Raw genomic sequence first — 109,036 nt, forward strand, 5'->3', positions numbered from 1 at the left:
GCAACACCACAAACACCTTAACCCTCTCGACCTCCATCACAAACCTTCTGCCACGTACACAAAAAAAAAACAATCTGCCACATAAACCGCCCACATGGCTTCTCACTAATCTCAGGCGTTTGGATGTTTCACATGGACCCTGTCTGCCATCTGCCTGGCGCTGTACAGAGACACTCCCATTCCCACTGTGGCCATCGTCACAGCGATGGGATCGAGGAGACTGCTCTGAGGCTGCATCCGGACCTCACCTGAGACCTGCCTCTGCAGACAGGACGGACAGAGAGATGAAGACAGACAGACAGTAGTTTACCACACTAGTCTGATCAGATAGCAGTTAAAGTGGTAGTACAGTATGCTACTTTTTTCACATTATGGCCACAAGGTGTATAATGTTTATGCGTATATGGCAAAACATATTGTAATGGCATATGTTTTGATTGTGACAATCCTGGTAAAATGTGATGTTGATTTCAGCCCTTCATACTCAGTGTTCTTAGTTCGAGGTAGGGGTTTTGTGGGGGTGTATGCACCACTTTGGTCCAAACTGAAATATCCAAACAATTACTTGAGGGATTGCCATGAAATTTTGGACAGATATTCATGTTCCTCCAGGATTAATTGTAATAATTTTGGTGACTTTCCATCCAGCAACATCGCCAAGTCAAAATTATAATTTGGTTTATGACCAAATACCTGCAAAACTAATGAAATTCTCATCAGCCTGAAGCTGTTTTGTGTTTAGTTCCGCTAATTAGAACATATTAGCGTGCTAATATATTGAACTAAAATGTTGTACATGGGTCAACATTATGCCTGCTAAACATCAGCATGTAAGCTTCATTGTGAGCATGTTGACGTTAGCATTTAGGTCAAAGCATGGCTGTAGACTTCTTGGCTACAAAGTTGGAAATTATCAAATTCTGCTCTTAGTGGCTTTAAATTGACAAGCAAACAACATATCATATAGTATTTTTTCCATTTGTATTTTTTCATCTGTAACTGATGTTTCCCACCTAAATGCCTCCTGTTGGTCTGAAACTGGCTTTTCCCTTGTAAATCATTGTGAACATGTGGTGAGACAGTCAGCTGAATATTGAGTTGAGACTTTATTAATCACAGAGCCAAAAAGTCAGTGGAGGTGGAAAATACAAATCACTTTGCTTCAGTCACATTTATTTCAGTTCAGTACAAAGGTTTCCAGTTGGTGACTCTGTAATGCATCACTGTTAATAAAGGCAGCTGCATTAAAGTTCTGCTTCTGTCTGTGTTCAGTGTGCTGCTGGTTTGAATTGTTTCATTCAGTTCAGTACAAAAACTGGACCCACAGAATCTCTGTTATCGTGTCAGCATGCTTGGGCTCTTTCAGCAAGCTTTTAAGTATGTATAGAATTGAATTAATGTCAGACTTTGGCAAACTGAAATGATAGTATCAGCGTCAGAAAAGACTCTTTCGTGCAGCCTCTTATATGCAACACAAGCTGTGAGGGTGAGTCTGAACAGGTTATATAACGTAACCTCCTGAGACGAGCTCTTAAAATATTAATTCACTTCTCCTGCCTCAATTTAAAGCATTTCTATAAAACGTGTATGAAGATAATCTGTCAAGTATTAACACCAAATATGTTTACCTTCAGAGTGGATTGATTTCTCTGTGTGTACATCTTATTTCTCTGTGTGAAACTAAACAATTTGGGGGAAATGCTCCAGCTAGGGAGACTAGTCAAATAAGTGGTTGTGACCGACCTGGAGGAGACGGAAGTATCCTGGTGTCAGTCGTCCCAGTCTGATGATCATTTCTGCTCTTGGAGCTTCTCAGACGAGCCGACCTTTCTGCAGGGGGAGGAAAAACTGTCATCACTCCTCCACAAGTTCATGTTTACAATGTAGACAGTGTAAGACATAAGAAAAAAAAGTTTTTAAAGGAGGTGTTTTTTTACATCAGTAGTTCCTGGACAAAGTTTCTATGTAACCTCTTCTCTTAAATTGCATATTTTTATAAGCTGTGAGCGCTTCAACCTCTCCTTAGATTGTTTTATGTGAATTTTTCTACTACCCAGTATTTTGTTGAGGTAAAGTCAGACAAAATGTGCAAACGTTTCTGTAGCAGGAATATGTTTTTGTCCTTTTTGTCATCTTGTGACCCCTGAGATTCATGTTGCAACCCCTTGGGAGGAACCTGAGCTCTTAAACCACTGGTTTAAAAAAGGAGTGTATTTTGAGACATTTTGCTGTCTAGTTTATCTGCAGATAATCTAAACTATTATTGTATATAATTAAAACAAAACTGTTTTGTAATTTACTCTTAGAAAAGCAAAAATTACGGATGTGCTCAGCCTATGGAGCGTCACTGAATGCAAAACTCACAATCTTTAGTACTTCCACTTCAGCTTTTCATCTTTTAACAGTAATATTCTAATCAATATTCAGTCAGCTTTTCCACACCAGAACTTTGCATGTTGAATCTAATGCCATACCTTTAAATACAGTTTCATCTCTCTGTGTTTAGTTATATTTACTTGAATCATCTGTTAGTACAGACAGAAGCCAAATAAGTTATTTGTAACACAACCTTTAAACACAAAGTAGTTAGTGCTCCACTCAAGCTGTTACAATATCTCCTTCTGTCTGTTGAAACCTGACATTTTCCGTTGCTTTAAAATCTTAAATTATTTGAATTTATTAAATTTAAATGTCATTAAAATTAGGGATGGGGCAATATGGCCCTAAAATAATGTCATGATATTTCAGGGTATACCTGCGATAATAAAATCCTTGATGACATGACAAAATACTGAATATATTAACACGTTATTATTAATTTCAAGAACATGCAATTGCAATAAGTGTTATGGTTTTATATGCCAGCATACATTTGAACCGTTTGCCTTCAAATACTCAGTAAAAACTTTAAAAAAAAATCTCTCTTAGTACATGTAAATAGTTAGATTAACAGGCAATAACGCCAACAAGTTGGAATATTGCCATTATTACGATATGATTTTTTCCATAAAAAATGATACCTGTATTATCATGAACAATATGATATGGCACAACCCTAATTCAAATGTGAATATGAAACCAAGATGAATATAAATCATTTTCAAGTTGTACCAAAAAAGCAGTTATTCATCAGTCTTTAGGTAAAACAAAGTCTCACAGTTTGAAGTTAACGAGTCCTCTGGGAGTTGATGAGCAACCATCAGCGCTCACCCTCACCTTCATCGACGGCTGCAGTAGCTTAGCACCCGCAGACAGACAGGCAGCATGTGAAGCCCCTCAGCAGCCTGAACAAACAGTGGCAGCCTGTCGTACTGAAGAGGCTCCTGTGTGTGTCCCCGCTCTTTTGTACAGTGTGAACGTCCCAGTCTGACGAGGCTCAACACACACTCACAAAGCTGCATGAAAAGCCGCGGCCTGTCAGAGATGATTTGGTCACCCAGCCAGTAAAATGGGTGAGAGCAGAGAGAGAAGAAGAGGCTCTGTGCAGCATGTTGCACGCTTGAAGGAACATGTGTGTTAATGCGCTGCAGTGACTTATGTAACCTAGAAACACTATAGAGAAAATACTTTTTAACAACTGTCGTAAATGGACCTGGGTGCCACAGCTGCCATACATATGAGGATCAACTTTTACTGGATATAATTAGACTTTTGTTTGTATGTTTAAAGTTATTTAGTGATTGTTGTTTTGATGTTACATAAGGCCTCAGTTTCCATGTTGCCACATTATTCAGGGCCTCACTGTTCATGTTGCTCTGTTGGTTATACCACGCAGACCTCTCAGATCATCTGGGACAGGTTTGCTTGCCATCCCCAGAATCAGAACCAAAAAGGGGGAAGCAGCGTTCAGTTTCTATGCTCCACATATCTGGAACAAACTTCCAGAAAACTGTAGGTCGGCACTCAGCTCTTTCTTTTTTACATTGCCTTTTTTTAATTCATTGTACTGCATTGTGAATTGTATTCCTGTATTCTATCTTTTTTTAATTTTGTATTAATTATTTTTAATTCTGTATTAATTTCTAACTGTGTTTTAATGTTTTATGTAAAGCACATTGAATTACACTGCTGCTGAAATGTGCTACATAAATAAAATTGCCTTGCCTTGCCTTATATAAACGTAGAATGTTGGAGAATGAATGCATAGAAACAAATCTAAACATTTTAATTATATGTTGTTTAATGATCTGAATGTTGTGGGGAAAAAAACAAATCAAATCAAATTCTTAAATTACCTATCACATTATCTGAAAAAACACTTATGCTGTTTTATTTATTTAATATACATGAACAGTTGTACTTTGCATCAGACAAGCTGACATAAGACCATATGTTATGTTAGGCCACAAAGGCCAGTCAGTTTGATGCACTGTGTGTGTGTCTGTTTAAGAGGACTGGAGGTGGACTAGACTACAAGGTTCTGATTGTGCACATCGAGTGACCTCATGTCTCAAGTCTCATGTCCGATAAAAACACTTCAGTATCTACAGACGCTGGGAAAGGAATTAGAAGCTACGAGAAATAAACAACAATTCATGCTAACATGTTCGTAATGTGCTGCAAAGTTTGGTTTGTTTTGTGTTGGGTGTAGATTAAACTCTATAAGATAAAATAAAGGTGCAATAATAATGTAAAGGGCTTGTATTAAACATCACTCTTTTACAGATACAGTGCTGAAGTATTCTGGGTCCTGTGTTGTGGGTCCCACTTCATCCTGACCTGCAGCCTTGATGGGAGCTCTGGCCAGCGTCAATTTCACTCCCGCGGGCCCCTGAGCATCTGTCCTCTCTACAGACATCACCTTTCCAATGAAATGCTGAAACACAAAGCAAAACACAGCATGTGTAAATCATCGGTGAGTACATCTTCTTGTTGTTCTGCACAGCTCTTTGTCACAAGCTGGTGAGTTGAGAGTTGGTAGATATATTTGCACTGATTTCCCTTGCACAAGATTTCCCAAACAAGTACTATTTTTACAGCCTCAGTGCACAAAATTAACATATTGGCAATAATGACTTCCTCGATAATGATTACTTCCCCAAGTGTTGAGATTTCTGGCTTTTATCTGGCTCTTTTGTGAACCAGACACAACAAAAGGTCCCCAAATTACACTGCAAGATATTTTTGATAAAGGGGGTGAAAGAGCTGTGCAGAAGATATTGTTGCAGTTTCTCGTGTTTGCCAATCGAGGTCTGTAAAAGTCTGCTTACTTATTGTCAGAACAACTGATTTAACCACCTTGCTGAACATACTTCATGTTTTATCTTCTAAAGTCAGTGAGCAGTTCAATCCTCAATATAAATGTTGTGTGTCAGTGAGAGACCTCTGTGAGATGAACTGCAGCATCCTCGTGCTTTGGGTCTGGTCTAGATGATTCAAGATATTTCTCCCTCTGTGCTTTTACTTCCTGTACAAAGAAAGGCAGCAAAACATAAAAACGCCGTTCTTTGTAACAGCAATGCTGACTTGAGGTTATATCTGCGGATGTTAAAGATAACAACCTTTAGGATCTCATAGTTTGAAGTCTTGGAAACGTAACTGTCCCATGACTTGGCTGTAAGATCCCGTTGCTTCCAATGAGACTTAATCTGCAACATAAAGACACCAAAAAAAAACAAGATGTCTGCTGTGTCTACATAGATAAGGTGAAGTCTCATAGACAAATTACTTTCAGTGACAATATGCATCAATTTAAATTTACTGGAAAGCAATCAGAGACTTGCACTGTGTCAAAACTCTAAAAATGTTTTTTTTTTTTTTTAAATTAGAAAATACTTTGGAATAGTCTGGATCTGCCTCAAAATACTATAGACTGTATTTTGGGATAATTGTGCCAGATTAATTTATTCAAGTTTGTGCAATGGTTCATGAGGAAAAACAAATATCTTCAGCTGACTTTCACAGATTTTATTTCAGTCGTCTACTATTTGTGGTTACTGCATTAAACTCTCAGCACCTCTGTGTACATGAGCTCCTCCTCGCCGATGTCCTCCTTCTCCTGTAGCTCCAGGATTCTGTTTTGTTCTGCTGCGACCCTCCTCGCCGTGTCCTCAGCAATCTTACAGATTGTACTCAGAGCCTCCTTATCGGGGGTGATCGGTGTCACACCGTCCAAACTCAGCTCCCTGCTGATCTCTTCCCACACCTCTCCGACCTACAGCAACACGACAGACACCTCAATGTTCAAAGTGCTTCTGTGTCTGAAACAGAAGTCTTTGCTTGCTGTATTAAAAATACACTTCAACATGTTTGCAGGGGATATGTTGATAATTCTAGAGTTTAAATATACAACCAGGAACATCTTGGTCCCATATTTTTCTCTGTTGACACAAACTCTATTTGACTCTTGTCAATTAATCTGATTTCAAATTATTCTGATGGTGTAAAAAAATTACACAATCCTACTTAAAATTGGTGCAGTTACTCCTGGTGCAAATTCAACTAATTCCATAACCAGCATTGGCATTTTCTTTGCTTAATAAACAGCAGTTCTACCTTGAAGTCCAGATATCTCCTGACGATGCTCAAAGTCACATGATGTTTTCTTGACAGTCCAGGAAGGTCTTGAAAACCTGCAAAAGTAACAAATCATTGTTTTTCACAACATAGTTTTAAAATGTCAGTGTACTATATATCTAATTTTGCAAATTAACTGTAGTGCTAATTTTATCAAGGCTGTCATACTTTCCTGTATACATCATTACAGTATTTTGGCATTACGGTCACTGACCTTGCATGTCAAAACCCCATCCGGCCTTTAAATGATAGAGACGTATCTTTTGTTTTCTACAACATGTTTTAGACTACAGCTTCTAGGCTACATGATGAAAACAACATTATCTACATATTTACAGATGTATGGTTTAAATAAGTGACACTGTATTTACCGGTCTAATTCTTTAATAACTTCTTACCAAGTTTGCAGAAGATGGAGTAAATCTTTGATCGCAGGTTCTCTGATAGCTCCAGCACTGCTGCACTCTGTACGTTAGCAGGAAATGACCGCTGGGTGTTCTCCTGCTGGTAATGACTAAGGAGGGGCCTCTGGGGATCTTAAAGTGAGAAAGTGAAAAAGCCAAAAATAAGAGGAAAACCTGTATACATATGAGATTCAAATTCAAATCATTGGTTAATCCTTTGATTGGCGCGTGTTGACACTTTGTCCTGCACTTTCTACAATGTGAAAAGTATGACTGGCTCTGGTGTACTATCTACTTCAGACAATAAGTTGAAACATGTTAGTTAAGGGCTGATGTTTACTCCCTGATGATCTGCCAACCAACAGGTCAGTCTAGATACCAGTGACTGCCATATTTCCTAGATGTACTGTATGTTAACTGTACTTCCTCACAGTCTTGTCATTGACTCATTACTGTTGATAAAACAGTGTGAACCTCTCCCCCTGGCAGAAGGTTGCGGTCCATCGGGACCAAAACCTCACACCTCTGCAGTCAGCCTCATCAACAAGGACCCAGACCCCCACTGACACGGACTCTTAATATTTCATATTAATGCTGAATATGTTTGTTTGTTTATGTATGCACTAACCACCAAGGCAAATTCCTTTTAAGTACTAACTGCAATTAAACTTTTTCTGATTATGATTCTGATTAAAGTCTGCAGACTGACCTGCGATCCCTCCGTGTTGGTTTCGGCTGACTCTGAGCTCTTCCTCCTCGTCCCTCCACAGCTGCAGCAGGAAACTGGGAGCCGTCTGACCGCCGCTGTCCCTCCAGCTCAGGATGTAGGACAGAGTGTTGGCGTTGTCACATAACTCCAGCAGGGTGGCGAGGACGTTGCAGCGCAAGCATCTGGGGCTTGACTGAAGAGAGACACCCAAAATATTTTGGTGCATTATAGACACACAAATACAACAAAAACTTCAGTTAAGCTTCAGGGATTGGAAATCAATCAGCTACTTACACTGAGTAAGTCCAACAGAAGAGACACACCCTCTTTCGCCAAAAAGTAATCTTCTGTGGTGTAGCAACCCACAATGCAGGACCTGATGGGATATAAACTTTCTTAACTGTGGGGAATCAATGAGTGCTTTCCTTCCAGTTAGTCTACCAAATTCTCCAAAACCCAAAAGTGAATCATACTGTATTTACACTTAATGTGTCTTGGACTGTTAAGAAAGCTATACAACAATGGAAAAGCCAAGTGTAAAAAACTCATAAAGGGAAGAAGGATGACGTAAATTGTTTTGCAATCAAAAGGAGATGAGAGTTTAGTATGTTCTTACCTAATTATTTTATTAAACTTGAAGTTAAATAATATACATTTTCCTAGAGATTAAGTTCAAGTTTAAGAAAATATTAAAATCAACAAAATTCATTACCATCTTAAATAAAGATAAACATAAGTTATATAAGCAAAGACCTCGGTGTCCTCAACAATAGTTACACGCCTGAATGTAACCAAAACACATTAGACAGATTCAAATCTGATTTCTGAAACCATACGAGGACACAAGATCTGGGTCTTAATTCAGATCCTGAAAAGAAATAATGACTAACAGAGACATCAATATGCCTTCAGCTAAGGAAGACACATTGATGTGGCCAGTTGTAAACTGACTCTGGACATGACAAGTGTAAATGGGACATTTGTTGGTATGTTTCATTATAATAAATAACAAGCCTACATTTCGTTACATATATGCCTGCACATTTCGTGTTAACGACAATAAAATTGAATAAATTCAAACAGTTAGCCAGTTAATCTTTGAAAGTGTGCCGAGGTTTAGCTGAACTGACCACACGCAGTCCACTGTGGAGAGGATGAGCTTGTTGTGTCCCAGACCGCTGTAGAACTTGTGGGAGCCTTTCTTCAGGAAGTGAACTGCCATCTCAACTCCCTCTGATCCAAACAGTTCCTGTAGTACAACACACCAGGTCTGTCAGTATGGAGATACTGTATGTTGCTGTTACTGAAAATGTAATGTTGTGATCTGAGCATGAAATCTGACTGACAAATGTAAATATAAACATAAAGAAAGTTTGATGGTAAAATCATATTAGTGTTTGAAGTGAAAATGAGATGAAATAACAGTAAATTGTAAATGTAATATTGAAAAAGCTTCACTTGAAGCTCTAAAGCAAAAACATTACATTTATTAATGTGTTGATTAAAGCAGCAATGTTTAAATTGTTTACAAATTTCTTTCTTTGGCAGTAACCAAGTGGTAGTATCAAAGAAGACACTGTGGCAAACAACACTGACCACATCCATTTTCACCGGCATTGTGTTTTTTTTTTTACAAATAAAAACGTATTCTCTTGTCCATCTTTTAAACGGATTTGAAAGATGGTATAATCACATAGTCACCCCCCATATCCTTTCATATTGTATGTCTATGCTGTTTTTCATGTATTGTATGCTGTAAAACCAATTGCCCTCTGGTGACAAAATAAAGTTGAAAGTTAAAGTTAAAAGTCACATAGTGGCTATAAGTTAAACTACTTCTTAGCTGTCTCACAGTGACTTTTGTAATTCAACAGGTTAGTTAAAAGGAGCTTTTATCGGCTTCATAATCTCATCTTTACCTTTCTATGCATGTCACTCTCACACAGCGCTGAAAGTATCAGTTGAATATCTGACTTTATCTCCAGGGTGACTACATCCTCCTCATCAGGGCTCGTTTCCATCTGCATCAAAATCCCTGAGAAAATACAACAGGTACATCTGTATTGACCACGTTTAGTAAGTAAAATGTTTCTGCTGATGTTGTGCACGTTTTAATCAAATTTACCGAGGAGCTGGTTGATGGTTCCTTGATCACAAAGGTCCAGGTGGACTGAATCTTCACCTAAAGACGTCACAGATCTCAGCACTCTGATACAATGTCGCATCTGAGCCTTTTTACTGCCTCTTTCTCCCATGTCACCCTGACCAAAGAGAGCATCTGGAGGAAAGATATGAGGATACTGTTGTTTAATGAAAAAAGACTACAATACCCAAATTATGGAGAAAAACAAAAGCACTGTAATGGGGTTACAGCATCCAAAAATGTTATTTGTTTGCATGTGACATGTTGTATGGTAGTTGCAGTTGAAGCGCTTAAAGCAGTTGAAGTGTCAGTTAAAGTTGATGCATCTACAACATCTCAGAGTGAGTGAGCGAGCAGTGACTCATGTTTTGCTCAAGGGCACTCTGACAGGACACATGAATGTTGGAGTTTGACCTTTGACATTTCCGATACAGGACAGGCTCTCTTTAGTCTCTCGTTAGGAAAGTTTTCCTTGCTGCTGTCGCACCAAATGCTTGCTCTTGGGGGGAAATTGTTGGGTCTCTGTAAATTATAGAGTGTGGTACTCTATCTGTAAAGTGTCCTGAGATAACTTATGTTATGATTTGACACTATGAATAAAAATGGAATTTGTGTTTTGCAGCATCCTCACCTTGAGCAACGCACCAGTCCAGAATGAGCAGCAGACACGCGTTTCCCTGACAGGACATGTAGTCATCCAACATGAGTGGAGCGAGGGTGGAGAGGGCTGCCAGCGCCTGCAGCTGGAGCTCCTCCTGCTGGACGGAAGACCACTGACGTGAAGCTGACCGAGGCTCAGACGAGGCAGCAGGCGGCTTTGCAAGCGTCAGCAGAACAAGCATAACACTTTCCTCTTTATACAGCTATGAGAAGAAAACATAGCGGGAACATTAAAAATGGGTGTTAAAAATGTGACCTTTAGTCAAACAGTTAAAGAGACACTAAGTGTGACACTGAGAGTGTGGGACTGACCTGCAGGGCAGCTAAGTCCTTTGACATTAAAACCAACAGATTCAAAAGCAACTTCTTCATTTTCAAGTCTTCGTTATTGTAGGTGAGCTTGAGGTTGTGGACCAAAGGGTTGTGACTTTTCACTAAAACATAAAGGAAGCATTTTTGTTATCATAAAAGATGCTAATGTAACTGTACTTGTCCTGTTATATTTCAAATGTAAAAATGAGCAAAGATGTATAAGGAAAGAGTGGCCTCACTCTCTGGAAATGTGACCAAAACCACGAGCTGTTTGGCAAATGAACTCTCCTAAAAATAGAAACATGATGTCAAGCAAATTGTGGTGACATATTTTACACACCTTCTCCATATGTGACTGTAAATATCTGCTGCAGTGTGTTTCCATGATACAATGACCTATCCTGTACTCACAATAAGCAGAGAGTTTGGATTTTCCCCGATGAGAGTTGTGATCACAAGCAGATCATTTCTGAGTTGGAGGTCAGATTGTCGGAAACCGCTCATCAGCTGGTGAAAAAACGCTTCTTTCAGTGACCTAATGAACAAATGAACAAAAAGTAAATATCCAAAAGCTCTTTGGACAGAATGAGAGCACAAAAGTAGACAAATGTTTAGAGGGTAGACATTAATTCATCCTTGACTCATATAACTTGAACTTGTTGATAAATTTAAAAGGGATTAACATTTTAGGTTTCTATCTATTTCAGGATTTGTTCTCCCTAAGTACATAAAAAGTAATTATAAGAAATTAACTCTATAAGCACACACTGTCCTCATCAGTCACATATGAAAACATGTTAAACCCACAGGAGACATACATGACACACTCCATGCTGCTGAGCTGAGCAGTGACCTCCTCGCTGCCTCTCTCCAGCAGGTTCCAGAGGATTTCGGTGGAGCGGAACAGGACCTGACCGGACGGGTCGGGTTCGTTCATGTGGAGACAGATCATCTCTGCTCCTCGTGCATTCAGTATTAGCGCACAGTTCATATCTGTGGTTGTAAAATGAAATGCGATTGATGTGATTGATGATAAAACAACCCACTGACCTGCTGACATTGACGCAAGGACACTTAAAAGCACTTTTTTGATTGTTTGTCTGATTGTTATTCGGTCATGAGATGATTTATGTACTTGAGAGCTGGCTACTTTATCTAATGAAGGAGGTTGGATTGACATGTCTGACAGATCCCCTCCTCCACTACCTCAGTGGATCCAGAATAAAATCAGCTACTGACCAGAGGAGCTGGAGAGGATCTGAAGTGTCTGCAGGAGCTGCAGCTTGATGGCGGGCTGGTTATCCAGAGCGGCCATGGAGAGGAGCAACGTCTGAGCCAGGTCACTGCGCTCCAGCAGCTGCAGCCTGTAGCCTGGAGAGGTTGGCTGAAGCCCTGCAGAACACACATTAAAATAGATAATAAAATACATTTTTAGCATGTAAGATGTGAACAGCAAGAAACAAACTAAAGAGAAGACAAAAGAAACAAAAATTACAAATACAGAAAACAACCCATTATTGTTTACAAATGCCTCTTAATAGGAAATCGGAGGAACGGGAACAACACCATACCAATGACAATTTTTGTGATAAACAATGAAAATAATTAAAACAATAGATTCAAAAGAACACAAAAATTTGAGTCTAACTGATGGTGGATTTCTAGTGCAGTAAAAAATATTTTAAAAACATTTTAGTCATATTAATTATATTATGTATACAAAACTGTGTTTATACAGTGTTTATTTACAAAGTTGTTTTAAGATAAGATAAGCCTTTATTGATCCCCAGAGGGGAAATTCGGGTTGAACAATGAGTTTGACGATTATATTTGGCCAGATTGAGAAGCCAATACTGATTCATCATCATATCAGTCTTGTGACGTATCAGTAAGACTGTAAAAAATGTAAAACATGAAATACATACAGAAAGAAAGAAAGAAAGAAAGAAAGAAAAAGAAAGAAAAGAAAGAAAAAAAAAAAACACACACACAAAGAAAAGAAAGAAATAGTCAAAACAAAAAGAAAAGAAAGCAAGGCACAAGCATGCCACCACAGAAGCCATGAGAAAACCTCACTCGGTGAAAGTCTAGAAAATCGGTTGTCAGAGTGGAAAGTCCGAGGCTTTGGCTTGGAGAGACGGTCCGTACCGTCAAGCAGCTGTTTAGGAGCCACACAGCTGTAGAATGATTTCACAGACTCAACTATGTGCTGCCTCACTTCAGCATCTGGCACCCTCATCAGACAGCCTGCCAAGAGAAACACATCTGTCAGAGTCACTCGTCATGGTCACTCCTGTCGGGAGAAACTGCTTTCTTCACTAAAAGACCAAATCAGTTTTGAGCAATGTAAAGTAAAAATCAAGTAAAAAATATATGAAGGATAATATGGACTTTGTAATGTCTTGCATTAAAAAGTTACACAAGCGTGTCAACGCAAAAACAACTGCATTACCACACAACGATAATGTAAATTTCTTTAAATAATGTTTTTAAAGATTATTTTTTGGGGCTTTTCCCTTTTTTCGATAGTGACAGTGGATAGACAGGAAAGGTGGGAGAGAGATGGGGGATGACACGCAGCAAAAGGCAGCAGGTCGGATCCGAACCCAGGCCGCTGCAAAGGACTCAGCCTACATGGGGCGCACGCTCTTACTGGGTGAGCTAGAGGTCACACCACGATAATGTAACTTTGACACACAATACATGTAATATGAGTAAGCCTGGTGATATTTTACATATATTTTTCTGTTAACAAATCTCTTTTCCTGCTGCAGGAATTACTCACCAAATGTGTATTAATCCACCACTGAAAATAGTCCTGAAAATTAAATGTTAAATGTTTGCCAAAAGCGACAGTGCTACAGTACAGTTTAATGTAAAACTATGAAATGAAACTTAAGTGATCCGTGTACCCATGTCAGAGAGGAACTCTATGACGTCCTGGGCGTAGTTCAGCTCATCAGATGCTTTCTCCTTTAGGAAGGGAAGCCTGAGATGAAGCAAATCCACATGTTGATGATGTCACAACAAAAAACATCAGTCTTTTCCATGTAGGCTTGAAATATTTGAGTTTTTTTACCTACAAATTTGAATTGCCTCACACAAAACTGGCACATATTCAGGGTGATCCGTCACTTTCTCAGCACAGATGTTGAGTATTTTGGTGATGCCTGTGAGGTCCTTCAAAAGCTTGAAATAATTTAAGAAGTATAAAAAAAAACATTCAAGCTTATACAGAGAAAAATCCCAGTGAGGGAGGGGAAGTGATGGGGAAAGAGTCACCATGATAACTAAGGTTGTTTCTTAACAGGGAAAATGCTGACAGCAACAGCGTTACAGCTGTAAATTAGAGCCTTGGGAACGACGTTTGGCTCGGTGTTCAGGTTGCATAAGAGCAAATCTATTTCCATCACTGTACCAGGAGACAGTAATGAGGAAAATTTGACAATCTGCTGCAGTGTGTGTGACACCTGAAAGAGATTTATTTTGGAAAATATCTCTTGGAAAGAGAAGTCTGCGTAATCAGAAATCAGAAGACGGAATCCAGAACAAAGGATACAAAGCCAATTTGGTTCCTCTTCAGTAGTTTCTTCAGTACAAAAAGGTGCCTCTCCTTCAAGTTAGCCTTTGGTAAAAACAGAATATACAGTATGATTACATATAACATAACTTGGAAACAGAAAAAAAGTCTGATGACATTCAAGTTGAACTTACTGTCAAAGGATCTTCAAGAAGACGAATCACCTTGATGAGTTCAAGACTTTTAACACTAAACTGTTGAGAAATTACAGTTTAGTCTCGCTTCTTTGGTGACAGACAGACTTGAACACAAGTTTGTCACAATTATTTGTTTATTTAAATACATTTATATTTTGTATTCTTAAGATTTGACAAAATTGTTTGCATTAAACATGGATGGATGGATGGATGGAAGGATGGATGGATGGATGGATGGATGTTTGCATTAAAATGTGTAAACGTTCTTGTAATATTTTGTTGCATGTCTCCAAGTCTTCTTTGAGTTTAAAAAAAGCAAAACTTCAGCCTATTTTATAATATTTTTTTAATTAAGTAAATGCACTTTATTTCCAGATCCATAGTTTATTATAGAAGTAAGGGATAAAGTATGGTCCAACATTTCACAAGGCTTTTCAACCCTCTTTTTTCTTTTTCTTTTTTGTAGTTTCTATACTTAATAACCAAATTCAGAGCTTTGCGCCATCTGGCAATTAGCTAGGTGTTTAAAATTGCACAACAGGTCCACATTTTACATTTTTTTGCCAACTAAATGTGATAATATACAATATATTGTCTAAATAATATTTAAAAAATGTATACAGGTATTCATATAAAATATACTGTATATAATGGATATATTTGAAAAAATCTGCATCGCTGAATTAACCAATTGGAAATGTACCCTGTTGTCTCTAACTACCCATCAAATACAGCTCACACATTAGACTACACATTGCATCTTAATTATATCCTGCCCAAATCATCAAACCAACCCACTCTCCTATGTTAAAGGACTAGCAGGTCACTGGTCTGCTGTCTGCTAATTACTTTAAAAAATAAATAAAGTAACTACACATTTTTGAGGAACATGTGAGCATAAACAGAAATAATAAAGGTATTAAAATCAGATTTTGACATTGAGCCCCTCCATAAAATATAAATAATTCTGGACCCAATGTCCCTTTTCAATAAATATTGAACTTTATTGGTGCATATTCCCATATTTCCCTTTTATTTCGAAACGACATAGATCATTTTGGCTGCATAGTGAATACTTTAAGGACATTTTCTTTATAGTACTTTTACTTTTTAAGTTTTTGAGTGAGTATTTTTGAATTGTGGTATTGCTAATTTTAGGAGATCTTAATACTTGTTGCACCACTGACGTTAGCTAGATGAATATGACCTGTTTACCTCTTGAATATGCTGGTTCTTATCCGGTGCTCTTGGTCTGAATAACCTTACAGGAATGTCCGGTTTTCTTCTGTGCACAACTTTGCTTAAATCCATTTCCAAAATGACAAGGAACCTTTTGCATTAACGTCTTAACGCTACTTTAAACATTGTCGGTAAATTTGAATTGTTGCCTCACGAAATGATTTTGCTGCCAGGTGGTAACGTTAAACTTTAGCTAGCTAAAAGAGTCAGTTATAAACGTTATAAACGCGTCCAAGTTTACTTTCTAACGTCGGTCTCTGTTTGCTAAAAAGAAAAACGACCTAACATTAACGGAAACACAACCTGAACCCGAGTTGTTTCTAGTAACCAAACTCTGTTAAAAAAGCATGTAAAAATAACGTTAGTCATCCAACATCTCCGTTTGCTTGTCTGACGGTGTAACATTATTACAGTTGCCATGGTTACCGTGTACTACGGCAAACAGCAGAGCTCAAAACTAATCTTAACACGAAACGCCCATTTCCGCTATAAAACAGGAAGTGGTATTCTCGCAACAACAGCGCATTGATTTTCACCCACAACAATAAAAGGGAGACGAATTCTAACAATTAAAAAACCCGTCTCAGCTACTCACATAAACGTCATTAATCTCCGGGTTTTAAAGAAACACCACAGTCAGCCATGCTGTCGGATGCAGGTCAGTGGTCATAGCGCGCTGCTACTCACTGCTACATGCTAAATGTGACAGGCGGACATTGTTTGTCTGGTTTAAAGAGCTTGCTAATATGTCGCCACGTTTGCTGTGTTTTCTTACAATTTAGTCTAGTGTTTAATCCTCTTTGGTCAATTTGTAATCAGTTCCGTTAATCCCATTATCTGTCAGAAAGAGACTCATCCGTCACAATAAGGCCTATTCAGAACTGAGCTGCACTGCATTGTCCACTATTAAATATGTATTGTTGTTACCAATGTTTAGACTATCCTGGGAATGCCTCTGGTGCTCGGCGAGCCAAGAAGAGGAGCTCCGGGGACTCCCCGGGGGACGGACAGACCTTGCGCTCCTCTGGAAGGCAGATTAATGTCCGGGTGAAGCGCACCAACAACCCTCCACCTGGACAGGTAAACTGCAGCATGCATGTTCAACCTGATGAACACAGTCATGTCTCAAGTTTCTTACTTGGTTCCGTTTACTTGCCCATTTGTTTGTGTCCGACAGATCTTGAATTTTGAGGCTTTTTTTTAAAGCTTATTTTGGGGAGCATTTTTGGCTTTAATTGACAGTGTATATAGTCGAAAGTCACACAGGAGATGTATGGAGAAAAAGAACAATTATATGTAAGAAAGGGCTGGTTGGATTCAAACCAGGGACGTTGTGGTTTATACTGTCTCAGCCCTTATAGTGCTCTATGAATACAATTGAGTTGAGCTCAGTGAATAGTTTCTCCACACTCTCTTCTAGAGCAAAAGAAAAGCCACAGACACAGAGGAGGAAGATGACCAGTCCGAGAAGAAGTACAGAAAGTGTGAGAAGGCCGGATGCTCTGCCACATATCCAGTTTGCTTTGCAAGTGCATCTGAAAGGTAGCATTTTTCTTGGTATAATATATAAATCAGATCTTTACTCGCTGACTTTTTTTAGAGAGAGATTTGAATTGTGTCTCTTTTTCAGGTGTGCTAAAAATGGATACACATCTCGCTGGTATCATCTGTCATGTGGTGAGCATTTCTGCAACGAGTGTTTTGATCACTACTACAGAAGGTAATGTTGACAGAACAACTACTTGCATAACATTGATAAACAAGTTTGTTTCATGGTGGCATTTATGCTGTTGCATCAAGGCCGTAAGGTTAACTTTTTAAATTTCTTTTCACCGTCAGCCACAAAGATGGCTATGAGACCTTTGCCTCGTGGAAGAAGGTATGGACTAGTAACGGGAAAAGTGAGCCCAGTCTTAAAGCTTTCATGGCAGATCAGCAGCTGCCATTCTGGGTAAGCAGCGTTCCTGGTTACATAGATAAATGTGGTTATTCTATGTTTTCCATGTCACAAATACACTAAGTGAAAAGGTGATGGCTTTCAATGTTAATTGTGATATTTTCCTTTTCAGGTACAATGCACTAAACCAGACTGTAGGAAATGGCGTCAGTTGACCAAGGAGATCCAGCTCACTGCTTCCCTAGCAGCAACGTACCGCTGTGGGATGAAGTTCAACAACATCAAGGTAAACCGGAAATGGGGAAAAAAAAAAAAAAAAATCAGCCAGCCACTAGCAAGCGACATTTGTGATGATGATTTTGTGTCTTTGCCCGCAGTGTGAGGGACTGGACCAGTGCTCCCAACCAGAGGACTTGGTAAGCTGGTGATGTGTGTTATAAGATCTGTTTTGGAATCATAGCAGTTATCATAAAATAAAGTGATGACTTGCATCCTCTTTAATCCCATGCCGTTTCATTCTCACAGAGAGTGGCCGAGGTGACTGACAGCTGGTGGCATTCCATGTTGATTTTGCCTCCGTTGTTCAAAGAAAGTCCAGCCAGCCCGTTCCTCACTGCCTACTACCCTGACTGTGTGGGAATGAGTCCATCAGGCTCTCCAAGCAACATGTCTGAGCTGAGGGCAGATCACTGCAGAGCCGTCCAGCCACAAAGTAAGTCTGTGGGTGTAAGAGGAATGAAAAATGTCAACTCCTATAGTTTATTCTTGGTCAGCCTCCTATTTACAGCTAGAAGTCTAAAGCAAATTGTAATGTGGTGTAGTAATAATGATTGTTTCCCTCAGTTCCAGGCCTGTGTCCATACTTCCAGCCATTCTACCAGCCTAATGAGTGTGGTAAGGCTCTGTGCGTTCGGCCGGATATGATGGAGCTGGATGAGCTTTACGAGTTTCCAGAATTTTCCAGGGATCCCACCATGTATTTGGCTTTGCGTAACCTTATTCTGGCATCCTGGCACAAGAATTGCAAGGTACACTGCAGACAACGTGACGTACAAACATTGCATGTTTTATAATGTTTTCACCTTTTTAGGGTTTGAACCTGGAATATATACAAAGAACATACGACTCTAAACAACAGCAAACTCATATCAAATTTTCCTGTTTTTCTAAAGGAGTTGCTGACTTCCCAGAAATGTGCCATGCACATCATTGTCCGGGGGTTGGTGCGTGTGCGCTGCGTGCAGGAGATGGACCGGGTGCTCCACTTCATGATCAGGAAGGGCCTCATCAACACTGGTGTGTTGGCAGTGAAACAGCCTCTGCTCCCTGAAAGACACGGCTCTGTGAGTGTCCTCATCTTTACTTGATCAGCGCACACCACGTGTCAATGTTTTTTCAATCATCGTTGAGACTTACAGAACCTCCCACATTTAACATTGCAGAGGAACGTTATCATCATCGGTGCCGGGGCTTCAGGGCTGGCTGCTGCACGGCAGCTGCAAAACTTTGGCACTCAGGTAACCTGTCGTTATTTCCTCTGGCACATCTTCTCTGACCTCCTATTTTACCCCTCGCTCGTCACCGTGCTGTCCCGTTACACTCTTGATTTTCATTGGTTTACAGTTGGTGGTGCTTGAGGCCAGGGAGAGAATTGGAGGTCGTGTGTGGGATGATACTTCTCTGGGCGTCACTGTAGGGCGAGGAGCTCAAATTGTCAATGGCTGTGTAAACAACCCCATCGCCCTGATGTGTGAACAGGTAAGAATTTTGAAGAACTCTAAAATCAGCAAAGAAAGAATTCTACATATTTCTGCTGTACATTAAACTTGATTTGTAAGTCTTGCTTGTCATCTGATTAATGGAAACTACTAAACTGTCCACTATTGTGGCGTTTTTTTGTACGTGACTCTAGGATTTGTCTTTAGTCTAATTTGACTCTTCACTCTTCTGCTGCAGATGGGCATCAAGATGCACAAGCTGGGAGAGCGGTGTGACCTCTTCCAGGAGGGGGGGCAGGTCACTGACCCAGCCATTGACAAGCGCATGGAGTTCCACTTCAACGCCATCCTGGACGTGGTGTCAGAATGGAGGAAGGACAAGACGCAGAACCAGGACACACCACTAAGAGGTGGCGAACTGTTATCCCCAAACACAACGTGATTTGTTTTAATCCAAAGTGTGAAGTTCAGTAAAGTCACTTTAACAAGTGGGAGCTTTGATAGCTTTTATTATCAGACTTTAATAGCAATGACAGCAGCCATTCTCATGTTTGGCCTCACCTGCAAATTATTACTACGTGGTCAAGATGATGAGCTCTACGTATAAAATCCAGATGTCATAGTTGTGACATGGGGGAGGGGGGGAAAGGAACACATTGCACTACTGGACCATTCACAAGTGTGAATATGTACAATGCAAGTTACATAGAAGTAGTGCTGAGAAAAAGTGTGCTACTCAGCAAAACTATTTCCTCAATAAAAAAAAAAACAACCTATAGAAACAGAATTTGGTCAGCGTTTAGGAGATATTTGACCTTTTTAGTTGTATGCCTTTAATCTCTACAGAAAAAGTCCAGGAGGTGAAGAAGAACTTCCTTCAGGAGTCTGGAATCCAGTTCAGTGAGTTAGAGGAGAAAGTGCTTCAGTTTCATCTCAGCAACCTGGAGTACGCCTGTGGAAGCACGTTAGACCAGGTCTGGAAAACTCAAACGCTAAAGGGCTGCAAGATAAATTACATTTTTAAATTAAGGCTGGTTTATTGTGAATACATTCCCCATACATGTAGATTTTGTGGCTTTAAGATGATGGAAAAAAAGTCTATTTGTTTCTAGGTATCGGCAAGATCTTGGGACCACAATGAGTTTTTTGCCCAGTTCTCAGGAGACCACACTTTACTCACCAAGGGCTACTCTGCTTTACTCCACAAACTGGCCGAGGGCCTCGATATCCGCACAAAGTGCCCGGTTTGTAATGCAATCTTTTAATTTCAGAAGCTACTTTTACCTTTTCTTACAGTACGTTGGCTACTACATAAATAAATCCCAATGTTTTAAATCAAAATCAGGTGTACATATTCTTTTTTTCAATTCCAGATTCAGGCCATTGATTACTCTGGTGATGTTGTCAAAGTTACCTCCTCCAACGGGTCCCAGTGGAAAGCACAGAAGGTAAAAACATGTTGATAAGTTACAAAATGTATCTTTTTTTTTTCAGACTTTGTCTTGAATGTGGATGTATTCAGTGTGGATCATCATGATTTAATGTTACTCTTTTAGGTTCTTGTTACGGTCCCATTGACTTTACTTCAGAGGAACTTGATTCAGTTCAACCCTCCACTTCCTGAAAGGAAATTGAAAGCAATTCACAGTCTAGGAGCTGGTATCATAGAAAAGGTAATAACTGTTTTGATGTTTACTTTATAATTCTAGGGTTAGATAACCAGTACATGCCACCGGGCAACTGTTGGCAAATGTATTCAGAACATTTAGTTTTAAGACAAAAATAACAGTGAAAATTTGCTTCCTTGTTGATGCTAAACTATTACTTTAAAACTTCTTCCAGATCGCTCTTCAGTTCCCGTACAGATTCTGGGACAAGAAAATCCAAGGTGCAGACTACTTTGGTCACATACCACCAGGCACTGACAAGAGAGGCATGTTCAGTGTCTTCTATGACTTGGATCCACAGGTTTGTTTTTACTCTTTTTTTTTTTTTTTTTTTTTATTTATTTTTTTTTTTCACCCAACAAGATAATATCTTACCGCTCAACATGTCTTTTAATCACATTCTCTGCTGTCAGAAATTACACATATGATACCTGTTCTTACCAAGGAAAATAGGTTTGAACTACTGGTTTTAGACTGCAAACCAAACTACGAGAACAATGCTCTTTATGTTTTGAAAAAATGGACATTTGAATGCTGTCATAACAAGTATACAGAAGATAAAGAAAAGAAAAAAGATGAGGGAGCATTAAAATAGAGTACAAAAATAGAAGTAGCATTTCTTGATTTTACATTTTGACATGGCCTGATTAAATGGCCCTTATGCTTTATTTGTGTGTAGGGGAAGCGGGCTGTCCTCATGTCCGTTATCACTGGTGAGGCTGTTCCTGCTGTCCGAGACATGGAGGACAAGGAGGTGGTGGATGAGTGCATGAAGATCCTGCGAGAACTTTTCAAAGAGCAGGTAAAGCTGTCACATTCTGCTAGTGTAACTGACACTTTGTTGCTTATTACATTATGCAGGGTAACTGATCCCTGAGTTCATTGTTTTTTTTTATGTTCTTGCTCTAGAAAAAGGATTCAACACATCCAATTCAAGTGGCACATTTTCTATTAACATTTATTACCTTTTTTATACACCTTTATTTCAGATCTACTTGTATGTTTTGTGTTTCTCATTACTGACCGGACTTATTTACTGTCCGTCATCCTTGTTAGGAGGTCCCAGAGCCGCTGCATTTCTTTGTCACACATTGGAGCAAAGACGTGTGGTCCCAGATGTCCTACAGCTTTGTAAAGACGGGGGGAAGTGGAGAGGCCTACGACATCCTCGCTGAAGACGTGCAGGGAAAAGTGTTCTTTGCTGGAGAGGTAATGCTGCTTTTACCATTTATTTAAAAGAAGAAGAGAGAAATCAAATGTCTGTTAATTTAAAGTGATAATGTGAGTTGTATTTGCTTTTGACAGTATTATGGATAAGCTAACAGTTCTTTGGAGTCTTCCCCACTGCACTTTTCATATCAACAGTTCTTTTACACAGAAGACTTAATAGGAAAAGCACAAATGTTACTAAATAATGACTGCTTTGTTCTATTAAAGTGTCCCAGTAAACCATGACTATGTGACAGGGAGAGAGCATGAACAATACCAGGACCCTGAAATCAGAGCAGCTAAATGGAAGTCAGCCATCATTAAGTTTATTATTTACACCTGTGCTTTTCCTACTGTAACATTTCAGAATTACTTATGTAAAAAAGGCCTCTCAAACCACTACTGTTAAAGTTTGGGTGTCTGCAGGTGGTGCTTGGCAAACTAACCTGTTTTTGGTTCATAAAAAAGAAATTATGTTGCAGGAAATAAATTACTTTGAGTGCACCACGTTTGATGAAATAATCTTAAAACAAGTTCCACTTATGTGGTGCTATCTTTTTCTGGAGCTTTCTAAGGATGAGATAATGATGAAAGATTTGATTAAAAAACCTAGTTAATTAAGCTAAAATTACTTTGTCAAACTGAATTACTATTGTTTATATATAAGTTGTTCACAGCAGTCAACCTGCTTACGTCAGATATTTGGGCATTGTTTCGTCATTAGCTATCCTATATCAGGCTATCATATTGCAGACTTTAAAACGTTTAATGGATTTGTTGTTGTTGGTTTTCGTTACCAGGCCACCAACAGACATTTCCCTCAGACTGTGACGGGAGCCTACCTGAGTGGGGTCAGAGAGGCCAGCAAGATGGCTGCTATGTAAACTCTGTCAGTACCTGAGCACTCCCAAACACCAGCATGGACACACGGGTTGCACAAAGCAGCAGACCGTTAAACAACCTGGACTGAGTTAACCTTGCTCCACTTGTAATGATATTTCACTGTACTGTGATGCGTCTGATCAGCAAGATGCTGTTAGATACTTTTCCAACAGCGGGGTCAAGTAGGGCTTTTCAGGGCCTGGGCTCTACATATTTAACACAAACAAGTGCTTTTTATTTATATAAAAAAATCAAGCTGGTAAAACGTTTGCAGGTGACACGACACAAAATGAAGAGCAAGACATCAATAATGGATAATCCCTGTGCAGCTCTGCCTGGGTCCACTGTGCTAGAAAGCAGGATGATGTTGAGTTTAATGAGTGGTGTAGGTAGCACTTCAGTGATTAAAAAATGGTCAGAACATTTCATTTTGAAAGATTAAGGTTCTAAAACATTGGTAAACTCTCTGTTGTCTAATCATTAATTAAGTCAAATTTAATTTCCAAGGATCAAGTTTCAAGAGATTATATCATAGTGATATTAAAAAATCTTTGAGTGTTACCAATGTTTTATAGAGCTGTAATGATAGATTAGCATTATGTGATATGTGTTGGGTGATGTGAAATGGGAAGTTAGATATATATATAGTAGGAGTACTTCTGTAGCACTTTTGATTTAAAAACAGTAAGAAATGAATAGTTCATGTGTATGACAAGTTGAATAGCAAGTATGACAGAAGGATTGTCCCCCTACGGTCTCAGGGATGTGATCAAGACAACAGAAAATTACAGAAGAAAATAATTTTGAGAGGACAATTCTGAAAATGGTTGGAACAAAATAACACAACCAACCGAAGGAGGAAAAAAAAACTATTTCTCTTTTATTAGTTTCAATGAGCAGCACAACAATGTCCTCACTTTCTTTGATTAATGTTGACTAATGAAGCTTTACATGTACTGTAGGTCCTCATATCTCTGTCTGGATCAGTACATCTAGATGATCATGTCCTGTTTGTCCAGCATTACAGTGCTTGAGTATTTATCTTGTATGTGTGTAATAAACTGAGCTATCAACTGCCATACTGTCCACTTTCACTTGTGGATGAATATTTGTCTCTTCAATTCAGCATAATTATATTTATCGATCAGGATTTTTGCCAACCTTTTCTTTAAAGTCAACTTAAATGGGTTATTAGAGTAATGTCTAAAGATATGAATAGAGCTTAAACAAGAATCCAAGACCTACTTAACCAGCAACAATTTGGATATTTAATTGGATCCCAAACCTCCCCTGGAGTTGTCCCCCTTGTCTTGCATGTGTTAGAGCTCTCCCTGCTCCAACACAGCTGATTTAGATCAGCTTGTTATCAAACAGCATCAGGAGTTCATGAAGAGTTGATCATTTGAATCAGCTGTTAGAGCAGGGATAGATCTAAAACATGCAGGACGAGTACTTGGGAAGACCAGTGTCATTTAGGCTGATGTTATTGTTGACATATTATTTGAGGTATATTGGGTTATGTATGTGAAATGTGATTTTTCTTTTTTTTTTTTTTTTTAACATATCCAACCGTAGGGTAAGAACTGCCTTGTGGTATGCAACCCATTTTAATTATTATGTGATGTGTAAATCTTTACTTAGAGCTGGTGTAACTGGCTCCTGGTCATCTTTTCACTGGTTACTTGTGAAATATGGAGATATTTTATACAGCTGACTTTTAAAATAAAACAATTTGTATATTCGGTCAAATGCAAGCTTTTCATGAGAAACCCTTAGGATTGGAAACCAGTGTAACCATTACTGAGGATTTTTTAGAAAGTCACACAGCGCTCACAGTGAATAAACTGAAGAAAATAGATTCACAAATATAATTTGAAGTGACCTTTATATTAAGGTATATGTACTTTTCTAGGTCTATGTACAGTAGACCTTTCTACCTTTCCTGTGGCTGACTGCCTCAGAAGTTATGTATGATAATGGGCTCCTTGTGCTGGGCGCAGATGACCTCGTCAATGTAGAGAGAGCTGGCCTTCATCTCAATGTTTTCCTGCAACTCCAGCTGGCAGCGATCCAGAGCCCTCTGCTCCTCCTCTGACTTGGCCACTGCCCCAACCAGACTGAGAGTGCGGAGATAAAGAGATGCCACATAACGAGTTGTCCTAAATGGTTATATCTCTAAACAATACATCAGCCAATATGGGAAGAACCATGTTATAAAACAGGAACAAATCAGTTTTATCAATTTTAATGGCATCTATGCAATCCATCTAAACCAGACATTAACATGGTATACTTTTGTGCATTTCAAAATAAAGTTTTCTACCGCTACTCTTATTTGAAAACCTTCATTATGCTGTTATACATGCTTTCTTACACTCATTACATTTTGACATTTTGAAATTCCATTTAAATTATAATGATGTTTGAGTTCTTCCCATGTGTTGTATTTATTTCTAGATGTCTTAGTTAAAGCTTTTGTAAACTAGCATATGTGCTAGCTGTTTCTCAACACTGGCATCATTAAACTTTCACTGTATGTATTTCACTGTATTTCAACTTACTTGTTGATGTGAGTGGTGAGCTGCTGGACCTCGGCCAAGAGCTGGGACTGTGCTGGATCGTAGCACTGCTCTTTGCCAGGCCTCTGGCGCCGCAAAGCCAGCCGGGCCTGGGCCAAACTCAAAGCATGTTCACTCCCTGCGATGGCCACTTGCAGATCCTCTCTGATCCTCTGCTGGCTGGCAAACTCAGACAGAATCTATAGGGGATAGATGTATCACACCAGGGTAAACCAGTATTAGTAGTAAACCTACAGTGAGGAAAATAAGTATTTGAACACCCTGCTATTTTGCAAGTTCTCCCACTTGGAAATCATGGAGGGGTCTGAAATTGTCATCGTAGGTGCATGTCCACTGTGAGAGACATAATCTAAAAAAAAAAATCCAGAAATCACAATATATGATTTTTTAACTATTTATTTGTATGATACAGCTGCAAATAAGTATTTGAACACCTGTCTATCAGCTAGAATTCTGACCCTCAAAGACCTGTTAGTCTGCCTTTAAAATGTCAACCTTCACTCCATTTATTATCCTAAATTAGATGCACCTGTTTGAGGTCGTTAGCTGCATAAAGACACCTGTCCACCCCATACAATCAGTAAGAATCCAACTACTAACATGGCCAAGACCAAAGAGCTGTCCAAAGACACTAGAGACAAATTTGTACACCTCCACAAGGCTGGAAAGGGCTACGGGGAAATTGCCAAGCAGCTTGGTGAATAAAGGTCCACTGTTGGAGCAATCATTAGAAAATGGAAGAAGCTAAACATGACTGTCAATCTCCCTTGGACTGGGGCTCCATGCAAGATCTCACCTTGTGGGGTCTCAATGATCCTAAGAAAGGTGAGAAATCAGCCCAGAACTACACGGGAGGAGCTGGTCAATGACCTGAAAAGAGCTGGGACCACCGTTTCCAAGGTTACTGTTAGTAATACACTAAGACATCAAGGTTTGAAATCATGCATGGCACGGAAGGTTCCCCTGCTTAAACCAGCACATGTCAAGGCCCGTCTTAAGTTTGCCAATGACCATTTGCATGATCCAGAGGAGTCATGGGAGAAAGTCATGTGGTCAGATGAGACCAAAATAGAACTTTTTGGTCATAATTCCACTAACCGTGTTTGGAGGAAGAAGAATGATGAGTACCATCCCAAGAACACCATCCCTACTGTGAAGCATGGGGGTGGTAGCATCATGCTTTGGGGGTGTTTTTCTGCACATGGGACAGGGGGACTGCACTGTATTAAGGAGAGGATGACCGGGGCCATGTATTGCGAGATTTTGGGGAAAAACCTCCTTCCCTCAGTTAGAGCATTGAAGATGGGTCGAGGCTGGGTCTTCCAACATGACAATGACCCAAAGCACACAGCCAGGATAACCAAGGAGTGCCATGCACTTACGATGACAATTTCAGACCCCTCCATGATTTCTAAGTGGGAGAACTTGCAAAATAGCAGGGTGTTCAAATACTTATTTTCCTCACTGTAATAGAAAATGAGTAGGAAAATGATTTCAAGCTATTGCTACTATGAAACAAAACGTCAATGCAATTAATCAACCACATTATTACCCACCTGTCTATCTCCCTTGAAAGCAGCGATGTAGTCTATGTGATACGCAGGTATATGCAGTTTACCCACTAAGAAAGCTCCAGGATTTCCATATACCCACTTGAAAATGCTCAGTGACACGCAACAACATACTTTGTTATTATTATTATATTTTTGATATAGTTTGAATTGTCATCTATGTTTTTCTTCTTCACATAGGCTAAATAAAGGTATTTCCACTGTAAATTGGTGCATAAAAGTGTATCAGAATACAGGAAATGAAGTCGTTGATGCTCAAAACTTCCCTGGCCACCCAGACCCCCCACTATGATATGGTCCCCCCTCCCCCAAATGCAGTTTCTGGCCAATATACAGAACAGTATACCCACTACAATACATTAGACTACACCACTGATTGAAAGGATCATCACTGGCCAACCAATATCCAAATCTTATAAAAACGTAATACTGACATGATTAATCAAACCAAATGTTTTCTCTCTCACTGTTATCATCACTTTTAACATCTACCTCCGACTGCCTGACGTTTCCTTTCACATCACTCTCTATCTCTCTCTCTGCCAAATATACACCATATACCCATCTGCTCTACCTTGGCCAGTTGATCCTCCATCTGGCTCTTGGCAGACTTGATCTCATGAATGTTGCGCTTAAAGGCTGCTGCTGTGGCCTGGACCTGCTTGTGCATGTCAGCAGCCGTCTGCTCCAGGAGAGACTCCACCAGGGCCCGTAGGGACAGAGAGTTTATCTTCTGCTGCTCCGCTTTGGCCATGATGAGATCTGAGATGTTCTCCCACTGCTTTGGAGTCACTGCCAAGCTGAGAGAGGGAGAAGTGTAAAAACTTATGAAGATCTGGAACTAATAAGATGTCTTTTTTCTTCCGTATAGAAAATGCAATGATTTCCAATCATCAGGAAATTTTGAATTTTCTTAAAAACTGCCTTTTCACAGACGTTACATTGTTTCTCTGTTTTTACCGAGCCAACATGGTAGTTCACCTCGGCATAACAGTATTGGTGATCTGCAGTTTGTTGATGGAATGGGTTGTCAATAAGGCACAGGAGTTGTCGATGCACTGCGCCTCAAATTTCTCCTTCAGATCCTGCTCCAGCTGGTACTTGGCAGATCGGTCCAATCTGGAACACAAAACAACACATTTTGGTTTGCTTTACTGGCAACCATATCTAGTGATTTGATTTTCTTTCCAGGTTTCAAGACAATAAATGATAGGAAAATCCGAAAGGTCTGCATTCTTTTGAGATCCCCTTTGCAACTCATACTGAGCCCATTTTTCTTACCGTATCTGCTCAGTGATCTGCTCTACTACTCTCTGCAGAAGAGAAGCCACTCCCTCAATAATCTCCCTTTCCTTCAGCAGCTCTCTGTCCACCTCGTCGTGTAGCCTCTCAGAAGGGAGACGTTTCATTCTGCAAGCCACAGAACAAGAAGAGCATTACTCATTTGCTTATCCTAACTGCTGCAGCAATTTTTTTAAATATATATATATATATAAGCATCATAGTAAGAAGAAGTGGTGTGAAAAGGTTGGACATGTTACTGAAAACTCACAATGGCACCCATTTCTAAAAGACAAGTGAGATGTGAGTAGTTACAGATGTAATGTATCAAAATATTATGCAATTTTCTTCTGAGTTGTTCAAGATCCTCTCTTCTCCATCATTTTCCAGCCTAACCTCTCCTCCAGACAGACCACAGTGACTCTCAGAGGCTCTTTGCAGGCCTCCAGGGCTTTCCCCACTCTGCTCTGCAACGCTACGAGGACATCAATCTCCACAATAATCTCCTCCAACTTTAGCTCCAACTCCTTCTTCAGAAACTGGATGTCTCTGACCCGCTGATCTGAACAGTAGAAGAAAAGAAACATAGTCCACCTCTGTAGTCTTGGCAACATCATTCTTTGGTGCTAAACACAGACTAGCTGATTTGTATTCCCCTACTTACCAAGTTGCTTGTTGTCATCATTTTGCATGCGTTTGCATGCTTTGTCAGTTTCCAGCATTAGCCTCTTGCATTCTGCTCTAAAGAGCTCAGAGTGGTTCCGCATAACCTCAATACTAACAAGTCTGGGTCCAACACCCTGCTGGGAATTGCGGTCCAGGCCAGACATCATTTTCCACTGGTGATAGGGAGAACATTTATGAAGAAATGAGAAGAAATATGGGTGCCTCATGATGAAAGAGAACTGAAAATACTTCAAAACTAAAGGAAAATGCCTATGAGACCATTTTTACTGGACACACACTGATCATATGTCAGAAAGAAATAGGAAGATTTAATCACACCTTGTGCAAATGTATTGTTGAATAGAAAAAGCATTGGACATTGAGAACATGCAAAATGGCATCTGAAAAGCCTAGGAATCTCCAGATTATTTGTCACTGTACAAATACAACAAAACATTAAGTTGCATTTCATTGTAAAATGCAAAATGATATGTAAATGAACAAACGTTGTAATGTTGGCTAGTTGTGTAGCCAAATCTTTTTGTACCAAGAGCGTTCCTGAAATTTTCGTAAAACAAAAAGTTGAATTTCAAACGTTAACAACTCTTAACACCAAAACACTCGCAAGCGTTTACGTTAGTTAGTTAGCTAACGCTAGCCCCAGAGTTAACGTGGCTAACACTATTTTAACTCTAACCTTATTTTGGTTTGAAACAGACATTAGGATACATGTTGTGAACAGGTATTGTACCTTACCTTGTTACTTGAAACCCCAAATGTAGCTATTAGTTTCGTAGTCTCGTCCTCTGAAATGTCAAATGTAACAAAACAAATGGTTACTGTGGCAACGGATGACACACCCATGGGCGGATACTGTCAGTTTTTCAATTTTTCTGACTAAAAAGAAGAACCGTGTAGCCATCATATCCATGCATGTAGCCTACTATTGGAAATCTCTTTATTTTATTAGAGACGTTTCATATGCACAAAGCTCAATGCTCTAACTTAATCCCATGTTTAACTGGTAATTAAAATGGATGTGTACTTTGAGTCTTTTAAACTTGTTTCAAAGAAGAAAGGCATTTCAATAACTAAAACTATTTAACTAAGGAACACCTGCTGTCTCCAGGTTTCAAGAAGTTTATCACTTTTTCATTTATTTTTATTTTTTACCATTATATTATGTCAATTTTATTTGTGTATGTATAATTTTTGTTTATGAACTGAGATGACTGACTTTTTGTAAATTGAATTCTATGTAAAGTATATTATTTAACAAGAAAGTAAAAATAATTTCATCAGAAAGTAATATAAATAATAATAATAATAATAATAATAATAATAATAATAATAATAACAATAACAACAATAAAATAAATAAAAAATGTGCAGGAGAGGTTAGATGCCAAAAATGGTATATGAAGCTAGCCTACTCTTAAATGTTTTATTATAGATATATTTTTTTGTGTGGAAAAATATAATTTTATTCCTCAAAACTGCAAATACCAAAGCACCACAAGGATGCGATTCACATTACAGTACATGGAAAGTCAAAACAGTAAGACAAAGTTCACAATGTCCACACATGATATTTAAACAATTAAATACCAATTGTGATATTTCCATATCCATATGTAACACAATGACATAATGTAGGCTATGACTATATTGGACATGGTTTTCATACACATCCTGCGTTAAACATCTAAAATCAAAACTCCAATCAGATGGGGAACCCTGGGACGATATCTTATTAAATGGGGGTCCGTAGTCTAATTTATGTCAGTTTAGGGGTCCAACACTTGAAAACGTTTGGGAATCACTGGGCTACATCAAAATTTCAAGACAAAGCTATAGGCCTAATACAAAATTGATAAATGTGCAATTTACATTGAAGTTTATGTTTATAAATTGAAATGCTGTTAAGATTTGCTCCTAGTTTGGACCCCAAAAGTTACGTTAGGTGTAGCATACATATAAATACATGAATATACTGGTATGTTCACATAAAAAATTAATAGAAGTTTGTATTTTCTGAGGAGGAGCAGTCGCAAAGCTGCCCAAGCAGTAGGCTTTCCAATAGATATTAGGATGTCAGCTGTAATAAGCTAAGTACAGGAAGTAAAAAGTAGCCTACAACATTTGCCTCTGAGGTGTAGTGTAAAGTTGCATACAATGGAAATATGCAAATAAAGTATAAGTAGCCTACCTACAATGGAGAAAAACTGTAATACAGGATTTTTTTTTCAAGAAATGTTGGTTACGCCAGACACCCGGTTCTTAGCCTAGGGCTACTGGAAATATTTAAATACTGCAATACTTTCCCTTTACAGTCAATGATCGGGCCATAGGCTGAATGACCATTGTTTTTGTTACCTCCATCAGCGATAGATAGTGACAAAACAGACTTTGTTTGAATTAAAATTAAAATCTTCGACATTACAGCTTAAAGTATGCCTGCACTTTACCAGAACACCTTCAGGTAACCTTTAGGGAACGTTCCCTGAACGTTAGGAGACGTTCCTTAAAGGTTACTGTTACCTGCTGGAATCTCGCATTATATACTCCGTACGGTAGGTGGCGATATCGGGCAATATGCACTTTAGTAACCGCTCGCAACCCGGAAGCGTCATCAACACGCAACACACGCACTTGCGACACCAACTTGCGCCTTTCTCTAAACCCGAAAACGGAAGAAAACAAACTAAACGTAAACTGGGACCAAAGACCGACTGGGAACATTATATCCATGACTGGAGTAACTGGTTTTTAAAACGTTTTTAAATGACACTCTGTGGCACAGTGGCTGTAGCTGTTAGTTCGCGAGCCAGCACCTAACAGCTGGTGTCAAAAACAACCAACAAACTGCGAATTTAGCTAACATTAAGTCAAAAAGAAGAAGCTAACAGTAGACCAATTTGGCGCGTTTTGGATGAAGAGCATTTTATTACTGAGCAACAAGATGGACTGCAGCACAGCTGACGTGCCCAATGATGTGGTACACGACTCCCCAGGTAGTTAGATGAACAATGTTGTTTTTCATTACAGCTCAGTAGCTAGGCAGACATTTTATTAGACTGCGTTGTAGCTAAAAGCTAAGTTAGCTTACAACTTCGAAATAAAGCATTGACATCACTGCTGCTAATGTCTCAGACAGTTATGATACTGATCAAATACAATTACATTTGTATCGTCACGTGGGTAGTATTTAGAAAAAAAATTGCACGGTGGCAACATACGCGTTATTCATACAAACAGTGGTACTCGTACTACTAATAAACTGTGGTGGAAAGTAGTACCGTACCTAAGTACACGTTTATAGTACTTTTATTTTCTTGAGTATTTACATGTCGTGCTGCTTTATACTTCACTACTTTTCACCCCGTTACATTCATCAATTACTTGTGACTTTGTAGAGTATTATTTTTACATAATGGACAGCTTCTAAAATATGATAAATATAAGTAAGATTAAACTACCCGTAGTTAAAGTTCAACCAGCTAAAACTCACTTGTTAGTGCATCAGTAGTATTAATTATATATTTAACACAACTCTCTGAAAGGTGCCATTCAACATGAGTACTTTTAAGTGTGTTTTGGTTATATTGCTACTGTACTTTTACTTAAATATAATTTTGACTGTATGACTTATAACTAAAGTATTTTGTACTGTTGTATAATTACATTTACTCAAATGAGGTATTTGAATACTTCTACGTCATAATGCTGGAATTACTTATTTAGAAAGCAGATGAAGTTTGGAGTTATTGGAGCTGCCCCCTCATAGACTGACAGACATTTTTTTGACTGACGTTAACAAAAAGGTGTTGGTGGATCAGCTTTGTTCAGACTTTAATTGTCTGTCAATAGAAGTTTGTAATTAGTAAAGAACAATAGTCACATCTCTGATATCCCAATAGTACTCCCATATATAGATGCCTTGTTGGTTAATTGGTCCAAGATGAATTGTGTGCAGTCCTAATTTTCCATCTCCCATTTATCTATTAAAGTGTTTAACTATACATTTGTATAACATTTCTGAGTCAACTGTTAAATTGGCAGCTACTAGAAAATACTTAGGCTAAAGTACAATAAAATCAGAATATGCAAACTAGAAAAAGTTTTTTTTGGGTCCAAATTTATTTTTGAACAGATGAAACTTGAGATGTAAATACTGGTATTTATCCCACTGTGTGTCTGATCAGGGAACGGCAGCTCCTGTTCTGATGATGACGTACCTCTCTCAGGGCTCCTGACGAAGCCACACAGTAAGGAGAAACAGTCACGTGAAAACACACGCAGCTCCAAGACTAATTCAGAAAAGGACAAAAGTGGTGAGGACAACAAATAAAACAGACTGGCAACAATACTGCCAGTTGAAGTAAAACATTTTGAACTTGACATATTTGTGTCTTTTTAAAAGCAAAAAGTATTACATTTTGTGTATGTTTATATCTTCTCCTAGCTATGGCAGCTAAGAAACCAGAGAAAAAAGACAACACGTCACTCAGATCTAATGGCACAGATAACAAGAAAGCAGGTGGTACAGATGATGATGATGATGATGATGATGATGATGATGATGATGATAGGTCTGACAATGAGCCCCTCAGAAAAGTTGCCAAAAAGCCCTCCAAAGCAACAAAGACAACTTCCTCCGTCCCTCCAAAAAAAACTGTTGATTCAAAGAAGAAAGGTAAGTTCATTTTCTCTCAAAATATATGCTCAACAGAGCATTTCTGTTCTCTGCAGCAGATACTTATGCTTGATTTCGACACAGAATCTCTGGATGACGATGATGGCTCGGACAATGAGCCTTTGAGTGAACTTGGTGAGAAACTTTACCCCAAACGTCAGAGAAAGGCACCTGGTACTCCATCTGGAAAAGCAACGCCAGTTATTAAATCCAAAAGGAACGCAGCAAGAAAAAAGGGTAGGTGTTCAAATGCTTTTCGTGTAGCACATGTACCAAAAATACATATGTTTTGTTTGTTCTAGTTAAATATGGAGTCTTCCTGGAACGCACAGCTCTTTAAGGAGCATAACAAAGAAAAGAGGTCTGAAACAGCAACAATTGAACTGAACAAGTACATTTAATAAACATAACTCAACTGAAGCAAACTAGTGTAATAAAAATAATTCATTACATGAATATAGCGCTTTATCATAGACACTCAAAGCACTTCAAATCGAACTCTACTGAAGCAAACTAGTGTGTACAGTAAGCTGTCAGTAGTGATGTGCGGATGTTGGGTGCTGTGAAACTGTGATTGCTAACCTAAACTAGTTTTTTTGTTTTGTTTAGTTTTACAGTGGGAAGAGCACACACACTGCAAGTTTTTACTCAAAATGTTTGGATGGAAAAGTTGTGGCAAAAACTGTGGTATTACCCCACTAACCCTAGGAACAGCATTCGTTTCTTTTTGGATGCTGGTACAGGATATTTATCAATGGCAGACACCTTAGCCTACATAGGACTAGTGATGGGCGAACAAAGCCTTGTGAAGCCTCTGAAGCTTCTTCCTGATTGTATCGCAAAATGATCCAAAGAATTGAAGACAACACAGTGACATCTGGTGGTCGGTCAGCAGAAATGACAGCGGCTATGAACTCGACACAGCCAAACAAAGCTTTCAACATGAACATAGGAGACAGACTGGACACAGGCATATGGCATGACATGACTGAACTTGAATTAAATGACATGAACATGACATGACGGAGTTGAAAATATAAAGCCAATGTTTGAATATAACATAATAATATAAACTACTGTGATCAGGATTTGAATGTAAGTATGTTTATTTAGGCTAAATATGGATTTAATGAACTGCTGTAACAATGCCACCTTCTGCCGCTACGTAGAATTACGTACAGGTGTATGTGAGTAGGCTAATTTACATTAATAGGCTAATCAAATAAATTGCAAGCCACACTCATAAACCCTGCGATGTTCCAGTGAATTCTAACGGGGCGTTGGTAAGCACGCAGCGACATGAATCCAGCAAACCCTTCTAGAGTTTCAGTGACGTTCGAAGCTTCGGACGTCATCAGTCACGTGATTATTTCAATTCGATACAAGCTCCAACACTGTTTCGAACCAGTGTGCTTTGCGGGAGTGATACAAGCTTGGGTGCCTCTGTGTCAAACGTCCCATCACTACATAGGACGAGCTTCACTCTGGCCTACATCCCTGCCAAGATGGGTCACTATCGCTTTGGCAAACTCACACTTTGCTAAGTTGACTGTTAAATTTGCTTCCACCAACTGCTCAAACACTGCCTTCAGACGTTGAACATGAGCATGTCATCAAAACATATTTCCGCTGTGTTTTCTGACTTTTGTCTGTAATGGATCAATGGCTTTCAATCTTTTGATATGTTTCAGATATGAATACAGATGAAAGCTCTGACAATGAGCCTCTCAAAAAAATTGCCAAAACTAACTCTAAGGCAGCAAAGAAGACTTTCTCAGTCCCTCCACAAAAATCTGTTGATTCAGAGAAGGAAGGTAAGATCATTTTCTCTCTATGGATACGCAGCATCAACATAAAATTGCGGTTCTCTGTAGCAGATACTTATTCGTCTTGACTTCCTTTTCTTACACAGAATCTCTGGATGATGAGGATGGCTCAGACGATGAGCCTTTGAGTGAACGTGCCAAGAGACTTTACCCCAAACGTCAGAGAAAGTCACCCGGTACTCCATCTGGAAAAGCGACCCCAGTTATTAAATCCAAAAGGAACGCAGCAAGGAAAGAGGGTAGGTGTTATGACATTGGACATGAAAACTCAATTGAAATGCTTTTCTCATAGCACTTGTACGAAAATACACGTTTTGTTTGTTCTAGTTAAATATGCAGAGTCTTCCAGTGACAGCTCAGATGATGAACCACTGGCAACAATAAAGAAGAAGTTGACAAAGGCTCCTAAAGAGAAAAAGACTTCAGACAACAGCAAGGAAACAAAACTTAAAGAAAAAACACTTAAAGGTAGGCAGCACTTAAATTAGACTGACCAAAAAATAATTGATTTTAATTGAAGTACTAACCTCTTGGATTTCAAAAAGACTCTGCATCCTCAGACAGCAACTCCGATGATAGTTATGTTCCCGTGGTGAACGTCAGTGCCAAGAAGAAGAAACCAGTGAAGAAAAACACAAAGAGGACAATTGCATCGCCAGGCAGAGCGTCAAGAAAGAGACAAGGTACTGCAGCAGTAATTGTGACATGAATGAAACATGATTTTGAGGAAAACATTTTTAAATCCTTGCTGCTGTGACTGTTGTTTTGCAGGACATTCTGATGAAAGCTCAGATGATGAACCCTTAGTTAGACTCGTGAAAAAGAATAGCACAGGCAAACAAACAAAAAAACAACCGAAGGCTTCCCCGAAGAAGAAGAAGAACACAACTTCCAAAAAGTCAAGAAAGATGCTTGAGTCAGGTAAAGACCAGCCAGTCTTAGCTAGTAGAGGTGAATACTTTATCAATCAATCTGGGCTATTCTGTTCATCAGCCATGCATTTATGTATCATTCATATTTTTTTTCCAGAGTCCTCAGGCAACAGTTCAGATGATGAACCTTTAATCAAGCCAGCAAAACATCCACAAGTAACAAAAATCCTGAGAATAATACTAGAGAGGTGCGATGGTGAAGAAGCTGGGGACACAGGAATAGGAACCCTGACCAAAACCACTTCAGGTACTGATGACATAACCAAGACGTTGTTAATGCTGTTAGAACCTTGATATAAAGAGTAACATTATTCTTCCACTCCAAAGCAGAAACACAGATTGCTGGAAAGAGCGAGGAGTCAGAAGACTCTGCGAAATCAGCAGAAGAAGAAGAATAAGCAGATGAAACAAAAGGTTGAAGAAATGGCGTTTTTATTGTTTTCTTTCACCATTTGGACGGGGAAGTTCAAACCACGTAGTGGCTACAAAGTTTAAAGGACTTCAGAATGTGTAAATCTCTCAGAGAGACACCTAAAAATTACAATTAGTGTTCATGTAAAGTGACTTAAAGTGTGTTTTATATACAGTACCTACATGTTCATGTTTAATTTTGGGACCAGATTTTGTAGGCTCCTTAAAGATTTTATGCACAGTCTTTGATGTTATTTTACTATTGATGTTATTTTACTATTTCTGCACATTGTTTGCACTGGCTGTCTCCTCTGGTTTAATTTTTTTTTAAGACAATACTTCAGTGCTCATTGATATAAGCTACATCCCTGCTTTCATTTTAACTGTAAACTCTGCATGCAGCAGTGAAAATCTGTGATGGATTAAACTGCTTTCACTTATGAAATTTATATCCGATGGGTCAGTCTCTGTTTCAGCTGACTTGCCATACCATAATTGTTCTTTACCCTTGCCTGTCATTTTCATTCCAGTAAGATTGTGTGTCAAGTCAATTTTATTGCTTCCCAAAATTACAAATTTTGTCTCAGAAGGCTGTACAATGTAAACTTTTTATTTTATTTATCTGACTCGCTTTTAAAAGTAATTGTACATTTTTACTTTGAGTCTATTTGTGGTATCAGAAGGGCTGCATACCCCCATCAATTTAACTGTCTGAGCACTAAAAACATTCTCAAAACAATTAATGGCGTGAGACACACGTCTAAATTAATGGAACATTTATGTTATATTTGCATAAAACAAACCCAAGAGGAAATTGAACATGACTCTTTCGCTGCTTCTCTGTCTGCATCTTCCCCTTTGTCTGCTATTTCCTCATAGACAGTTTTCTTTTTGTCCATTTATTCAGAACCCTCAGACAGTAGGATTTCCTAGGCTGGTGAAGGAATGTCCCGCCCTACTCTGCCTCTGATTGGCTTACCCTGGTTACCCTAATCAATCTCACTCCTGATGCCTAAACCCCAAATTCTTTAAAAAAATAAACCCCAAATTCTTTGCTGAACCTAAACAATCCAACCAACGAAGATAAGGACTACTAGCCAATCAGCATAGATATATACACTGTATATATATATATATATACCTATGGCCAATCAGAAGCCGAGTAGGGCGGGGCATTCCTTCGCCGTCCTAAGAAACCCAATTCCGCCAGCCAAGTACCACAGCGGCAGCGCTAAATTCAGTCATCCACACAGTTAACATCACAAACACTGCAACTGTGTGACTGCTGGTTTACAACTACATATAAGAAAAGTTTATCTAAAAAAAGCGAAGGTTGTGGTTCGGCTTGTCACCTGCCTAGTTTGCCTCAAAGCGAAATATTTAATTGTGGGCTCTTAGGTTGACGTTAGCTAGCTAACCGCTTGTTAGCATGCTGCTGTCTCTACACATCAGACGACTCCTCTCGGATTAATTTTATCTCGTCATGACCGAGTTAAGATGTCGAAAAACAGACACTTCGGAGGGAGCTACAGAAGAGGACGGGGGCCAGACTGAGCCTGAGGTGCAGACCACAGGTAGGTTTACTTGGTTAACTTAGCTAGCAGTTTGTTAACTGAACACCGGTTAACTTCCTGTGCAAAAACATCCGGTAACTTCAGTTAACTTTTCTGCAGAAACACACTTTGTCACAACGCTTAGTATCTGTTAAGCCGCTGTCCTACTGTTGTTACACCTGACCAGATGCCAAAGAGCCGGTGAGCACAGAGGAGGATGAGGGGAGTGTGTCCATTGGTGGCGATGGAGGAGACAAACCGCAGAAAGATGAGGGTGAAGTTAAAGAAAAAGATGCGCAACATAAAGAGGAGGAATCAAAAACACCCAAGTCGGCGGTCAAAAGATCCAAAAGCTCTTCTGCCTGTAAGTTTGTGTTCTGTTTACTGATGTGTCTGTATAGTTTTATCACTGCTCAATGTCGACTTTATAAAGCAGTATCAAACTACGGTTATTCTTTCTCCCAATGCTTGGCTGATGATCCTTTTGAAGGGCTGTGTAACTTAAATCCTATAATATTTACTAAGCCACATAATCAACAGGAGCATATATAGAAACATCAGAAGACGGTACTTTGTTTATAGTGGTTTCTTATTAACCCATAGAGTCCAGCACTGTGTGAGCAGTTCAAACCATTAATACAGAATCCATCTTAAAAAAGAAACAGACTAGATTCTCCAGTGACTCAATAAACCCTTGATGATGGTTTGGCAGGATAGTTAAAGGATAAAACTATCTAAGGATTGATTATTCCTATTTCTGCTTTTCAGCTGTTTTTTTGCAGCGCCTGGTGAGGGTGTTCTTCGGATTTCTTGCAGCAGGTGCCTGCGGCATCCTTTATGCTGCGTATCTGTCTGCGTATCATGACAGGAAGTTCTGGTTTTCCACTAGACAGGTGGGTGGTTCTGTTTTTCACAAGTCTGCTTCCATTACATTTCCACTTCACTGCCATAAACATATCAATTCTAAAGTTCACTTCCATGTGTCTCAGGAGCTAGAGCGTGAAATCACCTTCCAGGGAGGCAGTGGGGTCTACTATTACTACTACAAGCACATGCTGACAGTACCCTCCTTTGAAAGAGGTGCTTGTATCCTTTCTGCTTCTCATGAAAGAAAATTCAAATATTCATCTGAATACAGCATCAAAAAGGACACTAACTTGAATTAAAGGGCTATGAATGTCACACTCTCTCTTTGTCAATCAACTGCGTTTTTTATGTGGTTTGTGTTTTCCAGGGTTTTATGAGCTGACACTGGATAACTGGACTGTTTCAGGTCAGACCATTAATGCAGTGGAGCGTTTGTCTCTGTATCCAGAGCTCATCACAAGCTACATTTACAGAGTTACAGACAGCCAGGTGAGATTTTTTTTTTTTTTGCAGTTTGATCAGCTTCTGATTTATGTTTTAAATAAAGTGTAATTAAGACATTGTCTGTTTCGACCATGCTACATTACATTTGTGTCAATTTTTTTTTTTTTTTATGGTAATATGCAACGATAGGTGGATTTGTATATTCCAAACAAAGCTACTAAACCAGTACAATCCCCTGTCTCAAAGCAAATAAACACTGGCAGACCGATTGGAAATAGTAAGAATATTCCTGTCATACGCCTGAAGGCCTTTCAGTCTGAAATTTGTTGCATAGCAAGACCAGTTAAACTTTAGCTGGTTTGTATCGGTTTGACCAGGTCAGTTAATTTTGCATATTTGAAGTTTGCATATGTATCTCTTCAGATTCAGTAGTTTAGCATGTGAAATGCCTCCGAAGTGCCTCTCTGGTTTATATTTGTTTTCTCAGTCTACTCAGTGGCAACATAAATGGAGCTGACTGGCACGTCATTTTACTAGATAAAATAATCTCACCGGAAAGCTCTGAATTAACATTATAAATTCAGAAAACAACTATCATTCTCCATGTAGTTAAGGGTCTCATCTGCTGCCAGTGCAGAGGGCTAGTCACCTTTTTAATGCAATAAATCAGTCAATTCATTGAGCCAGCAAAATTGGAGAGAAGATAAACTTTTGCATTGCATTACCTGGTAATGGTTACAATAGCAAGACTGAATGCCAGTGGGCCCAGCACCAAACAACAACATGGACCGGTCACTTATTTCGTCGGATAGTAAGTTATATCAATTAGTGCACCGACTCATTTTAGCACTCTGTTTGACATTGGATTTCTGGCTTTGACATAGTATACAGCCAATTAAATACAAAATGGTATGCAGATTTTTTCAATGCTCTTGCTTAATAATAATAACTTTATAATAAGGTGATGAATGTGATAATTTGATAAAACCTTTGTTTCTGTCTCTACCTTCAGGATTTTGTTGAGCCAATCTACTTCTACGTTGGAGCTGTTTTCGGGCTCCAGGCGGTCTATGTCACTGCCCTGTTTGTGTGTAGCTGGGTGATGAGCGGCACCTGGGTGGCCGGCATGTTGGCTGTGGCCTGGTACGTGATTAACAGGTGAGAAGAATTCTACTACTTGGTTTCTCTGAATGCCTCCATTTTTTTCCCTTCTATCAAAGTAGATCAGCATGGTAACGTTCTCCCTGTTGCTCCTACCTTCTGATGACAAAACACACTTGAAAATGGGACACTTAGGGTGCTGTTAGGACAAATAAAATCTCAGTGGTGAAGCATAATAATACCATTCTCTCTTAGATCCCAGTTTCATTCGTTTTCTCCCCTTTACAACTGTTCTGTGGGTCATTTCTTCCTCAGACCAGATACAACAAAAGTGGACTTTGCCATTCCTCTGCGGGACAACTGGGCTCTGCCTTACTTCTCTTGCCAGGTTGCAGCTTTGACTGGATTCCTGAGTAATAACATCAGCTCTGCCACTGAGGTGAGCCTCTTATGAAACCAGTACAAAAAAAGCTACTATATCCAAGTTAGGTGGAACACTACCTTTAAACATGCTGAAAAAACCCTGTATTTCTCTGTAGATGTTTTGCTATCTTACCATGAGTGCCACCACCTTCACCTTCCTCCTAGTCTGGGAACACAGCCACTATGTGCTCTTCATCCAAGCCCTCTGTCTTTTCTTTCTTGATTCTTTTGACCTGGTGCCACCACGTAAGGTAAGGAGGTCACAGCACCTGATCAAGAAATAGTCCTGAACCTAAACCCAAAATTTGTCATTTTTATTTTATGTTAAACAAGATATAACGTGTTAAGCCTAGTAGCTTTAGAGGTGCTAATAGGCAGATTCTTTTACCTTCAGTCAGTTCTAGCTAACTGTTTGCCACTGTTTTAATGCTAAGCTAACTGGCTGCTGCGTGTAGCTTAATATTTAACGGACAGACATTACAGTGGTATTGATCTTCTTATCTGCCTCTTGGCAAGAAAGCAAATAAACATATTTCCTAAAATGTCGAACTACTCCTTTAACCACTGAACTAATGACGGAAATTAGCTGTTGTAGTTTTATGATTTACTGGAAAAATGTATAGTCTTTTGGGCTTGATCTAGTTAGGAGCAACAAGTTTTGTGTACGGAGGAAATTATCTCATTTGAGTTTCTGATTGATGCATTTACAGTATGCCTCCTAAACATGAATTAAACCTAAACCTTAGTTAGTTATGTGTATATATATCTATCTTAAATATTCTTCAAGAACAAATTTGTATTCCAAAAATGTATCTTTAGATCTATCTTTGTGCCCACAAGTCTTCAAAGACATTATGCTTTTTCCTTTCTTTCTCTTCTCTCTCTCGCTGTCTCTCCTTTTCCGTCATCCCTCCATCTGGTATGTTAAGATGGCTGACATTCACAAGGTGTACCTCAGCTCTTTGTTCCCAGTCTACTTGTGCCAGTTTCAGAACCCGGCCCTGCTCAGCTCGCCTCTGCTCGGCCTCCTGATTGGCTCAGTGCTTGCGCGGTACTTCCAGGTAGAGTTAGCTGCTCACTCACATCAGAGCTCAGTCAAATTACGTACTACTGGCGTTTGTTTTAACTTGCATAACTGATTAATCATTTAACTAATTTATCCAGTAAAATAATTTAACATTTCCTGGTTTCACCTTCTCAAATGTGAGGATTTTCTATTTTTTACTGTATTTCATCATTAAATATGGACAACCTTCAGTGTTTTAACGTAGAGTAACACCATCTCAATGCTGTTTTCTGTATTTCTCTTGCAGCAAAAGATGAAGAAGGGACCTCTTGTTGCCAGAGTGATGAAGCTCTTTCTACATTTCCACCTAGTCTTTACCACAGCGATCACCTTCAGTTATTTAGTCAAGGTAAAACCACAAGATGGGTTGGGTCTCCATTGATCCATTTCAAGTCAAGAGCATTCGTTTGTGGTTTTAAGTTGTTGGGTAATCATTACTGTTTTTCATTTACAGAAACTTATACCTGTAAGTGAGAATGACTTCATTTTGAAATTCCTTGAAGTAAAATTTGGGCTGAACACAACAACGTGAGTTACAGCTGTTGCATTCAAACTTAGTTGTTAGAGTGCAGGCTGGTTTCGAACAGCATCCATATTAGTCAGTATGCTATTTTCTGTCTGTGTAATCTAATTTCAATGTTTTCTTTCCTACTATGTCAGAGACTTCATCACCAACTTCCTCCTGTGCCAAGAGAGTTTTCAGACACCCAGTCAGGACTTATTTCTACGACTGACGCAGACCTCAGTCCTTCCCTTCTACTTACTGGTGCTCACTGTTTGCCTGCTGTCCACCCTGCAGACCATTTACAGAAGACTCAGGTTAGAGACTTGTGCCAAACACAATGCATGCCATAACTCTTGGGCGCCTTTCTAAAGTTATATTTGACAGAGCTGGTGACCACAGCTTGAAGTTTGGTTGTAAAGGAATTCTCTTTGAGGTGCAAGACAACATTAGAGTTGGGTATCGTTTGGGTTTTTTCTGATACCAGTGCTAAAACGATACTTTTAAAACGGTACCAGTGCCTGAACCAAAATATATGTGTATATATAATATAAAATCTAAAAAAAAGGAGCACAAAACGACAGTTGGCAACATTAAAGAACAGCTTGTTTATTGCAAAGGCCATATGGTCAAAATTAAATCATTGATTAATAATGTAATAACAATAACTTATAACAATGACTTATTTCACAACGACAAAAACAAGCAACAGATGGGAAAAGGGTATTTTACGATAACTTAAAACGCACCACAAGGCTGGCGAGTTTCAAGTAAACACACCGTCTGTGTTGTTTTTTCCGACAACGGCAGCTGCGGTCAGACTGTTACGTCCCGGTGTTGGAATCCTCTACAGGGCAATACAGTCACACTTTATACTGCTTAACGTAAGCTGTCAGCATTTTAACCACTGTGTTTAATCCAGCTACGAGCTAACGGTAACGTAGAGTCCGTGCAGCAATGCTTCTGGAAGAAAAAAAAAGTCAATATGTATCATGGTTCCACTTTCACTGTTATGCAGTGGCCAGCCAATGAAAACCAACATCAGACTTGAAGATGGACGAATAGGAGAGCAGCCAGAGGTCATCTATCATGTTTTTCACACGTTGCTTTTTGGAGGCCTGACTCTGCTGTTTGATGGGTACGTTCATCGGTGTAAAAGTGTGTTTTAATATTTGGATTTTCTAACATGTTTTTAAATAACGCATTGTTAAATTGTTAAGACACAAAAGACATTGATTGTGTTCTTTTTTTCATGCAGGATGAAATATTTGTGGACCCCATACGTCTGCATGTTTACGGCGTTCGGTGTGTGTTCTCCAGACCTCTGGATGACTGTGTTTAAGTGGCTCAAACTGAAATCCATCCACCCTGTAGTACTGGTGAGTGGCCTCTGATATTCACTTTTAACAGCATTGGGCTCTTTCAGTTATAAAAAGTACATGACTTCAGACAAACATTTCCTCCTGTTAAATTAACCTAAAATGACAATTTAAACTGGATTAATATCTTACTTGCTGAATTATGTTGCTACCTCCTAAAGTAATCTTGCTTAAGGTATTAATTGTTGCTTTTCCTCTCCAGTCTCTGATCCTGAGCACAGCGGTTCCTACTATCATTGGTTTCAGTTTGTGGAGAGAGGTGAGATTATCAGCTCTTTTAACTTTCGAAGCTCTTTATATCAGACATTTAAATACGCATAATATCTTCCTACCCTGCTCTCTTGTTGTGCAGTACTGCCCTCGTGTCTTAGCAGAGTTGTCAGACGTGCCGGAGTTTTACAATCCAGATACGGTAGAGCTGATCAGCTGGATCAAGTGAGTCATCAGATCGTCCTGTATTATATAAATATATCTATAAAGTCTTTATTGTGGTATCTAAGATCTTCTTCTTGTGTTCCAGGTCACAGGCTCCAGTGGCGGCTGTCTTTGCAGGCAGCCCTCAGCTGTTGGGAACCGTGAAGTTGTGTTCAGGTTCAGCTGTGACCAGTCTACCGCTTTACTCAGACATCAACCTGCTGAGGAGGACTGAAGATGTGAGTGAGATGAAAGATTTATTACAACAAAATAATTTTCAAACAATTGAAAAACACAACTTCTGTCAGTTTTAAACAAAGCTAAATAGCTCAAGTCCTTGGGTTATAAAGCAGTAATTTGTGGAACCGATTAAATTCATTTTAAATGTCCTCCAGAATCTATTATAGTAATGTGTAATTTATGTTATAGTGGGCCTTAAAAATTTTGTTGTTGCATGTTCTTCATCTCTCACCCCTCATTTGTCTTCTCTACACTGCCCAGTAAAGGCATAAAATGCCCAAAAAAGACAAAATATACATTTCAATTTTCCTTATCACAGATGAGTTTAACCGGCTATATATATATATATATATATATATATATATATATATATATATATATATATATATATATATATATATATATATATATATTTTTTTTTTTTTTTTAATTAATCTCCTTTTTTGTCTTTTAGACTTACCAGGTGTATGCAATGAGATCCGCAGAGGACATCTACAAGATTCTGACCTCTCAAAAGACAAACTATGTGATCATCGAGGACTCGATTTGCAACGAGCTTAGTCTTAATAAAGGATGTAGGATCAAAGACCTTCTCGACATTTCCAATGGACATGTGAGTTTACACACCACAAACTACATATTCCTATCTATAGGTCTACTAATGTGTTTAAAATGGTGCATGTTGTTGCCATGAGGTGAAAATCATGATTTCATCCAAGTAGGTTTTAAATGATTTTCCATCATACCAAGTGTTAACGGAATACTGTGCAGCCCACCACCATAAAGCAGATCTTGCTGATTCATACAGACACATGAAAGCATTGGCTGACGCAGCCAGGCTAGCTGTTTCTAGTCTTTGTGCTAAGCTAAGCAGCAGAACAGCTACTAGCTGTAGCTTCACATTTATTGTTTAGACCTGAGAGTGGTATCAATCTTCTCATCTACATATGGGTAATTACAATGAGGGATTTATTGTGAATAAAGTGTGTGTTTTCTGAAAGTGCTTTACAAAAGTGGCCCTTAATCATGGAAAGTATTGTGTTATTAAGAAAAGTGTTGAACAATTGTTATTCTCATTCCACGTTCCATATCCTCTTGTCTTATCCAGGTCATTCATGACAAAGGAGAGATTTACTCTTTCTCAAAGCACGGAAGATTCTGCCATGAGATAAAGATGAACTACTCGCCCTACACAAACTACTTCACTCGAGTTTTCTGGAACCGCTCGTACCACGTGTACAAAGTGAACACTGTTATCTCCTTTCAGTACTGACAGCAGCAGCTCCCGCCTCCCTGGCAGACTTCACTGAGCCTGGCTCTGCCCTTCTCCACTGTTTCACATCAGTGTGTGCGCTCAGAAAAAAGGTCTAATTACTGGTACCTTCCACATCCTGGTGTAGATGGTGAACTGGTATCAACTGAGCACATGATTTTGGCCTACACATTGTTTGATTAAATAAAATGGCCCTGTTGAAGTTGAAATATGCCATAATAACCACTGTATGTTGTTTTATAAGCCATGCGTTACTGTAATGTATTTAATGAAGGGAGAGTTTGAAATGTGTGGTCAGTGTGTTTACTTTGTACAGAAGCCAAGAGCAGCTGTGGTTGCTGAGATGTATTTAGGCTCTGCAAAAGGAAAGTAGTTAAAAAAAAAAAAAAAAGGTGAGGAGAAATCTGCTGTTAAATAAAACACCCACCTCAGTTAAGAGTAATTAATATAGTTTCTGGTGTATATCATCAGCTAGTAAATATATTTGAAGCTCAGTAGCACACTTGAGACATTGGAAGATCAATGACAAGTAATAATCAGATGTGAAAAAAAAAATGTTTGTGCAGAGACTGTTGGGTTTTAATGTGTCGTATGTGCTCTGCTTGTCCCATTTCAAACTTGGTTTTGTTATGGAGCCACTCTGTTTTATATCCAAATATTGATTGAACAACCCAGGACGATAGAAACAACATCCATGATCTTTCTTTTAGCCTTAAAGGGTAGTGGAGGCTGGTTCTGATGTTCCTCATTTCTATGGCTTTGTTTTCATCATTCTCTTCATCTGGATGCCTTATTGTGAGATGTAGCAACAGACTGACATCTCTTTATAGATCACAGCTTTAGTTATGTCTGAGACTGACCGTTTCCCCTTCCCTGGTTCTTACCTGTAAGTATTTGGTGGCAATTTCCTTCTGGTGCTGTCATGAACGTCTCACCAATAACTGTCCCTCTGTAAAAGGCCATGTAGTGAATGTTAGGTTGTATTGAATTGAAAATATATGTGTGTCAGTTGATCAATACAAAGCTTGTCTCTACAGTATTTTGCCACTTTTTTGTTGAGAAATGTTATCATTCTTAAACTTCAAATGTCATTTTAAGGTCAGATATTTAAAATGCAAATGGGAGTTAATAAAGGAAAGACAACTTTATAAATATGAGGTAATTTTACTTTTGCATTTGTTGTGATTTTTCCAAATTCCAATACAAAGATCCACTTGAATTTTTATTTTGAGCGTTTTGGTCATGAGCTTAGGATCCGTTTTCCTCTGCCATCTTAACTATAAAGGTCCTGCACACTCACATGCAGAGATGATTTTTTTTTCTTTCTTTCAAAGGTCTTCCTGGGACTTTTGGGGTGGGAAATGCCAAACTCTATCATTATTAACTACTATATGGTAACCTCTTGTTATTCCTACCAGCTCCACTTAACCTCAATCTGAGCAGAGGTGTAATAGACCTTTTTTACGGCAGACATGTTGACATGTCATAGTAGGAAAAGCACAGGTGTATCAAAAACCATTACTGATGGCTGCATTCCACTTAGGAGAGGCCCTGGTATTGTGCATGCTGACTCACTGAAATAGCTTACTGGGACACTTGATGGAATTGAGCCATCGTTAAGATTATCAATTTCAGCTGTGCTTTTCCTACTACGACAAGTCAAAAAAAAACTGCTGTCAAAAAGGTCCATTAGTCAGACTAAGTGAAAACACCCGTGTGGAATGGCAGGTCCATTCAAACTTCCAGTTATTCTTTAATTTGGAGCATTTTTATTATATTAAAATAGCCATTTCCCTATCCCTATTTTAATATCCACTTTCCTTTTTTAATTTACTAATGAGTCCTTGATGATTTTTTTAATCTTGTGCACAAGTGTAAAACATACTTTTAAGTGACTTAAGAGTACTCAGGCCTTTTATTTATGTAAAAGTAGCAATACTACCATGTACAAGCACTCGCTTACAAGTAAAAGTCATGTATTCATACTCTTACTTGAGTAAAAGTACAAAAATGTCAGCACCAAAATATACTATGTTGCAGCTGGTAAAAGTTTGGGCTCATTTTAATTACTCTGTACACTGCTGGCTATTTTAACCTGTAATAATATATCATAATTTATTAATTTATATTTTGTATTAATAATCTTAATATGCAAAGTGACTAAAGCTGATAAATAAAGTGGATTATAAATAATAATATTGGCTTCCAAAATAGGGACCTTAATGTTGGTTAACGCGCACAAAACAGACTCAGAGCATAACCTCCCTCTCCATATGATAAATATCATAGACAGTATATAAGAAGATAGATATCATAGACAGTATATATGAAGATAAATATCATAGACAGTATATATGAAGATAAATATCATAGACAGTATATAAGAAGATACATATCATAGACAGTATATAAGAAGATAAATATCATAGACAGTATATAAGAAGATAAATATCATAGACAGTATATAAGAAGATAAATATCATAGACAGTATATAAGAAGATAGATATCATAGACAGTATATATGAAGATAAATATCATAGACAGTAAATATGCGCAAACATTGCGACAGTATATAAGAAGATAAATATCATAGACAGTATATAAGAAGATAAATATAGACAGTATATAAGAAGGTAAATATGCGCAAACATTGCGCAGTGTGTCCCTGGCCATGGCGACGAAGCGCAACCGGAACCGGAAATACACCGGCGAGATGTCGAAGCGCAGAATGAATTATGTGAGAAAGAAGCAGTCTGTGTAGCTGTTCCAGCTTTTAATTTTGAGATTTTTTTGTGTATATTTAGCATATATATTCTATTTGTTCATTTGTCCTTTTAAGGTAAGATAACCAGTCTCTCGGTGTCCGGCCCGGACTGTAGAGTTTTGCTAGTTAGCGAGAATATTAGCTCAAAACAACGTTAGCTCCGCAAACAACAGAGAATAGGTGAAAGAGGTGCGCTTGATTTTAATACACTGGCAGCCTCGAGCCGCCTTGGTTCAGTAATGTCCCAACCATAGATGTATTAAGAGAACGGTCCCAACCCTCTTTGTGGACAAGTTTTTAAAAACCCCGCCCTCTCGGGACTACACGTTAATCAGATTAAACCTTTTCTGGCCACCACAGAGAATGTATACAGTAAACTATCATTGCTCATCTATCTTTTTTTTTTTTTTACAAACTTTGCTTTCATATAACTTAAGTGAAGTTCATAGCTACGTAGCCATGGATGTATAGTAAGTACGTAGAATAGCGTAAGTGTACTTGTTTACTTAATGTGCTTCTGTAACCACTTTTAATACTCCTAATAATAAAAATATATGTAAAGTTACAGAAAATAATCAGAATCAGGTTTATCGCCAAGTAGATTTTCATTTCCCTTGGTATTTACATGCATAAGTGTCACAATGAACATAGTAGGAGAAAAGCGCAGGTTTTGTCAAGTCTGAGAAATATTTATGTTGACAAAGCTCCTCTAGAGAGCCTCAGACGAAATTACAGTTGACAATTAATACAGCGGTTTTCAGAGGCTTAATAGTGCTACCCCCGATGAGTAAACTGATCTGGTGTGTTAATGATATGCATTCATGTTCCAGGACACTTAATTTCAAACAATGTATCACACCTCTCACCGTAGGTCACTATGATGCCTTAAAAGATAAACGCATTTTCAAATCTTTGTCACTGTTCACCAGGGGAGGATGAGTGTGGAGACGGTGGACCGGGTGGCTGCTGTGACCAGCAGCCGGCCTAGCACGCCTCTTCAGACCTCCTGGTTTGAGTTCCTCCTGGATGGCAGCCTGCTGGAGAACCACCTGCAGAAGTCATACCCAGGTCAGCTCAGCATTACTATTATGTCTATTATACTCTGGCTTGTGGTAGATTTGTAATTATTTCTTTATATAATAAACCAATTTCATAATTAGAGTGAACAAAATTCCAAGGATAGCTCAGTTAATACTGATTCTCCTTAAATAAACATCTGGTCGGTATCAACTGCGATGCAACTTATTCCCTTTTATCTCAGTGAGTTTAACATGGTTTAAAATGTATTCACTCATGACACTGCAATGTATTTAAAATGAATATATCTATATGTCATGCCTTGTGTTTGGTTATTGCATTAACATTTTGTTGTTGTATCCCTTCTCCTTTTCTTATGATTCTAGTACATTTATAAGATAAAATGTATAAATTATTTCACTCTGCTTTTGTGTCAAGTTCATGGAAATAACAAGTATCCTTGTGTTTTGCATTATAATTGTCCATTAAAAGAAATTGCACTGAACCATACTGTGATATTTGTTGTGCATCTAGAAAGTTTTATATACAAAATATTGTTGACTGTCAAAATCATAACAGTAGGCTATATATTTTGATGGATGCTTATGAGGCAAGTGAATGAAAAGTGGGTCCACCATAAAAAATAATTAACCATTAATTGCGTGTGTGTTTCCACAGACCCGACGCCAGTGCAGCTTATCATCCAGTTCCTGGAGCAGGCATCCAAGCCCTCCGTGAACGAGCAGAATCAAGTGCAGCCTCCACCAGACAACCGCAGGAACCGCACCCTGAAGCTGCTGGCACTAAAAGTAGCTGCCCACATGAAGTGGGATCTGGATGCTCTTGAGAAAGGGTAAGTGTGTAAGGCGCTTTAAACTTATAATGCGGAGGAAGTCAGTGTGACTTTTCATGTTGTTTTTTTTTGTAAAACCCTGTTCACTAAGTCAATTTGGAGGGCATAAAAGGGTTTCAGAGTCAATGCAATCAGTTTAGTTAAATGTCTGAAATTTGAGGTTGCAGGTTTTCACCCAATAATACCTTTGGCTTTCTGTGTTGTGATATTTCAACATTTTGGTAGGGTAACTGCCTAATTACCTTAACAGAAAGACAGACTCAGTCTCAGCATGTCTTACATGTCTCTAATAATTGTTGTAACAAATCATACAGATGTTTGCATCATGTAATTATTTATCCTTCTTCCCTGCCAGTTTGACCATTCCAGTATTAAATATGTTACTGAATGAACTCCTGTGTGTGAGCAAAGTGCCACCAGGGGTGAAACATGTGGACCTGGACCTGTCCACTCTGCCTCCGACCACAGCCATGGCTGTCATCATATACAACCGCTGGTGAGTGAAGATCCACAAACTGAAGTAGTAAGAGAGCCTGGCTCGTCCACTGTGGTCGGCCATTCAAATTATTTCATTAATCACAAATAATCTTGTGTCTTTCAAAGGGCCATCAGAACCATCGTGCTGAGCAGCTTTCCAGAGAAACAGACCAAACCAGGACCTCACCAGATGAACATGTAAATGCTGTTCCTTCCTTTCCTGTTACCACTCTCTGATTTGGGATCAGCTAAAGTTGTTTACAGAACAAATACTCTTCCCATGCTTATCTAAAACATCCAGGTCCAGTTTAAAAAATAAGAATATAGCTTTTAAGTGCTCAGTTTGAATGGCATCAAGACGATAGTGAGTGAGTTATCTTGTGGCCTCTCGTAGGTTAAGTATTGTGCAGCAAGAGAAAGAGATGACTGACAACATCCTTACTGTGGTGAGTACTCAATGGACATCTTTGAGATTGTTGTCATGAAATATACTTCTTCGGACTATTGCTGATATAAATAAACATGTTATCCACATTTCGGTATGCCTGATCATTTTGATTTTGTAAAGGTTTGGATGAACAACATATCGTTATATCACCTTTTCCAGTAATCCCTGTTTTGTCCCTGTCCACTATTTAAGAAATTGTCTAGTAGGTTAAATGCAATGTTCTTTATTATGCACTCAGCTGAAAGAGCAGGCAACGGACTCCATCAGCGTCCTGGAAGGAGCTCTGCAGCTGAAGAAAGACTTCTACGTTCACACCCTGAGGACTCTGGATCTGCTGGCTGCTGATGCTGCTGCCAATGGAGAGACAGAGTCCTCGACCGCAGGGCTTCGCATCAGTGCCGATGAGCTGCACTGTCAGGTTAGTGGATAGCACAGTGTTGTCTCAGAGTACAATTCATCCAAATACATACAATTATATCAACTATTGATTAGTTCAGGGAGCAATTGGAGAGTGTGTGCAGCAGAACAAATAGGATTTGTAAAACAAAACAAAAAATGGGGAAACAAATGTCCAAAGTGTAATTTCAGTCAAAATGTAATTACATTTCTAGTGTGCTGAATCTAAAACTGGCCTAATGTTTTGTATTTGGTGTTTCAGGTGCATTATGACTTGGGAGGGATTTTCTTCCAGCAAGGCTGCACGGACCAAACAGCCTACGAGAACGCCCGGGATCACTTCAGACAAACAAAGGAACTGTTAACAAAGGTAGATTTACTTGGTTATCACTTTACCATGTCCAAATGTGTCTTCTTTTAGTCCTGTAATGGCTGCAGTTTACCACCAGCAGAATTTGTGGATCTCAGTCATTTCTTATATTTATGAGACGTTTATTTTTTAGCTGGACTCAACTGTTCATGTTCACCTGGATGAGAAACGTCTGGCTGGCTACTGGAACGCCTGTAAAGCTTTGACTGAAGACTGTGACCCGTCAGACTCCCAGAACACACCCTACAACCAGATCAACAGCCTGATCAGGGCGCGCAACTACCAGGTCAGTGCAGACGCTGCAGTAACTTTAAAGCCAAAGATTTGTTTTTGTAAAAAATACACCTGGAACTACCTATAGTAATGCTCCAATTGAAACTGAAGATAATGAGACATGCCAGAAAAGATGTATAACTGAATGAAGGTATTTAGCACTGTAAATCATTCGTAGTACTTTATATTGTGTATTCCTCTCTCTAACAGGCTGTCATCGAAGCCTTTATCAAAGACAACGTGAGCCGCAGTTTGCCAAACAACTTCAGACGGTCTGTTCTCAGGGAGTTCCTGTACAAAGTGCAACAAGGGTGAGACCACAATTCAATCCAAAAGTAATTCAAACAACCGTTTGCAGTGTGACAAAGCCTATAGATATATAATATGTATTTAAACCAGGTACTGCTTCCATTGTATTTATTTACTTTATAGTGCAGTCAGTCATTCTGCATATCTACAAACCATCTAGCCCATGACTTATTTCTTAACACTCTGCAGGGAATCGACCTTAGATGAGGTTTGCTACAAGCTGTGTGTTTGCAACGCCGTCCGAGATGCTTTGGAAGGAGAAGTCCTCAGTGTGCGTTTCCAGCAGCTCCTCCTCAAACCCAGTAAAAAGATGGTGGACTTCATTTTAGAGGTAATTTCTCACGTTCTTATGTCCCAAATAATTGTGTGATTGAAGATTTTTGCAGGAGTAATGAATGCTTGGGACATCCTAGAGCTTAAAACTCAAAGAAAACTCAAAGTATGTCTCAGATTTAAATCTGACTTGTTGTAACTAATGCAGCCATCCACCGTTTCTTTATTCTCTGATATCAACTGTTAGATAAAGTTCAAATTACCTTAAATAATGTGCATATGTTGTACAATCCAATATCCCAACTGGTGGCAATGAAGCATCGAGCCTTCCGATTAAGGAAAGAGGTTTGTGGGAGTTGTATGAAAATGTACAGGTGTCAGGATTGTTATTGAACTTTATCTATTGAATTTAGAAATTGTATTTCCATAATAAAAACTAACTTTTAGGAAATTATTTTCTCGAGGGGTGGGCTGAGGTTGGTGGAGTTCAACGTGTATCTGGGACTGACCTGAATTATTCTCATGATGGTTAAAATTGAAAGCTGCTGCTCATTTGAATCCAGTATTCTTTGTCCTGCAGGTATGCACACTTTCGCTGGAAAAGGGCCGTCAGTCTGAGACATCAAGAAGAAACATGGGTACTTTCATGAAGTGAGTAAGAGCAGAGGCTGAGTCACCTTTATTATGCACCGATGTACTAGCTAAAGTGACAATAAAACCTTTTATTTAGTCCAAAGAAATAGCAGAACATACAGCTGGGTACAATGCAGTATCTTCTTCACATTCTGCATGACCTCTTAAACGGCACTGATTTGACATAAAACTGTTACTCTAATCATTTAATCATCTTTTAAATGAGGCCTTTCTTATCTTGCAGGACTCTGTGTGAAACCTTGGAAGAGCTGTCTCTGCTTTTTGTGGTGTCCTCTCATAAGCTCTTCATGGAGCTGTTGAAGGAGGAGGAGAGGAAGGTCCTGGTAGAGCAGCTGAGGAAGAGATCAACCACGATCAACCTCAGCGCCAAGCCTCTGCCTTCCTTCTATGACATTCCAGGTACCCCACTGAGATTTTCTTGCCCATACTGTTCAGCGACATCCAATGTATCCATCTGTTGTCCATCAATCTGCTGGTTATTGACAAGGAAGCTCTCAGTGGTATGTGTCAGTCTCTTTAAGTTTGTGACTTCATGCATTTCAGCATCAGCGAGTGTGAACATTGGGCAGCTGGAGCAGCAGCTCATCCTTTTACTGGAGCCACGCAGGATCAGACAGATCCTCGTGGAACTCCACGGCATGGCCGAACGGCCCTTCTGGAGGGTCAACAGTAAGGTCAGAGGTCAATTAAGAGTAGTAAACACCATGATTCACGAATTGCCCAAATGTAAGATGAACTTTACTTATTGCGGAAAATGTAATATTCATTTTTCAGATATGATGAAATACACACTGAAGTAATGGAAATGCCACTTTCTCTTTGTGTGTTCAGTGGGAAGTTCCTCCGGACTACATAAACGTGATCCTCGGCATAAAAGACAACCTGACAAAGGACCTGGTTTATATCCTCATGGCCAAAGGACTCCACTGCATATCAATAAAGGTCTGCATACAGGATCAATGCTCAGAAATGTAACTTATCTGTAAAAAATAAACTGGCCTAATTAAGCAGCGATCGGTGAAGAATATTTGAGCTGTCTTGAGGAACAGTGGGCTGATATACATCCAATTTATCCAATTACATCCAATTTATGACAATAACCGTTCCAAGCAGTAACAATCTGTTAAAAGTAGAGATGTTAAATATTTGGATCATGTTTTCCTCTCGTCTCAGGACTTTGCCCATGCACGGCAGCTTTTCTCAGCCTGCCTGGAGCTTGTTACCGAGTTCTCCCCGAAGCTGAGGCAGGTGATGCTGAACGAGATGCTGCTGCTGGAAGTCCGTGCACACGAGACAATGGCGGCAGAGGGCAGCAAGGAGCGGCCGCCCTCCGACCTGGTCAGCAGGGTCAGAGGATACCTGGAGATGAGGATTCACGGTGAGTGGATGGAAACACTGTGGAGTTGTTACCTGGGCTTAAGCCTGTAATTTGTTTTTAAGTTTTCTGGCAAAAGAAACATGTAAGACATTCTGGATGCACTACAATATTAAGACCCTATTTATGTGAGTAGCATCACAACTTGCTCACTATTGATTAATACTGCAGGGGAATAGGGGATCCTTTATAAAGTTTGGACATTTTAGACAACAAAAAAAAAAAACCCACACCTGCTCTAGCCATAATATTGTTTGTATGATAGACTGTACAAAGCAAAGCTGTTTCTAAAATTGTAATGCTTCTCTCGCCAACCTAAAACACTAAATCGCTAAATGATGGGTCTTTGTCTTTAGATCTGCCTCTGCGTCAGGTGGTAGGAAAGGAGTGTGTCGCTTTCATGTTGAACTGGAGGGAGAATGATTACCTGACTCTGCAGGTGCCACCATCTCTGGTCATGAACAACCCATACATCAAGGTAAAAAGTCTGTTCAACGCTCAAGCCCATTTCTGCCTCATTTTAGCAGTTACTGTACACAGATGTTCTCATTGTCTCTTACAGTACACTGTTCCAAGAAGACCATGACATTTATGTAGGTAATAAAATAGTGTCTATTGTCTATCTAGTGCTATTTTATTGCTATTGGTTACCCTGAAAACATTGTCAGGTGGACATAAACAAGGCTCCATATTGATAATAATCTTGCTCCATGTGTGCTAAATGCACAACAACTTTATATAAGGTGATACCATGTCTATGTTGTGCATACAGCTTCTCTTGCTGCCCCAAAGTGCCCAAAGAAAACATTTACTGCAGGTTTAAGCCATATGTTTAATATAGATAAACAAGCTCAAAGTGTTATTAAATGCCTGTACCACTGCAATAGAAATATTCTATAATTGTTGAAGTATTGTGCATTGTTTTATACAAATTTCCAGAATTCAATTAGAAATATTTCTTACCTTTTGGAAAGAAAGACTTTGTAATGATGAACCCTTCACTGGCTCTTGGATGGTTTGAACGGCCAGGACTGCTGTGGTTTTCGCTTGTTAAAGTCCCCTCTCTTTCCTCCTGATAGCTGGGTCAGCTCCTGGCTTCAACGTGCAAAGAGCTCCCAGGTCCTAAAGAGTGTCGGCGCACAGCCAAGGAGCTGTGGGATGTGGTGGTTCAGATCTGCAGCGTGTCCATCCAGCACAAGAGGAATCACGACGGCAGAGTGGGCCTCATCAAACAGAGAGAGTCCTCCATGGGCATCCTGCACCGGTACGCTGCAAACATGCCTACTACCACCTGAGATTTTAGAATAATGCAGCGCAAAAGCATCACCGCACAATTATACGCTGTATATAAGCACACACAGGTGGAAGAGTCATGCTCATTCTGTTGTATTTTCATTGTCTAACCCATTTAGGAGCAAATTCATCACTTTCATCAAGAAAATTAGAGTAAGTATTCAATAAACTAAACTTCAACCCTCTGTGAATACATTAAATTTACATTAATTGAGGTGCTATTAATGCAAAGGTAACGCGTTTCATCTTATGTCTCACAGGAGCCGCTGGTGCTGACAACCCTTATCTCACTGTTTGTGAGGCTCCACAGCATAGTGCGGGTATGTGTCTAATTTGAGCTATTAGATTATTGAATTTTCCACACTGTAGAGTCTCACGTAGGTTGTGTGGTAGTAGGATTATCTAACCGTAAAACAAGGGGAAATAAACAGCTGGCTAACATGAAAAAAATGGCTTTAATGTTGCAGTAAGTGTACAAAAACCATAGTACAATGGTAGGTTTTGTTGCAGTTTCAGTCTGGACACAGTCTCTGCCGTGCTTATCACAGTCAACTATCTGTATCTCTGATGGGTAACCATCTGTTTTCTCTTAGGATGATATTGTAAATGAAGTGACAGCAGAACACCTCTCCATCTGGCCATCTACTCTTCCAAAGTAAGAACCTTTTTATTGCTTAATGAAATGTTTAAGATGTCTCAAACCAAGCCACTAAATCTGACAATGATGTTTGTGTGTGTGTCGACCAGCATACAGGCAGTAGACGTGGAAGCGGTGGCTGTGACGGTCAAAGAGCTGGTGTCCTATGCCCTCACCCTGAATCCTAATAACCAGTCGTGGCTCATCACGCAGGCAGATATCTACTTTGGTGAGAAACTAAACTGCTAAGTTGGCGACAACAATTCAGGGAAAGTATTAACCGTGTTACCCTTATCGCAGTGACTGAAGCATTCTTGTTTGTCTCACGGTTTACAGTGACCAATCAATACTCGGCTGCACTGAACCTTTACCTCCAGGCCGGAGCTGTGTGCTCGGACTTCTTCACCAAAGCTGTTCCCCCTGACGTCTACTCCGACCAGGTAGATCACACAGGTTACTCGCAAAACTACAAACTAGATGACTACAAACAAAGTCAAGAAATATAAAAAAAAATTTACATTTTGTCTTACTGACGATTATATATTTTCTTTTTAATCAAATCCAGATTGATTTAAAATGACTTTCTACAGTTGAATAATAACATGCTAAATATTCTATAAGCAAATTACAATAATGTATGTATGTAACTCATTGCCAGACCTTTCTCCACTGCGCCGCGGAGGAGGGTCTGGCTAGTCCACACAGCAGTTCGGGATGGGAGAAAAACCTGCCCTGGTTTATTGGCATTTCTTTAAAGTGCTCATATTATGCTCATTTTCAGCTTCATAATTGTATTTAGAGGTTGTACCAGAATAGGATTACATGGTTTAATTTTCAAAAAACACTATCATTTTATTGTACTACACATTGCTGCAGCTCCTCTTTTCACCCTGTGTGTTGAGCTCTCTGTTTTAGCTACAGAGTGAGGCATCTCACTTCTGTTCCATCTTTGTTGGGAGTTGCACATGTGCAGTAGCTAGGTAAGGACTACTAGCCAGTCAGAAGCAGAGTATGAGGGCGTGCCATTCTAGCAGCTAGGAAGGAACTTGATTTGGTGGAACATGTGTACGTCCAAAGGTTGTTTTAGTCGTGCAACAGAAAACTCAGATTGGACAGATAGTCTAGCTAGCTGTCTGGATTTACCCTGCAGAGATCTCAGGAGCAGTTAACCGTAGTCCTCAGAAATCCACCGGAGTTTAGAATTACAACACAAACAAAGCGGAAGGTGACGGACAAAAGAGGGACATCCGGCAGAATTTCCGGCAGAACGAGAACAATCCTGGAAGTGGAACCTCATGGATATAGACTAATAACACTGACTGGTGTTTGCAGGTCCTGAAGAGGATGATCAAGTGCTGTTCAATGATGAACTGCCACACTCAGGTCAGAGGGTCAATGCAGTTGCCCTTTTCTTTCTTTCTTTTTTTTAATTGCAAGTGCTCATCACAATGCTGTCTCAATGTCCTGATGGTGAAATGGTTTCAGTGTAATGTTAAATGTTTGTTTTGACATGCTGCAGTACATTTTTAACAGAATCCGCAAATTTCACGATTTTTCTGTGTTCAACTAGTTTCTCTTTCATTCTTATTAGGTTGCTGTTCTCTGTCAGTTTCTTCGAGAGGTGGACTACATGACGGCATTTAAAGCTCTTCAAGAACAGAACAGGTACGGTACGACATGACCTGACAGCCAACAGACAGACCAACAGCACTATTCTCAACATCTCTTTTATCTTCTTTCATCACCAGTCACGATGCCATGGACTCATTCTATGACTACATCTGGGACGTCACCATCCTGGAATACCTCACACGTATCCTTTATTTTTAGGGCAAATCCAGACCTTGAGAGAACTAGCTTATATCATACAGTTATAATTTTGCAAAAACAAGCTATGCAAATAACATTTTGTTCTTCCTTGACCGTACTTTCAGATATTCACCACAAACGGGGCGAGACTGAGAAGAGACAAATAGCGGTAAAACCTGTTCTTGCACCACGATAAAACAAACTGCTATTCTACCTCTAAAATTAAAAAGGTTACATCTATCATGTTAAATGTGTATATAGTAAGTCTTGTCGCTGTCATTTTGACAATCAAAATGGCAATTTTTCATGACCTTACAAGTGTTTGAAAAAGCTTTTTTCAGATAGTCTTTTTTTTTGTTCTCAGCTCTTCTAGAAACATTCAATCCTTTGTTTTCTTTGAAATTCCTCCACAAAAGGTTTAGTGTTCACTCATCGGTGACATTATAGTAGCCCAGTGAGAATTAATTTGGTGACCTTAAACATAGCAAGCTTAAAAAGGGCCAAATGTGGTTGAACAATGAGTTTGACATTAACAGCAGTTTCATAACTAGTCTTTTTACAATGTTGAAAGTGATTTTTTTTCTTTTTTCCTCAATCAAATTATAACCTACATATCTCCAAGTCTATGCTTAAGAGGCTGCAGTAGTTTAACTCTTGTTGTTTTTCCAGATAAAAGCGATCGGACAGACTGAGTTGAACACCAGTAACCCAGAGGAAGTGCTGCAGCTAGCTGCACAGAAGAGGAAGAAGAGATTCCTCCAGGCGATGGCCAAACTGTATTTCTAGAAAACATGTGAACCACAGTTAGACTTTAGTTGGGTGGGAATGTATATTTTATGGTAAAAAATAAACTTCTAAAATAAATACAGTTGCTCATTTTTACACTTGTAATCATTTGAAATTGATCATTTAAAAAAATAAAGCATTGACTATCCATAGTCCTGAGTTACACAAACAATGGCTGGTTTACAACAACATGGCACATCTCGCTGAGAAACACTGAAGAGTATGCCCTTTATTCAGCCACTGCTTTTGACGCATGGCTCTCAGATTTCATGAAAAGGTGCATACTTGTACTGAACAGTGTTTCCAAGTTACCTTTTACAGATTAGCTGACAGGTGAAATAGCGACAGTAAACTAATTTTTCAACATGCATATAAAAAAACACTTCAACTGACCCTGAAGCAGTATTCAGATTCTGTTGACTTTAAACATATTTAATATGCTACAGAAATAAACAATTGCACATTACTTTCAGTAATAGAACATCATTTTCAATAAATGACACCTGACACTTTAAAAACATTTCTTCTCAATTAAAGCACCCAGTTGCTAGAAACAGCTAAAAATCATGAAGAAAAAAAAAGCTTTGGCCAAGATTTAAGTCTTTTAAATATTATCCTGGATATTGCATTCAGTGACAATTTCACATCAGCAGGCATGACATAAAATCCCATACTGTACAAACTCCGTATTCCAGTCAACAGTAGTCTCTCTCCCCCCCACCGGTTAGGAGCCGATTCCAGTAAACAAGACTCCGTCTTAGTGGGACCTTAACCCGGTGTCTTCTTTGTTCACATTCACCTCAGAGTCTTCCTCTTGTGGTTCAGCGTGTGCAGGTTTTCTCTGTGCTGTTGGGAGGAGTGAGGAACTGTCTGTTCACCTCCTTTTGACTGACATTCTCCTAAAATAAGACATGTTGAAAGTCAGGAACCAATAAAATAGTAGCATCAACAAATATTGAATAAGTATTTATTATGGCGGTTCTTATTTAGATCATGCCATAATAAATTTATTCCAAACAGTACAGCTAACGGTTCAGTACAAGTAGAAGAAGAGAATACAAACCAGCATGGTCAGATAGTCTGTGTGCGTCTGGATGTTGTGTCTGTCTTCTTTCTTTATCCCGACAAAATCCCTCAGCGTCGCTCTGCCAAACAATCCCACCGACTCCACAAAGGGGGCCATCCAGTTCACACACAGCTGGATGACGTCTTTTGACAGACCTGAGCTCAAAAAACAAAACAGGTTTACATGTAGGGGAGTAACCTTCCTGTGGGTGACACTGCGGTTCAGACCATAAATCATGGTTTTTAATAACAGCTCAGTAAGGGTGGGCGATATGGAGAAAATAAAATATCACGATATTTTTGACCAAATACCTTGATACCGCAACAATATTGTAGGGTTGACTATTGGTGCTTTCACAAAATATTTACAGTGAGATTTTTTATAAATAATCATCAGTAATGTGGATATACCTAATTAGTAGTGGGAAAAGGCAAATAATAGAAACACAACAGTCTGTTAAATTCAGAAATTACATCACTTTACTGTAATGTAGCCTTTAAAACCTAAGACAATATCTTGTCTCATATCATGATATCGATATAATGCCCAGCTCAACACACACAATTTCCATCCCATCAGGATCATACTCTGCGTTTGACAGATTGTCCCATTTGTATCTACATTACTTGTAATAATCCCAAATCTTACCTGAAACCTTTTCAGCCGTTTCAGGTCCAATGAAGTGGCTCAGGACTGAGGCAGCCAACACTCGATACTCAAAGTCCAGAGAGTTTATGTTGAGGATACACAGGTCTAAAAGCTGGAAAAGTCAAAAAGACAGAAGACAAACTGCCTTAGTCATACACCAGACTTAAACTGAAGGAATTGAAAATCTCTCTGTGTGTGTGTGTGTGTGTGTGTGTGTGTGTGTGTGTGTGTGTGTGTGTGTGTGTGTGTGTGTGTGTGTGTGTGTGTGTGTGTGTGTGTGTGTGTGTGTGTGTGTATAGAAATAAGCTCTCATACAGTAGGTTACCAGTGATGTCATGGTAGTAAGGTCTTACGACCGAATGAAATCCAGTAAAACAGCCCTGACAGAAAAGCCCTTTGTGAAATATTATTTTGTTGTTGTTGTGACTATGTCAGAAGGTTCTTGGTTTGTGCCAGTATATTAAACTTAAAAAGACAAATCCCATCCAAACACCTACTAGTGCCATTTGTACATAAGCCTCCTGCGGAAACTGTGGCTGCAGCAGGTCAGAGTCGCTGTTCATCGATGCCATCTGGAAGTAAAGCTTCAGCCAAGACACGGCTGTTTCAGGACAAAGGTTCCAATGCAATGCCTGTACAACATATGTAAAAGTAGAATTATGTGAAAATCAAAGCCTTCTTATTGATTATTTATTAAGAATAAGGAGTCAAAACATGGCCACACTTGTACTGTAACATTACCTTCAAAATTATTATCTCCATTTGAATGATCTCTTCTTCATAGTAGGTTCCCGCAGTCATATAGGCCATCTGTGAGAGCTTTGGAGGAGATGCTTCCTACAAGGAAAGAATGTAGCGCCATATCCATTAGAAATGGGACTGTGTGCACTGCTGCCATCAAGCAAATTAAATACCTCCGGACCAATGAGCTTGTTAAACACCCAAATATAAAAAGGTTTCTCAACTGGCTGCTGGGCATTTTGCACCAAATAGGCACAAATTAAAGTATGTTAAGACATGTTTAAGTGCAAGTTGGGTTCTCACAGTGCTGCACACTTTAGTTTGAATGATTTGGGAAAAATGAGACCTGATCCATCCCTTTGTTCCTTACCTCCATCTTAGCTGCAATAAAAAGACAAGTTATCCCGATGAGCTGCAGCATGCCCTTTTCAATGTTGTTCTGCGTTAACATGAACCGGTCAAAGTAGTCCTGAGCCAAATAGAACGTCTGCCGGTGAAGAGTATAGGCCTCACTCACCTGGTTAAATCAATGACAAAGAAAATAGTTGGTAAACTATCGGGCTTGTGCCAATTACGTAAAACCTCATAGATGAATATAGGTTAAACAGGAAATACAGCTAATTTGGTTAGAAGTTAGTACATTGCTATTCATGCATTTACAACATTGTGACCCTGAAAGGATTTTAAACTGCTACTACACCACACACAATGTTGTAAAGTAATCAACAATACACATAAATCTCAAAGATGTTAAACTGAAAAGCAAAGATGAATGTCTGAATGAAACATATATTTCTTCAATGAGATGCAGTTGAAGACGCACCTCGATTAACCAGTCGAGGAGAATGGATCTCATTCTGGGTTGTATTGTCGGGTGTTTCTGCATGAAGCTCTTGCTGTGTCTGTAATTCTGCTCCCTGCCGACCATCTTCAACCACACATCTTCAGGAGATCCCCATCTGTAACATGCAGACAAATAGCTGCAACAATTAGTCAATAATCAATCAGATGGAAATTAATCAGCAACTATTTTTGACCATTTAATTGTTCAACTTTTCAAAATGTGAGAATTCTGGTGTTTTTCTTGGTCTTAATTACAGTAAATTGAATACATTTGGGTTTTGGATGACTATATTAAAACTGTCTGGCAGAGGATATCCACAAGAATAATAATTGACAATCACCCAAGATGAGGCAAAGGTGACGGCCGGATCAAGGACGATGGGGATGTGAGAACTGCATCACAGTCGACCCCGACTCCCTTCTCAGAAGTCTCGAGAATACAAGGCTTGGCAGCTCCTTCAAGTACCAGCTGGTTCTGAAATGGAAAGGAGAACTTAATGCAACATATGTGTTTGTAAACTAAGAGCTTTTAACAGGACAGGATATTTCTGTTGTGTTGATTTTAAAAACTTGAAAATGAGGGACATGTTTTTTAGCTTTCTCTTGACCTGAGGGGTGGCCATACAGCTCAATGAGATGACAAGTTGGGGTTTTGGGGGTGGTGGGTTAGAGGGCTTTGGCTCTTTGTGACATTATTCTTTGACTATTATTTTGGTTCTACAAATTTCTGATGGTACACTTTGCTCCATATTTTACTTAAAGTGCACTGGTTTATTTAGTCATCGAGGGACTTGGCTACACTCTCACATAATACTACTGTCCTAAAAGAGTATTCATATTTATACCACTGTCTCAATGTACACATCAGATCTATAGCATATACCCCATATTCATATCATACCCCCAGCTGTTTATTCTGTATATAACAGTATACTGTAGTATTTTTGTACACCCTTACACTGTTTTATACTTATACCTGCACTGATTACTATGCTCATACTGTATTTACTGTACTCATACCCCTGTTATTTTCATTCTTAACTTATTTGTATGAGATCATTTTATATATTTTTCCCCAATTATGCCTGCAGACTGCGGTCTAATTGTCTTGATATTGAAAGCTTTTTTATTTTGATTGTATTTTTGTTTGATATTTCCCTTTGTACTCAGGTCTCACTTGCAAATGAGATCTTGATCTCAATGTGATTTCCCGATTAAATAAAGTATATTCTGTGTACTGTATACTCTGTACATGACTGCTTTTTGCACATTTGATTCGTTGCTGAACTGGATTTCTTTCAGCACTGAACTCTGTATAAAGACCATAAAGTTGAATCTAATGATGTGACCTAATGAAGATAAGAAAGGGACATACCTGCTCACACTGCAGCTTTGACAGAGGCTGAATCTTTTTTCTGTTGCTTTGCTGAAAAGAAAAGATTTTATAAGTTGTAGGTCAGACCATCTAGCTAGTAAATGATTGTCTATATATAAAAATCGCTGATTAAAGCTGTACTGTAACCTCCTAAATGAATGGTTTGTCACCTTAGTTGCTTTGCCTTTGGGCCCTGGAGCATTTTCAAATCTTTTCAGCAGGCGACCACTGCAAAAAAATAAAAAGAATCAAACTGAACTCAACATGGAGTTTGAGATTTGACAAAAGGAGCAACAACAAATCAAGATACAGTAATAATTCATATAGCAACAAAAGAGGTCATTACCTTTGTCTAGACATGGTTGTAACTGCTTCCGTCTGTAAAAAAACAAACAAAACAATTTAGAAGATATTTAGTGTTTGTCAACAAACAAAACCAAAACGTTAGCCCTCAGGTGGAAACGGGTAACAACCAGCTGTAGCTATCTTGCACAAAACATACTTCCATTCAAAACCAAGACCGATAAACACACATCGTTTCAGGAATTAGAGCTTATCATACGCGCCAACATTATTAATGGGCGCGTAAGGTAAAATGACCCACACTCTGCAGCCACCGCCCGCGAAACAAGACGTTTCTGCTTAAACTTTAATCTAGCTATATCACGATATAGCCTAACTTTATGGCATAACGATCCTGCAGTTGCATGAGACAAAACGACCGTGAACAGCACAAAGAGACCTGCAGTGAAAGCCCCCTCATCCTCCCCAAATGCTACAACTGCTGTAACAACACCAAGGCACAGGGAGGACATTTTGAGCCAAATACCACTGATAAAATAGTTTGAATTCAACACTAACGTTAACCGAAAACCATACGATCACCAAGTATTAAACTTTCAAACCGTTATGGTTTCTAATATCATTTCTGTGTCATATAGCGGTTAGTTTAATCACGATTCAGAGATGCATTATCATCAGGTGACCGAACAAGGAACAGAGTACAACAACTCAAAAGCTGCAAACTCTGCCTTCTCCAGAAGTACATAAAACAGTCATTGCTGTCAAACAAACCACTTTATCTAGCTAGTGTTAGCTAACTTTGACGCTAGCTTGCTAAAACTCAAACACCACAAGCTCGACATCGACCGCGTTTACAAACATATCAGCAAAATAACAAACAAACTGCTGCTGCAGTTGGAGCACAAGACTACACACCTCCACCTGACTTACTTGGGAATGATTCAGGACTGCAAAAGTAAACTACTTAGCTAAAGACACAAGCTAGCTAACTGTACGGGAGCACTAATGTTTGCAGCTTACCCTCCCTGGTTCCGAGCCCAAATTAAACTTGTTTCCAGTTGGCGCTCGCGCCAACAAATTAGCATTTGCGGCACATTGCGCATGTGTATAAATACTCCCAACCGGAGGTTAGAAAAGGTTAACATTTAACCTTTTATATATGTCAATGCATTTAACTAGCTAAAAGACGAGTAACCTTAGTTTGCTCGATGCGTTCCCGTTGTTTTATTTATTCCCTTTGTTTTACTTTCGATCACCTTAACGTTTCCATGGATCGAGTTTGTTCTAGCTAACCTAAATAGCGATACAGTCATTTTTGCTGAATGGTCTTTACTAAAATCAGATGTTTGTTGTTAGTATTTCTGAGGCTTAATTGTTATAGAAAGGTCTAAAAATGACATAAATCTTAAATTAACTTCGTCATTCTTACAGTAGTATTTCCGGATAGACAGTGGTGGGCGGAGCTATAGAACCAGACAGCCAATAGGAGAGCGAGTTAAGTTGAGCGCGTGCTCCTCGACCATGATGTAAACAAAGCAGGCAGCTGTCAGAGCTGTCAGTTAGAGCTCGCCTCAGATAGTTCGTGCTCGGGACCTAATGATAATCCTATCGATTTCAATAGGGCCTTCGGGGAACGACGCGGTCGGTGCTTGGGCCCTAACAAATCCGTTAACGCCTAGTCAATATCAGGTTTTACTAAGACAATACTGAACATTTGGGCTGAAACGTGCACCAACGCAGAAGTAGCCTAATGTCGCCCTCCTCTGGTAAAATTAAGTTTTAAGTCGTGCTTGACAGTATGTGAGACCCTTTTGTAGCTTAAGTTAGGGTGACCAGAGACAGTCCCGATTTTTAATTGCTTGTCCCGAGTCCCGACAAAAGCCTGTCGGGACGCTTAAATGTCCCGGTTTACACCAGGAGCGGCGTCAGCCGATTTTGCCGTGTCTTCAGCCCCGAATGTTTTGAGTGTAGACCCGAATGTAACTTTGTCCATTTATTTTTCCGAGGCGAATAGAACGGGCAGCTACGTGCGGGGTCCGACCATGCTGTAATCGTAGCCAAATCAGTCTAATACAGTGATGCCATCAACACAAAGTTTGGGAGCGCAATACTAATGATTTAGTTTGAAGTTCCCGTGACGTGACGTTTCCAGTCTACGGTTCAGACTCAACCACACGGAGCTCTGAAGCAGACCTGTGGGTCTCTTAGTGTCCACTCTCTCTGTAAAATGCAGCGCAGCTTCAGGTTCATGGATGCGCTCAGCTGTGGACATGCTGCGGCAGATGTGTTGCGTTTGTGCTCCGTGTATTCTTTAGTTTCGGGTTTCCACCTCCGACGTAGAGCAGCGTACAGCCACTTCCATAACTAAACAATTTGTCTCATTCAGAGACCAGAGACCCAAACGGGGCTCTGTGTCTGTCAGAAGGTCTGAGATCTACCGTATCAGCAGAGCAATCACGTAATGCACAGCAGACTATGGTGCAGGTATAGATTATTTTCTGAAATATAGCTTGTGATTTTATTCTTGTATTATCACTTTATTTTTCTCAAAATATCACGACTCCTCCAAATCACAGAGAACACTACTGTGTTTATATACTTTGAATGTGCACAAAGTTTTGGACAAGAGCAGTAAATCTTGCTCAAACATCTGAAATATTACAGTCCAGGGGTTTATTAATAAATTAAAATGAATGAATGTATCATTGAGGTGAATAATTGTCATATGCACATTAAGGAGGTTACTTAACCAACAAAAGATGCAAAACAGGAGGTAAGAGTAAATGATGCCTATAGGCTACATGTGTGCTTACTCAGATATAATTAGAAAAGTCCATCCAAAGGAGAATAAATAGTTGAAAGCAATACAGAATGCCTGACAGCCTTACTGCAATATATTCCATTATGTTTTTATATTTGGATTGTAATCTGTTTCTCTTTAAATAAAGATATTTGCAGCATACATTGATTCAGAAAAAGGTAGAAATAGGTGCATAAAAATTCACCAGAATGCAGGAAATTAAGTGTTTAATGCTCAAAATTTTCAATAAATCATTTTAATTACTTTGCTGTTATTGGAATAAATAACACTTAAAAAAATCTTTTTTAGAAAAAATCTCAACATAAATCTCACACTAAACTGAAAAAGGCTGTTACTACAATTTTGTTAATTTCACAGGAAAAACACTATTGTTAGACGAGGAGCCTAGGATCAAAATAATGAAGTTACTGTCTGTGTCTGTGTCTGAACAGGGCTGGCACATGTTCACGTTAAAAAGCGTGAGCGTGCACAAACACACTACGGTGACGCGCAAAGTGTCCCGGTTTTAGCTCCAGGAAATCTGGTCACCCTAGCTTAAGTCAAACTATTTATTTTACTTATATCTTATGATTGCATGACTCTTAACATGACATCACATTTATTTTATTATTATTATCTTAAATATTTAGCATTATATTCAATTTATTTTGTGTAACATTCTTCATACCTTACAAACCATGTGTGCACTATAAATAATTTGGTAATTTTAACATAATTATAACTATAAATGCCCTACTTTAATCTCAATATAACAGCAGCAATTGAATGGCATTGTAATGCTCGGCAGCATACATTATGATACTATATGACTTGAATTTATTAACCGTTTTAGACCTTCAGTTAGGTCTACATGTTGTTAATTTAATACATTGCTATTTTGTCCATGATAACTACAAGTCTAATGTAATGTCCATATCAAAGACAAAATGAGGTAATTATTAATACAAAATTACTCTGATGAGTTTCACCATCATACATGTACAGTATCTCACAAAAGTGAGTACACCCCTCACATTTTAGTAAATATTTCATTATATCTTTTAATGGGACAACACTGAAGAAATTACATGTTGCTACAATGTAAAGTATTAAATGTACAGCTTGTATAACTCAACACACAGCCATTAATGTCTAAACCGCTGGCAACAAAAGTCAGTACACCCCTATGTTAAATTCCCATAGAGGCAGATTTTTATTTTTAAAGGCCAGTTATTTCATGGATCCAGGATACTATGCATCCTGATAAAGTTCCCTTGGCCTTTGGAATTAAAATAGCCCCACATCATCACATGCCCTTCACCATACCTAGAGATTGGTATGGGGTACTTTCCCTAAAATCATCTCTCAATGCAAATCAAACCAGCTATTAGGCTAACACCATTCCAATCTCTATGGGAATTTAAGATAGGGGTGTACTGACTTTTGTTGCCAGCGGTTTAGACATTAATGGCTGTATGTTGAGTTATTTTGAGGGGACTGCACATTTACACTGTTATACAAGCTGTACACTTAATACACTGCAAAGTGTAATTTCTTCAGTGTTGTCCAATTAAAAGATATAATGAAATATTTACAAAAATGTGAAGGGTGTACTCACTTTTGTGAGTTACCGTACATGTATCAGTATAAACTGAAAAAAAACAAAAGCACAGGTTTCGCTTCCTGTCATGATGCGTTGTGGTAAATGGGAAGTTCTGTCATAGAGATAGAACAAGAGAGGAAGCCACACTTAGTGCATACAGACAATACATGTTCTAAATTACACAGTTACACAGATTAGAGACAATAGAGGCTGTTTTTTACAACATGAAGCTGGTGAAATGCATTTTAATTGTCCAACTGAGCTGTCTTTGTCATGGTAATGTATATTGTTTTATATATAAACTTAATATCTTAAATATGTTTACAAAATATTGATTCTGCTGTAAGTTATGGACTTTATTATGGCTTTATTGACACCGGTTGTAACTATATTTAACGCTGTAAAGTGCAGCACATGAACTACGTTCTGAAATTTTGAAGAACTGGAAGTTGATGTTAAATTGTTGTTGTCAGTGAAGGGAAATGGTAGAATCTGGTATTGTCTTATATTTTACTATTCCTATGTGCTATTAATCAAAAGAGGAGTAAGTATCACAACAAATTTATGGATCCTGAAGTTGGCTAAACCTTATTCAACGTATTATTTTACATAAATCTAAAGTGGCCTTTGGTCCAGTTATATTTGCTCTTGTTTCTGTTTTGTAGGTCTGAGGTTTATGAGTGCATCATTTTTATTTGGAAAATAAATATTTTCCTCAAAGAAAGATATCTTGAAGAAAATTCAAATGTAATTAGATGGTGTAGAGGTTAAAAGTAATCCTGTAGATGAAAATAGAGAAATATAATTCTGGATGAAAAGCAGATAATGCACATTTGTGTACATTTCAATGTTTTATATTTAATTTTTAATCTTAAATTTTTTAAATTCATTTTTCTAATCCTCATCTTCAACACTAATCTTTTAGCACAACATTAGTAGCTTGCGACCATGTGTGACAAATAAATATTTGAATCATTTTAATCGTTTGTTTTGGCTGATTCAGTCACATAGGAGTATAAAACATTAAGATAAATACGTGTATATGTGAAGTGTAGAATGTGGATGACTAAATAAGTTAATCGTGTGGTCTCTGATCTACACACCCACACTGCACTCCATCCAAGTGCTGACGAAAATGTCAGACATTTGGTTACTCTTCAAAAGTCCTGTGGTATGAGTTTGAAGTGGTGTGTTAATAAGTAGGTCGTATCCACTTGATGGTGCACTGTTCCTGATAGTGACAGTAATGAGTTTTTTCCCCCATCTTCATTTCAGCTTGGCAAAACTCATCCACTCAAACATACCCAACTGATGTCCAGAGGAGAGCAGAAGGAAATAATACAAGAGGGAGAATACAAAAGGAACTCAACAGTAAGTTACATTTTCTGCAGTGCAAATGTATGTATTATTCAGGAAGATAATCTGTCTCTCTCTCTTTTACACAAACACACAGTAATACCAGATATGCTACACTACTTTCTGTCCAGAACCAGAATAAATGTTCCTTTATGCAGGAAACGTATAAATATATGTAGGGAACGTATAAATATCCTTGCTTTTATTGTAACAGGATGTGGGGTGACCTGCTTATAAACACATCTCTGTGAATTTTGCAGGTGCAAATCAAACGGTGAGATAGCAAAGCATTCTCCCACACAGACTCTGGTGCAACCTTTGCCATTTGGTTCTGGGTGGCTTTTTGCTCAACTGCACCCTCAGTAAGGCAGTTTTGTCCCAGAAACATCTCAGTCATACACAGGAAAAGACAAATTTGTTTTTAAAAGCAGTCAGAGGCAAATATTTTATCTTCTGGCAGAATATACATGTTTTACATATGGAGGATTTAACATAGCAGATAATGTATTGATGAGGTGGTCTCCTTTCACCCACACTGCTCTGATTCATGTGCTTAAACACACAAATCAATAAAAAAGTTGTTACTCTTGAAGCGAGTAACACTAGATCAAATGTGGTTAGATGTGCTTGGTGTGGTTTGTTGGCTGGCCTGTATAGATGTGTGAAAGTAACAACATGATCACTAGTTTATTTAGTCTCAATCCCACATGCAAAGTCCTGGTGCTGTAAATACTCACTAGATTTCCAAATGTGTATCAGTCCGCAATAGAAAATAGTTCAAATGCACTATTTCCTTCTGTTTGAGTAACGTTTGCTAGAAGCTATAGTGCCCAGCTGTTTTGGGAAATAACTGAGCTTAAAAAAAACTGAAACTATATATCTGTGGCACATTTTAAAGATTTACTTTAGTAAAACACAGACAGGGGAGAGAAGTCAGAAAGTATTGAGATCGTGACAAGAATCAGTGAACAGGAATTGATACTATTGCTTTTAAGTTTCACTGGAATTGCAGGTCTGGGAATAATCACCACATAAATCCTTTTCTGTTTCTATGTGTCCTCAGGTGAACCATACGTCCACAAACTCTCTGGTAAATGCAGCTTCACGCTCAGGATGCCTGGAAACAGGAGCAGTGATGTGGTGGCTTTACCAGCAGAATTTACAAATATGTTGGTTGAACAGATGTGTCAGGATCTCGACTGTGGCAGCGTCTATCATGTGAATAAAACCAGCTCACCTCCCAATAGGCCTACCACCTGCTTTCATGACTGTGTGTACCAAGATGGCCGTTTGCAGAACTGTTCACAGAGTGCGGGAGGTAACTGCACTGTGATTGCTGAAGCTGTTTGTGGTAAGGTTGTCTCCAATATGTCTTCTACTGATGATAGGATTGGGATTCAAAGAAATCCTGTTTTTATTTCCCTTATCAAAGTATTGTTAATTACTTGTAAATTCAGCTGTATGGGCCTATAAAGTATATATTTTTTTAAGTTTTCTAATCCACAATCTTTCTCTATTATTGCATATTTTATTTATATATTTTTTTAGTTTTATTTCTTTTTAACAAACAAAACACAATAAGAAACAAAGTAGACTGTATAACACGGCAGACTCAATAGCAATGACTAAGACAAACAGATAGCGGCTCCTCATATAATAGAACAGTAAGAAAGTACATTTACTCAAGTACTGTACTTTTGTACAATTTTGAGGTACTTTACCAGAGTATTTCCATTTTATGCTATTTCTACTCCACTACATTTTGTACTTTTTAACTCCACTACATTTATTAAAAAAACATAAATTACAGATTCAGATTATTAATACATCTAAATCAACTAATACATTATGAGGTATTAATATGTATTAAACTACCCAACAGTACAATAAAAAATACAAAATTACCCCCACCTTTACCAGCTGCAACATTAGTGATGCTTAAGACACCCCTGATTACATCTCTATATACTATAGGCTTTTTCGATGTACTGAATGCATGACTTTTATTTGTAACACATTATTTTTTACATTGTAGTATTGCTACTTGGTTTTTTGTTCTTTAAAAAGCTGAGTACTTCTTTTACCACTGCAAGAGAGATAAGTGTACTTATACACTGTAATAAATTTCATGTTAGTTTAACTTGGAAATGAAAGTACACCTGCTGCCTTGAAAATCGAAGTTCACTCAACTTGAAGACTGCCTTTGTTTCAACTTAGAAATTAAAGTTAATGAGGTTGATGTAACTACAGTGTTCTAGTTTTGTTAAAGTTGTTCTTTTAGTTGATTTAACTTTGTATTACTTGGTTTAACTTCATACTCTAAGTTAAAAAAAATCATTTATTTTCTTTAATAATGCAAGAAACCTTCCTTGCCTAGTATAACAGACATACCTTTCTGCTTTATTTCAACTCACAGTTTCAAGTTAAAATAACATAACCACATTCATAGCGGAGTTAGCGTGGGTGCTTGGGTGGGGCTGCCGCAGGGCCCCGTGTGAAATAGTGGCCTCTCTTCTGATCTGGCATCACTTGACGTAAAATGGCCGCTAGTGAAGTGACACGCCACAGGCTAATGGCTGAAGGAAGCCTATTACTGCTCAACGTCTAACACCAAAATACTCCACCTCTTCTCATCAAACGTAACAGTCACTTAAATAGTGGTTACAAATGTAAACCAGCACAACAATGACAATTACCAGGCAACAAAACACTACATTCTAAACACACGTTTAATAAACGGAATTCATAAAGTTACATTTGTATTTTGAATAAACTGCAAACTTTTCAGCAAATTTTAACACAACTCTATTTACTGCCATTCATCATGGGAATTGGCCAGCCAATGAACCAATTGCAGTCCTGACTTCAGTAGAGCTGGGCGATTTTTTTATAAAAAACTCGATTTACGATTCGATTCGATTTTTCCCCCCCTTCCATTTAAAACAAAATAACTGCGAACTGTAAATATATTTTAAAAATATATATTTATTGTATTTAATTAAAGTGCACCAACATAAACAAAAAAGGCAAACCCTTTCTCTAACTGAAAAGTCACTGTGCAGTGTGCAACAAAGATTGTTAAACATCCAAATTATTTATACTGTATAATGAACCGAACAGTGCCAAAAATTGACCACATATCATGATGTCCTGCAGGCCACCAGGCTGTGCGGCTGGCAGGAGGGTCAGACCGCTGTGCCGGACGGGTAGAGCTGTGGAGAAAAGGGAGCTGGGGCACCGTGTGTGACGACCGGTGGGACCTGCGGGATGCCGACGTGGTGTGCGCCCAGCTCGGCTGCGGTTACGCCCTCAGTGTGACGGGACAGGGCGGCTTGTTCCCCCCGGGCAGAGGACCCATCCACCTGGACGAGCTGAACTGTACCGGCGGAGAGGAGAACCTGTGGGCCTGTCAGGCCGCACAGGACGAGCCCGACTGCGGACACAAAGAGGACGCTGGGGTCGTATGCTCAGGTCACAGCACAAATTCATACACACAGAAAAATAGTTTCCCTTAAATTTCTCCTAATAACAGAAACAGACAAAAGATAATGAGAAAGTTGAGCGTGAAAGAATTAGAGATAGTAAAACTTGTCAAAAAAAGAAAAGGAAACTTTATTTTGTTTTGTCTAAAACAAGTTCAAAGCTTGACAAAAACAAGGGTCTACAGCCATGCAAGCAGCTCGAGGCTGTACTTGAGCACAGATGTGCTTTGAGCAAAATGCTAACTTTAGCATGCTAGCATGCTCACAGTGACATTTTTAGCATGCTAATGTTAAGCAGGTGTAATGTGTTTCATGTTCACCGTCAGTGTAGATAGTTAGCATATGCTAATACTTTCTAATTAGCACTAAACACAAAGTAACGGCTGGGCTGATATTAGTTTTGCAGGTATTTTGGGCATATTATATTTAATGTAATTATAATTATATGTAATATGGTGTAACATTATATTAATAGAAATGTATAATCTTGACCTGATGGGGGCACTAGATACTAACTTAAGGGATCACCAAAGTGAATAATTATTCCGATGGGGGATGTGAACTGAAAACCGCAATTGTTAACCTTATGGTGGTCCTAGAGGAAAAGTTAAGTGATGAACAAAGTCAGTGGGATTCATCCTCTGGGGAACATGAATGTCTGAACAGAGTTTTATGGCAATCCATCCAGTTGTTGTTGAGATATTTCAATCTGGAACAAAGACCCAGACCCAAACAGAACAACATTTCCACCCCATTTCCATCCCACAGCCATCTAGTGTGGCTAACTAGCTAAGGTCATGAGTCCAAGTCCCGCCAATGCACACCAACCTCTGTATAAAAAAATTTGGAAAAATAAATGCTATTTAACATAAAGTCAAATTTAATAATTTGCACATATAAAACTTAGAACTGTAAAATGTAAAATGTAAATCCCCAAAGCATTAATATCAAGGACGTAATTTCAATGTTTCCTCTATGGCGATATCATAAAAAACTATATATATAATAATTTACTCAACATTAATACAGCAGATAATGTCATATTTATTTTCATTTAAAAGTTTCACAGTTTGTATTTTCTTTGTGCAGAGATGAGAGCAGTCAGACTGACTGGAGGTCTGGACCGCTGCTCTGGTAAAGTGGAGGTCCACCGTAATGGCAGCTGGGGTACGGTGTGTGATAACTGCTGGAATAAAGACATGGCCTCCATGGTGTGCTCCATGCTGCAGTGTGGTGCTGAGCCGCTGAAATACTCCCAGTTTCTTCCTTATCTCACCCACAACAACGGGACACTGTGGTTCTATTTATGCAAACCAAACGTGCTGAGTCTGTGGCAGTGCAATGAGTTTATCAACAAACCACATCTGTGCAGCTCCTCAAAAGCATCTGGCGTCATCTGTAATGGCAAGTGACCAAGTGTTTGTTCATGAAATACGTTAATAACAACAACAATATACTGTAGGTAGGGGACTTGGCAATGACTTGGCTGAGAAACAGTATAACAGAGGGAGCAGCATATGAGAAAATGACAGGTTTAGCTGAATTATTAAATGTATCACATTATTTTAACTTTATAAATTATACAGAGCAGGAATCAAAAGTAGCTATGAACCTGTATTTTATTCGTTTAATACAGTTCATTAAAAAATATATATTCTCATGTCATTATTTGACTTTTTTGTCAATAAATAAATATTTGGTAATGTATGTACATTTTGGTTGGCCAATGTAGTCTAATTTAGTAATAACTTGCCCAATGAAATACCAAACCTTTGTATGTTACAGTAGAACTGTAAAATGTAAACTACCCCCAGGTTGATGAAATCCCCAAAACAAAAATATCAACAGCGTGTTTAGTATTTTCTGGCTAGCTGTTCAGTATTAACATAATCATATATTATTATATTATACATATGTAGAAATATGAAATTCATGTTGAGCTAATTCTGCTTTTATAGATAAAACAGGTGAATAATTGCATCTGACATCCAGACTGTGTTGAACTTGAAATATTTTTGTCGTGCAGGTTCCCTCGGGTTTCCTGCAGTCATAACAGCCACCACAGATAATGCAACTGTAATGACCAGTTGGACAACTGGTAAATACTTAAACATTTACTTCAAAAAAGCCATTTATCACATTATGTTTATAAATATTATTTTTAAAATGCTTTCACCTATTTAAGAGTTGCAGTATTTAAAATACACATAAAGGCCTTCAAACAAACACAGAGTCTTGAACTATCAGAAATTATGACAATGATGTGTATTTTTTCCATTTTGTCAATCCCAAAAGGTGCAACCTCTGTCAATCGTGCTAAAGGCTTCCCCTTACCATCTCCAGAGCTTCTCAGCACCATCGCTCTGGCTCTTCTTCTCATCGTGGTTCTCATTACATACTCAGTGGTCTGCTGCCATTATAGAAAAAGACACGGTTGGTTTTGCATTCGGTCTGCACTACAGTCTCACTACTTTATCTGGACAGAAATCCCAAAACAATTTGTGATTTTAGTAGCTCTACATTTATAAGCAGCCCTAGAAGACTAAGGTGTGCTTTTGCCATCAGATGTGAACTGAATCATCATATTCTGGTTTTGATTATTATGTGACTTCAGGTCCAGATACTGTGTGCTACTTGTGAGATTAAAGTAAATGAAAAACAGGTTGTGCAACATTTCGTCAATATATCTCTACAAATGTTTTTTGCTTTAATTTCCTTCACCAGGTTGGTAGAAGAGTTTTTTTCTTAAAAAAAAGTCCAAGTCAGAATTTCTTAATATTTAAAAAAAAAAATATTTTTTCTTAATATTTGTATATATATTTAACAATTTTTGCATATTCATAGTGTCTGGGTTTTTAAATGAGGAAGAAGCATTTTAAGAATTCTTAACAAGGTAATTAGACTTTAGAAAAAACACATCAGACAAAATATTATTCAAAGCGCAGTATGTTTATGTGTCTTGTGTGAGAGGATCTATAATCTCAACAACAAACTACATATCAACACAGTCTCCATTTCACTTGACATCTCACTTCCTGACACATTTCCAACCATATTCCAGTTTTTCAAAGCACAGTGTATATTTAATCCCATTTCTGTAGTATATAGCTACATCTTACTCTATTTCTATGAAAAAAACCTTTAAACAGTAGACACTCCAGGCAGTTAAAGACAATAATTATCTATATCTTGATAATTGTTCCCACAGCGTTCTTGCTCCAGCAGACTCGCACCAGGCCACGACCTCCCTCTGATTATCATCACAATAGCTACCAAGACGCCGTTGACCTCATCAAGATCACGCCCAACACTCCCAACCCAGTGCAGACAGAAGGTCAGTGGCTGAAGATGTCTAAGAATATCATAAATAAATACAAATCTGTGAGCAGAATTGAATACCTTGGATACTAACACAACTTAGTCTTTTCTTTCTTTATACCTTACAAATATATATCTATTTATATACTCTACGTGCACAGTAGTGAGAAAGTTGCATGTACAAGGCATATGGTCATCTCATCAAGTTGTTTCATTTTTTTGTGTTTGTCTGAAAAAGTCCCCTCCAATCCCAGGTATCTTTGGACCCAGCTTAGTAGTGTTGACAGCACGTCAGTAGATACAGACTATGAGCAGTATGAGCCAAGCAATGACCCGTCTGTCACTTTAACAACCTTTCGGAGTGAGCTATGTTCTTTTATTTTCATTTCCATTTGTATTCATTTCTGTGTTTCTCAGTCTTTGCCTCTTGAGATGTTCTCTCGCTGTGTTGCTGCATTTTGCGGTTGATGCCATGCTTGTATGTGCAGTCTGTGCACTGCAGATCAATGCTGTTTGCAGTGAATGTTTGCAGGATGGTTTGTGATTAAAACAAATTCTCAGATTCTCAGAGGTACAGAACAGACGTGAACCCTTTGGTGAGGCCCTCGGGTCTTGACAGCCTCTTTGAGGAAGGTGAGTCACTGTTAGTTTGCAAAGCTGTCACAAAGACGTTACACTTTGCAGATCTCAAATACACACGATATTAAACAAACATCGACAGAGTTTTAATTGGACTTTCTGAACACATTTATCACTGTAGGAGTGTTTGGATACATAAATATCTTCACATAATATCATTTATTTTAAGTTACATTTAAGCTTTATTCAACAAGGAAATATTTTGATTTACATTGATTTGATTTGTTTTGGTTCTATTCTGTCATAAACAACAAGCTGCACATCACACACTCGAAAAAAAACAAAAGAAAAACAAAAGACACAAATTTTGTTGTGATTTAATTATAGTAGAGGCAAGGCAAGGCAGCTTTATTTGTATAGCACATTTCAGCAACAAGGCAATTCAAAGTGCTTTACATAAAACATTAAAGAGCAGTCAAAAACAATTAGAAATATAAAAACTGTTAAAATAGAATGAGACAGATATGAAATACAAGAATAAAAGTTACAGTGCAGTGTGAGTTACAATAATACCTAGTATTATACCTAAAAAAACAGTAATGCACAGTCAAGTCCTGGTTTGCATAACCAATCATAACATTTGCTTGCAGCAAACATTTGAAACTTTTTTCTGTTTTAAACTCCCGGATGTTTGAACCATAGAGTTACATCATCCCTTTTACAAGAGATAATTCATTTATTTTTTATTTTTTAAACTATTCTTTGTCCTAAATATTGTATCGTAATTTTCATTTTCCAGCCCCTGAAGCCACAAATGAAGTGACGGGAGCCTTCATAAGCTATAATGGCGGCCCTGAAGAGGCTCAATATGCCAGAGTGTCAAAGATCTCAGTGGACTCATTTGATTCCTCCAGTACCTCCTCTGGGGAATGCTACGAAAACACAAACAACGGCTACGCCATGGTCACTCCTGGTCAGTCATATACATTCACCTGCTTCCCTTTAACCAGTACCTTGTTGTAAAGTTACCATAAAAATGCACAAAGTGACATTTTACTTTGTTCATTAGTGTACGTATTAGTGTTATATTTGCTATACATTTCACAATTCCACTAATAATGTGTGTATTGGCAGCTGTTTTAAACAGTAATTTTCTGCATACTATTAATATTAAGGAATAATTACTATAAGCTATATGCTAAGCTGAGCTAACTGGCTACTAACTGTAGCTTCATATTTGCCATATAGATATGAGAGTGGTATCAGTCTTCTTGTGTGATTTATGGCAAGAAAGGGAATTACCTAAACTATTTCTTTAAGATTTAGATTTTAATCCACCATCAACTCCTTCCTTAGTAGTAATATTATATCAGTAATAATTGGTGAAACTTGTAGTAATACTGTCATATTGTTTTGAGATACTGTGAGAGGGTGTTGCAGCTTTTTTCTTTCCAAAGAAAATGATAGTCACGCTGGGGAGGGTTTAGCTTTTTAAAAACAAGCATCATCAATACTTTTTGTACTCTGTGGGTGTTTGCAGCTTTGAGTCAAGATAAAAACACGCGTGATTCAGAGGTAGGAGGATATGAAAGACGAAAGCAAACCTGAAACTGTCTCAAAAAGTTTTCACAAGATAGATAAAGTTTTATTCCCTGTGTTCTCGCAAATTACAGAACCAGGGCCGGGCCAGTCATCTGTTTTTGACCCTTCAAAGCTCCTCTACAGCAACGATCAACTTCACTCCGGACAAACAACAAACCTGCAGAGTTTAGGTAAATGTCAATAAACAGATGTTAGAAAAGTAAGATCCATAACATTTGCTTATCTTTGTTATTGTCTGATCATTAGGTGATGAAGATGACGGCCCCATCTACTCACCTGTGAGCCCCGACCAAAACACTTCATCTGAGGATGACTATGATGAGGTCGACACCTCATAGTAACCAGAGGAGGTAACTCCAGCTCACAGAGACCAACAATGTGGGACTGAAGCTGCAAAACTGTACTGAGTGGAAACATGTACTGTAAAACCAAACACCTGTTTAGACTGAGGAAACCCAGAGAGCATCCATTTGGTGACATGCAGGCTAAAATAAGTCTATACATTTAGGTTAAAACTGGGCTCAATTTGGTTAAAAACTGTAAGTCTAGTTTACATATTAACATTGTTTCAACAGCATTTGAATGACTATTTGATTGTGTGCAGTAGTCAACATTCATTTAAATGCTGATACATAAGTTAAATGTGGCCTTGGTTCCTAAAAATGTTCTTTTTCAACCAAATTTACAACCAATTTGACCCAGATTTCATGACTGACTTTTGACCTGCAACTTATCAAACTGTTTCCTGTGAACCGCAATAATAAGTTCAATCAGGAGAGATGAGTAAAGATGAATGTTTATTATATATATGTGATAATGATGTATTGACAGAAAGTCTTTTGGGCTCTTAGACTCTACGGGGAGATTTGTAACCAAGGGGTGTCTGCCCTCAGCAGCAGCAAGATAAATCCCCGCATGGAGTCATCCAGACTCTGGTGGTGGTGGTGGCGGCTGATGTATCTGCAGGACGGGCGGAAATGGGGAGGTGGAGGGGCACTTTGCCATTTGCGACGATTTGCACTGAAATGACAGCTGACAGCAACAGAGAGAACAAATATAAATAGCGTAACCTAAAGGCAGAGAGAATCATGTTTAAACAGAGGCAGCAGCATAATGATAGGCTAACAATGTAGGTGTGATGCTGAGCTATTAAATAGATGATATCAGCTGATGAGAACAGCTGATGACAACCAATGACTGCCTAGGAGGTAGGAAATCAAACTGAGAAGCTGAGGTATGTTTAGGTGTTCTGTGAATGTAGAAGCAACTGTAAGATAAATGTAACATAATAAGTTTAGATTTTTTACTAATTTGTTTGCATAGCAGTTTTACTACTAACTAGTATGTATTCAAACAATGTGATAATGTTTTCCATGTATCTTTCTGTGGCTGTAAGTACTTTTAAACTATTGAGTTCCAACATAATGTCTAGAATTGTTATGTGCACTACACGGCCAAAAGTATGTGGACACCAAAACAGCACACCCAAATGTGATGGTTGAATGTGTCATTCTCAAACTATGGGCAATTTTCTGCTGCTCTAACAGTGGTCACTCTTCTAGGAAGGGTTTCTACAATATGTTAGAACCTGGCTGCAGGGATTTGCTCTCATTCAGCCACGAGAGCATTAGAAAAGTCGGGCACTGATGTTGGGCTATAAGGCAAGAGAAAGGCAAGGAAATTTAGCACATTTCATTACAAGTAAACTCAGTGTGCTGTACATTAAATGCATGTGCAGACACTTAAGGTGTTCAATGGGGTTGAGGTCAGGGCTCTGTGCAGGCCAGTCAACATTTTCATGTCAGCATTTCCCTTATTTGGAACTAAGGTGCTTAGCCCAAACCATAATCAATGACCCCAGACTAAAGGTACAGTAAGTATGTGCCCTTATACTTTTGGCCACATAGTGTTTTAAAAAAATTTGCTAATGTTTGCAACACCATTGTGTGGGTGTTTGCAATAGTTTAATCAAACTTGAGTTCTACCACAAGGTGGCACTATACGCTTTTAAGTAACTAAAGGTTTAACTGGTGTGAAGCTATTACAGTACATGTAAACTAAAAAACAAACTTGTCATACCATAACATTTTTGCCAAATAAATGTTTTCCAGGCTGTAAAATGTTGTGACAAATACCCATTTGTGCGGATTGAGAGAGAAGTCAAAATAATGCACTGTAAAAAAAGTTTGAGAGGGGAACTCTGGATCCTGATCGGGGGCCAACATAAACCATCAGTGCGGTTTGAAACCAGACCTGGCACGGCTCTTCTTGGTCCATTACATCTGCAGCAGCTGCAGAGCATCAACGCTTCCTCCTGATCCAAAGTGATGCCTTGAAACAAAGTTATGTCTTGTTTTGTAGACTATGACAAACTGCTTCAAAAGCCCCTGTAAAACTTTTAATAATGCATAGCTATGGTGAATGCCCGAATTAATATGGATTAGCTTCAACTCAGCTAACGTGAAAATGGGAGTGATGATGCATTAGACTGATAACCAGCAAAATTGGGTGTTTTTTGACTCAAAGGTATTTGGCAAGGAAGAGGGGATAAGTGTGTTTCAGGGTGTGTGGAGGGGGAGGATCAGGGGGTGAAGCTGAGGAGAAGAGGAGGAGGTGGAAGGAGAAGACGGCAGAGATAAAATGTGTCTGAGAAAATCATATATTACATTCAAATTTAGTCCAGAGCTCGGCATCAAGATAAACAGGCGAATTAACGACCCGATCTCCTTTTGAAACTCAATCTCTTTCGTATGACGAAGAATCCAGCACACACACACACACACACACACACAAACCAACCCACACACCACTTAACAGAGATTCCATCTAAAAATATGCAGTTTGATATATTACAGATCCTCCTCCAACAGTTTGCTTTTGTTTTATTCGGCTTTAAAAGATTGATGAATCAGAATCCTAAAGTCTGTGGATTTACAGTCCTGATTAACATCAAGGGGAAAGAAATGTAGCACACTAGTATTTCAAGTAGCTTTTAGTATTTGAGGGATTAAAAGATCAACCCTCTGTTTTACTTTGTTCATTAAATCAGTTACACACAAAGGATTACGGCTCCATAAGTCCATAAGTTGCTTAAAGTGTCCCTACAACAGATCCTGCCCGAGTTTAAACTTTTGAACTCTGTTTGGTGCAGGAGGCCTGGAGACGACATGACCTGCCTGCCTGCAAGCAATATATAGCACATAATAGAACATTATAGCTGCTGCAGTTTGTGTTTAGGAATCTTTTGAGGTTCGTCAAAGAATATTACAACATTGAGTTTGGCCAACTAGTTTTTTGGCTTTTTAGCATGGGAAATGTGACAATATGAGTTACACTCAAAGCTGTTAAAGTTTATATCCATATTTTGTTTCTGTGATAAATATTTTTAAATCAATGTTCACTAACTAGCTTCTTTAACAATGTTTTTACTGTATCCCATGTCCTGACTCTTGTTCAGCTGTCAATTTATGATCTCATTGAGTGAGGCGGTTGTGTATGGACACTGATATGTTGTTGAAAGCTGCAGAAATAGCAATTATGTTAACTTGAATTAGGAATATTTTGTTACAATATGCAGTACGAGGGTCCACAATGACCCTCCATGCTCAAATATTATTATACAGTGAATCAAATGACTATAACTGATAATTGAGTTGGGAACCCACCGATAACTCTGCTGCTCAGTGTTTTAGCTTCTTTTAGCTCATTGTTTTAGTTAAAGGTGCAATATGTAATATTGTATGTAATACTGGCAGCTAGCGGTTAAAATAGTTACTGCACTACCAATTCAAAATACTGGAGAGTCGTTTCCCCCATCCCCTCCTGCCCAGACTCGAAGTTCACGGGGGTTGCCAGGCTGAGACCGCAGCATTCACAACAAGGTTGCTAGACGCTTTTCTCACATAGCCAGACATTACTCCACAGCACAGCAGAGTAGCTAACGTTAGATGCTAGTCTCACATAGCCAGACATTACTCCACAGCACAGCGGAGTAGCTAACGTTAGGTGCTAGTCTCACATAGCCAGACATTACTCCACAGCACAGCGGAGTAGCTAACGTTAGATGCTAGTCTCACATAGCCAGACGTTACTCCACAGCACAGCGGAGTAGCTAACGGTAGATGCTAGTCTCACATAGCCAGACGTTACTCCACAGCACAGCGGAGTAGCTAACGGTAGATGCTAGTCTCACATAGCCAGACATTACTCCACAGCACACCGGAGTAGCTAACGGTAGATGCTAGCTATATTGACAGTCATAAAAGCCCGTGCTCACGCTGATCTCTGTAACCAACTGACAGACACACTTTTTCGGCTTAAAATTACAGTACGAACCGCTAAAAACACAACAACCTCACTGTCCTCTCCACACGCCAGTCAAGCACACTTCCTCGGCTTAGAATTACAATACGAAACGCTAAAAATACCACTACGTTGCCGACGGAACACACTTCATTGGCTTAGAATTACGGCAACAATCGCTAAACACACTGCAAACTCACAGTCCTCTCTTTCCGATTTACCGCCCCCCTCTCGTGGCTTAAAATAACTCACCTTTGTCGGCTTCAGCCGCTGAGCTACACATTGTAAACAGCCATGGGCTGCTTGCCTGGTCCTCCCGGTAACATTAACAGTTAGCATGGTTAGCATGGCGGCGTTAGCCAGGACCAGTCGGGATCACTTTACTGGCTATGTCTCAATTGTTTTTGCGAGTAACCAACTCGGGTACTCTATCTATATAATTCAATGTGAGTACACAAATGTTGAAATGACAAAAAATGCCCATCCCTAGTAGTTGTGATAAATTAGCCTGAAGCTAATGCTTACCTGTTCAGGAGAAAATAAGCCAACTCTGCGTCCTTATTGGATCTAAGCTGTCTCCATCTTTCAAATACATCTCCAATATTTACCAGGGGGTTGTTACGTCTCTGGTCACCCAACTGTTAGAAACATGCTGTTTTCTTTTTTTTATGTCTTGTAGAATCTATCTCCATTGATCCTGTTCGTTTGTTTGCTGCTTTCATGGCTGTACTACCGTTACAGCTGTAGCGTGCTGGGTTTACGATTTTACAGGTATATCTGGCAACCCGGCCTGCCTGTCAAACTGGGCCGTTGATAACAACACACAGATCAAAACATAAACATAAATTCCGTTCGGAATGTAAATTTCAAAAAGAAAAAATACTGAAATTAGCATTGTTGTCAGAAAAGATAGTATTTCAGTTTAACATGTTTCCTTAAATCTGATGAGGCATTGGTGTCATTTTTGGATTTATTACAGTACAAATATTACATATTGGACCTTTAACAATTGGTTCAGTATCGCCGCTCTCATCCACTTTGTTTCAAGCTGTAGCTGGTAAAGCAGCTGTTTTTCTGCAAACAACTTCTCCAAAAAACCCACTACCTGCCCAGAACCAAACAGCCAACACAGTTAGCAACTAGCTGGTGAACATAGTAAAGCATTTAGCGGCTAAAGAGCCAGATATTTCCCTCAGGAGTTTGTAGAGACCAAAAGTAGAGCTAAAAGGAGAGTGAAGACTGGACTTACATTCATCAGGTGGACACAAAAACGACTCCAAATGAACGATCATGTTGCTCTGTAACTGATGGATGTGTAAATAAACAACTGTTTGCTAACAAGTTCTCCATATCAACTTCAATATGTCAGTGTTGTTTCTGCTACCTAGTGGCCAGGAAAACCCTGATTCCTGCAGCTTTTGAAGATTTTCTTAGGATATTAAGTGGTACTTTTTGGCTTTATTGTTATTTGGATTATTATTATTTCTTATCTTCCTAACTTGAATTTGCTGTCAATTTTGAGAATGAGAATGCTCTTTCACGTCCATAACGCTAATGTGATTTTGTTCATAAACTTAAACTGTGAACAGTTTTTATCTACAGTATGTATAATTTGTGTATCACTGGAAATAAAAGCATCGTATTGAATAACTTTTTATTTTTTACTGAAATCAGTCTCAATCTTTTATATGTAACTGCAAAAAAAGTATTTAACGTGTCTTACTTCACTGTGAACTTGTAGGTTTAGCTATTGACTTGGCTTTTGTATTGGCACTACTCTTTGATTGCCAGGGACATGTTGCAGGATGGACTGCAGCCAGTGAAATGCAGTGAGGTAATCAGTTTAGGTAGAGCCCCAGATGGTTACAGACTCAGGCGAAAAATCCACTTCATCTTATTAATCAAAGCCTTTTTTTCTCCTTTGGCCTATAAATGGCAAAGCTTTCTACTAAAGCCATTACATTCACTATATTCCTTTCTCCTGATTAGTCACTCTCACAGTGAATCAGCCTGTAGTTTGGCTGTAAACGACATTACAGCCTGCTGGGCAAAAGCTTGGGTGCGCTTGCGAGGCCCGGTAATAGTGTTGATTACTGCTCACTCATTAGGTTGCTTTCACTGCCGCCGCTAAGCCCTCATCAGGAGGTTTTTGGCTGAGCGGCCGGGCAGGGGCCCTGATCCAATTCACCTTTAAAGTTCAGTGGACCTGTCTGGGTTGCCACGGGTCAGTGCATAGCTCTCCATGCTGTGCACTCCCAGAGAGGCCCTCGTTACCTCATTTCCTGTTACTACTGTACCAGACAAGCATTTCAATCTCATGGTTTGGTTGTGTAAAGTTTGCAATGTTTGTCACAGATGGTATATTAAAACTCTGTAATAAAGCACTTGTTGGATTTATGTCTTTGGAGAACAACGAATGTGATGATCAGTCAATTGGCAGGGCTACCATGGTGAGGTGCAAAACACACTAATAACAAAATAGAAAACACCAAAATAATTCACAGAACACAACATTATAAAAAAAACAAATCAACAAATAAAATAAAAAATAAAAAGAAACTTACATTTCTGAAAGCAAAACATTTTACAAATCAGAAAACACATTATTTTAGAATATATTAACAAATCACAAAACATTTTAGAAATTATAAAATAACAGAACTGAATACAACAATGGAAACGATAATTTTTGTTCATGATAGACAGAACCAAAATCAAATCAGAATTCATTCATACAGTATTACTTACCAAAAATTGATTTTCTACTCACTAAAAATCACTTGGTTACCCATTTTGGAATAATTTAGCACTGACCCAACACTGGATTAATTTTATCGAATACCAATGGGTTGTTTTAACCTTGGGTATGTGTTATTCTTTATATTACTGTTAGGTTATTTACCCAGTTTAAAATACGGTTATGTGTTCGACACAACATACCCAAGTTTTACTTTAAAATGTATTGTGAGTTGTACAAAACAATGTGCATATTTAAAACATTCAAAACTACAAATAATAAATACTGTATTATTAACATCCAAAAACAAATAGTGACATACAGTATAAGTTAAAATAGAGCTAGAGTAAATTTTTTCAGTTTGCAACCAAATTTGAATGTGAATAAATAATCCAGCAGTATTATAATATGTTTGGACTACTGCAATGGTGTCCCGTCTAGGGTCCCCAGCAAAACCCTGGACAGGCTCCAGTATGTCCAAAACTCCACCGCCAGGTTCCTCACCCACACCAAGACCTGGCAGCACATCACCCCAACCCTCATCCACCTTCACTGGCTCCCAATCAAATCCCGCATCAAATATAAAATCCTGCTTCTCATCCACAAATCCCTCCATGCTCCAGACACAGTACCTCTCCAACCTCCTTCATCCATACACCCCACCCCAAAACATCCGGTCCTCAGACACTGGCCTGCTCTCCATTCCCCACATCAGACTCCATACCTTCAGAGACAGAGCCTTCTGGAACACCCTCCCTGCAGATATCCGCAATGCTACATTCCTGTTAAAAAAAACTCCTCAAACACCACCTGTTAACCACAGCCTACAACTTCCCTTAGCTTAATTTAGCTCCAGTAATTCTGTGTCCTTGAATTTTGTGAAAGGAGCTATACAAATACAAGTTATTATTATTATTATTATTATTATTATTATTATTATTATTATTACCATTATAATTAATAATAAAAATGAAACAGTGACACAGGGTTAATACAAGTCTTTTTGTGAGTGGTTTTCTAAAAATGGCTAAAATGGTAAAATTAACCCAATTTGATTGACCCACATTTTTAGTTGTTTCTAAAATCTAAGAAAATCTTGTGGTTTATATTGCTAATGTTAAAATGATAAATTGCTATGCCCTGCTACGCCTGCAGTGCCCTGCTACACCCTGCTACACTATGAACTACTACAACTAATATTTCTAGTCATAGTTCTTTTCTAGTCATTGGGCCCTATTTTAACGATCTGAAACGCAAGTGTGAAACGCTAAACGCAAGTAGCTTTGTGGGCGGATCTCGGGCGCTGTTGCTATTATACCGGCGGGATAAATGACTCTTGCGCCCGACCCAAATCTAAAAGGGGTTTGTCTGAAGTAGCTAGGTGTGGTTTGGGGCGTAACGTGAAAATAACCAATCAGAGCGTCATCTCACATTCCCTTTAAGAGCAGGCGCGCTTGTTCCATGGCGGATTGCTATTGTGATGGCAGATTTGCCTGGTGCATGCCAGCGGGAGCTGTCTGGGATGCGGCAAAGTAATAAATGTCTTGACCGGGTGGCTGTTGCTGCGGCCTCTCGGGCGCATCTCCTCAAGTCTGGAGAGGATTGCTGCAGCCATGGAGCGTGGGCCTCCAAACGCACCACCTGCACCTGTCCTGTCCACTCCATCTCCATCCACCCGCTCCATCAGGAGCACATCGCGCATTACTCCCGGACCAGATGCTGCCGTAGTTCAACATCACGTCTCCTTAAGTCCTCTAGTATTTCCTCATTTATGTCATCAACACATCCATGATTCATGGAAATGTGTAAAACACAACAAGCCACAAAGAATGCTGAGACTTTTTGAGGACTGTACTGTAAAGTTCCTCCTGACCGATCCAAACACCTGAAGCGCATTTTCAGTCATATTTTTCCTTGTAATTATGTATGGTTTGCAAAAATGGGAACTGCTGCGTCCGTTTATATGAGAGAAGTGTATGCGCGTTGTGCACACGCTACATTATGGCCAAGCATGCGCCCCTAAAATAGCATCTGAATAACGCGCTACTGACTTTAGACCAGGTTTTTCCTGGTCAGTGGCGGAATTGTTTTCTGAAACTGCAAAATAGCACCAGGGAACGTATGCGCCGGAACACGCCTCCTCTTTTCGCTGAACCGCCCCCGGGAGCGCAAATACATTCCCTAATTTACCAACGTGCGTCTGTGGAGGGAAAAGTCCGCTGTGCGTCGGGTGCAAAATAGGAATGATACATGCGTCGGTGTACAAAGGCAATTGTGCTGAGTGCAAGATAGGGCCCATTATCTGTATTGTGACTATAATTGTCACTGCTCATCACACCCCCAACTGGCACCATCAGACACCGCCTACTGTCCGAGGTTTTTCCCTAAAAGAAAGTTTTCCTTACCACTCGAGGTTTCTCCCTAAAAGGAAGTTTTCCTCATCACTCGAGGTTTCTGCCTAAAAGGGAGTTTTTCCTCGCCACTGTTGCACTAAATGCTTGCTCTTGGGGGAATTACTGGAATTGTTGGATTGTGAAGTTATAGACTGTGTTCTAGACCTACTCTATCTGTAAAGTGTCTTGCGATAACTCTTATTACTTATGATTTGATACAATAAATACAATTTTATTGGAAATTGAATTTCATCTAATGTTGTTGTGTTTTGCACCTCAGGGCCACCGTACATTTCTCATAAAACACATTTGTTAGTCTGTTTAAAGAAATGAATCCCAACTTGAAAGCTGGCCTAGCAGTGCAGTGTTTAGCTCATTAACATTTTTTTCTTCTTAGCACCTCGCTGCAGTTAACAGTCTGTGGCCTCTTCCCCACCAAGTCACATTCATGTAGCTGCCAATCAGGTCAACGCTGCAATTAAGCTGCTTTAAACTTGTTCAGTGGTGCTTGGAGGCCGTAAAAATACTTCCGTTTGAGTGTCAATGGGAGCCTTTGGTGGTTAACGCTTCATTCATGGAAGAATACATTGTGTCTAGTTAATGTAAGTAGTCTGGTCAGCGGGTCAAAAGGGCAACATGACGGAGGATACGAGGATGTGCAGTAGTTTCCAGCTGTTTGAGACATGAGTTACAGTACTACGTTGTTGTTTTTTCTTCTTCACTTGTCCAACATTACATTTTCTCAAGCAGGTTAAGAATTTATGCACACATTTCCTTGTTTGTCTCCGACCAGTTGGACTGAGGTTTATGAGTGTACGGTGCATGTTGGATGGCAGCATCTCGCTCTGAGTACCAGTCAGTCAGGACAGGCGTCATCAATCTTAGTCTCCAGTGAATGGCAGATTGGCTGCCATAAACCAGGCCTGATTGCAGTGTGCTGTTCCCTGCGGAAGAGTTTTCAGGCCAAGGGAGGCATGGAAACAAAAACCTGCAGATACAAAAAATGTGGTTGAGACACTGAGAACTGTGCCACGTCGTGGGATGGTATACTGTACGTATGGTTGCACCAGTATTTCACAGGAATGATTCTTTTTTTAATTTTGATTATTCTTGTCAATCAATAGTGATCCTGTAACCATTTCTAAACAATCCCAGATGGATGGTTAAATTGAGAGAGTAATGAAAGAAAACAGAAACATTATGTACATTCGAAGTACTCTCTGAACCAGGACTGTTGCCCAATTTAGCCATGGCCAAGCTAAGACCTAAGGGCCCTGGGGCAAAACTTTACTGTGGGGCCCTGGACCCAGTAGGTAATCCAGCTTTAGATTAAGGACACTGAGGTCATGTCCTCTGTTTTATTTCTGGGTTTTAGAAATCCAAATGGCTTGTTGGACCACTACAGCTATATTGGCACAATATCTTGCAGTGGACTGGTGTTAACAGGCAGGTGTTGGTTTATATACAGAGTCGCTGATTTAGGCAAATGAGCAGCAGGTGTGCTGGCAGAGATTTTGTAATCATGAGTTGTATATTGCGAAAACTTGATATCTTTCTTTAAGAAGAACAAAACAAGGTAGTTTTTGCAAGTTGCAGTTACAGTATTTGTTAAAAGTTGTCTTGGTTGCATTTTTGCCATACTAGCAGCAATGACGTTCGACCAGACTGAAATATTTTGACAGATATTGAACGCATTGCCATTTAATTTGGTAAAAATATTTACAAACCCCAGATGATTATTTCCAAAAACTTTATTAAATCCTGATTTTACATCTTGCACCATCAGTAGGTCAACATTTTTAATGTGTCCAATACTTTATTTATGACTGAAAAAACTAATGACATTCCCATCAGTCTCAGCTGTACTTTGTGTTATCGCAAGTGCAGATTAGCAAGAGTTAGCATGCTAACACACTAAACTAAGATATACCTGCTTAATATCAGCACGTTTGCATGTGTGTGTAGCCACTTATATTTTGACTTGATTTGACTTATGACGTTTTATCACCATATACTTTTAATAAAAGATAAAAAAGGCACATTTCTACTCATCAAATTTCATTTTAGAAGATTAAATGTGGCTCATTTACAGTTTATTGTTAATCAATGTTGACTGTCTCCTATGATATTATGTATATATATCATTTTAAATTATTTATCCCCAGCTAGAATACCTCCCACTATTTGAAAACCAAACAACACCATTATAAACACTTCACTCTAGTTCAGTGTGAGTTACTGGCACTGTAACATTAACACACACACACACACACACACACACAAGAAAAACTACATTTGGCACAGACAGCACATCAGGCCAGGTGAGGGGCTCGCTGCGGGTATGAGTCATCTCTGTTGTCATGGTTACACAGCATCATCATTTGTTTGTGCGCCCCAGGTGAAGTAATTAATTACAGAGTCAATCTGGGACAGCCTTAATAAATCATGAACATAATGTGAATGGCAGACGTTTGTGCCAACAGAGTTCTCATTCACAGGCTCTTCCTGCAGAGGACAAATGTTTTACCTCAGCTGCAACGAAGGAGAGGAACGGAGGAAGAGCAGCAGGACAAAAAGGAGGAGGAGGAGTATGGAAGCAAAGGAAGGCAGTAAGGATTTGAGTCTTACTAGTCGTACCTAGTAACGAAATTAGACTAATAAACCTAGTATTTACAGTATTAATATTATCACATTACTACCGCTTTTAATATTATTCTTGGCAGGGGAAGATACTGTGTAAAAAATTCAAAGTTTCTGACACAATTTCAACGCCACAATTCTGTTTATCAATACTTTCAATGAAGAAAATGTGGGAAAAAGGTATTTACAGTAGTAGCGCTGCAACGATCATCTTCATTATCGATTCATCGAATGAATCAATCAAACAATTTTCTCAAAATATATTATAATTAAAAAACATTAGCAAATATTTGCCATTTTAGCTTAAATTGTTTATAAAAATAGTAGCAGATTAATTTTATTTTGATTGACGAATTGATGAATCAACAGATCATTGCAGCTCTATTATTCAGTTATTTTATAATGACCTTTCTTTGCTTTCAGTGCTTGGATCAGTTTATAAGAGGTGTGTTGTTTTTCAGTTTGAATGAGGTCACTGCAAGATTGATAGCATGGCGTGGTAGGTGATGGTGAGTGAGCTCGGCCAGCTTAGAGTCGAGGAACTGTGTGCGTGTGTGTGTGTTCGTCCGGTCAGCCGCTCCATGCCACCAGCTTAACCCCTGGATTCTCCACATTCCAGCCCAAAGTCAGGCACAAGTCTCGCCGCTGGTCCGTTTAGGGTGATTGACGTTATTTGCTACCATTAGGCACTACTATGTAATTGACCTTTGACCCCTCACAAGCGACCTGTTGAAACAGCTTTCAACCAGATCGTCTAATCTCCATGGGAAAAGCCCTCAATCTAGATTTAGGGCTCTAAAAGCAATCAACACCTAAAGGTGAAAGAGGGGAGCCGGGGTCACTGCCACCAGATCGCTCTGATCCAGTCGGGGGGCGATGATGATCATTTTGTTCAGACTCACCGAGCCGCACAAACACACTTTATCAGAAAAACAACTGAGGGCTTTACCTCCCTAATGCTCCATGTCCTTTTCTAGATAAAAATATCATAGTCATTACCTTTTGTTGCTATTCTACCAGACAATCCATATTGTAAGAGTGTCATCAAGGATTAAAGTTGCACATTCTCTTTTTAAAAATACGACAATTTACTCATATTTTTGAATTTAATAAATCTTACACATTAATAACAAGTCCACTTACCACTTATAAGTTGAAACAACTTGACAAATTAAGGAAAAACTTCACAAGTAGATATAAAGTAAACAACTTGAAACTATTAGTGACAATTATTTACCTTTTTCAAGGCAATCGGGTGTTTTAGAGTAAAATTAACTTTTAACACTTAATTAACAATTAACACTGATTTTACAATGAAATGAGAATAAAACAAATAAAAATATGTCCTTCTATCATTACTAAATTTGTTTACAGGTACATTTTAATACACAAAATTACTAAATCAAATGTTTTGCAGTGGGCTGACCATTTTATTTCACCTTTAGAATACAAAATAAGACTCAAAACATCTGGAAAAGTGACTTATTTTCGTATAAAATACTACAAAATATGAGTAAACAGAAAGTGAGCAACATTAATTTTTAATCACACACGTTTAACTGCAATTTGCTGTGTAAAACAATCCTATCGCTTGATGTTTAATCAGTTACGAAACCCTGAAAATTGTAAATATAGGTGAAGAACTCAGTAATGTAATATACCAGATTCATATGGCATAGAAATAGCAGATTTGGCCATAATGTAATTTATAATCCCCCCATAAAAAACATCATCTCTTGCTTTTAAAATTATGAAGTTACATTCTTCTTATGGTGGCACAGTAATAGAATAATATTAAAAAACACCTCAATGCATTTTTGGCTGCAGAGCCTCAGCGTGTGACTCCAGGCCGCTTCTAAGATCCACTTTGGTCAAGTTTTTACTCGGTGGACGTGATACAATCTGACAGTTTGGAGGGATTAACGGAGGTTTGACAACAAGACATTGTTTCAGATGATATTGATCAAAGTTCACTATAATCCTGTTAATTAAAGCAAAGAATAACAATAAATCCACAACATAAAAGAGAGGCTGGATGAAAGACTTATTTAAAGATTTTGATCTTGTAATTCTCTGTTAAAGCTTTAGTTTCTGATTTGACCTCAGAAATGCTGCTGCTGCTTCCAGGCTCCAGAAATGTGGGATTGACAACTTTATCAAGGCCTGAAGAGTGAAGGACCTCGAGTAAACCTGCTTTATCAGATGAATGCACGCGTGGTGGGAGGTCTGTCTGACTTGTTGTTAATGCGCATAAACGCTGACCTCTCCCATGCCATGTGCCTCCCAAATCCAGATATGGAAAACATGCTTTCATCATCGCGCTCACACTGAAAAAGTCTGAGAGAGAGAAAGGATGGGAATAGGGGTTGCAGTAGGCAGTAGCTCAGTCTGTAGGGAGTTGGGTTGGGAACTGGAGGTTCACTGGTTCAAGTCCCCATTAGACCAAACTATGGTGGTGGACTGGAAGCTGAAGAGGTGCCCTTGAGCAAGGCACCCAACCCCCAATTACTTGGAGCCTTTCCATGGGCAGCTCTCTCACTCTGACATTTCTCCATTAGTGCAAGTATAGGTTCTGAGCATGTGTGTGTAATTCAGACCTGTGTGTAACAACCTGAGTGAAAACTTGCAGGATTAATAAAGTATAAATAATTATTAATTAATAACCTCATGTAGAGTAGATATTTATTCATCACACATGGAGGAATGGCTACAATGTCAAAGAATTAAGTTAATAAATTGTTACTATGGTTTATCCGGTACCTTCTTCCCGACCTCAACAAGTAGAAAAGGCTGTTTCCTGGGTGGTTTGGATCTTTATTGATTCTCCTAACCTTTTTCTTGCCACGCCTGATGTAATTATCCTTTGGTCAGCCGAGTAGGGCACTGCCTATTGTATGTTCAGCCAATCAAACCACTTGCTGCAGGGCCTTGCGGTCCTGTTCGGTGCTGTTTCCGTACCAGGCAGTGATGTTCCCCATCAGGACGCTCTTGATGATGCATGTGTAGAAGTTCCTTAGTGTTTGAGGGGATACCTGGAATTTCCTCAGGCGTCTAAGGTGAAACAGACTCTGCCTCACCTTTCTCACAACTGAGTCAGCATGTATATTCTATTGAGACATTGGAAGGGGGAAATCTGGGTCGTTTTATTTCACAGTTTTTGGTTGGTAGGCACTCCAGATACCCAAATGTATGTGCACAAGCACATTTTTGTCCCCTTTAAAGTCTGATTTCTCTTACTTTCAAAAATATATTTTTACAGGATCCTTTGCACATCAATCCCTTCCCTTCTCCTATAGCTCTCGTCTTAAAACGGATGTAAGGCTCCCAGCTGTTTTAGCTCTTTAATGGGCCTGTGTATTTATGAATTACTTTTAACTGACCAACACAGTTAACACTCAAGAGATAGTACCAACAGTCATATTTTTTCATTGTAAGAGTTTGGTGGTTAAAAACACATGTCTTTATTCTGCTTTATTACAATGGATTAATCTTCCTTGAAATCTAAAGTTTACCACATTTGGAAAGCATCTTCATAAGTTGCCTTGCAAAGATTTCTCAATATTTAGTAGTCTGATTTATATTTTGAAGAAAGCCCGAAACATGTAAGCTTTGCTACTCTGCTTTTTTATGGTTTTACTACACTCTGTTCAGCATCTACCAGCTGTTGTGCAGAGATATTGTGTCATTGTATTATATATTATATTCTGTTACAGCAGCATTCACAGTATTGTTATCCAGTTCTTCCATACAGTTTTTGGTCGCCTACTACTTCTGCATACTTTCAGCTAGAAAAACCATTCAAATAGCAAAATGTTCAGCTATTTAAGGACATTTGTGCTTGTATTCAACTTTTCTCCAACATTTATACTTTTTTGAAAGTCAATGGAACAATCTCTAAATCCTCTTCAGGCTTCTTCCACTTCTAAATGCTACTTCTCTCATGTACTTCCCCCTACAGATGTCATTCAAACTTTAAACTATTCACAAAACCTTATTAAGCTATTAGAAAGTTATTCAGCTTTTTGATATCTTTTACAGTTTTTGTATTATTACAAGTTTAGTGCTTCTTTAGGCTTTTACTGCTTATTTAAGGGCTGCTCCGTGCGGGTGATGTCACAGCTAACCCAGCATGGGCTGGGCCTTTTTGTGTGGAGATTGCATTCCAGACTTTCTTTGACATACTATACTAAGACTTACACCACTTTTTTTTGTCTTCAGTAATGTGAACGATAAATAGAACTTTGAACCAGTGCATAACCAGCTTCACAAATAGCTCAGTGAGATAAGCTGCAAGAGATGAAATGAAGATTGGAGGATGAGGTTTACTTTTTTTTGACTATGACTTTTTTTTCCCAACATACTATACTATGACTTTTTTATCACTTTTTTCGACATACAATGCCCTGACTTTTTTATGACTTTTTTTCCGACATGGGATACTATGACTTTTTCATGACATACTATACTATCACCTTTTTATAACTTTTTTCCGACATACTATACTATGACTTTTTTATGACTTTTTTTCGACATACTGTACTATGATTTTTTAATGACTTTTTTTTCGAAATACTGTGCTATGATTTTTTTCATCATACTATATTGACTTTTTTGTCTTTTTTTTGACATACTATACCATGACTTTTTTATTAGTTATTCGATATACCATGCGATGACTTTTTTATGAATTTTTTTTCTGACATATTATACTATTACTTTTTTCGAAATGGTATACTATGACTTTTTCTTTCGCCATACTATACAAAGACTTTTCTTTTTACATACTATTCAATGACTTTTTTCAACATACTATACTATTGCTTTTTTCACTTATTTCGACATACTAAACTATGACTTTTCATGATTTTTTTTGTCTTCAGTAATGTGAATGATAAGCATTAGGAGCTTCACAAATAGCTCAGTAAGGTGAGCTGCAAAAGATAAAATTAGGATTGAAGGTCAAGGGTTCAATTCTTTGACATGCTATGACTTTTTTCATCATACTATACTATGACATTTTATCACTTATTTCGACATACTATACTATGACTTTTTTCAATCACTTTTTTCTACATAATATACTATGACTTTTTTCAACATTCTATACAATGACTCTTTTTATTATACTATACTATGACTTTTTTCTTACTATTTATGACATACTATAGTATGAATTGTTATCACTTTTTTAGACATACTATACTTTGACAATTTTCGACCTACTATACTATGACTTTATTATTTTTTTTGACATCTTATAATATGGCTTTTTTGACAAAAGATTGGACTATTTTCTTTTTAGGATTTTCTTTTGCCATTTAAGGCCTTTATTTGATAGGACAGCTTAGATATGGACATTTTGTTTAATACATTGGTATTATTCAGCATTTCAATAAAATTCATACTTATTAAAACCATTCCCACTTTTCCAACTATTCTCACTACTTCACATTCTTCTTACGCAATTATGCCAGCAATCCAGTTTAGCTTTAGCAATTCAGCATTTCAGCATTCACAAGCATTTTCTGCAGGAAATGCATTTTCTAGTTTTTAATCAAATACATTTAATAAATCTGTGTATTTCCTTATCATCTTAGATATTGCATATTTGTATTACTTTTTACATCTTTTTTTTTGAAGATTTGACTTTTGACCTGTGCACCTCTCAATATTGCTTTTGATGATTTTACTGTTGCAGCAATACAACATGACTTTGGGGCATTTTTGTTAAACACATTAACTTAAATTAAGATAATTTTTTGGGCATTTTTATGCCTTTATTTCTGACAGGAAATCTTAGACTTGAAAGGGGAGAGAGAGGGGGAAGGACATGCAGCAAAGGGCCGCAAGTCAGAACTGAACCTGTGGCCACTGCGTCGAGGACTGAGCCTCTTCTGTATATGGGCGCGTGCTCTACCAATGAGCTACCCAGGCGCCCCACACACATGAACTTTTGAGGTGAAAATTCTCATTTAAACATATTTGGGCTCCTGTTCTGTTCAGCATCTGCTTGTTTTTCCCATCAACACCCCCTCCACATTTACTCCGTCTTTGTTTTCACTGCTGCATTTTTTTCGTGTGCAGATAAAACCCAGATCCAGCAGTTTATACAAAGTACAATGCTCCTCTATTACATCCATGACATGTAAAATATTTCCTCTTGAAGTTACCACACATTTCCTCAAACTGCTTTAAAGCCATAATTGGAAACAGACAACTTTTGTACCTTTGAGTCTCAGTAGCCTGAAATATGTTTAAATCTTTATTATTTTCTATCAATCCAGGCAACTGATGGTCATTTTTAGTCTTTAATCAAACTGCTCTGGGAAACTTTGTACAAGAACAGTTTGGTAAATGTTGATTGGATGGATCTTTCACCCATCAATCAGACTTCAAGCTTCAGTTTAAACCAAATGTTTGTGTATGTTTTCCTTAAAGTATGCATGGGAAAGTGCCCCCGCTGCCGGCTCCAAGTGAACGTTCCCTGTGAATAAATGCATGAATTTATGACTCTGTGTGTGTGTGTGTGTGTGTGTGTGTGGCATAGCAGCAGGGCTTTTCCGTCTTGTCAATGGAAAACATTAGTGTCATGCCCCCACAAACCCACCCATCACCCCCCTCAGCCCCCTTATTTAATTCAGTCCATCAACACTTCCTCCTTCAGCCTGTTAGTGTCACACTGCATTTCCTCTTCGGCCTCAACCAGAGCAACTCACCACAATCGGCCCGGTTCAGGTTTCCCTCAAACAGCCAAGGGCTTCAAAGTCAATAACTGCTTTTTTGATTTTTATTGACCCAACGTCTCGGCTCCCCCTCTCTGTCTGCCCAAACGCCACTCGCCCCTACATGTATTTAAGAGGAATAAATTACAGTAAGGAGGGTAATTGTTCAGAGGTTTAAGAAGTGGTGTTGTCTTGATGATTGCACCTGCAACTCATTTAACAAGGTGTTCAAAAACATCCAGGGCTCAGAACCTCAGAGAATCCCCGAATGTCTGAAGACATCTAAAACACTGTAGGTTTCAAGGTTTGTAAGTTTATTGAGAGGTTACAATTGAAGGAATTTGACTTAAATGTAAGGTATTTCTCTTTTTTAATGCACCTACTAAAACCCTTATCACACAGGCACTGCAACCCTGAACTTATCTAGGTATTACCCGGAGGAGCTGTGTGTGAGAACGCAAATGTCCAAATCAGTTGGACCAAACTTTTCCCTGCCAGTTCCCTATACAAAGTCTGCCAAAAGTCTGCCTAATGTCTGATTAAGCCCATGTGTGAATAGAGCAGGTCATTGTCCATGTTCATCTGAAACACAATAGGTTTCAAGGTTTGTGAGTATATTGACAAGTTAAAATTGATTAACACTGGCTGAAATGTAAATTATTTCTTTTTCGTTAATGCACCTAAACAGAGTTAGTAAGTAACTAAGAGCATTTTCTGGATGTTTCCTCAACTACCCTGCATTTTGGAGAGAAATAATATATAGATTAAAGTTTCATTCTTGACCTTGGAAATAGCAGCAAAAACAAATATCACAACATCAATTTACCTGTTTTTTTTTTCCTCGTGGCCTTCATCGTCGGACAGAGTTTGCTCAGTTGTATGAGATATTGTACTTTTTACTACATTTATCTGATGGCTGCACTCACTTAGCAGATTAAGATTTTATATTCAGCGTAAGAAAAGAAGGGCTCATAAAATATCGCTTTTCTCATAAAAAATCCTTCATCTCAAAAAGGTCAACTTTTAAGTTTATATATAAAGGTTTTGGCTTGATGACACACTGACTTTAAGACTTCATGTAAAGGTTTTAGAAAATCTAGTCAATCTTAACAAAACTCTTGTTCTGTCCATTCCTTCTCGCATTTCTTTACTTCTTCAGCTGATCTGAAACGATGAAAAAGGAATCTTCCCTTTTATTTTAATATTGTTGAGATTGAAGCACAAATTGGTTCTCTGTTTGATTATAATTATAAGGGGCTTCTATAGGTCAGGAATGACCTCATTCATAAATGCATACTATTTAAATTAACCTTTAGATATATTAAAAGGTCTTATTTGTTTTTGCAGGGCCGGATATGGACTGCCCTGTCTGGGGAGTTATTTAAGTGCACTTTTTTGTTTTAACTGCCTGCTCCTCTCTTAACTATCTATGTATGCAATACCAAGTAGAAAAACTGTATTTTTATTGTTTTTAAACAAAGAAGATATAACATGTTCATTAATAAGCTTTAGAGGTGCTGGTAGACAATTTTTGATACCTTTAGACAGAGCAAGGCTTAGCTGTTTCCCCGTTTCCAGTCTTCATGCTAAGCTAAACTAACTGGTTGCTGGCTGCAGCTTTATATATTTACTGCACAGACATGAGAGCAAATGAGGGTATATTACCCACAATATCCTCCACCTTTGCTTTAAGAGAATTTTGGGAAATGAAGGCAAATTCATTGTGCTTTCATCCTGTAATTACCTCTTGTGGCCACAGAGGCCACTGTTTGACGAAAGTTATGAAGTCTAGCTTTAATTGCCTCAAAAAGAAAAGAGAAATAAGTAAGATTTGATAATGCATCAAATCAATCATTGTGGCATTACATAGTTCACCTTTATGGAGTTTTACCACAGAAGGAGGATTTTAAAAATAAGTTTCAGTGTCTCCCTGCGGGTGGAAAGGTGGAGAAAGAACAGACAATCTGTAGGTAATCAACCGCCCAATGACTGCCTGTGATCTTTTTGGGGAAATCTACTCACACTAATGGCTCGCCCTGTGTCCTGTGTCATTTCCTTTTGATGTGATTGGCCAGTGATGATCAGTGATCTGGCTGCGTGTAGTAAAGAGCTCTCAGCAGGCACTTTTAATTACCGGGGGGACTGATTTTGGCCGTGGAGCCCACCTCGTCTGGTTTTTATTTCCAACTGCAGACTGACTGTAAAACAACACTACCAGCGCTGTCACCCAAAACCAAAGCTGCTCATGTACAAAAGCAGCCTGGGCCCTGATTATCATTCTGTGTCGGGCATGTGAGCGACAGTTGCTCTGTTTTTAGTTACAACCCCCTCTTTCCTCCTCCTCCTCCTCTTCTCTCTTTCCTTTAAGTATCTTTCTGCACACATAAAAAACTGATGTCAAGTGCACACGCTACATGCTCTATCTCAGACAAATCAGAGCCAGGTGCATCCGTATGAGAGAGTTCATATTAGAGAGATATTGCAAACATCTGCATGTTCTGCGTGTCCTCATCATTTAGATCCCTGTGTGACAGTAAAAGGCTGCAGAGAGGAGCAGAGGGGAACACCCGCTAAAAAGTAACTCTGCCCGGTTTGTTCTGTTGCCAAAAGGCCTGACTGATGGGGCTCTGGGAGCTCACACACACACACACACACACACACACACACACACACACACACACACACACACACACACACACACACACACACACACACACACACACACACACACACACACACACACACACACACTGCATCTATGTTTTTTCTCTCAATTTCATGGCCTTCTTCTCACTTTCTTTCTCTCAAATTAATTTTCAAATTTTCACCATGGGCATCAGTAAAGGGTTATTTCATCCGTTATGCTCAGTAGCTTACTTCCCAGCCTACAATATCTTCTTGGTCTTGTGGTATACTCCAGTTCAACTGGGAAGTCAAAATTTCTGAGTTCCCAGTCGGAAATTTCAACTGATGATTCCACTGAAGTTGGATTTCCAGCTGGGAAAGTTTGGACAACCTCATCAACCCCAACGACAAAATCTAATATGGCTGCTCCACACATCAAGAGCAGTGAAAGCTGTAGTAATATACAGTTTATTAGCACTTCTGTCTTATTTGTGTCTCATTAAATCAGTCTTACACAGAGTACTGTCCATCTTCATCTGTGGACATGTTGCTACGGTGTTTGTATGTACAAAATACAACGCAATGAGTTGTTATCAACTGGTATTGCTGATAGATATATTTATGTATATTGCTAACAATGGCTAACCTGGCTAGAGAAAACCCTAACCCAGTTTTCTGACTTGTTATTGGAACACTGTCAACTCGGGTGTGACGTCATTCTCAGCTCTAGCTTCCGACTTCGGAACACACCATTAACACTTGGTGTTAGTCTATGGGTGAGGGATGTTTTTGGATGCATTATGGAAAATGTGTTGTTAGGCAATGCTCGTCCACCACTTTGATCCAAACTAAAATATCTCAAAAGCTATTAGATGGATTGGCAATACATTTTGTACACACATTCATGGTCCCCAGAGGATGAATTTTCATGACTTTGGTGATCCCATTACATTTCCTTTAGTGCCATCATTAGGTCAGAATTTCACTTTGTCCAACACTTTGGTTTATGACCAAATACCTGAAAAACTAACGAAGTTCCCACTCATTAGCCTCAGATGTACCTTTGTGCTAAATAGCAAATGTGCTAACGCACTAACCTAACATGGTACTGATGGTAAACATGATACCTGCTAAATGTCAGAATGGGAGCGTTGCCATTGTGAACATGTTAGCATGCTGATGTCAGCATTCTGTATCCTTAACGCACGCACACACGCATGCACGCATGCACGCACGCACGCACGCACGCACGCACGCACGCACACACACACACACACACACACACACACACACACACACACACACTTTATTTATTAATCATTATGAGGTGTTGTGAATAATGTGAGTCTTTAAGATGTCGAAAAAATGTGGATCTGCCCTGGATGCCCTCTCATGAAACCTTCACCCGAGGCCACAATCTGTAAGAGACCAGAGAGATCAAGTATGGGAACTAAACCAGAGGATCTTGTTCAAAGTGCAGAAACACAACATGTGTATCCAGAGTACATGTGTTCAGATAGAGATATATAAAGAGAGAGAGGTTACAGCATGGGGAAATAAGAGACATAAAAGGACAGATATGAGGCTTCAGATGGGGAAGAGTGTTGATTTAACATGTGAAATCTAATTCCTTTCTTTGAACTTAAAGAGAAAAGAAGTGCAGGCCTTACTGGCCAAACACTTAATACAAAGAAATACATTTAAGATTCTTGGGAGGCTGATGAAGTTGAAAATTGGAGCCTTGTACAGATTCTTCCTACATGGTTTTTAGTTCAGGAAAATGGGCCTGAGCAAGAAGGAAGCTCAGCTGAGTGACGTAATGTCAACATGAAACAGACAGAGACGTATAAATACCTACCCTACCTACACGTTTATATACACACACTGTTGGACAACAGTGTAAAACATGTTTCAGCAACAAAAGAACAAAAAATCAGTTTCTGATTGGTGTTATGAAATATTTCCTCTGATGGAAGAAAATGGAGAATCCACACACTGGATTAAAGACTGTAAAAGGCAACATTTTGACAATATGGGTCTTCCTACGAGAAATGGGCAACCTGAAAAAGCAATTGTTCTAGTCACTTTATTATCATTTTGTTTTTTTAGTATTACAATATGACCCTCCACTTATCAAAAATAACATTCTGAAATGCACTGACAAAAGAAACCCAAATCAAGTTGAGTGTTAAGTCTCTGTTTAGATATTTCCCCTTTCTAATATGAAATGTTGTTGTTTGTGTGAGTTTCAGGCCTTCGTAATTCAGTTAGTTCACATCTTGGTTCAAGGAAAGGACGAGCAGGAGAACAGCCCACACGGCTTTTAACTGAAGAAACATTTAACTAAACCGAAAATTAACATTCATTGGTGTGCACGCATGGATGAGGGAGAAATGTTGTGTTGTATAGAGATAAACTAGAACTCTAAAACCAAACCAAACACAAAGGAAGAGACTGATTGACTCCATCTGCTTATATATATTTGGGAGCAGCACAGGTGTCAAGTCATCCTGTTGATGGAGGGGGAGTTGGGGGCATTGCAGTTTCTACTGATGGAAGCGAATAAGTGGCACCAGTCAAATCCCAACTGCACACTACAAACTAACGTTGTCAGTTTGTAGAGAGTTGATTAAATACACTTACACATGCCAACATGCAGGGTGAAATCACTACATCGCTTTTGGTTAATGTGTGGATTTGTCCCAAAAAAGCTGCAATGCAAAGACAGACATGGGAAAAGTCCCCCCAGCTGATACAGATTATAAGCAGCAGTGCAACCAGCTGCAGGGTCATCTTGGAAAACACTTGTATATGTCAATTTAACAAGTTTTTAAAATGGCGTCACGTTTAATTGACCTCCATTTGCACATCTTTTATCCTATCTTCTATTTCCTGAAACATGGATTTTTTTTTTCTGTCGGAATTTGTACATAATGTGAGGGACACAGTGAGTCACTTATGTGCTTACATAATATCACCACAACAAAGACACAAATCCAAACCCTGAGAGGGCCTCTGTTGTTCCAAGTGACATTCAAGAAGACACTGTTTGTCAGCAGCAGTGACCCACACATGACTCACCTTTTGCTTTCTCACTCAACTGTGTAATCCCTCTTCTGTTCTGAGTCTGCATCAGTCAGCACCCCGGCAGATACATCACTAAACGTCTCTTAAATTTCAATCACGTCTGAGAGAAATGTCCAGAAAATGAAAGTACTAAAGACTACCTCTGTGACAATTGCCCCATTTCATTTATTATGGGCAAAAACAAAGCAAAAAAAAAATTATTATATATTATATATATTTATTGTTCATGTTTCAAAATCTTCATTGCTGAAATAAACAAATGGCCTGTCATGGTCTTTACAAATAGTTTTTTTATTTTCAATTGTTAATTTCTATGTGTGGTAGTGTACATTGCATCAAACCCTTTGCGCAAATTTAGTCTAGATTGAATTTAGACTTTTAAATCTCAGGCCACTTTTACATTTAAAGAGAAAAATCCATTATTTTGTCCACCTTTTTATATTGATCAGGGTCGTATAAATAACAGAAACACCTCTCTGTTCAACAGTACCACAAACTACATTCTTCAAAACAATCATAAAGTTGAATCCTCACCTTTATGAAGATATGATTTATTACATGACTGTTGTATTAGACTTTAATAGTTTTAGCTTGGTGTACCAAGGTATAGATTTGGGTGTGGACGCAGGGGACACGTCCCCCTCATTATTTGGAACATGAAAGTAGCAGAGGACATTTATTTTGACGTAGTGCTAGAAAGCGACTCATAGACGCAACAATCCCTCCGGTAAAGTAAGATGCAACTATCCAAGGTTGAAGCAGGAAGTACCATCGTTTCTACCATAAATTGATTAAGAAAAGGCACAAATTGGTGCATAAGAAATCACCAGAACGCAGGAAGTTAAGTGTCTGATGCTCAAAAATCTTGAAAAGAAACCTACATCCTCGGGTGTACCTAATAAACTGGCAAGTAAGTGTATTATTTACTTTTATTGTCGTAAGTACAAATCTTCAAAGGATCCCTACAAAGACAGTAAAGTACTCAATAAATTTCACCTAAAGCAGCTACAACATCAAGATGTTTTGATGAATAGTCAAAGTGTTTCTGTTGCTTCAACAGCATTTCAATAACTATATTTCAACATGTATTTAGGACCTGCTTCACATCGAGATATGGTCATTTTAGTGCTGTTGATACATTTTAATGTATGCAAATAATACATATTTACTTTTTTTTAAATCACATTTAGCCCAGTTTTAACCTAGACATAAAAGAAAAACCCAAAGCCTACTGGGAATCAGAGGATTGTGAAACCTGAAAAGAGCAAAATCATGCAGCAAACACACATAAAATTTACTCAACAAAGAGGAGGAGTGATAAGTCACTTTCCTCGTGTGTCAGTTGGAGGGCTTTGAGCCTGCTGCCATGGGACTCCACAGAGAGGATTTCCACTCTTAAGCCTCTAACAGGCTGCATTTACCAGAGCAAACACAGAGGTCAAGATGACAAGACATCACTTTTGCCTGCGACTAAAAGCGAACAAAGGAGACACGTGTGGGAATTATATCGAGTAAATACTTCACGGGAAAGTTTTCTTACTGCTGCTGTGGCTGTCTTGAGATTTTTTTGGACAAACATCACATGTTGTAAACTATCTTGTTCCAGATCTCGGTCACTGTGCTCACTCCTTATCCCTTCTTAGCTTTCTTTTCCTCTTGACTGCACTCTGGACATGTGTGAAACATTTAACATCACAGAAAAAGTCAGCAAGAAAACAGAAAGACATGAGCTCCCAGCTCTCTCTTATAACAACTGTTGAATCCTGAACTCGATTTACACTCGGCTTTGTTACCCCTGCAAATATTTTTTTCTCCATCTCACAGCAAATCTGCCACAGTGAGAAACGCAGAAACGCCTCCATACGCCACTATAGAGGCGGTACATTCCAGTCTTTTGTCCTCCACTGGCAGTTCAGAGCAGCTGCTTCAAACTGGCCGCCCCTTTTTTATATCTCACCTTGTTGTTTGGTGGAATGACAGCGAGGCCCTCGGAGAGCATCACACACATTCCTTCCCCTCCCCCTCCTCCCTCCTCTCTTGATTGCAGCCCTTTTCTACTTGGATGTGTACGTTGTTTAATGTCCACAGTCCATGTAGACAATGCCCCACTTGACCTTTGACCCCAGTGAGGAAAAGGCATGTTTAATCTGATGTTGAGATCCTCCACTGCCATTGTCTGTGGGGCAGGGGATCCTATGTGGCTCTAAACTAAAGGGGGGTGTGGGGGTGGGGGTGTGTGTGTGTGGGGGGGGTGGTGGTCAGTCCCTACATCTGCACACCAATTTGTTTGTCACACACAGAAACACAGCCCACCCAGGGAAGATGCCGCACTTTCCACTTGTCTGTTGACCGTGTCTTCACCCCGCAAACTGTCGCTCACCCTGCTCGTCCCTTTAACACCAGAGAGGAAAACTAATGAGGCTATAAGCTCCTGACCACGTGTTTATATTGATTGATAGCAGGTTAAGGTGTTCCTTTAACAAAAAAAGGTCAAAAACAGCATACACTTTCAGACATTTTTAGACGTCTGGCAAAAGACAAATACTTTCCACCCCTGAAAGGATTAGTCTGACAGTCTGGATAGTCTGGAAATGTGCTTATTCACTTTCTAGCTGAGAGTTAGACAAGAAGATCGTTACTACTCTCTGTGTCTGTACGATAAATATGTCACTGTGTTAGCTTAGCTTAGCATAAAGACTGCAAACAGGATGAAACAGCTAGCCTGGCTCTGTCCAATGGTAGCAAAATTCACCAACCAGCACCTAAAAAGGTAATTGTTTTGTTTTTTTTACACTTTTTGTAAACAACACACACAAGGTGTGAATTGGTGAACTTTAGAGCTGCTAGTAGGTGGATTTTGTCAAGGAGCCAGGCTAGAAGTTGCACCTGATTCCATTCTTTGTGCTAAGCTAACTGGCTGCTGGATGTAGCTTCATATTGAACGGATAGAGATGAGACTGATGCATGGGTCTCTTTTGATGTGTGTTTTTTTGCTATGCTTGAAGCCAAATTTCGAACAATTAAAAACTAAACTGATTGAGCATTTAGATCATTTAAAGGTACAGTCCACCAAATACTCTGACTAATTTGACCTTATAGAAGCTGTTAATGACGTGATTAATAAATACCTAGTCTGCAATTCACCAAGAACAAGCACCACAACTATTAGTAGTATTAGCAGTAATAAACTGAGGTGAAATGACCCCAAAAAAGTACAAGTCTTAATAAATGCAACACTTTAACAACAAGATTTTAAGTTCAAGACCATTTAATTTGCCTGTTACTCTACACATCTTACAGTTCACACAGTTTTATAAGAATTCATTTGGTTAAACATTTTACTGTGTAAAAAAACATTATCAATTAATTGTGTCTGCTGGTATAAGGTTTGATGCAGGAGAGCAAAGAGATGACACTGAATTATCCATTCATCTTACTGACAGTCAGTATAATATATTATTTTCAGATTCCAGTAAATAATGCAAAACAAAATATAAGAGGCTATAATTTGCTACTAATATTTTAAACAATAGTATAGCCTAAAAAAAGACAATGTTTCTTTGTTCTGAACATCCAGAAGTGTGACTCATGTCGTCTGGAAGTTGGAACGGAACAAAGCGGACAATAAAAAATGAAATAACTTATTTATAGAACATAAATTATTATTTCCAAATATTTACACATGGTACCTTTGAACATCAGTGCATCACAGACAAAATTATATATCTCCTCAACAAAAAAGAAAACTGGTGAGAAACCCTGTGCTGGCTTTTTGTGGAAATGTACCGATGGTGGTTCAATCTGAAAAATAAAAGGACTTCACATTCTCTCCAGCACTCGAGGACGTTCCCTGAGACGTAGGCCATGTGAAGTGCTGAAAATCTGCTTTTTTTTACTCATGGCAGAGAAGTCACTCAAGACATCCATTATGGGAAAAAAATGTTTACCTGAAATTTATTATTTAGTTTCTAAAGTAGTATAAGACGAAACAGGCCACAAATGTGTAATCAATGTCTTAAATTAATTAAAAAAAAAAAAAAAAAAAAAAAGGTAGACTTTTTTTGATCATTAGAACCTAGTAATTAATTTGGACATAAAGTTATTATGAATGATTACATGAGACCCCAAAAACCGACCTATGGTTTGGAGGACTTGTTGGATTACATTGTTGGACTGCCAGATTGCTTTGATGATAGGGAGACTGTTTTTAACACAGGGCGTTAAGTCTAATCTAACATCACATATATTTAATGTTCATATTCATGTAACTTTTTGTAATACTAACAGTCCATTAAAGTTTAACATAGTGCTTGTGTCCCATGGGCCAAACAGTGGTTGGTAAAAAGGATACAATCATTTTGTATTTTTGTACTGAGAGTATTTTTTATAAGAGTATACAATTATTTGACTTAAATGGGGGATATTAAATGTGACTCTCACTCTTAAAGGAGTGGTTCAACATGTTTGGAAAGGATTTGCTTTCTTTAGACAGTTGGATGAGAACATCGATACCACTCTTGTGTCTGTACTGTAAATAAGAGGCAGTTAGCTTATCATAAAGACTGGAGATGGTGGAAATTGTTTAGTATAATATATTAAAGATAACAAAATCTGCCGACCAGCACCTCTGAAGCTCACTGCTTAATACACTTTATCTTGTGTTTTTAATGCGTACAAGAACCAAACTTTAAAAATGACAATTTTGTTACCTTTGGACCGAGACAGGCTAGCTGTTTCCCCCTGTTTCCAGTCTTTATGCTAAGCTAAGATAATCAGCTGCTG

General features: G+C 38.7%; 8 protein-coding genes across 18 annotated transcripts; 5 read left to right on the top strand and 3 right to left on the bottom strand.

Moving 5' to 3' along the window:
• Window positions 1-4,158: 4,158 nt before the first annotated feature.
• cfap69 (cilia and flagella associated protein 69) lies at window positions 4,159-16,090 on the bottom strand. Of its 2 annotated transcripts, none has more exons than XM_028597542.1 (23): window positions 15,677-16,090; window positions 14,459-14,518; window positions 14,304-14,369; window positions 13,824-13,933; window positions 13,657-13,733; window positions 12,893-12,991; window positions 11,984-12,136; window positions 11,563-11,737; window positions 11,156-11,279; window positions 10,984-11,032; window positions 10,745-10,866; window positions 10,404-10,635; window positions 9,755-9,907; window positions 9,549-9,664; window positions 8,760-8,878; window positions 7,924-8,005; window positions 7,630-7,822; window positions 6,915-7,052; window positions 6,496-6,572; window positions 5,957-6,154; window positions 5,502-5,588; window positions 5,324-5,407; window positions 4,159-4,816 (listed from the first exon to the last, which is right to left on the bottom strand). In XM_028597542.1, exons 1-23 carry the CDS (start codon window positions 15,770-15,772, stop codon window positions 4,652-4,654), a joined length of 2,775 nt encoding a protein of 924 aa, XP_028453343.1. In that variant the 5' UTR covers window positions 15,773-16,090; the 3' UTR covers window positions 4,159-4,651. The 2 variants fall into 2 exon arrangements, with proteins under 2 accessions (XP_028453343.1, XP_028453342.1); XM_028597541.1 differs by having other exon boundaries at window positions 12,821-12,991.
• A 92-nt stretch (window positions 16,091-16,182) lies between these two features.
• kdm1b (lysine demethylase 1B) lies at window positions 16,183-24,152 on the top strand. Its single transcript, XM_028597006.1, has 21 exons — window positions 16,183-16,358; window positions 16,638-16,780; window positions 17,121-17,242; window positions 17,331-17,420; window positions 17,540-17,651; window positions 17,770-17,883; window positions 17,975-18,013; window positions 18,123-18,309; window positions 18,441-18,625; window positions 18,770-18,940; window positions 19,040-19,114; window positions 19,221-19,355; window positions 19,554-19,725; window positions 20,162-20,289; window positions 20,428-20,559; window positions 20,689-20,763; window positions 20,872-20,988; window positions 21,158-21,283; window positions 21,662-21,784; window positions 22,039-22,191; window positions 22,992-24,152. Exons 1-21 carry the CDS (start codon window positions 16,343-16,345, stop codon window positions 23,073-23,075), a joined length of 2,499 nt encoding a protein of 832 aa, XP_028452807.1. The 5' UTR covers window positions 16,183-16,342; the 3' UTR covers window positions 23,076-24,152.
• A 446-nt stretch (window positions 24,153-24,598) lies between these two features.
• tekt1 (tektin 1) lies at window positions 24,599-31,730 on the bottom strand. 3 transcript variants are annotated; one of them, XM_028597009.1, is made up of 9 exons: window positions 31,712-31,730; window positions 29,927-29,976; window positions 29,169-29,343; window positions 28,901-29,066; window positions 28,505-28,633; window positions 28,205-28,342; window positions 27,798-28,023; window positions 25,635-25,831; window positions 24,599-25,190 (listed from the first exon to the last, which is right to left on the bottom strand). In XM_028597009.1, the coding sequence occupies exons 3-9, from the start codon at window positions 29,335-29,337 to the stop codon at window positions 25,031-25,033; spliced, it is 1,185 nt and encodes a 394-aa protein (XP_028452810.1). In that variant the 5' UTR covers window positions 29,338-29,343; window positions 29,927-29,976; window positions 31,712-31,730; the 3' UTR covers window positions 24,599-25,030. The 3 variants fall into 3 exon arrangements, with proteins under 3 accessions (XP_028452810.1, XP_028452809.1, XP_028452808.1); XM_028597008.1 differs by lacking the exon at window positions 31,712-31,730 and adding an exon at window positions 31,380-31,453; XM_028597007.1 differs by lacking the exon at window positions 31,712-31,730 and having other exon boundaries at window positions 29,927-30,014.
• A 46-nt stretch (window positions 31,731-31,776) lies between these two features.
• Window positions 31,777-37,690, top strand: LOC114567849 (nucleolin 2). 2 transcript variants are annotated; one of them, XM_028597011.1, is made up of 11 exons: window positions 31,777-32,184; window positions 33,376-33,504; window positions 33,636-33,866; window positions 33,951-34,103; window positions 35,558-35,680; window positions 35,779-35,931; window positions 36,020-36,160; window positions 36,238-36,375; window positions 36,464-36,613; window positions 36,722-36,871; window positions 36,952-37,690. In XM_028597011.1, the coding sequence occupies exons 1-11, from the start codon at window positions 32,103-32,105 to the stop codon at window positions 37,020-37,022; spliced, it is 1,521 nt and encodes a 506-aa protein (XP_028452812.1). In that variant the 5' UTR covers window positions 31,777-32,102; the 3' UTR covers window positions 37,023-37,690. The 2 variants fall into 2 exon arrangements, with proteins under 2 accessions (XP_028452812.1, XP_028452813.1); XM_028597012.1 differs by having other exon boundaries at window positions 36,955-37,690.
• Window positions 37,691-38,206: 516 nt separating this feature from the next.
• On the top strand, window positions 38,207-47,098 carry LOC114567915 (probable C-mannosyltransferase DPY19L4). Of its 2 annotated transcripts, XM_028597172.1 has the most exons (19): window positions 38,207-38,609; window positions 38,776-38,952; window positions 39,357-39,481; window positions 39,578-39,668; window positions 39,823-39,944; window positions 40,912-41,057; window positions 41,316-41,439; window positions 41,540-41,674; window positions 42,353-42,484; window positions 42,737-42,838; window positions 42,944-43,017; window positions 43,150-43,308; window positions 44,010-44,129; window positions 44,250-44,370; window positions 44,573-44,629; window positions 44,723-44,805; window positions 44,891-45,023; window positions 45,479-45,637; window positions 46,133-47,098. In XM_028597172.1, exons 1-19 carry the CDS (start codon window positions 38,519-38,521, stop codon window positions 46,295-46,297), a joined length of 2,316 nt encoding a protein of 771 aa, XP_028452973.1. In that variant the 5' UTR covers window positions 38,207-38,518; the 3' UTR covers window positions 46,298-47,098. The 2 variants fall into 2 exon arrangements, with proteins under 2 accessions (XP_028452973.1, XP_028452975.1); XM_028597174.1 differs by lacking the exons at window positions 41,540-41,674; window positions 42,353-42,484.
• A 1,866-nt stretch (window positions 47,099-48,964) lies between these two features.
• ints8 (integrator complex subunit 8) lies at window positions 48,965-60,126 on the top strand. Of its 2 annotated transcripts, none has more exons than XM_028597494.1 (28): window positions 48,965-49,137; window positions 49,992-50,130; window positions 50,758-50,932; window positions 51,288-51,428; window positions 51,536-51,607; window positions 51,804-51,855; window positions 52,096-52,275; window positions 52,516-52,623; window positions 52,757-52,909; window positions 53,107-53,207; window positions 53,395-53,536; window positions 54,059-54,129; window positions 54,356-54,531; window positions 54,676-54,806; window positions 54,964-55,074; window positions 55,306-55,510; window positions 55,864-55,985; window positions 56,587-56,771; window positions 56,920-56,953; window positions 57,061-57,120; window positions 57,394-57,455; window positions 57,548-57,666; window positions 57,774-57,877; window positions 58,770-58,820; window positions 59,029-59,102; window positions 59,186-59,250; window positions 59,372-59,415; window positions 59,916-60,126. In XM_028597494.1, exons 2-28 carry the CDS (start codon window positions 49,998-50,000, stop codon window positions 60,030-60,032), a joined length of 2,988 nt encoding a protein of 995 aa, XP_028453295.1. In that variant the 5' UTR covers window positions 48,965-49,137; window positions 49,992-49,997; the 3' UTR covers window positions 60,033-60,126. The 2 variants fall into 2 exon arrangements, with proteins under 2 accessions (XP_028453295.1, XP_028453294.1); XM_028597493.1 differs by having other exon boundaries at window positions 48,966-49,035.
• A 620-nt stretch (window positions 60,127-60,746) lies between these two features.
• On the bottom strand, window positions 60,747-66,460 carry LOC114568106 (G1/S-specific cyclin-E2). The gene is made up of 12 exons (XM_028597495.1): window positions 66,438-66,460; window positions 65,052-65,083; window positions 64,876-64,933; window positions 64,706-64,756; window positions 63,672-63,805; window positions 63,311-63,446; window positions 62,858-63,004; window positions 62,488-62,583; window positions 62,244-62,378; window positions 61,747-61,858; window positions 61,096-61,253; window positions 60,747-60,931 (listed from the first exon to the last, which is right to left on the bottom strand). Exons 2-12 carry the CDS (start codon window positions 65,063-65,065, stop codon window positions 60,854-60,856), a joined length of 1,119 nt encoding a protein of 372 aa, XP_028453296.1. The 5' UTR covers window positions 65,066-65,083; window positions 66,438-66,460; the 3' UTR covers window positions 60,747-60,853.
• A 1,002-nt stretch (window positions 66,461-67,462) lies between these two features.
• LOC114567532 (T-cell differentiation antigen CD6) lies at window positions 67,463-81,006 on the top strand. 5 transcript variants are annotated; one of them, XM_028596553.1, is made up of 14 exons: window positions 69,554-69,687; window positions 70,687-70,782; window positions 71,831-72,118; window positions 73,924-74,238; window positions 75,339-75,653; window positions 76,276-76,347; window positions 76,545-76,682; window positions 77,458-77,583; window positions 77,806-77,928; window positions 78,129-78,200; window positions 78,946-79,119; window positions 79,820-79,918; window positions 79,995-80,098; window positions 80,600-81,006. In XM_028596553.1, exons 1-13 carry the CDS (start codon window positions 69,636-69,638, stop codon window positions 80,084-80,086), a joined length of 1,962 nt encoding a protein of 653 aa, XP_028452354.1. In that variant the 5' UTR covers window positions 69,554-69,635; the 3' UTR covers window positions 80,087-80,098; window positions 80,600-81,006. The 5 variants fall into 5 exon arrangements, with proteins under 5 accessions (XP_028452357.1, XP_028452354.1, XP_028452355.1 ...); XM_028596556.1 differs by lacking the exon at window positions 69,554-69,687 and adding an exon at window positions 67,463-67,492 and having other exon boundaries at window positions 79,995-81,006; XM_028596554.1 differs by having other exon boundaries at window positions 79,820-79,920; window positions 80,003-81,006.
• The last annotated feature ends 28,030 nt before the right edge of the window (window positions 81,007-109,036 follow it).

The sequence above is a fragment of the Perca flavescens genome, chromosome 14 (genome assembly GCF_004354835.1).
Source record: "Perca flavescens isolate YP-PL-M2 chromosome 14, PFLA_1.0, whole genome shotgun sequence".
In the NCBI taxonomy this organism is placed as follows: Eukaryota; Metazoa; Chordata; class Actinopteri; order Perciformes; family Percidae; genus Perca; species Perca flavescens.

What these genes read in the sequence shown, in the direction of transcription:
- cfap69 (XM_028597541.1), bottom strand. Translation starts at nt 15,772, where the DNA reads ATGGATTTAAGCAAAGTTGTGCACAGAAGAAAACCGGACATTCCTGTA. An exon ending in GAGGCAATTCAAATTTGTAG is followed by an intron (nt 13,734 to 13,823) that starts GTAAAAAAACTC and finishes GCTTCATCTCAG; the next exon opens with GCTTCCCTTCCTAAAGGAGA. An exon ending in GGAGATATCTGGACTTCAAG is followed by an intron (nt 6,155 to 6,495) that starts GTAGAACTGCTG and finishes GTGTTGCTGTAG; the next exon opens with GTCGGAGAGGTGTGGGAAGA.
- kdm1b (XM_028597006.1), top strand. An exon ending in TCCCTGAAAGACACGGCTCT is followed by an intron (nt 18,941 to 19,039) that starts GTGAGTGTCCTC and finishes TTAACATTGCAG; the next exon opens with AGGAACGTTATCATCATCGG. An exon ending in CCCAGTGGAAAGCACAGAAG is followed by an intron (nt 20,764 to 20,871) that starts GTAAAAACATGT and finishes TTACTCTTTTAG; the next exon opens with GTTCTTGTTACGGTCCCATT.
- tekt1 (XM_028597009.1), bottom strand. Translation starts at nt 29,337, where the DNA reads ATGATGTCTGGCCTGGACCGCAATTCCCAGCAGGGTGTTGGACCCAGA. An exon ending in GTGGTCTGTCTGGAGGAGAG is followed by an intron (nt 28,634 to 28,900) that starts GTTAGGCTGGAA and finishes TGTGGCTTGCAG; the next exon opens with AATGAAACGTCTCCCTTCTG. An exon ending in TGGAGGATCAACTGGCCAAG is followed by an intron (nt 25,832 to 27,797) that starts GTAGAGCAGATG and finishes TATCCCCTATAG; the next exon opens with ATTCTGTCTGAGTTTGCCAG.
- LOC114567849 (XM_028597011.1), top strand. Translation starts at nt 32,103, where the DNA reads ATGAAGAGCATTTTATTACTGAGCAACAAGATGGACTGCAGCACAGCT. An exon ending in GAACGCAGCAAGAAAAAAGG is followed by an intron (nt 34,104 to 35,557) that starts GTAGGTGTTCAA and finishes GATATGTTTCAG; the next exon opens with ATATGAATACAGATGAAAGC. An exon ending in AAGAAAGATGCTTGAGTCAG is followed by an intron (nt 36,614 to 36,721) that starts GTAAAGACCAGC and finishes TTTTTTTTCCAG; the next exon opens with AGTCCTCAGGCAACAGTTCA.
- LOC114567915 (XM_028597172.1), top strand. Translation starts at nt 38,519, where the DNA reads ATGACCGAGTTAAGATGTCGAAAAACAGACACTTCGGAGGGAGCTACA. An exon ending in ATCCAAAAGCTCTTCTGCCT is followed by an intron (nt 38,953 to 39,356) that starts GTAAGTTTGTGT and finishes TCTGCTTTTCAG; the next exon opens with CTGTTTTTTTGCAGCGCCTG. An exon ending in CCATCCACCCTGTAGTACTG is followed by an intron (nt 44,371 to 44,572) that starts GTGAGTGGCCTC and finishes TTTCCTCTCCAG; the next exon opens with TCTCTGATCCTGAGCACAGC.
- ints8 (XM_028597493.1), top strand. Translation starts at nt 48,970, where the DNA reads ATGGCGACGAAGCGCAACCGGAACCGGAAATACACCGGCGAGATGTCG. An exon ending in TGGTGGACTTCATTTTAGAG is followed by an intron (nt 53,537 to 54,058) that starts GTAATTTCTCAC and finishes TTTGTCCTGCAG; the next exon opens with GTATGCACACTTTCGCTGGA. An exon ending in GCAGGCAGATATCTACTTTG is followed by an intron (nt 57,667 to 57,773) that starts GTGAGAAACTAA and finishes CACGGTTTACAG; the next exon opens with TGACCAATCAATACTCGGCT.
- LOC114568106 (XM_028597495.1), bottom strand. An exon ending in TCACCTTTGCCTCATCTTGG is followed by an intron (nt 63,447 to 63,671) that starts GTGATTGTCAAT and finishes TGCATGTTACAG; the next exon opens with ATGGGGATCTCCTGAAGATG. An exon ending in TCCTCGACTGGTTAATCGAG is followed by an intron (nt 63,005 to 63,310) that starts GTGCGTCTTCAA and finishes TGATTTAACCAG; the next exon opens with GTGAGTGAGGCCTATACTCT.
- LOC114567532 (XM_028596552.1), top strand. Translation starts at nt 69,636, where the DNA reads ATGAAGCTGGTGAAATGCATTTTAATTGTCCAACTGAGCTGTCTTTGT. An exon ending in ATCTGGCGTCATCTGTAATG is followed by an intron (nt 75,654 to 76,275) that starts GCAAGTGACCAA and finishes TTTGTCGTGCAG; the next exon opens with GTTCCCTCGGGTTTCCTGCA. An exon ending in CTACGCCATGGTCACTCCTG is followed by an intron (nt 79,120 to 79,819) that starts GTCAGTCATATA and finishes CGCAAATTACAG; the next exon opens with AACCAGGGCCGGGCCAGTCA.